Here is a 144,179-nt window from a genome sequence, read left to right as displayed (position 1 = left end):
TGGGTGAGCCTGCAGTGACCTCACAAGGGTAACAGGGCCACTGCCTAACCCACGGGTAAATACAGTAGACTCTCCATAGCTGACCACCTCCCTACATTGACCCTCTCCTTAAGTTGACCTAATTTTCATAGACTGTACATGCACCACATGTACACACCAGCATAAGTCAGTTCCTTGAGGGAGGTGGTCAACTTACAGAGGTTCTGCTGTATATCTCAGGCTGAGCCAGGAAATTGTGGCTTGTGTTAATCATACATTATATGCTAGAGACATACCATTTTTAGCTTCTTGTATTTTCTTGATTTAATCTTTACAACTCAAAGAAAATAGATTATTTTCTTTATTTTATAAGTGAGGAAACTGAAGCACAGAGAGGTTTATTACTTTATCCTATGATACACAGCAGAAAATGGTAGAAGTAAGTTTGAAACCCGAGCAATCTGAATCCAGAGACAAAACTTGCAGGAACTGTGCTATTCTGTTCTCTATGTGGCTGTGTCTATGACCTCTTCCTCTTTGATGGTTTTCAAGACAGCCCATAGGGCGCTGTCCCCTGAGAGTGTGTATTTCTACTTTTCATAGGAAACCGAACACCCTAACCCTAGTTTGGTGTACAAGTGTGCATGTCACAGCCAACTTCATAGTGACTGGCCTCTGTGAAACAAAGGACAGCTTGTGAATAGGATAGGCATCCCCTGCTCCATTTTCTTCATATTTCTAGCTCTCATTAGACATTTTCTACTTCAATTATGCTTTTCTAGGTAATTGAAAATACATTGTCCCAAATTTTCAAATACTAGAAAGACTTTAGATATAAATCCTTGCCAGTCATAATTTAGTCTGGGGTCCAGTAGTATCAGTGTCACTGGAGCTTGTTAGAAATGTTGAATTTCAGTCCCCGCCCCTCCTGCCCCACTGAATCAGAATCTGCATTTTAGCAGGATGACCAGGTAATTCCTGTCTCAAGTCTGAGCAGTATCAACATTGTAGAATGATTATCATTGACTCCCCCAAAGAGAACAATCTGGGTTCCTCTGGTTTGGCAGGAATGAGAGGAAGGCTGATAAAAGCTAATATGCTTGAGGCAAAGGCCTCAACAGAGTTGTGAAAAGAACTAGTTGGGTTACAGTTCTGACTGCATTTACAAAACCTAGGGCTCAGGCTGCTCACCACACCAACCAATTCAGAACCCGTGGGGGTGGGATGTAGGCATCAGGACTTCCTAGAGATCCTGGGGGTGATTCTAGTGTGCAGCAATGGTTCATCCCTTGGCTGTAAATGAGCTGTTCTTTGCATGGGAGAGAAGAGCAATGCTCTCTCAATATTTGCCTTGAGTCTTTCCCCTGAGATAGACCCTTTACCCAGATCCTCTTCACCAGGATAACTAATACTCACCTTTAATATCTCATCTTAAACCTTAAAGTTCTTTCCTCCAGGGAAGTCTACATTGGGTGCCCCTCCTACTACTCAACTCCTTCTGTCACAAACTTTCCCGTGTACTTTTCTCTGCATCCCCTTCGACTCAGTATTTCACGATGGCAACACTACATCCACCTTGATCAACATGAACAGTGGCAGGTGCAGTTAGCACTCTGCACACTGGCCACGTGTCAGTCCCCATGCATGTATTACCTCAGTTAAGACTCATCACAATCCTGTTATCCCCATTTTACAAGTGACAATCTGAGGTTTAAGAAAATTAATTAACTTGCCACAGGTCGCCCTGCTTGGAAGTCCTCAGCACTAGATCCAGTTCCTGGCACCTAGTAGGGTGTTCAGTAAAGATTTGTGGAGGCAAAGAATAGAGGCATGATCTACTCACCCCTGCTGTCTGCCCACACCTTCTCTGCAGGGATTAAAGCTACCCTGTGATTCCCTTACCACCCCCAATCCCAGTCTCACTGGAGCTGAGTTTTGACATATTCCCAGTTCTCTGCCACAAAACTTTAAAAGATGGGCTGATGGCTGGGCATGGTGGCTCATACCTGTAATCCTAGTACTCTGGGAGGTGGGTGGAATGCTTGAGCTCAGGAGTTTGAGACCAGCCTGAGCAAGAGTGAGACCCTGCAGCTACTCAAAATAGAAAAAAAAAAAAAAAAAACCTAGCTGGATATTGTGGCAGATGCCTATGGTCCCAGCTATTCAGGAGGCTGAGGCAGGAGGATTGCTTGCGTCCAGGAGTTTGAGGTTGCTGTGAGCTGCGACACCATGGCACTCAACCTAGGGTGAGAAAGTGAGACTCTGTCTCAAAAAAATAAAACAGAGGGACTTCATCCAGCAAACACAAGCAGTGTAACCTAGCTCATTGTACTGTCAATGATTCCCCAACAATAAACAAAGAACATTTAATCCATTAGAAATTAAAAAATAAATAAAATAAAATATGGGCTGAAAATCCAAGCTTGCAGGTGCCAGAATGGCAGCAACTTCTTATATTCTGGCTTTGACAGAATGTATTTAGAAAATGAGAGGGAAGCCTTCATCCTTGTAACATTTCCCAAAGCGTGCACTTTTAGCTTAGGGCCTCTGGCTCTGGGTTTCTGACCCTGAAGGTGGAGCATGTGGTGTGGGAGGAGTAGGGAATAGAATTGTGCAAAGAACCTTCCATCTTTAGCCATGTTGTACATATTCTGGAAATGAAAATAAGCTTTTCTCCACTCCTAGATGCAATGTGGGATTGTAATATGCTCATAGCAATAAAATGTGATCTCAATTACAATGATCAAGTCCATATTAGCCTTCCATCTTACTCAATACATTTTTGTGGGGTCCAGGGAGGATTTTGACAGTGATTACTAGTGCTAAGAACTCTGAATACGTACTGCCTGGGGAGTGTGCTGTAGATGCAGCTTATCTCATTTAATGGTCCATTAACCCTTTAAGGTAGACACTATTATTCCAGTTTTATATCTGGGTGTCATAAGATATTAAAAAACAGTGATAAAAATGTTTCATGCTTAATAGTGTAATGAAGGTAAGACTTGGGAGACTACATCAGACAAATGCCCGAGTGGCACCAAGAAAAAGGACCTGTGGCTTGAAGTAGAAGGTGGGGGATGGGAATAGCCATACCTAGATGTGAAGCAGGGGGTCTCATATAGACGGTCAGTGTCTAAAATTTAGGATTGGGTAGTAAATAATTCAAAAAGGACGCGGTACATGTCCAGAAGACTTAGCAGGGGCTAGAGTGGGTATCTCAGCAGATGGGATGAGAATGATATCTGTCTAAGCAAATAGATAATTGTTTTGGGTTGGATGATAACTTGTAAGGGACCTGAGATTTCCCATGCCTGGAAGACTGGTTTCCATTTACTCATCGAGTCTCCCCAGTGGCTGGGATATGGGCTCTGAGCAAAGAGATGTTTTTCTGTCTTAATTGGAATTGTTTAGAGAAATTCTCCAAACATTAACATAAGACATAATTTAAAACTGTGACAAGCCTGATGATGGCAAGGTGCTACAGAAGTCTATAACAGGGCAATCTGATTTTATATGGAGTGGGGGGGGAGGGGGTGGGGGGCAGGGCGGGGGCGGTCAGGAAAGGCTTTCTTGGAGAAGCACTTAGAGAGGAAAGAAGTTCTGGCAAAGGTAACAGCTTGTGCACAGGCCCTCAAGTAGAAGAAAGAAGATGTATTTGAGAAAAGAAAAGAAAGTTGATAAGTTTTGAGCCCAGTGTGTTGAGAAAAATATATCTTCTGAGAGGTGGGGCTCTGGGCCAGCTACATGGATAGGGGCTTCTACCTCCGAACGAGCCATTGAAACTTGAGTCCAAGCAAAGACCAGACAGACTGAAACCATTGAGCTGTGAGTCTGAACTTGTTCCATTTGCCTCACACGAAGGATGCAGGTGGGCCCAGTGCAGCCCTCGCTTCCATGTTTGACAAGTTTTTCAGGTGGCAAGTCTCCTAGCCAGGGCCAGGGAAGTTAGGTTTCCTCCCTAGCTGTGCCTACTTTTCAGTCAGGAAAGACTGGGATTCTGCTGCTCGGTGGGATCACCTAGAACTTTGCTGCTCAAACTGGGGCCCTAAACTGAGAGAGTCAGAATCTCTAGAGGTGGGGCCTGGGAGTTGTGGCCAGTGGTTTTTACACAGTCACCTTCTCAGCAGTGCTGGCTCAGTGAAGTACTGTTCTGCCTTCAGTCACCTGCAGAGATTTAAATCAGGGAGCCCAGCCCCACCCCCGCAGTCTCTGATCGTCTTCCTCAGATTGCTGGCTGGGCATTCAGAGGTTCATAAGCTCCTGGGGAGCAATCAGCCAAGTTTGAGAACCAATGAGGCTGGTTCCCAAATGCCAGGCCACAAATCAACTGTATCAGAAATGTCTGTGAGGTCTTACAAAGAAATCTCTAGTCCTGCCACCATCCCAAGGTGCCAGGATTTCTAAGACGAAAGCCCAGGAATATGTACTTGAAAAAAATTTTTCAAATACTAATTAAAAAAAAAACCACAAGACCATCATGTGATTTTTGAACCTATCCAAGTTTGGGGAGCCCCGATCTCAAACTTTAATCCAATTCAGTCCTGGGTGGGGTCTGAGATTTCTTTTTTTTTTTTTTTTTGTAGAGACAAGTTTCACTACCGCCCTCGGGTAGAGTGCCGTGGCGTCACATGGCTCACAGCAACCTCTAACTCTTGGGCTTACACGATTCTCTTGCCTCAGCCTCCCGAGCAGCTGGGACTACAGGTGCCCGCCACAACGCCCGGCTATTTTTTTTTGTTGTTGCAGTTTGGCCGGGGATGGGTTTGAACCCGCCACCCCCGGCATATGGGGCCGGCGCCCTACTCACTGAGCCACAGGCGCCGCTGGGTCTGAGATTTCTAATCAGCTCCAAGGTCCTGCTGCTGATCTAAGGACCACACTGACAGTAGCAAGGGTTCAGGGATCCCTCTAATCTAAAATCGGCCAACAGGCTGTACATGAACTCTATTAGCACACAGGGACCTTATTTACTCATCCCTCTCTCCTTGCGGGATCACTTTCTTTAGGGCCGGAACTGGGTCTTTGTCTAAATGTAGTGCTCAGCACATGTACGGAGCACAATTAATGGGTTTTGAATTGCCTAAATACCATGATGTCCTTAGGGCCTGAGCTGCGGAGCCAGCTGAAGGTGAGACATTGCTATAATGCCGGCCTTCTGCCACTTCCAGTCATAAATCCAATTGGATGGGGTCCAGCTTGAAGCTGTGTGTTACCAAAGCCTGCTCTGTAGGGGGTAGGGTCAAAGCAGGCCTCTGGAATATTAATAATTCTGAGCAGTGACCACAACTATGATATTTACAGATCCATGAAGTGCAGGAGACAGCCCGAGGCTGCTCGCTCAGCTATAGACTCCAAGGACTCACTCGGCTCCAAATGGAGCATGTATATTGCCCAGCCCTGCCAAAAGCCGTACGGTTCATTAGCTTTTACTATACAGAGAAATGCGCCAGGCCTGGTGCTAAAATGACATGATAAAGCATATTTGACAGCAATAGTCAGAGGAACGGGCACAGTGGGAACGGAAGAGCTCTGGGGGACGCTGCTCATGCCTTTGGAACAGAAGAAATATGCCTCTGCCTCTTGCTTTGGAGGCCCAGGCTGGTTGGAATCTGACAAGGACTTATTACTTTCGAAACTTTTTTCAGGGGTTTAGTTTCATCTCCTGGATTCACTTTGCATGGTGATGGATGTTTTTCTCCTGAGTATTTTTTGATACTGTGACTATTTGCAGGGTTTGTCAGTGAGAGATTGGGAGGAGGTTGAGAGAGAGGAGAGAGAAAGGGATTCAAGGAAACAGAACAAGACACAAGCTACAAAGAGACAGAGAAGGGGGAGGGGGAGAGGGAGGGGGAGGAAAAGAAACACACTTGTAACTAGGTGGCAAATAGCAGACAGAGAACAGTCTGGAACAAAGATGAGAGTCAGATGAGGCTGGAGGGAAGGAGGACCCAGGACAGGGCACCCCCTTCATTTTGGATGAAGGGTTTTTAGGCTCAAGGCAGGTTTCAGGGTCTTACAGGGGTCATTCAGGTGATGTTCCCCTCCCCCACTGAGAGGCACAGACCTCACATTTTGGTTTCACCCTCAGCCCTGATAGTTCCTTGCCTTTTCTTTCCATCAAATCTCACTCCCAATTTTTAAAAAAAATTAATTTAATTTATTATGCTGTCCTGGGTTGAGTGCCATGGTGTCACAGCTCACAGCAACCTCAAACTCTTGGGTTCAAATGATCCTCCTGCCTCAGCCTCCCAAGGCGCTGGGATGACAGAGGTCCTCCGCAATGCTCCGATAGGTTTTTTCTATTTTTAGGAGAGACAGGTCTTACTCTTGCTCAGGCTGGTCTCAAACTCCTGAGCTCAAGAAATCCACTTGCCTCAGCCTCCTAGGATGCTAGGATTATAGGCGTGAGCCACCATTCCTGGCTTCACTGCTAATTTTTTTCCTGCCACTATCACTCCTTTCCTTGCTATAAGAGGCCGGGTTATCTGGCTCAGATGTGTTTACATTTTATGGGTTAAAACTTTCTCAGGCTGTTATATCCCAACTTAATCTGGATCTCCACACCTACATCTCACTGCCACCTTCCACCCAGGCCTCAGCATCTTCTCTGCACACTGCACAGGGGAGGGTCTCATCCTCCGCCCTCCCCACATTCTGTCCGAGTATAGATCCCCCCTGGAAAATTTTTCAAAGAGCCCAACATTTCTAAAAGTGTGCTTCCCATGTCATTTGCTTCAGAATCATGGGAGTGGGGTTGAAGAGGAGAGGAAAAGAAGGGTTTTTCTTTTTCCATGTAGATTCCTGGGCCTGGTCCCCACATCCTAAATCAGACGGAGCATGAAAGAAGGTAGGGACAATTTGGGGGTGATGAATTTTTAATCCTTGGCGCAGACGATTGCGAAACACAGTCACATTTAAGAACCTCCTCAAGGCCAGCCTTCAGGCTTCCCAAATTCTTGCTCCTTGAGGACCTGACTTGGAAGAGAAGAGCAGAGACTCCCCTCCTGCAACACACAGATGATGTCGAGAGCCTGGGCTGCTCACCTTACAAAAGTCACTTAAACTCTGCAGCCCTGTGCCTTTACATCTGAAAGCAGCATGCAGCACTAACGTTGTATGTGGGAACAAGGACAGGACAGGCGACATACAGACAGGAGTGAAGCTGGCCTGATGGAAATTAGGATGGGGATTAGGGGAAGCTGGAAGCTACATGCTCTGATTAAGCAGGCAGCTGCTCCCCAGGTGCAGGCAGTTGTGACTGGGTGGGAGTGCCACCTGGAGGTGCCAAACCTTCTGAATTTTTAAGGGAAGCTAGATATCAGGATTTTGATGTGAAATTTCCTTATTTTTGGATTTCTGGTTAATTTCACTTTAACAGGCCAAACAAAATACATATGTGGGATACATTCAAGCTATTGAATCCACATTTGCAACCTTCAGATTAGAGTTCTCAGGGGTTGCTTTCTGCAGGAGGGTTCTGGCATATGATACCCCGAACCTCCCTGGTTAAGTAAGTGGTTCTGTTGCTGGTTGGGGCTTCTCAGCTGGTCCCTGTCTTCTCCAAGAAAACCCCACAGGTCCCCTGAACAGGGCCTGATTGCTGACAGGCCTTACCTAGATCAAGAGTTTTCAAACTTTAGTATGTACCCCATTTAAAAGCCAGACTGCTGGGCCCTTCCCTCAAAGTTTCTGGTTTACAAGGCCCTAGGCAGGGCCTGAGAATCTGTGCTACTTACAGACTCCCAGGTGATGGCTGATGCTGTGGGTCTCGCTTTGACACTTTGAGAACCACTGCTGTAGACTCGTTGCTTACTCCCTATACTGTTTCCTTTCTCCTTAGAACCGGCACTCTGTCCCAGCTTCTCTCTCATCCTGAGTCACTGCATTCAGCAGTCACTTTCTATCTTCCTGGGGTTGCTCACATAAGCAAGAGTCCATTTGAAAAATAACTGTGGCTTTTGAGTGTTACGGTGTGCTAACCATTCATCTAAGCACTTTACTGTGTTAATTCAAATCTTCATCATAACCCTTTCAGGAAGGTATTAATCTCAATCTCTGCATGAGAAAACAGAAGCCCAGAAAAGTCAAGTAACTTGCCCAAGGTCACACAGTTTAGTGTAAGGCAAAGTCAGGATCCAGGATCAAACCATCCGGCTCTAGACATTGGTTATCATATAATTTGTAGACCAAGTTGGGACACTTTTCAAGAGAATGACAGCAGCCACTGTTAATACTTATTCCAGGACAACAAAGGTAAAGCAGGACTAACCCAGGCAAACCAGGATACGATGTCACCTGACATAGCCTGTCTAGTTCAAATGGCTACAACTTTGTGAAAAGGCCACAGGCTTTGCAGCTTGTCAAATCCAGCTTAAATGAGTGAAGGCAAGGCAGGACCTAACACAGCGCCTGCTCCAGGAAGAATTCGACAATGATGTCTGTTCCCTTCAAACTTCTAAACCCCTGCTGGGGAATCTAGGCAAGTGTAATATACAACCCTTATTCTGGAAGCCCTCACAATAGAGTTGATAGAAAAAGGAACATAATGAAAACCTAAAGAGGTCATTCTAAGACCTTAATAATCCAGACCTGAGCGTAAGAGTTCAGACATGGTGACTCCCTTGGGTTTTTTTTTTTAAGGGGGTGGAGCTTGAGCTGAATCTTCAGTAGAACATAGGAAAGTTAGAACTGACGTCAGCTAAAGAAAGACTGAGTTACGCAGAGGCATCTCTGTGACCAAAAGTTTGTCAGATATTTCAACTCCATTCCAACCTCTGTAATATTCCAGAAGGAACAACACCGGGAAATATCTTTTTCTTTTTTTCAGTTTTGTACACTCACAAACCCCTAAAGACCCCAGAGGGGGACTTAATTCTCTCAGGCATAGGACAGATGTTGAAGTTTCTTAGGAGAACTAGCCTGTGTTTTAGAAGTTCTTCCAAATTTAGGGATTTTGCACAAAATCTTGCCCATCACAATAGTTTTTACAGTAAGAGCAACAGCTGCCTGGTGCTTCGTCCTGCCTGATTTATGTAAAAAGGAAGGGTAATTTCATCATACTTTTTGCTCAGTCTTAAATGCAGGAAATTCTAAACAGGCTCAACACTGCCCTCTAGTGTGAAAAATGGGCAGCCACGGGGATTGGAGAGCTTTGGTGACAAAGGCAGGTGGAGGACTGGAGAAGGGAAGGGAAGGCAATATTCTGTACCTGCATGAATTAATAAATGTCCAAGTGCTCTAAGAAAGAGAAAAGAATGTCTCTAACGGAAAGGCCTAAGGAGGTGCTTCCAATAGAATATAATGTTCTATAAAGCACCAGTCCCACTTGATACTCCATTCACACAGCTCCTCAAAGGGCCCTGGAGGACGCAAGTTAGGAACCCTCGGCATGCCATGACAGAGTCTTCTACAAGCCCCTGTTGCAGAGTGAGTGCTCAGTGAAGGCTCTGGAAAGTTTTGTAGCAATGATGAAAACTCCATTTCCCACACATACTTGCCCACTGAATTTTTTTTTTTTTTGCCCCCCTTAACCCTATATTATCCCTTGACACAAGTGCTCATGGAACAGTCTTTGGACAATGCAAGAGGGAAAAAAAGTGCAAATTAAGTTCCTACCTTAAGCTCCTCATATGATGAAAAGTGTCCTGTCTCATAGGCTGTGATGGCTCCATTTTGCTTTGGGGGATCAAACTCTATGTGCACCAGCACAGCTGGCCAAGCCACAAAAGGACACAAGAAAAGGGTAGTGGCATCTGGTCAGTAGTGCAAAGACTGGAAGATCTCACAAGAGATTGAGAGGTAATCAGCTTTCCTCCACCCCAACTCCATGCCAGTCTTCAGGCAGGATGGAGAGCCTTCTTACGGCTCTTCTATCATGTCATTGCCACTCCCCTGGCCCCATAGCTCTGTCCGTCAGAGTTCAGTTGCATCTGAGGCTTGTCCAAAAGTCCTCCTCTTCAAATTTTCTCACCACTTTAGGCCACATTGAGCATTTCCTTTCTGGACTTCAATGAGATTGCCCTTTCCTTCATTTGTTAAAAGCACATTCAACACTTAATCATACACACGACACAGTAGAAGGAATACAGATCTGGAAAGAACTAAGGTCTTACCCTTGAGGAGCTCACAGTTTCTACCATGAGAGGAGGATGTGAAGAAGGGATGACACATTCTCAGTTCTAAGGATAACTCAGCAGGTGAAGTGACAGTCATGCATACATTGTCTCATAGAATAGATCCAATGTCATTGTCACCGTGATTGCTTGAAGCTACTAGAACATAGTCTAGCTCATGGTGAGCACGCCATGGATGTTAGCTTTTAGTTTTACTGTCAATGCTATTATATATTAATTTATTTATATTACTTCGTCCTTATTTTGCTGTTACTGTACAAACAGAAGGGTAAGCTGTCACCTCCCCACAAGTGGTTTAGCTTGTGAAATTACTCTTCTGCTTAGTGATTGGTAAATGCCAATGTCAATGGCACTTTATTTCTCTGCCTATAAAGTGAGGCTACCAATAACGACCTTTTTAGAAGATTTCATTGGTTCATCATTTTCTCCCTTCATTCATTCAACTACGTATGGAGTTCCCATTATATGTCAAACTCTGGGCTAAGAAGGCAGAATATAGCAATTAACAAGACAGACAAGACAAACGTAGTTTGCTATGTTCCAGAATTTTGGAGATTTAAGTTAAGATTATGTCATGTGAATGTATTTTGTGACATGAGAGGCACAAAATGTAGATACATGTAGAATATTATTATAATTTAACAACCCACCGACAATACTGTAGTCAAGTCCAGGGCACAGTCTCAGGAGCTGAGAATATCATTGTGCTTACCTGGCTCTGCACCTGCTTTCATGGGCACTTTCCAAATGTCTGCTGAATGAATTAATGAGTAGAAGAATTCATTGGAAGCATTAATACTGAAATTCAATTTGCTGCATAGATAATGATCATGATGAAAAGGAGGTGGATGAGAACACCTATGGAATTAATAAGCTCCTATTACATGGTAATTATGATCCTGTGTAGTTTATGATCATTACCCTCCTACCAGCCATGGCATTTGGTATCAACATTCTCATTGTAGAGATGAGAAAAAATGAAGCTCAGAGATAATTATGTAACTTGCCCAGGGCTTCAAAATGGTGAGGAACTGGTGCCTGAGAACACACTCACATTTTCCTTCTCCTTTAAGGGTAGTTTTATCCCTTCCCTGTACCCCATTTTTATTAGTAAGGAACATGGTCTTCTTTCCCAGGCTAAACTAACTAGGGATGGATGAGGGGATGAGTTGTACCTAATGTGTCACAGCTGGAGAAGAGTATCATGGCTATTAGATGAAATTAATGCCTGAAGGCAATCATTACCAACCCCAGCCTAGGAGGAACCCAGGGCATCTCTGATAATGTGGTCTTGATTCCCTCCCAACATTTTCCAAATAAAGCGAAAATAAACAACAGATTTCCTTAATGCCAAACGACTGGGAGTTGCTGTGCTGAGAGAATCTTGATACAGAATTCAGCCACACAGTTACCAAAGAGAGTCTGGAATTCAGCTATTTCACCTGTTTACTTAATAATACATCTGCTCTTCTTCATCCCCATCAAGGGCCCCCTAGCCTGAGCTTTGATACCACCAAGGCTGGAGAACACCTTCATGCTTGAGGTAGCCCATTTTATCTTTGCAATGAATTCGGTGGAAAATCTCTGGTGTGTTGAGCTGAAACCTTCTTCAGATGGCTTCTTCTCCTTGGTTTTAATTTTCTCCCTTGGCTGTCACTCAGAACTCTGATCTGCTATCCACATGAGCAGGGTTTCCCTGCTACCTTTTTTTTTTTTTTTTGGTAGAGACAGAGTCTCACTTTACCGCCTTCAGTAGAGTGCCATGATGTCACAGGACTCACAGCAACCTCTAGCTCTTGGGCTTCCGCGATTCTCCTGCCTCAGCCTCCCGAGCAGCTGGGACTACAGGCACCCGCCACAACGCCCGGTTATTTTTTTTGGTTGCAGTTCATCCGGGGCTGGGTTTGAACCTGCCACCCTCGGTATATGGGGCCGGCGCCCTACTCACTGAGCCACAGGCGCCACCCTTTCCCTGCTACTCTTACGATGCTTATCATACCACACTCTTAGATACTCGATTTTATTCAACTCATTATCACTATACCTATGTTTATCTCCAACTAAGCAATTATGTCTGTATGGACTGATGTGCTAGTTTTGTTCTCCAAATAAATATTGATTGTATTATTATGAATGTACTACTAATCATATATTACTTATCCTTATATTTTATTGCTATTACCATATTATTAATTACATTATTATTAATGTACCAATGTGTCGATGGTAGTGTGGCTAGTAGCTGTGCCCCGTGGCCTTTAATTAGTTCCTGGACATTCATCCTTTTGGGAGAGAATCAAGAGAGCTGCTTTTCAATAGGTGCAGACTCTCTGCAGCCTTGGCCCTGTCTCCAGCTCTTACAGGGTGGGTAGCAAGCAAACTTTTCCAAAAGAAGGCTGTGTTTCCAGGTGCCAAAAATGCACTTGGCCATGGAGCTGTTGCAGAAGGCCCCAGGGGGAGCCTCTGTGTTTTTGCATGGTTGTGGGTTGCTAGGTCTGGGATAACCTGGGGCAGGCTGCATTGCTCACCAAATCCTTAAATGAAGTGCTTCGGAAAGGGAACATGGGGTAAGCTCGCCTGGCAAAGTCAACTACATAGCTGCCATGTCAAAGACCTCATTCAAGGTATGTTCAGCTGAAAGCATGGAACAACTTGGTCAGACCAGATGGCTGGACCACGCCGGAGGGAGCCAGTCATCTACCAAAGCTTGTTTAAGGTAATCTAAAACATTTTTTTAATAATAATTTCATTAAAATGTCTTTCCCACCTGCTTCTAAATAGCAGTGAGGCCAAATCCATGTAACTAGGGAGAATTTCATTACAGTGGAAACTGTCTTACATGCGTTGTTTTCTTCCGCAGTCCAGTAACGACGTTCCCAAGAGGGATCAGGCTGGGACTTCCCAGGATGTACGGCATCAATGATGTCAGTGCCACCCTGGGGCCCCAGAGAACCCGAAATCTGACTTGGTGGATAATATGATCTGCTGGATTGCTAGGCCAAGCAGCAGGCCCTCCCACGCCACGGGGAGAGAGAGGCTGAGTCAGCAGCCCTCTGGGTGAGGCCCCTCACCCAGTGACGCGAACCTCCCCGTTTTGGATGGAGGCCTCTGAAGCCACCAACATGCCTGATCCTTCTTGGGAACATCATTACAGCACTAGCTGGCACAGAGTACTTTATTGGGCTTATGGGGTCTGTCCTCTGGGGTTTCACATCCGGCCTCAACCAACAGCCAGAGAGTCTTTCTCCACAGTTGCCTAGTGTGGCCTGCAGCACATGGACGTGAGGGTCTATTTAGATGTCTACACAACGGAATGGGAGAAATTATGTTATTTTACAAAGTGACTGCTGTGATGCCTTTCCCCTCTTTATGGCCATAAAATTCTTTAAAGAGCAACTCAAATGCCTTTCAAAAAGAAAAAAAGAGCAATGTCTCTGCAACCCCCTCAAATGGAAACTCCCTTTTTCCATTTTCCCAGGTACCTCAAGATCTAAAGATGAAATAGGCATCCTCTGTGCTTGGAATTCTAATTCTAAACTACTTCTACTTTATCCTTTAAAAGCCCAGTTTCCTTGAGGCTCATGTGACCTTCCATGGCTCCATACCGCTGACGTTTGCTGACGTCCTGATGACCATCCCCATTCATTGAAGACTTCAGTACCTGACTATTTTCCTCTCCACTTCCTTTCTGTCACCGTTTTTGATAACCTCAACATCTACGAGGATGGCTCATTCAACTCTCAGTCTTCTCTGTTCTTTCAACTCTTTGTCACTGAGAGTCCTACTCTCACCCACCTCAGCCACTCACTCCTGATAGTTGCACCCCCTAGTAAAACCTCCACTCCCCCAGTCTGTCCCAAGAATTGTCCCCTCTAGTTCCTCCACTACAATCCCCTCTTATTCTTTCATTACTAGTACCTAGACCCTAACAATGTCTCAGTCTCATTGAGAATCCCCTCAATTCCCAATCCTTTCTCTCCCTCTCCTTCCCCCTAACTCTCTTTTCTTCCTTCTCTCCCCTCTGCCTCTCTTTCTTCCTCCCCCCTCCCTCTCTCTACCCTCTCTGCCCCCTTCTTCTCTTTCTTCCTTCCTCCATTCCTCCCTCGCTCTCCCCTCTCTCTCCTTCTCTCCCCCTTCCCCCTTTCTCTCTTCCTCTATCCTCCCTCTTTCTTACCCTCTCCCCTCCTTCCTCTCTCTCTCCCCCTTCCTCTCTCTCTGTCCCTGCTTCTCTCCCCCCCTCTCATTTCCCCCTCCCCTTTTCCTTCCATCATCTTACATGGAGAAACCACAACCCCATTTAAACCTAACTATGCATATTCTCTATGCCTGCCCCTGGGTAGCTTAGTGTTGCTGGAGAAAATCAAATGGCCGCTCTGATTGGCTTGATTGAATTCAAACTCCCAAATCTCAAATGCTAACCATTAACCTAACATACTCCCTAGGAAGTTCCATTCCCACCTCTATAACTGTCACTGTGTACCTTCTCTCATCTCCACATTCTCATGCCCTCCTTCTCTACCTTTCCCCAACTCTCAGCTGATGCTCCTACTTAAAAAAACAGAAGGAAGAAGCCAGAACCTGCTTGTCTACCCAACACAAACATCTACAAAGTCTGCCTCTCACCACACCCACATTCTCTCCCACCCCCCGTAAAATGGCAGCTGTGCTATGCTCCTGCCTCTGCCCTCTACTTGAGATCTGAATCCCATCCCTTCTCCATGTCGGGCACTTTACTAATGGCTCTCAATTTATTCTTCAGCCCAGATTTCTCCCTGAACTCCAGATTGTTTATCAAACTGCCTATTTGACATCATCTGCTTGGACATCTAATGGGCTTCTCAAGGTTTACCTGAGTGATAACAAACTCTTGATCCCCCTTCCACACACACACTCAAGACTGTTTCCTCCATCTCAGGGAATGCCAGCTCCATCTCTCTATTTGAGATCTCAAAACCTTGGCATCATTTATGACTCCTTCTCCTGCATCTACCCTTGTCTGCCATCAAATCTTGACAGTTTCATCTTCAAAGCACATCCACAATATCACGATTTATACCTCCCCAGTTACCGTTGTGATTCAGGCCACTGGCATCTGTGGCTGGGATGATTGCAATCTGGTCAGTTTGTTCCCAACATAGCAAAATCATGCTGTCTGAACCTAAGATCCTGTCACTGCTCTGCTCAGACCTCCCCTCAAAGTCCACTCCCTTCACTCAGAGTGAATGAAAAGCCAAAGTCTTCATGATACTCTACATGCCTTTCTGATTCTAGCTCCATCTGCTACTAATCTTTTCTTTGATCTACTCTGCTCAGCTTCCTTCCCTTCCTCAGGCATATTTCTGCCTCAGCACCCTCAAACTTGCCTTTTCTTTGCCCAATTACACAGCTTACTCCCTTATATTCTATAGCCTTGAGCATGTAACCTCCCCAGAAAGACCTTCTCTGACCTCTCCTAACCTGCCAGCACCCCCTCCTCCATGTCCTTGCTTAACTTTTCTTCCTAGAATTTGCCACTGTCTAACATACAGGTTATTATTTATTTCACTTACTATTTCTTCTAGGGAGAAGGTTATTATTTATTTCACTTACTGTTTCTTCTGGGAGCAAGGATTTTTGTCTTATTTATTCCCAATTAAAACCTCAGACCAGAAACCTTCTTCTGTGCTCTATCCATTTCACAGTAGAAAATCAGGCTTGAGACAGTTATGTAGCTTGCGCAAGGCCACACTGGTGATCACTGATGTTTCTTTGGCCTGACCCCCTTACTAGAGGACACCTTTACGTTGCTTCTCCTACTATAATACTGCACCTCCTGAAAGCAGTAGCTTTCAGATTCAGTCCTATATCTCTAAGCCCCAGTCCCTTCCACATTAACTCCTATAGCCTGAAGTTGTCAGCATTTCCAAATAAATTTCTATCAGCCCCTCCAAAGCAGAGAGCCACACTTCTCCATGTTCTAACTCATTCTCTGCCCAGAGTGGACCAATGAGATAAGGTCAGCCCTGTCACATACTGAAAAGGAATTCTACAGGTGATAACATTCTAAGTAGACTTTATATGGCATATTGGATTAGAAATATACTTTATAAAACATTCTTTTTGTGTATTCTTCCTGACCACTCCAGTCAGAACTTTGACCCTGGATTCAGAAAGTCCAAGTTCAAGTTTTGACTCCTTCATGTGCTGTGTGTCCTGTTTCATGTGTGACCTAGAGCAAGCTTTTTAATATCTCATTGACTCAATTTCTTAATCTACAAAATAGTTCCCACTGCAGCGGGTTATTGTAAGGTGTTAGTGATATTATGTTTATGAAACCTTGATCTCACATGCACACACAGAGTGAGACAGCACAGAACATTTAGGATAATAAGGATATACTAGCATGATGTCAAGGGGTATAAAGAGGCCCACTAGAGCTGAGTGACTTGTCAGCCTTCCATAGCCCCAAACTTCACTCTTGATTCCCAGAAAACCTATCTAATAAATGAATTCATTGTTGTCACATTGGCCCAAGTTAGAATGTGTGAATTATTCCATCACCTTGGCAAGAAACAGCTGGAAATCATCAAATCATCTGTCAATCAAAAGCCATTAGTTAACCACTTCCCTGTGCTCTTTTCTTTACCATGTCTGGAGGTTAAAAAAAGAAAAAGGAAAAAAAAAAAAAGATAGACCATACCTATATAGGAGTATATTGAGGAGTTAAACATTTATAGGGGAAAGAAAACTAAGAATGCTCTACAGGAAGTGGGCAGAGAAGAGATACCAATGGCCATCAACATCAGAGGGGCAGAGATCATTCCCAGAAAGGGTAGTCAGGGAGGGCTTCCAAAGGGAGGCAATACTTTGGGCTGGCTTTACATGTACATTGGATCCAAAAAGGAAGCAGCGCAGCAGAAGTGTCATTTGAAAGGTGAGGCTGGAAAAGAAAGATGGAACCAGGAGCTCAAAGACCTTGAATAACAGTTGAAGAACTTTGATCTTGATCTTATAAGAAATGGGGTGGAGGGTAGTAAGTCAACATTTAAGAACATAAGAATGATCTGAAGTTAAAAAAACTGGAACGTCATATCTTGAAAGTTCCTTTTTCAGTTCAGCCTCCACCTGTGACCAGGCAGAAAATCTGGGTCTAGGAGATGAAGACTTGTCAAGGAGACCAGTCAATCCACGACAAAGAGAAGACTTCAACTCTGGTCTCTGTCACCTTGTCTGTCCTCTCTCTGCCCTGTCATCTTCATTAAAGTATTTCCTATAAGGCAAGTCTAGTGTTGACAAATTCCTTGGTCTTTGTTTATCAGGGAAAGACTTTATTTCTCCTTTATTTATGAAACTTAGTTTGTCAGGCTATAAAATTCTTGGCTAGCAGTTACTCTGTTTAAGAAAATTAAAGATGGGACCCTGATCCCTTTTGGTTTGAAAGGTCTCTGCTATTAATCTCCTGGGTTTTTCTTTGTAAGTAACTTGTTGCTTTCATCTCACAGCTTGCAGGGTTTTCTCCTCCACTTAGACTTTGGTTAGGCTGTTGCCTATATGTCTTGGTGATGTCCTAAATGCTATGAATCTTCCAGGTGTTCCATCAATGACCATCTTGTATCTGGATAGCTAAACCTCTGACAATACCAGGGAAGTTTTCCTCTATTATTCTCTCAAATAGACTTCTCATATCTATTGGTTTTTCTTCTTTCCCCTCAGGGATACCTATAATTAGGTATCTTATATTAGTTTACTTTGCACAACTGTATATTTCTTTCAGTGATTGTTTATTCTTCTTTGTTCTTTTTTTCTACATTTTTTAACTGACTGAATTACTTTGAAATCCTTGTCTTTGAGCTCTGAAATTCTTTTCTCTGCTTGGTGCCATCTGTGGGTAAAGCTTTCTGATATATTTTGTAATTCCCTAAATGACTCTTCCATTACTTTGAGTTCTGTTATTTCTTTCTACAGGTTATTTATGTTATTAGTGAACTTTTTGTTGATGTCCTGAATTATTTTTTTGGTTTCTTTGTCATGTGTTTCTACCATCTCCTTGATTCTGTTCATTTTACTTGCTATCCACAATTTGAATTCTGTATCTGTCATTTTGATAATTTCCTTTTGGCTGGAGCTCATTACCAGAGAGTTATTGTGATACTTTGAGGGTGGAGAGACATCCTGTTCTTTTCATGTTGCTGAGGTTTTTACTTTCTTATCTAGGGTCATTTTTTCTCAGCTCAAAACAGCAGCTACAGTACCCTGATTGCCTCTACTGAGGCCTTTGTTGCTTGACAAAGATAGGGATGGGTCCCCTAGATGCTGTGTTTGGAACTCTGCTGAGACCTCTGTTGCTTGGTACAGATAGGCATAGGTACCTTAGATGCTGTGCTTGGAACCACTGCAGAAACTTGACCAGGCAAGAGAGGGGTGGATGCACCATGAATCTTTAATGTGCTACTCTGCTGCCTCTCCCCTGCCCCCCTGTGCTTGTCATCTGGCCAGTGTGGCATGGCCAGAGCCTTGTGCCAGTTGCACACGTGAAATGGAGCTGGCCAGCAGGCTAGTGTGGGGAGGTTGGTGGGGGAGATGGAGGAGAACCTCACATTCATGTGTGGTGTGGAGCGGGACCCCTGGACAGAGTGGACCTGTGAGGCAGGGCATCTACTTAGGATGAAGCACATCCACAGATTATGGTACTCATATGCGTGGGCCAGGGCAGCCAGGGGATGGAGGGCCTGTGTAGGGCAGGGCATGGTACCAGGGTGCCTGTGCAGGACAGTGAAGGTCGGAGTCATGCAGACCACCCAGATCTAAAGTCCATGGCTGCGCTGCACTGGCTTTTATCTCCCTTGGGGCTTTTTATCCAACAGTGCGGTGGCAGCCATTCAGCTTCTCCAGCAGTCCAGCTTCCCCAGCAGTGGGCCGTGGGGTGCCAAAGGAGATGAGTACATGCTCCACCTGGGGCCTGTGGGCAGTGCAGTCTAGTAGAAGGCCAGGCCACAGAAGTGGGTGCCACACACTTAGTCTCCTGCTCTGCCAGGACCCTCACGGTGGTGACAGCAAGGAGAGTGACATCACTTGCCTGTGGGGTACACACAGCACTGAGATTCCCTGTACCCCACCCACCTGGGCTGCTGTCACAGATCTGACTCCTGGACAAAAACAGCATTCTGAGGTTGGGATGTCATGAGGATGCCAGCAGCAGCACCCTGGAAAGCAGGCTAATGCAGCCGTACAGCCTCCAGTCCAGTCTCCATGTCAGTCTGGAGGGCCATCGCCATGGAAGGGCCCTCCCGCACCTGTGGGTGCAGTATCCGCAGGGGATCCGTGGAGCCTGGGGTTTTCTCCTCTTTCCTCTTCCCACACAGGGGCACCTTCTCTAATTTTCTCTGGTCCATCCACTTATATCTTCTTCACTTTACTTCTGCCTCCTCTCTGTGGATTCCAGTGCTCAGAGGATTGATCCAAAGGTTGGGATCTATCTGCCATTTTCAATCCTCTCCACATGAGCAGTGTTGTGCAGGCTGCTTCTAGTCAACCATCTTGCTATCTCCATTTCCTGGTTTCTGGGTGTCCTGATGTCCTCCGCAGGATGGCTCAGCACCTCCAAGTCTGTGTGGCAAGGGATGTGCCAGAGCTACCTAAGATCCTCAGGAGCAGGCAAGACACAGTCATGCTAGTGGCCAGATGAATGGCCGTCCCCAAGAAATTTCTAGCCTAGCTGTTTTAGACTTATCAGCAAGACAATCAATATGCATGAAAAACAAAAGAATAATTACCATTGGGAACTGGAGAAATTCCTTATTGGTAAGTAAACATGGGATTATGATCCAGTAATTCATGCCTGCAGTCTCTAGCGGAGAAAAACCAGAGATGATAAATGTACTTCATGGTCACATATGAAGGAGCATCTATGAAAAAAGCTAAACACAATGTATGGTTTGACATTCAGAGATTATTCCAGAGCAGCTTATCTGTTAGCTCATTAAAATAATGTTCACTCAGTACCATTATTCTAAAGATAAATTCCCACATAAAACAAATATCACCACATTTATACAAATAGTTTCTAATATCACAAAGGATTCATGGCAGAAGCACTAAAGCCACCATGCAAATTCCCTATAATTTCAACAATTGCATTTACATGATGATTGTGTCATCATTAAGTCCTTTCATAAACATGATAACATTTGAATTGCTCAACCATTTGGATGTTTATCTCCAGGTTATAGATAAGGAAATGAAAACTGAGAGAGGCTAAGTGTAGTGGGTGTTGTGGTATGCCACCCAGATTTCCTTAGGACCAAGCTTCCCCTTCCTCTAGACAAAATGGTAGGCTGCTGATGGATCACAGCTGACTCTCCAGGAATTGTCCCCTGCCAAAGGGAGTTGCCTTGCCCATGTTTAGGAGCCCTTGATTGGTAGCCCAGATCTACTGACTTGCTAGTTAAAGTGTATAAAACTTCATCCCTTTGCCTGGATCCAAGACATCTCTGAAGGGCCTTCTGCACATCGTAGTTGCTGGCGGGATCAGTGGAACCTTCTGTTGCAACCTCATCACGGTACACCATTTGCCTCTTCCTAGTTCTATGCCCTAACAAGTGTGGATCTCCAGGGTCCTCCCCCTTTCCATGTCCCACCCCCTAGTAAATATCCTGCATGCAAATCCAAACTAATGACTCTAAGTAACTTGAATAAAGTCATCCTACCAGCAAATAACAGAACCAAAACTTGAATGAAAATCTCACGTTCTCTTCAGAGAACACCAATCTTCCACCTGTCAAGCCGTCCTATTCTATGGTTCGAATATTGATGTTCCCTCCCTCAATTCATATGTTGAAGCCTAATGCCCAATGTTGTGATATTAGGAGGGGCCTTTGGGAGGTAGGTAGGTCATGAGGGTGCCAACCTCATGAATGCAACCAGTGCCCTTTTAAAAGAGGCCTGAAGGAGCTCTTTGTTTGCCTTTGCCACCATGTGAGGACACAGCTAGAAGGTGCCATCAGTGAAGCAGAGAGTGACCCCTCACCAGACACTGAATCAGCTAACACCTTGATCTTGAACTTCCCATCCTGAAGGACTGTGAAAAACAAATTCTGTTATTTAAAAACAACCCAGTCTAAGGTATCTTGTGATAGCAGCCTAAATGGGCTAAGACTGTCTACAAGTGGCTGTGGCTGCTGCACCGTATCTCCCTCCATCAGGCACCCCTCTGGCTAGCTTTAATTACTTTAGCTTTCCTTGCTTTCCATAAACATGCTGAGCACATTCTCATCACAGGGGTTTGCACTACTTCTTCCCTGTGTCTGAAATGACTTCCCCCATATAATCACATGTATGGCTTTTGCCATTCGGGGCTTAGCTCTGACGTCACCGCCTCAGAGATGCTTCTATGACCACCCAATATAAAGTAATCCCTTGGTTCTAGGCTTTCTTCTTTAGATATTCCTCTGCTGTATGTTCATCGCAGCACTTACTACTCCATGTTAGCTTGCTCATTTATTTGTGTATTTGTCAACTGTGTTCTCCCTGAGGGCTGAATCTCCAGGACAGTGTGATCCTCATGACAGGGACTTTGTGGATGTTCTCAGGGCCATGAATGAAAGTTCTTGAAGTGTAATCCATAGGTCTGGTCTAACTTTTTCTAAATATTAAAACATTAAACGCCTTTTTCACTGAATTATATTTCCAATGATTGGGTAAATGCAACAGTGAGCAAAACTGCTGGTTCCTTAGCACCAAACAACCACTGGCACCAAATTGCATTCTTTTTCATGCCATTGCAGAAAAAAAGTCAGCTTCACTAAAGAATGCCCTTCATGAAGCAGTATACCAGTATCCTCCGAGTGAGCAACGTATGAGGTTGCATGAGTCTGCATGGTTAAAGGATCTGTTATGAGTTCAAGATAGGCCATTGGATTTAATTTATTAATTTTTTTGAGGCAGAGTTTCACCCTGTCCCACTGGGCAGAGTGCCATGGTCATAGTTCACAGCAGCCTCAAACTCTTGGGCTTGAGCAATCCTCTAGCCTCAGCCTCCCAAGTAGCTGAGACTACTAGGCATGCACCACAATGCACAGTAGTTTTTCTATTTTTAGTAGAGACAGGGTCTTGCTTTTTATCGCTCTGGTCTTGGACACCTAAGCTCAAGCAGTCCACCCACCTTGGCCTCCCAGAGTGCTAGGATTACAGGTGTGAGCCACCACACCTGGCCAGACCAATGGATTTTAATGTCAGAGTATAAAAAGTTATTAATACTGTTTCGAATTCCTCATTGCAACTGACTTTGAAGAACTTACTGCCAATTGAATTTTATTTTAGCATCAAAGAAGATTATTCACAACTATCTGAAAATACTATTAAAATATTTTCTTATCTCCAACTACATAACTATGTGAGACCAGATTTTCCCTATATACTTCAAGAAAAACATATATCACAACAGAATGAAGGCAGAATTTGAGAATTCAGCTGCCAGATGAAGCCATATATTAAAGAAATCTGCAAAACAATGTTACTCTTCTCATTTATTTTTGTTTTAAAAAATCAAGCCATCTTATAAGTTTTATAAATGATATTAATATTAATATATAATAGAGTTACCATTATCTTAAAATAAATGAATATTTAAAATTTCTTAGTTTTAATTTCTAAGTTGGTAAACATTGGTTATTATAGCAATAAATAAAACACATTAACAAAGGCTTTTTGGCATCCTCAATAATTTTCAAGAATGTCACGAGATCCAGAGACCAAAATGTTTGAGATGCATTGGCCTAAATCAGTGCCAGCATAGAGGTGACATTCCAAAACTACTTATGGAATAATTTCAATATTTATAAAAAGGAATAGATAATAAAAATACATTCTGCATTGGATTACGCATCATATCTCTGCACATTACAAAAATATAATATTGTATTCACCTGAGCGAACAGGTGTACTTTCATGGTGGCTAAAAGTATAATAAAGACCTGTCATGAAAGAAAGTATCTATCTCAAGTTTGATTTGTTTTTTAAGTTTGATGTTCTTAAATGGAAACCTCCATTTCTTACAGACAGCCAAAATCTCACCTATTTTTAGAATGCAGGACGTCTGTGGGCTTAAAATTCATTTTCATGGACCTTGCTTTGCCCAGTACTGTTCTTTACCTGTAGCAAGGGACATTTACGAGAAGCAAGAATTCCAGCACAGTCTCAGACAGCTAATGGACTCATCTCTACACTCTATCAATCAGATTTCCCAAAGACATGGTGGAAGTGCCTCCAGGAAGTCTGCTTTGGAAGCCCAGACTCTTGAAGTCTCTATTTCATAGAGATGTATGAAACAAAATTCATAATAAGAAGCACCAAGTTGATCCTCTTCCTCAAGCTCCCAGGGGATGATAACCAGAGAAAAGCAGAAAAAACTAAAATTATCAACTCAATTGGGGAGACTTTGACCATGCCAGTGTTACAAAGGTTAACATTAAACAGAACTGAAGTGAACATTCTGAATATTGAGACTCAGAGACGATGATGGGGCTTTCTGCCTGACATTTTCTGGAGCTGTTCCTGAGATTTTCAACAGCTTTAAATCAGACTTACTCTATGGCTGACCAGATTTTGAATAATAGTCCCAACTGGCTTTTATAAGAAAAGTACAGGAGGTTTGCTTCAAATTTTATAACAAGAAGATTGTTTATAACTGAATTACAGCAACATCTTGATTAACTAGAACCAAAGTAACAAGAGCTACGTTTGAAATAATTGAAGTGAGAAGAAAATCAAGTGACTTAAATAATGCAGTAAATGGGAAACATGACATGCTGAGTATCCAGGGTCAAACATCCTTTCAGCTCAGTCTTCTGTACTTCCAATGTTCAGTTGCACTTGATACAGCAAATATGACTCAAGATAATGACTCAGAGGCATCAAAGATTGAGGCACTCACCAACTCCTCATGCATTTTAGAAAACAAATAGGCACAACTTATTTAAAAATTTGCATCATGTTGTAGGATAACTTGGAAGCCTATGAGGTTTTGCAAAGCTGGACCACAGACTATTATGTTATGTCCACCTTGTGTGACACAGTCACACTGATTTCAGCTAAAATTGAAGGTGGATACAAGATCATCTTTATTATGACAAAAGAGAGATCAGGCTTTTTAAAAATGTAATGTGCTTTACTTCACTCCCATTTCTTTCTACATACTTGACCTTTGCTCTACTTGGCCTGGTTGGTTATCCATTGCTGGGGGAGTAGAGATATTACAATAGAGTCCTCAGTTAAAGATGAGGCATGCTCATCTTTCAAAGCAATAAAGGAAGTGTGGAACTGGAGTTTTTGTTCAAAAGAAGGTTGGTTTTCTAATCCTTTTTATTTTCTTTTCACATTGGCCATTCCTGGAAGATCCACCTCTAAGATTTCTCTGGTAGTGTGGTGAGGATACCTCTTCTGTATGTGGCAGGAGCTGGTCAATTCAGGGCAGTAAAATATGGTGTAAAAAGGTGCAGAATAAAAGTCATGACCCTTTCTCCGTATATTCAGACATCAATCTGAGGAAAAGAAAAAGTAGAGATAGAAAACAAAGCACATAGATTGTGTGTGACATTCTTTTCTCTCATCTTTGAATTAGAGAAAAGAAGATATGTTAGCAAAGTAGAAATAATCCTGAAGGAATAAGAAGGTCTTCTGGGGAAATGCCAAGTCTCAGACTCCCCCATAGGCTTGACAGTGCAGTGTGGTTAGGCTGAAGTTGGCCTTAAGTTGAGATTTTCTGATGCTGCCTTCTGTTCCCGTGTAGCATAAAAGTGGAGTTGAGAGGCCATAGGCTTGTGGTAGGGTCTTCTCTATGGATGACGGGTATATGAGAGTTCTCCAGAAAAACAAAACCAAAAGGAAACATATATGAGAAAATTTATTTCAGAAATTGGCTCATGTGATTATGCAGGTTGAGAAATCCTAGAATCTGCTACTGGCAATCTGGAAAAAATAGGAAAGTTGTTGGTGTAACTCAGTGTAATTCAGTCTGAAGGCTTGAGAAATAGGCACTGATTCTTTAAGTCCTGGAGTTGAAGTTTCAAGAACCAGGAGCTCTGACACTGAAGGGTAGGAGAAGATGGATGTCCTAGCTCAAGAAAAGAGAATGCGTTCACCCTTCCTCCACCTTTCTGTTCTTGAGGCCTTCAACAGAATGATGTTCACCCACACCGAGGAGGGAGACCTTCTCTACTCTGTCCACCAACTGAAATGCCAGTCTCTTCCCTCTTCCAGAGAGACCCTCACAGACACACCCAGAAGTAATGTTTTAAACCAGCTCTCTGGGTATCTCTTAGCCAAGCTGACATAAAATAAACCATCACTGTGAGAAAAATGATCCTGTAACAGAAGCTGGTGGGGTTTTTAACCAGGAGAACAAGAGGAAACCAATGCACAAAAAAAGGGGAATAGATAATTATCCACAAGAATGCTATTCAGGTCAAAGAAAAATTAGTATTAAAAGCCAGCAATGAGCCCAGTTTCCAGGAAATGACAAGTGGCACCCTAGAGATATGGAATTCCCAAGAATGCCATTTCTCAAAGTCCCTGATTCTTCCCATTCTTCTTGGGGGGTCTCATGAGCTACCACTTCCCCTCTATATATCCAGGTGTCAACTTTGCAGAGGAATCACAGAGGTAATCAGAAAACTGAAAACTCAGAGACACTGAGCGCTAATTCTGAAGGGATTACTCAGTGATCAAATATGACTAAAGTTTTAATGTACATAGTTAGAACTGAAAGTTATCTTTCCCTTGCTATCAAGAGGCATATTAGAATTCATTATACATAGACTAAAGGAATTGCATTTTCTCTGTACATTCAAGTTGTTGGGTGAGAGAATTTGTCATGAGCTACATATGGGGGTCTCCCTTAGGATTGCCAGATCGGTGGGGAGCCTGTGTCTGCTTCGTGGGTCAACTAACCAATAGCTCGAACTAAACTCAGGAAGGCACACCATGCTAGGGTTAGAAACAGATGTAGAGTAATCAGCAGATGGAACGAACAAGGTAAGTTATCAAGGGGCTTTTTTTTTAAATTCTGAAAGTGTTAAAAGACTAATTGTTCTTTCAGAAAAGAAAGCCAAATTCTAGCTGGAACTCACACCATTAATTCTACTCTTTGGGGACTTCTGAGACACCTTGCAGAACAGGTGGGTCCATACCTAGGTCAGAAAGCCCTCGGAAAGCAATGCAAACCCAAGGCCATGTTTATGAAGTCCCTGGGAGGCAGGTGGCAGCCACTCTGATCCTGTAAGAGCTGGCCCAGCTAGTAGCATTGCCTCTCCCACACTAGGCAGGCAGGAGTTCGGATAATAATTCAAGGTGGTTTGGAAGGACACGCGATAGATAACTGGGTTGAATTATCAGCTGATACTTTTTGTCACAAACCAGATGCTCAATGCCAACTTTATAGGACCCATTTATGACTTAGTTCTGCACAGAGATACTCGCTGTCTGCTCTAGTGACTGAGCTTTTGGGTGGAGGGCATCACAGAGTCAAATGTTCAGCAAGAGTCACCCCTCGCTGAGGGTGAGGACTGAGTGACAATCCCTAGCTATCAGAGGAGAGATTTCATCAGTACCTAAGGTTACCAATAAAGCATTGCAGGGCTTGGAGGGTGGAGAGAAATAGAGATTTGAGGTTTGAGATAGAGACCTGAACTCAATCTGCTTGGATAGAATAGCCCTTAAATGTAAGTAAAAGTTATCTATAGATATGCAAACCTTACTAAGGAAAGAGTGAAATGGGGCTAATAATATGCTTTAATCTTTTGCTTTTCCCAGTAGTATGTACATGGCTCAGTATATCAATTGGCAGAGAGGAGAAATGAGGAATGCTGCAATTATAATGCAGGGACAAAAGAACATTAATAATTTTCGAAATTGATCTTTGTTCTAATAGCTTCCCCATCACTTATTTGCATAGCAATGCGCTTTCTAGAGTGCAGATAAGAGAGCATCTGAATTTCAGCTGTGAATTGTACACATTCACAATGGGTCTCATCCCACAGTGCTTTATATTAGCACTTTGTGGGCTTCTGTTAAGTACGTGACACCCACCATGTGTGCTTTGAGAGGAGAAAGATTGAGAACAACTGCTTATACCATGAACATATAGTTTGGGTAATATGCAGCTTTGGGGTGAGAGGGCGATGGGGCTGGGAACCTGAGCTGTGTGATCTTAGGCAAGTTGCTTCCCTTCTCTGAGCTAAAGTTCTCCTTTCCGTGGAGGGAGACAATTGAAGATGATTTCTACAAGAACTGCCAGAGAAAACAATGACAAATTCTTTCACGCCTCGGGACACAGCACTGAGTCCCCTGCCCAGTCTCTGAGTGTGCCAGCCTCGACACAGAAGTGTGCGCCATGGCTCTGGGCCTGCCGCAGGGACCTGAAAAGGGCTGCACTGGGGCGATTGTCAATCATTTTGGAGGAGAGTCACTTTGGTTACGTTGTCTCTGGCATCCCCTTTCTTCTCTAGTTCCTTCTTACCTTCCCCATCTCTCCACTAACACCACAAAATACTCAAGAGGCTCTCCATTATCAAAAATGCTTTCAGACAAGCCAATACCAACACTTTATTCCCTGCTGTGAATTTATGCCAAAAATCACTACCTTTAAGGCGTAACTGAGTCCCCTCCCACCACATGCATTGCCCCTTGTAACAATATGGTTTTAAGCTCTGTGCCAACTTAGATTCTGTCCCCTCTGTCCAATGCATACCTTCCTGATGCCCCTCACCAAGCCTCCAATATCATCTTTTAAGACACTTTAAATAGTTGCCACCTCTTCTGTACAGTTTTTGCAGCCCTGACCCCAAGCAGAGCTTTTTTGCTCCTCCCCTGGGCTCTGGCAGCATTTAGGGACATGACGCTTCCCCTCATGGCTCTCCTGACTACAGCCAGACCTTTACCTGGCTGACTTCTAAAGCCAGACTCCTTCCAAATGCCACCTCCTCAGAGAAGCCTTCTCTGAATGGCCTGAACTTCAAGTCCCCTCTCCCAGTTATTCACGACCCTGTTTTAATGTATTCACAGCACCCACAGCTCTCCTCAGTTATTACATTGACACATCTGTTTCTTGTTTATTGTCTGTCTCTCCCAAAGGAGTTCTTCTCCAAGGAAGTGTGTCTCATTCTCTGCAATTTCCTCGGCACCCAGAACAGAACCTGGCACTTTGTTAGGGCTGATAACTATTGTTGAGTGGATGACTCGTGGGTTCCTTGAGTGCTTGTCATGCTGTTCCATATGGGGTATGTTCACTTAGGTCTCTCTCTCCGCCTTGTATTTACATTCATTTGTGTTTTTACCACCAATTGGGTACTTGGTACCTATTTGGGGTGTATTGGGTATCTGATGATATAATAAATGAACAAATAGGACTGTTTTCTTCTTATATTAAGAAAATTTTTGTCTGATTTACAGTCTTCTAACATCCTTGCAAAAGTTAACCCGAAGAGTATCGTCTGCTCTTTCCATGATCAGTGCGGTTGGGTTATGATCAGGAGTGGTAGTATTGAACTTCTGTAAGTTAACCACTCAAGGGACTGTAATGAATTGGTCAACATACAGAGATGTTCATCATATGGAACTAGACCAACTGTACTGACACATACATGTGGTACATGTCTGGTCCATGAAAACTAGGTCAACTTCAGGAAATGGTCAATGTAGGTAGGTGGTCAACTAAGGAGGTTCTATTGTATACAAAAACTGCTGTGGTGGCATTCTGTGAGTTCTGATGCTGGCAGTAGACTGGAGCTGGTCTCTGCACTAGGCATCAGCCTTTCAGTGGCTGGATTCTAGGATGTTGTAGGGGTATTAGGAGAGAGGCTGGGGTTATCAGGGCTCATGCAGGAAGCTTAAAGTTTTTACCTAGATGTTTAAATACTTTCATGACCATACCATCTCTATCCTGCTTCCTGGGTGAATCTTAGCTCTGCCTGGTGCCCTTGCAAGGAAGAGCACCCTTCCAGGACAGACTTCACAGACTTGGGCCTGGGGCTCGACTGCAAGAGCAGTGCATTGGGCAAAGCAGGAAGCAGGCAAGGAAGGGATGACCTGCCTGGCACTTACGGTTCAGGGGAGTGCTTCAGAGGTGAGGGGTGTTGGGTGTACTGGGTGCTTTGGGAGACCTATAAACAGGCTGGCAAGGACACCCCATGCTGACTGAAAGCCTACTGCAGCTAGAAATCTCCTCCATCTGCACATAAAGCAGTGAATGAGCCAACCTCTGACACAGAATCCCAGGCCACCATCATACTCCCAGATGCATGAGGACAACCCTTTGCTTTAGGGGTGAGTTTTAAGACCCCTAAAACTGGAGGAGAAAGGTTACCGAAGTTTTGACTAGAATCCAATCTTCGGTATAGAGTTAAGAGCACAAGCTTTCAGTCGGGCAAATCTTGGACCACAATCTGGTGGTGCTTCATGGTGACTATGTGTCACTGAGAAATTCCTTTTATCTCAGTCTCAGTCACCTTGTCTGTAAAGTGAGAGCAGCCATATCTGCGATGTGTAATTCTAAGAAAGCCCTGAGAAGGATGACTGGCACTCCATAAAGACTCAGAGAGTGTTCATTATCACTATCATGGCTACTATTACTATCTCCCTTCTAACTTCAGAATATTGTGGTTTGCAATAATCCAAATTTAAATACTAAATGCTGAATTGATTCAGTGAGAGCTCAGACCCAAATCTTTGTCTCTCCATCTTCTGAACTTTGTTTCTACTCCAATCTAACACAGATTTGCCACCAGATTTCTGAAAAGATAGCTGACTTGACTAAGTGGCCTATGGCACAGTGCTTAGAAAAAGGAGGACCCCCACCTGGGCTGAGGGCTGACAAGGGAGACAGTGCTGAAGGAAGAAGGAGACTTCACACCAACTTAACACATAAAGTCTGGGAATCCTGGAGAGGTATACACAGTCTCACATGCCAAGTGGCAGCTTGAGGCATTGTAGCACCAGCTCTTCAGAAACCTTTAATTGATTGCTAAAACAAAGCATTTGTGAAAAAAATGCAAAGGTGTCAGAATTCAAAACAGGACAACAAAGAATCCCAAGACCTTTGGAAGGTTGGGTAGAACACTAACAGCTAGGTAATCAGGAACCTGGGGTAATCAATTGTCAACAATGGCCTAAGAATGCATTTAGAAAGGGACCTTGGAAAACAAATTTCATCTCTTTGGAGCAAATAACCCAGCTTCCCTAATCTAACTGCAGTTCAGGAGTCCAAAGGGCTCAGCCTGCTGATTCTCCATGCAGGGATGATCTTGATGACATCCTGTCTGGGCTGCCTCGGGGCTCCTTTCATCTTTGGTGGTCTTGATAAGAAGCCACAGGGATGGCCCTCCCTGTTCTTTACCCTGAATTGGAGGGCCTGCAGAGAGATCAGCCTCCCACAAAAGAGTTACTTCTTTTAGCAGTTCTCTGATGAAATAAAGGGTTTACCAGAGAAACCCTCTGTGGTTGGCCTTACTGACAATCCTGTTAGCAAACCTGAGGTTCCTTCCCTGCTTTGGTGAAGCACAAGCACAAGCTGGAGAATGCAGTTGAATTGTGGTGATTTTGAAGCTGCCTGGCAAAAGGATGGTTGATCTGAACCTAATTATTACCATTCCACCAAAATGTTGCTGAGGTTTAGCCTGTAGATGGGATCCCAGAAACAAGGACACTAGGAGCTTGACCTTTGACATCATTTATCAAAGCCTGACACCAGCTGGTCTCTTACCCACTTTTTATTTAGCCTGGAGGTGAATAAGAAAATAAAGAAGATGTCTACTTAACTAAGGGCTATTTATTGCTCCCTGGGTTTTAGTTAATGAAGAGCTTACTGTCGTTCTAACCAGCCAAACCACCCCTTTGCCTCCTCCGTCTAAATTAAACTAAAAGAAAGAAAGAGAATCAATTTTTTTTTCACTTGATTTTCAATATGTGTGTCAACCTGACTTTCAATGATCTGTGAACTATACCCTTGGTGTCTGTTCCCAAGGCTCTGGGGGTTAAATTCTAAAACCACCTAAAACGTTAGCATTAGGGGAGCCTAACTAATAGGAAGGTGAATTTCCTACTGCTCAGTTGTGCTATTTTCCATATTACCAATGAGGCCTGTCCCCCATCCACTTGCCAACGCGGGTCTATATGGACTGACATTTTATCAAAGACACTAGAAAAAGGAAGGCAGGGAAGAGGCAAGGTGGCAGGAGGGTGAGGAGGGTCCGATGCAAGAGGAGTGGCTGATGGCTCCCAGGCAGGGCTGGCAGAAGCTTGCTTGGTTGCAGAGAGCTTGCAGTGTGAGTGCAAGCTTTCACTCTTGGCCTAAGAAAACCTTTGCAGGGGCCTAAATACAACTTTTTAACTTAAAAAACTTGGGCAGTAATGAGTTCCAGCTGTGTGGCAGAGCAAATTCCTAATTCTGAATAGTTTCCCTAGAAAGAAGCAATCGTGTCTGTCCTTGCCTCCTTAACTCTTTCATCCCTGAGGAGGAGCCTGTTCTTTGGGCCCTGGGAGGTGGAACAGGTAGAGTGACCTTTGCAAGGTGGGCCTGGAGCAGGTCTCTGTGGCCTCCTTAGTCCCGATCAGATCCCTGAGATGGGCCATGGTTTTGCATCCTCTGCTGCTCCCTACCTTCTTCATTACAGTCATCATGTAAATGGGGGACTGGGAAACTGGAGACCAGTGGCCAACCCCTGCCTGTTGCTGTTTGCCTGTGTTTGTAAATAAAATGTGATTGGCACACTGTCATACCTATTCAATCATGTATTGTCTATGGCCGCTTCCGCGCTGCAGGACAGAGTTAAGTGGTTGTGACTGAGACAATATGGCCTGCAAAGTCTCAAATTCTAAGGACAGAGTCTTCCATAGCACAAATTTGTACAACCCCGACCTAAATAAAATTTAAGGTTGCTGGAGGCTTGCCTATCTCTATCAGTATCAAGGTTTGTTCTTTTTCACTGTAGAATTGGGCGAATAACAATCTCCTCAGAAATCACAGTCGAATCCATTTCAAACAAACGAACAAACAAACATCAAGGCCTACACAGTAAAGTGACTTGCCCAGAAGTAGTAAATGGTAGAGCCAAAGCTGGTATTGTGTACTCCTGGCTCCCAGGTGAGTGCTCTTTCCACCACACAAGCTACCTCTCAAACAAGGGAGCTAATCCCTACAGCAAGTGAACCAAAGTGACAGATCTTTGCTTTCCATGATCAATAGCAAAATACCCACATTCAACTGGTTTTCAAAAAGGACACTTTATTAAGAACTTTTTTCCATGTATTAAACAAAGATACTCTAGTATGGGATAAACATATTTTATAACTTCTATGTGTATAAAGATCTCATACTTTCATATTTAGATATTTGTATCTGATGATTATGTAATCATCAGAGTATTTAACCTAGAATAGAGGCAAAAAAAAAAAATACTTTCTGCTAAAACCTTATGAACAGTGGCAGGAATTTGCATAGTGATTTTAATGGCCTTTGCAATTATGCACAGAGTAAGTTATTTTTTCAACCAAATTTTAATTTAATTTTTCCAACAGTCTCCTAAGGATAAATTTTGCCTCTGACCAAATAGATCAAAAATTCCAAGAGGGCAAGTAAGAGATCTTTTGAAATGTGTGTATTCCTTCCAGCTTTTCTGGAACTTGAATAATATAATAACACAATAGAGTAAACTCACAATGAACTGGAATTGACCTAAACTGGAGCCCTCAAATAACTGAAATTCAGGTTTGGGCCACCCTTACCATCACTCAATATTTAGAGAATAGAGCCTCATAGCAACAAAACAAGTAGATGAAAATTTAGTTTAAAAATTGACAAAGCAAATTTTGGAACATGTCTCTGGAGTCGGTACAGACATGAGATGGGGAAGGTGAGTAATTTCCTGGGGTCCCCAAGGTTTGTTAGGCATATGCCCTTTGGGGGACTGGGCAGTGGATTCCAGGAAGCAGCCAGAGGGAAAGGTGGAGTCACCAGCTGGAGCTAGAGGAAAGGCAGGCTCCTGTTCCTCAAACCAGCTCTGAATCCAAGTAACCCAGGCCCTCAGTCTGGCTCGGCTCCCACTCGCCCACTTCTAGGCTCTTTGTCTTGTTGCCTGAAACCCCAATGCTGGGCATCTGTCAAACTGAACTGCTCAGGGTTCTCCCAAAGCACCCACACTCTCTCTTCAGAGGCAGAAGGGAATATGTGAACTCTGCTGCTGGATTCTCTGGGATCAAATGCTAGGTTTGTTCTTTTCTGGCTGTGTAACCGTAAGCAAGTTACTTCATCTCTCTGTGCCTCTGTTTACTCATCAATTAAATGCAAAAGATAACAGTGCCTCTCTCATAGGGTGGATATGAGGCCTAAGTAAGCAATTCCATGTCATGTGTTGAAGACACAGCTGCTACTCCAGGATTTTGAATGTGCTGCTCCTTCAGCCTGGAACACTCTCATGTCACCGCCTGGGAAAGAAAGGGACTTTCCCTGACTCTCTCGCTCTGTCCATCAGCTCCTGTACAAGGCTGGGTCATGCTCCCTGCCTTGGGTTCCCATGAAACCCTGTGCTACCAGAAGGCATTTTATCTTCTTGCCTGATTCCCATTAGACTGAACTCCCTGAGAGCAGGAATTTGGTCTAGTGCATCCAAGTGCCTAGCACAATGGTTAGCATGGACTATCACTCAAAGTCTACTTTTTAAATGAACACACAATGCATGAATGAATGAATTCATGGATAAATCAATGTATGAATGAATTAATATGTGAAAAACGAGAAAGCCAAAATTGCTCTTCCATATCTTCCATCTATCTGGACCCTGGATTGTGTCTATAACAAATACCCACCTATCCAGCTGTAAGTGAATTAGGAAAAAAGAACCCCCTTCCTCAAAACACTTCACTTCCATCTCTTAGAAAATGATTATAATACATTTATTTTGTTAGAAAAAGGCATTCATTTTACTGTCCTCCTCCTGAAAACTTTAATAATAAGTATATAAATCTGCAGTGTCTGTCTTGTGAATGGCAGTCCCAGGGGTTGTGCAGTGTGTACACACTGCAAGGATAGTGGCCCTGCCTGTGTGCCCCAAGGCAGGAAACCAGACTGATTCTTTAGAAACAAATGTTTATTTGTGAAACTCAGAAATCAGATCATTCTGTGAACCATTTGCTGTGAAGGACTGCAAGTCTAATGGCACATTGGGACGTAGCATGAAATCAGTCCTTTCTCTCGGTTCATCCATCCTCCTCTTCATTCCTACTCTGGAGCGCCTGTGGGCTTTTATTCCCAGCAGTGAGAAATGCAGAGAAAAGAGCATGGACTAGAAGCCAAGAGGCTTGACCTTTATTTCCATTAGATGGGTCATCCTAGGTAAATCTCTTAACTGATCTGAGACTTAGTTCCTTCTGCTGAAAATCAATCATAAAACAATTTGAAGAGCACACACTCTCTGCAAAAGTAAAGTGCTATCATCATCAATAATAATAATAATTATGAGGTCTGACAATTAAGTTTGCAAACTCATCCTAGAAAAATTGCTACATACCTTCTTGCTGAATATCACTATGGTCACCTTTGAAGTATTCCCCTTGGGAAGCTATGCACTGACACTATACCACCTCATCTACCCTTCAAAGCAATTTTGACACTCTTTTTCTAGAATAGTCATCATTGCTGTTGTCATATTACCCTTGATGTCCCAAATATCATCAAAATGTCTTCCTTTTATTATTTCCTTTATCTTCAGGTAAAGAAAAAAGTCATTTGTGGCCAGATCAGGTGAGTAGGGAGGGTGTGACAATACAATTATTTGTTTACTGGCTAAAACCTCCCTCACAGACAGTGTGAGCTCTTTGCTTTTGTTTACTGATGAGCTCTTTTGGGATCATTTTTGCACCTTTCTCATGCCAAGATTTTCAGTTAAGATTTTCCTGTTTCTCTATAAATGTTTACTTGATCTGCTATGCTTCTCACAGTCAGCTGACAATTTTGATGCACAATTCAATGAATTTTGCAACTTTTTTCATCAGTTCTGCTCATTACCATTCACCCTGATCTCTCTTCATCAGTGATGCTTTCTCTACCCTCAGAAAAACATTTAACCCATTTGTACACTGCCATTTTCTTCATGACATTGAAGTCACATACACTTGGACTCAAATTTTCCTCATTTAACTGCCACTCTTGCCAAGTTTAACAAGAAATGTAATGCTTGTTTGTTGCTCTAATTTAAGGTCCAACAGTCTCATGATGGCACACAATAATGAACACCACCCAACAAGACACTGCCATATGTTGACACGAACATGGCTGTGAGACACTGATTTACAAAGGTTGTAAAACCTTCCCAAGTTGTTTGTACAGTGCTGCCAACATAAAGGGCATGGCGGCAAATTCACAAACTTAATTGGCAGATCTCGTATTATTGCTTTAGTAATTACAGTGATAATACTTCTAGTCAACCCGCCACAAATGTCACATTTCAAATTGATTCAAATATTCTGTAGATGTGATACATTAGTTAACAGGGATTTGATTGTCTGACCAGTGCCACTGCCATCTCAGAAGAGAGAGAGCAAGATCTTAGGAAGGAGTGACACTTGGCAAGTTTTGATATAAATGAGAAAGAGGTTAGGAACATGAGATGTGTTCATGCCAGAAGAGTTTGAAGCAAGGGAAGGCGTTGATATCTGCAAGGAAGCCGAGGAATTGTCACCCCCAAAGTTTGGCATAAGGACTGTTTTGGACACAAGATTCAGGGCTCTGGAATGGCTTCTGAGGGATGATCACAAGTATGCTGTGCACTATAGTTTACATATTTGTTTGTGAACCAAACTCTGTAGTGACATTATAGACCTCAAAAGGTCAGTCCTAATTCTGGTTAAAGGAGAGAGGATTAGGAGGGAATTGTCAGAACATTTCCCCTTAGGATAGAAAGGCCCAGATTCTCCTGAAACCAAGCCATACTTTGCGGTTCAGGGCAATGTTGCAACCTTATAATGAAGATAAGATGTTTTGAGTCCAGATACTAGAATGTCAGAACTGAGAATGCAGATAATGTGCCTGATAACGTTGCTCGTAGAGATGAGGGAACTGAGATAACTTGCCCAAAGTCATGCATTAAGTGTGAGACCCATTACCCCAACCAAATTATTCTCTATGGAGATTAACGAGCAACATTACTCCAAATGAATGTACATCCATGAAGCACAGGCAGGAGATTCTGATGAACATCAGAAAGCTTCCCTAATGGGGTTTTCTAAATGTTCATATCTAGTTGCTCCACCTATAGCCACTACGTGTCCTGAGGAAACAGCCTGGGCTGAGTCTCTGGAACTGCCACCAAGGGTGGGGCCAGGTGCAGAATTCTGGCTGGCTCTGGTCTTCTTCCCTGCCTCCTCCCTGTATATTCTTTGAGTAATGCTTATGTCTGGATCACCAAGCAGAAGTGCCCTCTGTTATCCAGGTTTGCTCCTGTCCCTACAAATTGGGGCTCATCACAATGTTAGATATTGTTTTCTCTTTTCTAGGTCCACCTGCATTCATTTCTACCCATGGTGTGCACTTCCCTGAGTCTGTATGCCGGAGAAATATATTTCTCAGCCTATTTTGCTTCCAGCATTGTCTAAATGTGATTCAGCCTAAATATGATTTACCATTTGCCAGTGAGATGCTTTAGTATAAGATGTGGAAGGTGAAATAGAGACCAAGGCCATGATATCCTCTGGAAGGAGCAGCATAGGATTCCATGCAGATACGGGTTGTCATGGTCTCCTGAAATTTACCTGCCTTAGGCTATGGGAATAACAGGTTTCTGAGCTCTGGAGAGCTTCAAAAGTTTTACAGCTTTTGGAATCGCAGCTTAAAAGCTCATGGTAATTCTCCTCCCTTGCCCTTTTAGCCTTTTCAATAATGTGTAAGGACTTATTACTCAGTGCTAAATCCCTTTTTGCTTGACAACCCTAAAGTGATTATGTTTTTTGGCCCAACTGTCTGATAAAAGCAGCCACTAACCACTGTGTGATATTGGGGCAAATGACTTCTCTGTCGAATGACAGTTTGGCGGCAATGTTCTCTACGTTTCCTTCTAGTGTTAAGATTGGTGAGATTCCAGGCAACTCTAAGCTGCCTCTGATGGATTTGTGATGAATCAAGGGGTAGGGATGAGGGGCGATGTCTTCTAAGAGTCGCAGTGGGTTCTGAAGCTGAGGGATGTGGGCCTCTGAGCAGCCATGGAATCTCTCTGGCAGCTGAAAGGCATCCAGGTGCTGCTTACAGGTGAGAGTTTGATAGAGGCTACTCAGTTCCTGGTGGAAAGGATACTGGCTGCATTTTCACTTCATTTTGACAATGGACTTGCCCTCACCTCAGCAAGGAGATTTTCTTGAGATCCTCACATTGCCACATCAGAGTGCCCCAGTTAACTCCTAACCATAGGTATCTACATCGCTTCGACTTAAGTGCATCCTCCAAAGCTGAGAAAGGCCAGCCTGGCCATGTGCAAGGAAGCCTGGAAGAGCTAGAGAATTAACATCCTCAACCAATGCCAGAGAGGATGGTGTACAAACACCCCAGCTTTCTTGCCCCTGGCGGGGAGAACTCTGAGTAGGTGGTCTATTTTCCTTGCCGTCTTTCGGAGTTTTCATACGAGACTAAGGCCAGGTTGCCCACAGTGTTAACTAAGTAACTAGCTTAAGTTTCTGGCTCTTCATTAGCTGTCATTTCCCAGATTTTCTTCTGAAATAAACCACCTGCACTTGGATCTTTGCTCAGGGTCTGCTTCTGAGGAAACTCAAGCTAAGGCAGTGAGTTTACCAAATGCTCTTCCTCCCCTGACAGCCAGTTCCATTCAGGGGCTTGAGCTAGGAGAAGAGGGAAAGAGGAGTGAGAGTTAAGGAACAGCCTGTGTCAGAGTCTCCAGCAGGTCACAGGGAGGCCCTGGGAACTGAGGAAAAGCAGCAAGAGCAGGAAGCAGGGAGAAGAACGTGGACAAGGTTCAACATCATCCCACATCAAGCTCAAGAGCACAGAACCTGACGTGTAACTAGGGCTCAAAAGTATTTGAAGCTCTTATCAAGGGTGTTCATGTTCGTTAGCCCTACCCCTGGGGGTCAAATCATTCATTCATTCATTGGTTCAGTCACATATTCACTCACTCAATGACCAGAATCCTTTCTTAAATGTGTATGTTGTGCTGGTCACTGTGCTAGGTACAGGGGTGGAAGGATGAATAGGGCACAGCTCCTGCTTTAAGATCCTTCCAGTCCAAAGGTCCAGAGTGGACATTTCCACTAGCACCAAAGGTACCTCCCAAGTCAAGCTTACTTGCCTGGAGGCTTTGTGAAGAGGTCTTTGCTTGGCTCTGGAAGGGATCGGTTGCACACTGTATTTTGCTCATTCAAAGCAAACAAGTAATAATGGAATGGCAGGAAGCCTCATAAAATGGTTATTTCTATTCCCGGACTGCTCTGGGGTTCCATCTAATTTATAAACATTGTTTTATGAAAAATTGAGATCATTCTTGGAAGTGCCCAGAGAGAGTGACCTTTGCTTGTTTTGGTGCAGTGTTTGTGTGTGAGTGTGTACACGGCTATTGTTGCTAAGGAGGCGATGACCAACCGTGGGGAATGGCTGTCTTTCCATTCTGCACATTGCCTCAGTCAGGGTGGGTATAACTGACACCCCCTCCCACAGAAAGACAGAAATGGGGTCAGTAGCCCCACTGAGTGACCAGGAAATGCTTGCCTTACCCACAAAACAATGAGGACAAGTTCCACCAGTGTGTGTAGGTGCTTTCAGACCCAGAAATCTTTGGGTATCTGAGTCATGTGGTTTCTTAGAGTCTCCTCATTTAACTTTCTGTGGGAGTTAAGCATTAACACCAAGCTCTGTCTCTAGGGATTTGTATCAAATTCCAGAACTCAGAGCTGGTAGAGAAGCTTAGGATGGTGGGGCAGTGAGCTTTCCACTGAGGGAGTAGAGAATCAGAATCAAGTGAATCTTAGGGGTGCCTCCTCCTGGCACCAATTTGGCATAGAAAGAGAAGCACTGAGATAGACTCACTTTCCAAATCTGCCACTAAATTTGCTGTGTGGCCCTGGATACATCACTTAACCTCTCCATGTCCCAGTTTTCTCAAATATCAATAAAAACACCTGTATTATATTTTATGAACCAATTCAGCAAATACTTATATACTGTGTAAAATTCACAGAAGCCAGCCTCGGATACACATTCGGATAGCCTATTTCCTTTGTGTGGCATGTTCTTCCCTGAAACATCTGCCTCGCTCTCCCTGCGGCCCTCATTAAGTTTCCTCTCCAATGTCACCTCCATCAAGAAGTCTTCTGCCTGCCCCCTTCTTAAAGAGCAGAGCATTCTTATTTCTCGATCATCTTCTTTACTTTTTTCTATAGTCCTTTTCATTATCTGAAATTATGTCTTATAGATTATTTTATCGAATTCCTTTGTTTTTACGTTCTGTTCCCCCAACTGGGATGTATGTGCTATGAGGGCAAAGATGGTTTTGCTCATGGTCATTATGTACTTGGTCATGTACCTAATGTGCATGTACTTGGTCATTATGTACATGGTCACATGTTGATGCCAAGTACATAATGGGTGCTTGATAGATCTTAGTTAAATTGACAGTAATTATGCATATGCAGTCGCAAAAGTTGTACTCTGAACTAATTTAGTAATCAGGAAGCCCAAATTAAGCCTGAATTTTCATTAAAATGCCCCATAAGACTTCACCAGACTTGGTTAGGCTTATGATTGAAAGGATGTATATTTTCCATTAATAGCCATAGATACCCAGACCACACTTTTTTTCCCCCCTGTGGGTATCATTCTACCCACTGGTTCTATCTTCCTCCCACTGGTTCTCCACCCTGGAGCTATTTTAGAAGTGAATCTTTGAACTCTTGGAGTATTTTTTTTTTCTGTTTATGGACCTGACACACTGCAGGGGGGAATTAGGCTGCCACCCCTGCTTGGAAAGCCCTTAGAGGAGGCTACAGTGGGCTATGCAGCTCCCTGGGGGCATTGCTGGAGCCCTGACATCCATGAGGTAATGGATACCCTCTCACATAGCCAGAGTGCATGAGAGCTAATTGGGACAGTAAATTTCAAAAAGGTTGATGTAATTGGCCTCTAGGGCCCTTGGGTGGGGCCTTGAGGAGAAGAGGATATTTTCACTGGGCTGGCATGGCCTTGAGCTACGTAAACAAGAAGCAACTGGTAGAAGACAGAGGCAGAAGGGCTAATGAAATATCACGGTAGATGGTCACCCCACCAGCTCTCTAAGGCTATTGGTGTTCCTGTAGGTGCTGTGCTGAACAAGATGTTATAATAAGAACACAGAAATTCATAGAGCATTGGTTCTCAACCTTCCTAATGCCGCGGCCCTTTAATACAGTTCCTGTGGGAGCTGCTGCCATAGAGGCTAAGTGGTTTATGCAAGGGCACACATCTTGTGAGTGACAGAGCCAGGATTAAAGCCTAGTTTGCTGAGCTAGTCAGCAAATTTCAGACCAGGGCTGAGTCTAGCTTGCTCATCCTAGATTCCTCAGCACCTAGGACAGTGTCTGGCACTTCCCCGTTGGGAACATTCCATCCAGCCATACATTCACCATTTGAACTAACATACCAAGAAAAGAGAAGGGAAGGCAGTAGGGAGCACGAAGGTTTGAGTGTTTACACCGTCTCTGTCCTCAGTTCTCCCTCCATTGCCCTGTCTCCAGGGTTCTTCTTTGAAGAAAGCATTGATAAGTTTGATCCATTAGCATTATTGAGGAAACTCTAAGAATCAGTATTTTTCCATTTTAGGGCCATTTTTTTTTTAAAGGGGAACTACTTTTGGATTTACTGTATCCACGTTGTGCCGACAGGCCAACTGAACCCAATTTGGTAACTCACTAAAGACAAATTGGCTAGCTGAACTGATCAGAGCTCGATAGACAGCTAAATATGATACTGGAAAGAAGTGAAATGAAACACAGATTGCTGGGTTTGACACCCAGAGATTCTAATCCAGTAGGGCTGTGTTATGGCCTAGAAATCTGCATTTTAACAAGCATCCTGATGAATCAGATGCAGATGATACAAAGCCTTTGTACCACATTGGGGGCAAAAAGCCTTCATGAAAGAGTCAGGAGTTAAAAATAGTCTAGCCTAGGACATGCCTCTAGGAAACATGCCTCTAGGAACTATCCAGTTCAGTTGATCTCCTCGGATGTGACTTTCTTACCAATTGACACATCACTCAGTGCTTGCAAGCCGGCAGCTTGGAGACACCACATGGCTTCTAGAAAGGTTTGGTATTGCCATTTTGCTCGGTGCTCCAGGCGCTCTTTTTCTTGCAGATCCATCAAATCTATTGAGTTATGTTAATATCAACCATATCCTCCATGGCAAAATAAAATTGGCATTTGTTCTATCTATCTGGGATCCAGACTGAGAAAATAATGAAAACCTTCAAGGCTATCCAGGTAAAGTTTTGCTTACTCCATGATGATGTGGTTTTCTATCATTGCTCCCGCTACCGATTGGTTGATTTGCAAAAAACTCCCTCAAGACAGATGGCTCTGCTCTAGTTCGTACAATTAGCTTCTGGCTTAGTTCTGACTTCAAAAACTGCCATGCAACATTGGCTGATAATCTCTTACAATCAATAATGACATTTTTAAAAATTAAATCATAGCTGTGTACATTAATGCAATCATAGGGTACAATGTGCTGGTTTTATACACAATTTGAAAATTTTTCATCAAACTTAACATAGCCTTCATGACATTTTCTTAGTTATTGTGTTAAGACATTTATATTCTACACTTAGTAAATTTCACATGTACCCTTATAAGATGCACCGTAAGTGTGGTCCCACTGAGTACCCTCCCTCCACCCATCCTCCCCCCTGCACCAGTAACAGCATTTTTTGTTAGAGGATACAATTTTCTCATATTAGAAAATACTCTTTTCAAATAAAAGCATCTTAATTTTGTAAGTAAGTCCAGCTCCCTTAAACAGAAAATTTTCCAAAATATAACTTCTAAAATTTCTTAGGAAAAAAAGAACTCTCAGCATAAGAACTATATTTACATTAAATAAGAACATTTGCCTGTTTGTGTAAATCAATACGTTTACCTCTGATAGCACTGCATGCATAAACAAAGGTCATTTAATACCTATTTAGTTATTTTCTTTTTATTTTACCATATTGTAGTTGAGTAGTTTTATCATGACTAATTATGAGACTAATTATTAAATGGAATGTTCAGGTCATTTTATTAAAACGTGTGCATGAAAAATTATGACTACATCTGCAAAAGAGAAAGGGAATCAAATGTGAATGAAAGAGTTTTCTCCAAACTCTCTTTAGAAGACAGAATCCTGGCAGAATGTTTACTGTCCTGCACAGCTCTGCTTTCCACTGTGTAGGCCACTGGCCACCTATGGTCATTTAAATGTAAATTTAGTAATTAAAATTCAGTAAAATTAAAATTTAGTTCCTTGGGCACACTGGCCACATTTCAAGTGATCAGTAGCCACATGTAGCCAGAAGCTATTGCATCGAACAGAGCAGGTATGGAATATTTCCATCATTAGAAAAAAGTTCTAAGGATAGTATTACTATAAGGAATGTCTCTTCCTCTTAGAAAATAATCTGCTAATTCATATTTTGTTGAAAAACAGCTTTAATTATCTATGTTTTAATTTTGATCTCTATCAACATGGAAGCATGTTTGGTGCCATGGGTAATCAATGATTGATGAAAGTATATTAATATGTCTTTTACTTGCTAGAAGCAAAAGGTGAATTTTTTAAAATGTAAAATTTATTTGTAAAAAGTTACCTGAGCTAACATTCACTCAAAGCTATAACATAGTCAGAAATAAAATATTTCATGTAATAAGCATCCTTTTGGTTTGACATATCAAGTTTATTTGATATTTTTTTGCAGGTGTCAGAACTAAGAAAATGATAATATGTTTATGAAACTAATCATCTGTTCATTGTATTAAAACTGAAGCAAAGGAAGAATGGACATTTTTAGAAGCACCTATGAGAAGAATTTGAAATTATATCTCAAATTAGAAATAGCTATATTTCATGTTGCACTATTAGTCCTAGCCTTCAACTTCATTTTCATCATTAACTCAATCTCAATTTTTTTTCTTTTTTCCATAACATTGACAAGTTCTTGTCCTTTAGAAAATGATTTTCAGGCTCGGCGCCTGTGGCTCAAGTGGCTAAGGTGACAGCCACATACACCTGAGCTGGAGGGTTCGAATCCAGCCCGGGCCCGCCAGACAACAATGGCAGCTGCAATCAAAATATAGCCAGGCGTTGTGGCAGGCACCTGTGGTCCCAGCTACTTGGGAGGCTGAGGCAAGAGAATCGCTTGAGCCCAGGAATTGGAGGTTGCTGTAAGCTGTGATGCCACAGCACTCTACCCAGGGCGACAGCTTGAGGCTGTGTCTCAAAAAAAAGAAAAAAGGAAAAGAAAATGATTTTCATTAGGTGAGATCCCCCCAAATGTGCATAATGCAATGATATATTTCTACACTATTAAGAATGGAGTATGAATGTTTTTGCCGCAACAAATAAGTAAGCAAGGAGACGGTTATGTAATCAGTTAGATGTAAGCATTCCACACTGTATATCGAATCAGCACATTGTACCCCATAAATGCATTAATGTACACAGTTATGATTTAATAAAGAATCAAAAAAGAAAATGATTTTCAAAGAAAGGTACACATACTGCTATAGACAGAATATAGACAACTTTAAAATTTTTTTAAATTTATATTTTAAAAATATAATTATTCCTTCAAAACTATGAAGATATTAAGCCTTTTAAAAAAAATAAATTTAGGTAAAGATGTAAGACAATTTAAGGAAAATACTGGGTAAATAGTAATAATATCCCGATAGAAAAAAAAAAAAAAAACCAAAAAGTTAGTATGTAAAGTACTGAAATTCAGAAAATACTGCTTGAAGTAACCAGCAGTATTCCCTGGCATCAGCCTCCTGGCATATCATTGCTTAGCTGTTTCAACTTTATTGCCAAAAGGGCTTGTGTTGGTCCCAAGTATCATTCTCTTTTCAGCTCTAATACTCTAACATTATTTAGAATCTCAGTTTTATCTCTGAGCTTCCATGAAGAGGTGAACATTTCTTCCATTTCCACCCCCCGAGTCCACAATACATTTAGCTATGTTGTTGAGACCAGGGGGGTGTTACCCTTACCTCTCTACCATATACTATATACATTTCTTCTTACAGAGAACCCCCAGTCACTGACTGATATTTGACATACTCTAAACACACCAAATAATCTTGGTTCATTAGCACTTGCTTTGAGAACAGAGAATAGCCTGACAGGAAACTTCCCCCTGCATCAAAATTTGGTGGCTCCTGTGGCTCAGTGAGTAGGGCACTGAGGGTGGCAGGTTCGAACCCAGCCCCAGCCAAACTGCAACAACAACAACAAAAAAACAAAAATGATAAAAAAAAAATTCAACTACTAAATGCTCAATTATATAATAGGCCTGAGGACCTACACTGTCAGTTAAGTTTTAAAGATGAAGACGTAAGTCATCACTTTATGGAAGCATTCCTCAACATGCAATCCATTACACACTAGTCCTCTGTGTTGAGCAGAAGGACTAAAAGAGTTCCAAAGCCAAATCTTTTGAGAAATGCTACATGTTAAACACCGCCTCATGGAATGTCCCATTGAAAAGCATTACAGTGTAATGGTTTAACATGCAAGTTCTGTAACTATATGGTTTGAGTATGAAACTCATCCACCTCTTATAAGCCCTGTTCCTCTTTTTTCTCATGTGTAAAATGGGGAATAATATTAGTGCCTTGTAGGGTTATCGTGAAGAGTCAGTAGGTCAATGAAGGTCAAAAGCACTTAGCACAGTGCCAGCTATAGAATAAATATGTCGTGTTGATTTCGTACCGTTAAATGTTCTAAGAAGTCCTGCAGAATTAAACACCTGTGTAGCTTTGCGTAACCCAGAGTTTCCCTAACTTGGTTGACTTTGGAATCCTTTCCTCAATTATAATTCTTTAGACTGTTCATGGGTTGGGAAACAGTACTCTAAAGGCCTGTGTTTGAAAGCCAGGAACTCAGAAAACCAGTTGTTTGCGGCAAAGTGCTCTTCTATGTGTGAGTATGCTGCCCCCAGGTGGACAGAGGCCATTGGCCAGAAACCAAGAATCTACAAGCCAATCCCTCCCTCCACAGGTGTAGTTCAGGGGAAGTGGAACAAATAAATGGTTTTTCTGTTACGATGTGTTTTTAAGTAATTTGAACATGAGTTCTTTATTAAAATACTAAGCATAAAATAGGTATTACCAGGCAGTGGGAACATCAAGAGCTAAGGCTTTCAGTTACTCCCCATAAGAAAGACATTCTTTCTACTTTTGTGACCCCATTTTGGAGCACTATCCCGACAGGTACATAATAGGTGACCAACAAAGATTCAAAGAACAAGTGACTGGCTGATTCTCTACCAGCACGAGCAGAAAATCTGAGAGTGAATATTTTATTTTTGATTTGGCTCTTTGCAGATCTGAACAAAATTCCAGGTGACAGTGCTGGGAACCTTTTCTCTGGGCTGAGTTAGTACTCACCAAGGAAGAGAAGTAAGCTAGTAACATTTTAATGGAGGTGTCAGCTAGAATCAAAACTCAAAGGTACTGAAAATCAACCAGAAAATTCAGCTAACCAGGGCAGCCAACTCCATAAAAATTTCAACCCTATAATTAAGTTTTTCCTTCAAAGTACAATGTGAGAAAGTGGAAAGTGGGACCAGTCAGTGGTTCTCACAGGACCACGTCAAGAAGTTCTACTTTCCAAGTTTCAAAAATCATTTTTACTTCTTGTTCCTGTGCTCCTTCTCCTTGTCCTCCCCCTTCTTTTTATTACTTCTATTAAATATGAGCCCTTTTGCTGACTTACAGTTGGGGATATAGATATAAAAGCAGTGATCCAATCTGAGGGAAGACTCGAGTGGCTGAGAGAAAGCCTGGGGGTGTTCAGTTAGGGAAGCTGGTTAGGAGAAGCAGGAAGTCCCTGTGGTCAGGTGAAGCAGGGTTAGGGACTCATCAGAAAGGTCCTGGAAGCTCAGCTCTCCAAGTGTAGAAAGAACATAAGCAGAAAAGCTCAGGCTTCCTCAGCAGTGGAAATTCATGGAATTTCTATCACAAATCATTTATGATATCCATTTCTATCAACAGTTTCTGTGTCCTCTGTTTTCAGTCTCAACTTCTAGAGAGAGGGAGGCTGACGGGCCGAGCTCAGCTTACATGTGTGCTGAATATTTTCTGTTTGCTCCTTCAGATCCATTCTTTTCCCTTTACGACTCTTTTCCACTGTGCTTTGTGTCCCAGGGAGGTCATCCTGTATAGATTGAGTCATGGGCCCTCGACCCTCTAACTTCCAGTCAAGTTCACCCTATGTGAAGCATTGAAAGAGATCAAAGGGGAAGAGGGGAGTGATTGGAGGTATTTATCCCCCAGCTTCCTCCCTGCTGGGCCAGGTAGCCTGGCTACCTCCCTCTACTCAAGGTCATAGCTCCTTGTCAAAGGCTTTCTTTCTTTCTTTTTAATTTGTTTGCAGTTTTTGGCCAGGGCCGGGTTTGAACCCACCTCTAGTATATGGGGCTGGCGCCCTACTCCTTGAGCCACATGCACCACCCTGTCAAAGGCCTTTCTTTCCTTTTAATCCTAGGTAGGGCCAGGGCATGGTCTACCCTTCTTCAATTCCCTTATACCTTGCCCACCACTTGTTTCTGGTCCCAATGTTAACCTCTTCCCAATTTATCCAATCTGAATATCACTCCTATTTCCTCATGGGCCCTGATAGGTACCAGAGATTTATCACAGAAGGGCTACAGTTAGTTACCTTAGCTGAAATACAAGGTCAATGTCTCATAGAGTTAGGCTCAGGCTGAAGTGGGTTAATATATGTAAAGCCTGGCACATTAAGAAACTCTCAATAAATCTAGGCTATTAACCATCCTTTTGTCTTTGCAATGAGGGTATTAAATATATGTATACGGATAAATGTGATTTAAATGGTGCATGTCTAAGAGTTTTCACAGATTCACTTTTCAAACTCAGGGAAGATTTATCTGTGATTAAGTATTGCCATTTGGACCAGAGGAAAGTGGGGTCAGAATGGTTCTGGTAGGTAGCAGGTCATCAGTGGTCACAGGTGGACTCAAGTTAACATCCTAGAGATGGACCATGAGTAGATTTTCCATGCTCTGATCCAGTACCACCGCTGAACATGATGAGAACCAGTCCTCAGAGAAGCACCAAAGCAAACACTGCCCTTCCCCATGAAATACTACCTGCTGGCCCATCCCACATAATTAAAAACATTCCCATGGAGAAAATAATTCTCCTTCTAGGGGGCGCTCCTGACCTAAGAACACTACAAGAGGGGTTTACTTATTCTCTGTAGTGCAAAGCCAGCCCGTGATGTCTGCTTTTAACTTCCTGTCTTCTCAGTACCTAAGAAAGAGACTTTCTGAGAAGACTCCATCCTTGGATCATGGCCCCATTTATTCAGCCAAAGAGATTTGTGTTTCTGTTTTCTTTCCCCAAGAGAAGTTGCTACAGTCCTAAAGCTGAGGAGTATCATTAAAGGTGGGCAACATAGCCTGGTTGACAAAGCATAAGCTATAAAGCCAAAGACAACACATTTGAACCTTACTTTGGTCAGTTATTAGCTGTCACCTCAGGGGAGTTGCTCTCCCTCTCTGGGCCAAAGGATCAACAGCAAAATGAGGAAAACATCCTATTTCTGGAGGATGCTTATGAGAATTGAGAGAAGATGGAAAGTGCCTAGCATGATGCCTGGCACACTCATTAAATAGTACTGGCAGAAATCATAATAGTTTTCATTGTTAATGTTCTTGCCCATCATACAGAGATGCTACAAAGCATCTCACAGACCCAGAGATTCTGAGTTGGAATACAGACCTCTTCAACATCTTCCCCTCTGCACCCCATGCCAGACAGGACTCTGCAATGCCAGTTGGGCAGAATGTAGGGATCCTTTCAGGACTTTCAATTGGCTCAAATCTAGACACATAATAATAGTGAGGGTTCCCTCTGTGGATGGCACTGTACTAAGACCTTCATAACCATGGCACAGTACTAAGACCTTTATAACCATTCTCCAAAACCATCTATGTTGTAATTCCTATCATAGCTCCCATTTTACAGATGATGAAACCAAGCCTCACAAGTCACATAGCCCATGAGTGGACAATGAATTTGACCCAGATGGCCTGATCTCAGAGCCCTCCATTGTACTGACTCCACATCTGCCTAAAAGACAGCAGAAAGAATCATGATCTTCCCATGCCAGGATAGCTGTGGGATTGGAATGATCACTCAGCCCAGCAGCTGACCTGATTGATTTGGGCATCCTCCATCTATGGGAAATGCAGGTTATTTCCAGGGCTCCTCAACTCTGGAAGCATATCAGGATTACTGAGGAGCTTTCCAAAAGTACCAATGTCTGGACTTCACTAGATGATATTCTTCATTAATTGCCCTGGGGGCGGAGTCTGGGCATAGAGAAAATTTTAAAGCTCCCCAAGCAGTTCTATAATGTGAACCATGTTGAGAACCACTGGTGCAGACTCTTCTCATCCTCATGGTGCCACTTAGAGAGATTCTTGGAGTTCTTTAGGGGCTTCATTTGTTTATCTTGACATTTAGTTCAAAACTAATTAGCTGATCCTCGTACACCAGGCAGTAATATATTGTGTAAATTCTGACCTGGGACATCGCTTTGCGTAGAAATATGAGACTTTCCAAGGAGAACATTTTTCTCGATTACTAAATGTAGTCAAGTTTCCTTTGGAAAATGGCAACATCCAAATCTCTTTTTCCTACTAATCACATCTTGCAAAAGAATAAAAGTCGTCTTAAAACATTGTGAGGCGGCCAACCCCATTCAGTAAATGACACCATGTAACTGGCAAGCCCTCATTAGGCTTGCCCTCTCTGGCCTTATCAAGGGAACAGCCATTTCCCTTAGCAATTCCTTCTGGGAATGGATTTCTTCACTTTTCCCTGAAAGGTCAGGACCTCCCCCTTTCCCTGAATCCCTCATCCAGTAGTGACAGTTTAGCCTTTTGTTATCTTCTTGAGCTTCTCCCTTGAGCATGAATTTGACTTACAAGTTAAGGAAGCTTGCAATTGTAGACAATTTGTATTTGAAAAAGAAAGAAAATTTACATTTTGTTTTGAATGAGGATACTCAGGGCGAATCTTATTAGACATCTATCCAGCAGCCTCTTTCTTCTTTCCCACCAGCATGATTTTGTTTGGGTGGCTCTCACCTCCTCTGTAAAGTTCATGTGTGTGCAACATCTCATTGGCTCCTCCAAATGCACCTCTGTCCTTCTCCACTCTAGCCTCGCATCTGGGGACCTGATCTGGTGATGGACCTGTGTTGATGGCATTATTGACTCCCTTGTACCGGGGCTTTCAGAGTGTGGTTGGGCCATTGGGCATGTGTTGTATAGTCTTCCTCCTTGGCTAGTTAGTTGCAAGCTGAAAGCATCCATCTATGATTGCACAAAGATCCTCTTGTGTACCCCTCTCTTCCCAACTCTCTACATGTGTGTTCTAATAGCAGCTCCCTCCACTTCAGGCTGAGGGCAGTCTTGGCTTCCTGTTATTGCCATCCCCTGGGTAGTACACAAGCTCTTGCTGAGTTCTCTAAACTTTGCCCACAACTTCATACATAATTAATCACTTTATTAAATTCTCTTCATTTAAACTAGCTTTAATATGCCATTGACCTCCTGCTGAGAAACTGACTGAGATATTGTGTGACTCACATCTCCAGTTTCCGGAGCTGGATCCTGACTGGTCTAACCTGTCACAGTGTCCCATTTACCAGTGATCGGTTCAGATACCAGGCTAAGGCGATCAGTACATGGCACTTCTTTAAGAAATATTTTTGAGGGCAGCGCCTGTGGCTCAGTGAGCAGGGTGCCGGCCCCATATACCGAGGGTGGCGGGTTCAAACCCAGCCCCGGCCAAACTGCAACAAAAAAATAGCCAGGCGTTGTGGTGGGCGCCTGTAGTCCCAGCTACTCGGAGGCTGAGGCAGGAGAATTGCCTAGGCCCAGGAGTTGGAGGTTGCTGTGAGCTGTGTGACGCCACGGCACTCTACCGAGGGCAATAAAGTGAAACTCTGTCTCTACAAAAAAAAGAAATATTTTTGATGTGGAAGTGGACACCTGATTTACACTGGCCAATCAGATAAAAGTGAAGAGGAAAGCACCTGGTCTCAGTTTCTTCCAGGAGCCATCTGAGTGAGAGGGAAGGCAGTGTGAGGACAAAGATGACGCCTCGCAGGGCAGAGCCCAGAACATCACCATTGCAGCCCTGTTGTTACACCTGTGAGCTTACTATTCTGGGAAATAATAATTCCCTTCATAGAGTAAGCCTGTTTTAGCTTTTTGTTTGCTTCTTTTGGCTTGTTTTTTATAATTTGCTGCTGAAAACCCCACTAGCTACTATCATTTTATTAGCGTTTCTTTTAGCTGTATAGCAGCCATAGGGTTTAAAGCATTTCCCATGCATCACGCCATTTGATTTTCTTAATAGCCAAGTTAATGATGATCGTAACAGTAATACCTGAGGTAATTAATAATAATAATAGCTATGTGGTGGCACTATTCAAAATACATTATCCATACATGTTAATTTTGTTAATTGTCACAACTCCATTCAACAGGCACTGCTATTATTCCTATTGTGGTTATCAGGTGACAGAGAGAAGGCACCGAGGTACCAAAAACATACATCAGGTCGCCCAGCTGGTTGGTGACAAAGCTGGAATTTGAACCCAGAAGTGCAATCCCAGGGTCCGTGCTCTTTATCATCACTATGTTCTACCACCCATGTTTCCAGTGGGGAGACTGAGGCTCAGAGGGAATCAGAACTTACATTACATCTGGTGCTATTTCCACTGTGTCATAATTTCTCTCTCAGTTGGGATTCCCGTCAGGGCCTTTCTAAAAATCTGTGGAGCACAGTAACGCTACTAAGAGCTCTCTGCCCCTCCAAGCTGTTTTTGCAATGAAACTGGGGCAACAGCATAAGGAGAGACTCCCTCTACAGGCCAATAAATATAGTGCAGTCTGCAGTTAATGTGGTATTCCGACCTTCCCTCACACACTCCTGAAAGAATATTGCCAATCTCTATACCCCTCACATATACTCAAGTTACTATCTAAAATATTTTATTATTCATTGCAAATAATGTATTGCATGAGATAAAGGGTGTCCATAAAGTTCTTGTGCAATTTAAATCGTTGATTATTTTATGGACATACTCTATTAAACTATTGACTTTGAAAATAAAATCGTCAGGTCATTCTTCTCTTGGTAGTTACTGAAATCTGAATTCCATTGCAACTTATTATTCACAGTAATCTAGTCAGAAATGATGAACAGCATTTTTCTGATAGTTGGAAATTTTACACCCTTTCTTTTTTTCTTGCAATCCTATTTCCATTTCATATTGCACACAGAACTACATCCCAGTATTGTATGTTTTATTCCTAAAAGCATTTTATTGATATTTGCAAAACAAATATGAATGTAAATTAAGAGGAATTCTATTTCTGTTCTGGGGCCGTAAGATCCTAAGGGTTAAAACACTTCTTGTTTGTTGAGTAATATTTACAAATATTAGTAGTATACAATTCGTAAACACCTGTAATTGTCAATGATTAATGTGTACTTTAATTGGAAATGCATGTATCATTTCGACAGATGGGGGTCATTTACCCATATTGGTTCATATTAAATTTCCTTACTGCTAGAAAAAAATAGGACTATGTATTGATTCCACTTGTTTGTGTGTTTTTTTTCTGTAGTTGTAGGTGCTGAAAAGCTATATTTAGATAAGTAGGCAAATGAAAATGTAAGGCTTATTATACTAATTCCATCTTCAAACACTTTAGATTATTTGCAAAAATAATATTGTGTTATATCATTAAAAATTATTTTAGTGAATAAGCAGGTGTTTATTTTCTTCACAGTTCTTATCACACAAAAGAATTATTTTATTTATGTACTTGTTTGTTTAATGCCTCCCGGCCTCCCTACCCCTGTGTGAGATCCAGACTCTACGAAAGCAGGAATCTTGGCTGTCTGGCATATAAGAGGTGCTTAGTGAATATTTAGAAAGCAGAGGGGGAAAAAGAGAAGAGAAATGTGTGGAGTATCAGACCATTTTACTATATGTCAAGAAATGGAATTTTTCTTAGATGCCTATTCCAAAGGTTCTAGTAAAGAATTAAATTGTTTGACAATGCTTTGTTTGCTATGATGATGTTTCTTTAGGAAGCAATACTATTTTTAAGAGAGGCCACAAGGTAGCTCAGCTTTATTTGGGTTAAAAACCTCTGAAGAAATCCCAGAAATTCCTAGAGCAAATGCCACTGTGTGTTTCTTCAGGAGGGATATGACTCACACACCATTGATACACACTCTATCCTAGGAGCTGACCAACTGGTTGATCAAGATATCAGCCCACTAAGAGTGTCCCAGCAGAAGCCTGGCTCCCCCATCTCTGTTTCTATCTACTTCTGTCTCAGTGTGAATGCTAGTTAAAGCTCTTTTTCTCTGGGGCAATTGCATCCAGGAAGCCTCACCTCTCCTTTCAAGGTAGGTAGATTCCTGGAAATATTCTTGGCCTGAAGAAGAGAAATGATCTCTTATTTCAGGTGGTGTTAGGAGTCACCTATGGTCACCTGCTTGATGGCCATAAACAGGTTCTGCACTGATCTGTAGCCTTTGTTCTTCCAACAACCAGCTCTTCCTTCAGCCTATAATACTTCAGTAACCATCTTGATGCCAACAATCACAATAGATAAGCAGTAAGCAATCACTACCTTTGCTTGCTGAAGCCAATTCTGTGTCTTCTAGCATGTCACCATACTTGACTTCATCTAGGGAGTTGCTGTGCTACAGAATGTGTATGGTCTTTTATCAGCTTCTCAATTTATAGATTTAGTGTGGTCCCTTATGGTTCCTCAATAAGATATTATTGGTCTTATTATTATCAATAGGAATAATGTGAGCTAACATTTCTTGGATACTTAATATATCCCATGGTGTTAATTACTTAATATGCATTAACACACTTGATCCCTATGAAAAATCCTGTGAGGGAGGTATATATGTATGTATGTATGTATGTATTATTATTATTATTATTATTCACAATTTTCAAATAAAGAAACCAAGGTTTAGGGAGATTAAAGAAATTTCCCAAGATTATACAGCAAGTAGTGAAGGAGCCAGTTTGCAAGCCCAGTCTCTCTGACTGGAGACTGTTCACTCTGCTCTGTGGAAGCACTCTCTCCAAGGTACGCATGAACAGCAGAGTTCAATTGAACTTTGTTTGTATATTTGGGGTGAGAGTGTTTGCAGTACAACATGTATGTTGGCCTAAATTTCCAGCCATGTTCTTAAGAAAAATTGGCGTCTATCACATTGCCAAATGATGTTGACAACAACGGTATTTACTTTCAGTGAGGGTTAAAAGCCTGCTTTGAATCTTATCTTAGAAGATTGAAGAGGATAAATAATAAATTGCAAAATGGAATTAAGATGAGCAAGTGGGCTTCACATACAGGGTTGTAGTGGTCTGAGTTGAGTTCATCCTTGGTTACAGGTGATGATAATTGTCAAGATCTTGTATTTTCCTTGGAAACCAGGCAACTGTAAGAAAGAGAAATGAAAATATCTGAGTTAAGAGAGAGAAAAGAAACATTAAAATTAATTATTTCATAGTATAAGAACTTATAGGTGGGATTCTTGGAAAGGGAACAATGCAGAAGCTTGACAGCAACACATGCTATCATCATCATCAGCGGCAGCAGCATCTTTGTCATCATCATCATCATTAGTGTCATCATCACCATCATCATCATCAGCATCAGCATCATCATCATTGTTCGTGTCATCGCCACCATCAGCAGCATCATCATCAGTGTCATCATCATCATCATTAGTGTCATCATCACCATCAGCATCATCATCAGCGTCATCATCATCATATTAGTGTCATCATCACCATCATCAGCAGCATCGTCATCATCATCATTTGTGTCATCATCACCATCATCATCATCAGCATCAGCATCATCATCATTGTTCATGTCATCGCCACCATCAGCAGCATCATCATCAGTGTCATCATCATCATCATTAGTGTCATCATCACCATCATCATCATCAGCATCGTCATCATCATCATCATTTGTGTCATCGCCATCATCATCAGCATCATCATCAGCGTCATCATCATCATATTAGTGTCATCATCACCATCATCAGCAGCATTGTCATCATCATCATTTGTGTCATCATCACCATCATCATCAGCGTCATCACCACCATCAGCAGTAGCAGCAGCGTCATCACCACCATCATTACCTTCATCATCTCCTTTGTCTTAGTTTGAGTTCTCCCAGAAGCAAACCCTGAGAAAAGAATTCTATGCAAACAGTTTAGTTGGAAATTGAAGACAGGAAAACTTGGAAAGGGAGTTAGGGAAAGAAAGGCAATAATTAAATGGAGTGTTATCACGCCGTTATTATTAGCAACTGAGCCAAATGCCACTGATGAAAATCTGAGAGCCAGAGGGGGATAAACCTCTACCAGTTCTTATCAGTCATTGGTAGAGTTGTTGGAAGGGGAATGATTTATCCCTAGGGTTTGGGGTTTACCATAAGGGCAGGAAAAAGGCCTTAGAACATGAAAATTCCTCTGAAGAGAAATTCAGAAGCTGGCATTGGCAGTCAGTTATCCTCACTGAAGAGGAAAGAGCAAAGGGTGGGGTCACTAGTGGCATGTCAAGTTAGTCTAGTTGCAGAGGGCAGAGGCAAGTGGTCGCTAATGCTTACTGAATGTTTAGAATTTATTTAATTATCACATCCACCCTATAAAGTGTGTACTATTGTTGGCATTTGTAGCTAATAAGAAGTACAGAGAATATAACTGCTCAAGTGGAAAAAGCTGGAAAGTGGTCAGCTCAGGAGTTGAATCCAGGGGTTCCAACTCTTCAACTCATCATGTTATTCCATCTAACTATGCAGACTGTAGCTTCAGACCACTTAATCTAGTAACTTCAGATCCATTCCTCTTGTTCATACTGAATAATTTGTTATCTAGAAAAGGGTCTGATTTGCTTCTGGCAGTTTTCCACTCCCCTTGATTTGCATTTTTCCAGGCAAGATTAGTGATAAGAACAATTGATGCTTAGCATACTTCTAGATTCTTTTCAGGTTTGTCTCACTTAATACCCTCATCAAAGCTGTGAGGTAGGTACTGTTATAGGCCTACCTTAGTGATGAAGAAACCCAAGCACAAGGTGATAAATAACTTGCTTATTTATGTTCATAAATATATTCAGAGGATGGGAAAAACCATGGTTCAGTCTGGCTTCAACTCTCTTGCTTAATCACTATGTTCTACTATCTCTGTAGTTATAAATGTTTGAAAGAACAACGTTTTGAGTAGACTATAACACTTGGCAATTTAAGAAACTTCTTTTAAAGTAGAATAGGTCTGTAAGAATAGCCAATTCAGGGAAATGACAGAACTTTATCCTCAGCTTTGATTCAAAAGTCTGAATAGGAAAATATAGTACTATGTATGTGTTTCTTTTAGGTGAACATGCACATCTCTGAACTCTTGTTTTAAGGCATCAATAAACAGGTTGACACTAGTCTTGGAAATGCCATATTTCATGTAAATTTTCAGCTGGGTCAAAGTACCCTTAGTCTTGGAAGCAGGTCTAGATTCTAGATGGTAGACCCTTGCATCAAAGGACTGAAAAGAAGAGGTAGATCAGCAATTGATATCTTTGTGTAATTGTTTATTTCTGATTGTAATAGTATTTTTATTACATAAAATACTGAAATAAAGAAAATAAAACAACAATGGGAAAGCAAGTCCATATTACATTTATTCACATAATTTTCCTTATCTTTAAAATAGTATGTAGGATGAAAAAGACAGCAGTCTTCCACCCCTATGCCAACTCCAGGGGTAACCACTTTCAACATGCCTGCTTACTGATCTGTTTTTTCCTCTGTGATTATACAAATGTACGTGTGTGCCATGATACATATACACCATTGATAGTTTTTTTTTAAAACAAAATGAAAATGTAATCATGCTTTGTCTTCACTTAAAATACTTTTTAGACCCCCATAAGTCAGTATTCGTGAATTTACTTCAAATTTATTTTCTTCACAATATTTATTATATAGGTTATAATTTATATGATCAATCTTTTACTGATAGATATTTGGCTTATTTCAAAGTATTTGCTAAAACAAAATTGCTACAAAGATAACATTGGGTGTCTTTTTCACACCCCTTAATTGGTGTCATTTCAGAGCAAGTAGTACTTGCCTGAAGGTATCAGAGGGGGTGGGATTTTTCCCCCTTGAACTAAGTAGGTAAAGCCTAACTGAGTATTTAGTTTTCAGATTCTCAGGCTCCCTTCCACAGAGATTTCTTGCTTCGGATTCCAGTTTAGGTGCCCACAACAAACAGCATTGATTAAATTCTAAACCCTTAAAGACATGTCTACATTCTCATTCTCATGCCCACCCAAGAAGAAAGCTTAGTCGACATCTTTCTGCCTCCTTCCATCCTTTCCCTTCCCTCTACCTAGGTCCAGCTTCCTCTCTGATCATTGTCTTCAAGATCAGCCCTGAGTCCTTTTGGGGTTCACAGAGACCAAAGAAATAGAAGCCATTGTTTAGATGAATTGAAATATGCCTCCCGGGACTTCCCTACCTACCCCCCACCCAATACACAAAGGTCCAACTCCTTGAATAATGTCTGTCTTGTGCAAAATTTCTTTACTCTTGGAAGAACAGAAAGACTTTGTCTCTTTGAGGTCAGACCCTACACATAGAATGGAAGCCAGCAGAAAAGGCTGACCTGAAGCAGAAAGATCTCACACTCCCTCCCTACCTTCCAACAGAAGGGGAGAAACCTTAGACCCCAACCACAGAGGAGGTCCTCAATATCTGACCTCCCTCTCAGCTCTCTGTGCAGGACCTGAAGATTGGCAGGATTGGAAAGAGGAGATGTGGGGAGTATGGAGACCTCTCAGTGGTTGGCGAAATGGAATGCAGAGTAGAAAGATGGGAGAGAGAATTCCTTCCACATCTAGCCAACCTCTCCCGACAAAGAACCGGATTAGAAAGGGCAGGAAGATAGCATGGGGAGAAGAAGGCAGAGGGGACTGCGCTTACTGTGATGGGAAATCTCAGCTCCACTGTACAGCAAGGCCCTGAGGCTTCTCTCTTAACTTTCCCTCTTTGGAAGTGAATACCTTTCCCAAGGGAAGCAGTACCTGGATGGCCTGGGCTACGTTCAAAGCCAGCCTCCACTCTGTCATTGCCTCTTCCCTGTTGTCATCACCTTAGGCACTGCCTCCCCAGCAGGGAAGCTGAGCTCCCTGAGAGCTGCAGACCTCTGTCTTCACCGGGGCGTCCCTTTCTCTTCTCTGGGGCTTTGACTCCTGAGGAGCCTCGCTCAAAGCCAGGACTCCAGCAGCCTGGAAGACACCAGGGAGTTGAGGTGCTCAGAGCAAGAGAAGTCAGATCCAAGAGGCAGCCATACTCGTGATACCCCTGGTACCAGGGCCACGGGTCAGGAGCTGTCCGTGGTTCTCTGGCCGTCGCTGTCGCCGTCGCGTAGGTGTTTAAGGTGGGGCAACCTTCCTACCCTGTGCTAAAAGACTGGGAGGAGTCCATGGCCTCAGAGCCACAAGTAGTTTTTAAGTAGCCCACGCACAGGCCAGATCTGAGAGCCGCATTTCTGTGCCCTCTGCAGTGCAGGTCATCCATGGGGTGAATCTGAAAGTTTCTTTTCATGTTTCCCCTAGCTGCCATCTCTCTTTGAGGACTTAGAAAACTTGGGCTATTTTGATGCCTCCCACTCTGCAGTATTTATTCCCATCTTCCACCTCCCTTGTCTGTCCCACCATAGGATCTAGGCATAAAAGGGAAAGGTGAGGGCTTGGTGGTCAAGTGTTCATTTCCAGCTTTGCTCCTGATCCCCAAGCAGCCAGGCTGGCCCTGGTAATTCCAGGGTGGATTGGAGTTGAGACTGATTGAAAACTCACCACCCAGTACTGTTATGTCAAAAGGATGTAATTTTTGGTTCTTCAAACACAAACCGCTTTTTGGAACCCTGAGGTTTGAATCTCTGAAAATGGAGCGTGCACTTGTGGTTTGGTTTGAACTGATCCTGAGCCAGGATGAAGCTCAGAAGGAGCCTCCTGGGGAGGGAAGAGAAAAGGAGGTGGAGAAGTTGGGTGGGACGTAGGTGGAAACACAAACCTCTACCTGCTCTGCTTTACTGGTGGGGCCACAGAGGCTCCAGGACAATGCCCTCACAGTAATCATTCTATTTTATTTTATTTTTAAAAAGAGAATAAGGCAGATTTTATTTAAGAGGCACCATCACCATAAGTATAAGGACCATTACAATGGGGTCTTGCAGTCAGGGAGAGAAGTTAGACTCAACTTCAACTCTAACAAGGACAAGTAGGGGGTTATACCTAAGGAGTAGAGGGTGTAGGGTGGTGTCAGGAGATTGAAAATTATTGAAAGGAAATGTCAAATATAGGGGATTTCTAACTAAACTGGCTTAATGGGATTATTGCTGAAGGCAGGTCAGGGTGACAAAAGATGGAGGGTGTCTGATATCAAAGGTGAGGAGATTTCACTGATCTAATCCCACATGATTCTTGTTCAAACTGCATTCAAGAAGGACTGAGAGGGGAGCCTAAGATTAGGCCTAGTCAGATAGGACTCAGGAGCCTAAGGTTCTATTTATTTTTATTTTTTTATTTCAAATTAATATGAGGGAACAAATTTTTAGGTGATATTTTTCTCAGTTCCAAGGTAAAGTTCAAGTTGTAGGAGAGCCCCTTACCCGGGGGGGCATGTTGAATACCCATGCATTGTGCAGATTAGGTGAGATCCCACTAACCGCCCTCCCTCCTCCTGCCAGTCACCATCCCCTCTTCCCTTCCCCCTCCTTCCTCACCCCTCCCCTTGCTAGACTTTATTTGTGTTTTATCATTCTTATGAGTGTGTGTCAGAACACGCCACTATTTCCCTGCACACCACTGTTTTCCAGCAGTAATCATTTTAATCCAGCTGTTCCAACCCTGAGTACAAAGGAAACACTCAAATAAATACTTGTGAAATTAAGCCCCCAAAATGCAATGGGTTGTGTTCTTAAATATTGCATATTAATGGTTTATCTCTCTCCTCACCCTGGTCAAGCTGTATACCTGATGGCAGATTTGGGCAACTTATTCTGCAGTCTTTCATTGAACAATGATGAAGCAATATTCCTGGAGGATCTGGGTACTTTCTTATCACATCCTCATGTTTGAAGGACTGATTTATCCTACCATAGCTCTATTCCATGTCTAAATTGGCTTCCAGGGGCAGCAGTTTGAGCAAAGTGCTCACGGAGGGGAGGAGCGGGGGGGATGGTTTGGCCCCAGTGCCAGAGACTTTTATTTTTAAAATTGTTCTCCATTTCTTGCTCCTGGAAACACAAAAAGCCTCCCAGCTCTCACTCTCCAAGGTGGCCATAAAGCTGAGCAGCAGATTAGAGCCCTGTTTTCCCGTGTCAGTTCCTTAGTAAAGCATCCTTGTCTGAAGAAGGACCTGTTTTTAAATCAATTTTGTTCATAGTAAGCATTTCATAAAACCTGTCCAACAGTATATCCCAGCTGAAAGACGTGTTTTAGCAGTAGAGTGAAGGCTGAACTTTTGGAGGTTATGACTGACAATTGTGCTGGTAATGCTATAACTCCAGGAGATGGAAAATGCAAAATGGGAGGTGAATGACAGAAATGAGGGTGAAAGAGTAAAGTCTATCATTTTTAGCTTCAAGTGGGAAATTTTTATTTCAAACTGTACAGTTGCCTTTTCCAAGATATAGCCTTAGCTTTAAGTTGATGCGAATTTTATTATTTTATTACTCATACCACACACGGGGAGTGTGTGTGTGTGTTGTGTATATAGTGTAGAAAGTTTAACTTCTGCTTTAGTCAAAACTCCTTCCTCAAATGGAAACTTCTTCACAATTTTCTGTTCTCTTCTTAGAAAGAGTGGTCAATTGTGATCACGTTGCTGGACCGAGATGGCCTGAGTTATAATAAACAATTTTTATGGGAGCCCATTGTGCTTTGTATCAGAATAATAAATATTTAACAGTATTAAGGGCTATTGGAAGAGATATTTGATCTTTGTAACTCAGTCTTATGAGGTAGGTGTTTGTAGAAAAGGATAGGAACCAGCTAACATTTTACAGATGAAAAAATTAGAAGTCAGGGATATTATGAGTTGGTCCAACTAGTTCGCCTTGAGGAAAAACTGGCATTTGAATAGGAATAAGCAGAGCAGTCTACGGAAAGATGCTACATCTTCCAGTCTCAAATAGTAACACGTATGAGTGGATGCTAGAAAGAAAATGGCACCTGGTTATTTGACTGTAAAAGACATCAAACATCGTCTTCAAAGGGATGAATGTTGTACGTTTCCATCTGTCTTTCCTTTGTTCAGCCAAAACTCATTCAAAGTCTTCTGTGAGCAAGAAAATTACCATAGTCTTGTTTCCTAGTCTCTGTACTCACTGATTCTCTCTCCTTCTGAAGCTTGCCCCATAAATGATAGACCTTCAAGCTCACTCTTCCCTGAACTTAACACCCACTCCAGGCATGGACGCTGTCCTCGGTGCTGAGAGTCTCCACTCTGGAAGGCACAAGTAGCCTGCTTCTCTCTCCCTTCATTCAGCCTGAGGTGCCTTGTTTTACGAGGCACTTCACAGTTATGAAATCTCTACTAAGTAATTCCAGGACATTAACAGTCTTGTTTTTCACAGAAGTGTGTGTGTGTGCAGAGAGCATTCTGCCATCTTAGCTTTCCCAAGGACATTCTGGGAATGAAAAGTTTCCATACCCCCAAATTTTATTTATTTTCTTAGGCCAAGAAAATGGAGCTCATCTAGCTTCACAGATCCAGGAAGGGTCAGCAGGAGGTGTGTGTGGCCCTATAGGAGCGGGGAAGACTTTCTAGGCCAGCAGTGATCTTTTTCCAACAGCTGTTCCAGATGAATTCTGTGCTTTCTGGTGATGTTGATGGCTAAAGGCTTCATAGGAACAACTTTAAAATGTGGTCTTTAACAATATACAGCAGGGTGGGAGCTCAGTGAATGAACCAGCCACTCTGGCCTTTCCTGAAGTCCTCAACTGGGCCCTATCTTGTGGCCTCTGAGAGGTCAAAGGAATGTAGGAGGATAGTAATAAAATGAGTGACTTCTTAGAGAAACCCAAGGGCCACATTTGTGCATAGAGAGACAAGAGGGAGAAACCCAGACACCAGGGAAGGTGCTTTCCTAATTCTTCCTCAGACTTCTCACAAGAAAGGAGGAGTCCCCTCATCTCTGTGACACCACTCACTCATAGTGACATTTGCAAGGTGTTTGCAGGAAAGGATAGCAACCAGCTAACATTTCTCTGAGAATACTTAGGAAGAGAGACCTTAGAAAAGACTCGAGTTTATTTCTCCTTTAACAGATATCCCTTAACTTATGTCTACTTCTAGGAGACAATAGGCATCCAAAATATATACCAATTTTAAAAACCTCAAAGAAAGATATTGATCCACTTATTCTCTCTGGACATCATGAACCTCCTAAGAATGATCTACGAAAAAATAAGAACTGAAGTTCAAGTTTGACTGTCATTCATTTTTTATCCATTTACGGAAACTAAAAAAAAAATCAGTAATTTTTCTTTCCTTGGAAACTTAAGAAGTCTGGCTCTCATAAAGTCACATCTTTTCAAAACATCTTTAATGGGCAAATAAAAATTGTATATATTTAAGGTGTACCATGTGGGGTTCTGATTTTTGTATGCGTCATGAAATGATTAAATCAAGCTAATTAACATAGACATCACCTCACATATTTTCTTTTTTGTGATGAGATCATTACAATCTACTTTTTTCTTTTGGCACTTTTAAAGATTCAAGCAGTTTTCCCCATCCTCGAGCTCCCCATCATTCCATGCTCTCCTTCTATGAATTTGGTTGTTTTAGATTCCACATGTAAGTGAGAACATGCAACATTTATCTTTCTGTGCCTGGCTTATTTCACTTAGCATTATGCCCCCCAAGTCCATCCATGCAGTCACAAATGACAGGATTTCCTTCTTTGTACAGACTGAATGGTATGCCTACAGCACTTAGGTTGATTCCATTATGTTGGCTATTGTGAATAATGCTCAAATGAACATGGGAGTGAAGAAATTTCTTGGATATGCTGATTTCACTCTTTTTTTGGATATATAGCCAGAAATGGAATTGCTATATCACATGGCAGTTCTATTTTTAATTATCTTATGAAATTCCATGGTATTTTCCATGACAGCTGTACTAATTTACATTCCCACCAACATTTGGTTCCACATCATTGTCAATTCTTATCTTTTATCTTTTTGATAGGATCCACTCTAACAGGTATAAGGTGATATCCCTTTATGTCTTAAGATTATCAGCTAATGTATTTCTAAGGCAAAGAGAGGAACATTTCATGCTAAGAAATATTTGCAACTGTAAAATTTGGTATGTAATAATGTTTTCTTCTAACACAAAATTTTCACTTTGTAGTGGATTTTCTTTTTTAAAATGTTATATTCACTTTTTTATTCAATGAATATTTACTGTGTATCTACCAACTAGGTCTTTAGTCAACATCTGATGCATCATGATTGTATCCAAAATGTCTCCTAAAACAGACTTGACAATTAATTGGAAAGTTCCATTACCTTATCAGCATTATTTGTGATTACAAAGAAAAAAAATACAGAAATGTTTTTATATAACATTATAGAAAATGTTTGTGACTATTTTAATAGGCTCGTTCATTAAAGGTAATCTTCATGGGCACAATAATAAAGTAGTAGTCATAGTTAACTCAAATAAAAAATGAACTTTGTAGGCCAAGATTTATATTAAACCAAATAATTCAATTCTAATAACAGTCTTTTGTTTTACATTGATCCATATGTACTCTTTCATGAGTTTTCTATGACAAATAACAAAAATACATATGAATCTTGGATGAAACATGTCTCAATTTTAATCAATCTCAGGAAATGTGACAGATTATTGATTTAACTCAATTGAGAGTATTGAATTATCTTTTTTAAATCAAAGATGACCCCAAAAGATCTACCATTATGCTTTTGGGTATATATTAATATGCTGTCATTTCAGATTAAATTATTAATAATTTTAAGATTATTATCTTCTTCCAAAAAGATTTAAGGCTATTATTTCAAATTAATGTTTGCTAATCGGACTTTTTCTGATGAAAGAAGTGGTTGGATCCCCATCAAGTTCTATCCATAGTTTCACTTTATTTTCTGGAGAGCATTGCAAAGGATTCCAACTTCACCTATAAAGAAAAAAAATGCCCAAATAAGATACTCAACTAAAGAACAAGCACCCTTCAGGTGTCCACAGTATATAAAGCTCTAGGAGATCAGTAGGCTGCATGGATAAACTGTGCCATAACCTTCAAGGAGCTTACAACTTAAGTTACAAAGATAAGTTTGGGGCAGTTATGGTTTATGTATTTAGGGAGTAGTAGAGCTACTGATGTAATTAGCTTCCTCTTTCCATAGGCTATTTCCCAGGGAAGGACTTAACAGGTTTCTCCCCAGGCAATCACTTGGGGAGCTACTCTGTTTCTCTTCAACATCTATCTAACAGATGCTTCAGGGAACTGAGTAATTGAACCTAAAAGTATGGTTCATACAAATCTCTGGTGTCAGAATCATGTAGGGTCTACAAATACCCAAGATGTAGACATGAATTTGGTAAATTTAGCTGGGGGGCTATGACTTAGCACCATTGATTTTTTAGCAATCTTTCCTGATGCACGCTAAAGTTTGAGAATGCATGCTTTAGGCAGATGATCCAGCCCACGTGGCTAGGATAAAGGTGTAATGTAGCTACTTCCATTTAGGCCATGTTCTCACATGTCAAGGGGCCACGGGGGCATAGACTATTCATAAAGGTGGAAAGGGCCTTGGAAATGCACAAGTCTCACTCTCTCCTGTATCCTGAGGAGGCCACAGTGTAGAGAGGCAGTGAGGTCTTACATAAGGTCACATGGCTCTGAAGACCCTTTGCTTCCTAAATTTATTTATTATAAACTTGTTCTCTGGCTTTAAAAAACTCCTATCATAACCTATAGAGTTATTCTTGCCTTTCCAGGAACAGTGAGAAAGAGAAAAAAAGAAACAGCTATGGCCTAACCCTCCGTCTTACATCCTAACTGCTGAAGAACTTGGATGGCGTCTTTAGTGAACAAATCTACTCCAGCTGAGTGTGTAAGATAGAATCTCTCAGGATGAGAGATTGGACATTTTCAAAATGTCTGTTCACAGATGGCCACATCTAATGAGGAATGACCATAATGGTCAGAGTTAGAAGTGGACCCAGGGGTATTAGAGTTTGCCTAGCTTTTTGGCCTTCATTGGCATTGCATGAGTCATGGACACCCCACTTGGCCTAGAGTTTCTCCCTTCAGGCTCCCCTCTTTGGAAGTTTTACTCATTCTTTGAACCGCTCTTGAGGGCCTAATGTAATTTTTAGAAATAGGACTATGTACTAGGGATTTGACAGTAAAATTGACTAGTCCTTTGTTCAGGTCTAGTTGGTGACACAGACAAGCAAACAATACAATAAGTTCTCTGAGAGAGGGACCTGTAGAAATGCAAAGACACAGGAAGGACATCCAAACCTGGTCTTCCTACAAGAAGAGATACCTAATTAAGAGTTAAAGGAGGGGAGTTGGGTGTCTCTAAATGGGAGTGGGAAGGGGAGAATTTTAAGCATAAAGAACTGCATGGGCACAGGTTGGGAGCCAGGAGGGAGCGTGGGAACTAAAAGTCAATCAACATTGTTGGAAGAGAGTATGAAAGGCTAGAGAGAGAATCAAGGGATGAGCAAGGTAACCCTGTGGTTTAAAAACAACTGTTATAGTAGCCTTATCAAGGAAGGGTGGAAGGCCAATCGATGAGCCACTGGCTGGTTTATAAAGTAGATGGAACCAGGCAGACTGATACCAACTAGTATTCAGAAGCAAAGAAGTAAAAGGAACATGGCTGCGGGAGGAGCCAGGTGTGGAAATTTGTATGTGGGTAAGGGCAGAGGTGGAATCGTGGAATGTCAAAGGGGAGAGGACACTCAGACAGTTCTGGCATTTTTGCCAAGTTCCTCACCCTCAACGCTTTCATGGAAATGCATTTCTCCTTAATGCAATCTTTAGTACACTTCTTATCGTGCCTCTATTACTAAGCACGAAAGTAGACTCACAGGGAGTAAATTACTTACTGTCGATGGAGTCGGCCAAAATCTTAAGCTGCTGAATATTGTCCAAGACCTCAATCCTTTGGGTGTATGGGTCATAACGAACTGAGAAGGGCCGAGGGATGGTGGCAGCAAAGTTCCTAAAACCAAAACCATAGGCTTGGGTGATGGACACCATTTGCAGAAAAGTAATTTCAAGAGATTTCTCAGCAGCATTTCACTGTGCCGTGGGTAGCGCAGACACCTCACTAGAACAAGGGCTTCAGAAGCCAGGCTGAGAAAGGCCTTTCAGAAGGCCTTTGTGTGTCTGTGTGTACATACAAACACATATATGCACATATTTATTTAGTCATTTCGTTCCAAAAAGACCTAGTTAGCTTACAATAAAAGCACAGTAGATCATAAAGCTGTAAGCTCGTATCATTAGATAAAATCAAGAGTAAAATCTAGCCAAACAACGCTATAGAAAAAAAATCTCTGAATGCTTGACAAGTAATTCAAAGGGGGAAATAGAGTTCTCAAGAGTTGAAGAAAGCACTATATTGATGATGGGATTTAATGTGGATTGTACACCTTCTATATACCAAGAACTATGTTAAGTTCTAACTTCTCTATACACTTAACAGATATCATTCCTAAGTTAGCCTTCACAAAAGCCTTAGCAGGTAGGTCCTATTACTATCCCCATTTTACAGATGAGGAAACTGAGGCTGGGGAAGGCTATGTGACGACCGAGGCCACACGGCCAGGAAACTGCAAAGCCGGGACGAGACACAGGCAGTGACTCTAGCTTGCACCCTTTGCTCTCCTGCCCTCCCAGTGAGTTACTCCCAGATCTGGAAGGACTCTGCCATGAGGGCTTCTGTGAGGGACAGTCAATTTAACTGACAGGATGCTCCCAAGTCACCACGGATGCGATTTCTAAGTTGGCCCCTGGTGAAAGCAGAAGTTGCCACTGTGCTGAAAAGACCACAGTAAGGGAAAGAGTAGGGCCCTCCAAATCTGGCAAGTGTGGTCCCCAAGTTCTGGCATCAGGCTGCCTGGGCGGAAATTCTGCCTCTGCCTACTGCATCTCTGTAGCCATGAGGAAGGGGCCTCACTTCACAGCACCCCTGTTTCCTTGTTCTTTGGTAGAATTGGGGTGGCAGCAACACTTATGTCAGAGGGCTGTAGTGAGCACTGTTAGAATGTGGAGTGAGTGTTCTATATTAGTTATTATCTTTCATGAAGAACCAATGGCCAAGTGCATCTCTCACCTCCTCTTCCTCAGCCCAGCGGATCCACATCTAGAACTTTGTTTGCCCCACACCTCTTCCTCTTCTTTCTATAAAGCACTGGCCTCACTGGCTGTGGGTGATCTGCCTCTACCCCGTAGACTTGTCTGTCAGGCAGTCAGTCCCAGGGATAGCACCCAAGCCCAGCCAATCAAACCTCTGCCTAGAACTTGAATCTGGAAACAATGGTCAGAGTTGGTTTCCCTTGGCTGGGCACTTCCAGGGAATCCCCAGGGTGGCCCAGGTCCCCTCTTGAACCTTTGTCTGAACCTGGATGTTCAGCATTCTTTCACCCCATGAATGAATCTCAGCAGAATGGAGCTTCGGTTGTCTCCCCTGGGGCCTGGCAAAGCAGATGGCCTATGTCCTGCTGGTCAGGGACTAATCACTTGCTGGTTAAAGAGCTGCCTCTGGAAGGGCCTATGCAAATGTGACCTCAGTATGACCAGTGCTCATGAGCACTGGTGCTAAGCACCACCACCTGCTCTGAGCCCTGGGCCTGTCATTCACCAGCTGCAAGACATGGGGTGAGTTACTCATCCCTGCTGTTCTTCTGCACCCTCACCTGCAAACTTTGAAGTCTTGTGCGAAGATTAAATTAATTAATACATGAAAAGCACTTAGAACAGTGTGTGGCACGTAACAGGTACTGGGCTCACACTATCCATTACTGTTGTTATTAATCACACAGGAGACAATGCACCAATCCTTAAATTCCATCGCCCTCAAGAGGTCCCAAGAACAGTGGAGCCATTGGAGACCGGAGGGAGGTGAGGCTCCCAGTGTAGGGGGGAGGTTTAGGCAAGAACTAGGAAAGCACTTGAGAGCTCTGGTGAGAGGGGGAGAAAGGAAATCACTTCAGTCCAAACCAAGTAGACTTGGGAGCCAGCACTGTGCCTTTATTACTTAAGCCCAGTGCACAGACAGCTGACCTACCCAGCTTCACAGACTGCCACAGGATGGTATGTCCTGTGGCTACCATTCATCACTGCTAAGATGTATATTTTTTGAGTAGTTGGTAGACCCTCTGCCTGGCCTGTCTCCTGCTTGGGTGAGAGTCTGGGTGAAGAGCTGAGGACAGGGGTATCCGCTCAGAGGGCCGAGCACTTAGAGTCCCAGAACCTTCCATCAGCCTCTTGCTTAACTGCCTCTGAGACTGATGCCCACCGATTATCTTTTGAGGGCTCAATCTGCTGCAGGCACAATTGCAGGGGTGGGAAAACAGCAGGAAACATAAAGAACACAAAGTCCTACCCTCATGGAACTTAAATTCTATAATATATTAGATGGTAGCAAGTACTAAGGAGAAAAATAAATCCCAGAAGCACTGGTGGCAGAGATCTGTAGTGATTTTAAATCAATTGTTTAGAGAAAGACCCACGAGATTAAATTTGGGTGAAGCTATATACAGAAGAGGTAAGGGAGCACGGTATGTAGGTGTCTGGGAGAATAAAGTGAAGAAGTGTCATCCCAGCTTAGAAGACATCTCTGATTTGCTGCGGTGAACATTAGTGGCTATTCTGTGCCCAGGAGGGTTCAGTGACTAGACTTGGTGGTTATATTGAATAGGGACCAGGAGGTAGGGTTTGTCTCCAGGGGTCAGCACGTCCAGCCTCCCAGCAGATAGTGGAAAGTGGAGGGTGGAGAAAGTGAGAGGTTCTGTCTGCCATGCAAAGTTGCTGTGGGCCTTGGCATCCACTATTCTGGCTGCCCACCCACAGATGAGTGGCACCAGCCTGAGTCGGGAGGCCCACGGGGCTAATGGCTCACCTTGGTCACCAGCTTACCTCACTTTCTCCTTGGCATCACTGAAACTCTCAGCCACATAGTACAGGGGCTGGAACTCCGTGACACTGTAATTTTGGATGGCGGTCTTCTCCAGCTCCAGGGGCAGAAGCTTTGGCTCATCTGATAAGCAGTACTGCAGGCCCCAGGTGAAAAGTTTTCATGGTTAAGCCAGGATCAGTGGCCCCTGCTACATCCCACAGGTCACTGATGCACCTTCTCTCATCTCACGTTCATTCCTTCAACACCCAGCCCAAATGCAGCCAGAATTATTTTGCAGATAATAGATCCCACCCTTCTCAGCTCATCTAAAATCTCCAGCCAAGAGTGTAATTCGTTCTGACCTCTTTTGAGGAAGGTAGATCCATAAACAGCATGGGAGCCAAGCACATTTTTGACTCCATACAAGGCCCTCCTGCCCAGGCACCTACGTGCTTATAGTTAAATTTCTATCAGGAACACCCACAGCTGTGACTTGGCTGCTGAGCTATCAGTTGCTGGAGAATGAGCCCCTAGGTTGTCAAAAGAACAGTAATGGTCTCCTGGACCCACTATTTTCAAATCTGTTCTTGACTCCAGGGTCATACCTGTAATTCACCAAAGGACGACAGGAGCCCAGCACCATATGCCTTTATGGAGTCTCCTTCTTTGCAGAGCCCAAACTCCACAGTAAACCAGTAGATCTGGAATGAAAAGTTAAGCTGAGTGCACACCTGTGTGGCTAATTTTATGTGTCAACTCGACTGGATAAGGAATACCTAGATAGCTGGTTAAGCATTATTCCTGGATGTGTCTATAGATTATTTTGAGACAAGATTGGCTTGTGAGTTGGTGAAATGAGTGGGAAGGTTCTGCCCTTAGTGTGGGCGGGCACTTTCCAGTTGGCTGGGGCCCTGGGTGGAACAAAAAGACAAAGGAGAGCCAAATTCTCTTTCTCTCTCTCTCTCTGTCTCTCTCTCTTAGAGCTAGGACACCCTTCTTCTCCTGCCCTTGGACATCAAAACTCCAGGATCTCTGGCCTTTGGACTCCAGGATTTGAACTAGGCTCCCTTTACCCCTGGGTTCTCAGGCCTTTGGCCTTCCCAAGAGTTATACACTTGGCTTCCCTGGTTCCAGGGCTTTCAGACTTTTACTGAGCCATGCCCCTGACTTTCTGGTTCTCTCTCTCTGTCTCTCGGTATCTATCTATCTATCCATCCATCCATCTATCTGATACTTATCTCTCTCTATATATATATGTGTGTGTGTGTGTGTGTATACTTTAGAGCCCTGTCTCTCTCTCTCTCCATATATATATACAGAACCCATTCCCACTTTACCTTGTGTCTCAGAAAGGAAAGACCCTAATGTAAGCTTTGGCTCTATGAAGAGATGGGAATATGCCCTCTCCAAGGCTGTGAATCCACACTCTGTGCTTCATATACACACTCTGTGCCCAAGGGCTTTTAAGGGCTGTTATTTACAGCCCTTTAGTGTTTTCAAGATACTCTGTTTAAAATTTGTCTAAACATCTATATCCCACTGATTTCAAAATCTAGCCATTTAAGGAGAAATCAAAATTGTGAAGTTTCACTTGTGCAAATGAAACCCAACACATTCTGATTTTTTTTCTCCAAATGACCTGGCTTCCAGGGGAAGAGAAAAGCCTCAAAGACCCAAGGGCCACAGCCTGCAGCACCCCCACCATCCACCCAGAGAGAGAAGGTACTTACTGTGGCGAGTTTCTCGATGTACTCATCAGGTGCGCCCAGAGAGGCAAGGCCGATTTCCTGTAATCAGGGGGAAACAGTTATTGGCACAGCTGAGACTGCCCATCTTCAAGCTTCACCCTCAGTACCAACCTGGTAGTTGACCATGGGGAGGTGATGGTAGCTAGATGCCTTCAGAAGGGCCCAGAAAGACCCTGAATGTTCTGCCAGTGGCCACACATTATAGAACCACAGATTTCTAGGGCAGAGTAAACCTTTCACCAGAACTTGGTTCTTAGTGTTCATTCTACAAAGGAGGAAACTGAGGCACAGAGAAGGGAGGTGACGTGCTCATGGTCATACAATTAGTGTCTAATGATTTATCTCTTGACTGCAGCTCAGTGATTATTCTCCCAGAGTACCAGAGGAACATTCCTAGAGTCCTGGATAAGTCTCAATCACATGCCCTAAACACACCACAGAGGACTGTGGATAGGTGATTGACACCTGTCAGGCATGTGCATAGCTGGGGAGTCTGATGTGTCATGGGTCACTTCCCATGGGAGCCCCAATTGCAGAATTCTTCTAGGAGTCTTTTGGTCTCTATACAGCATTTTCTCCTGCCTGGTGTGTGTGTGTCTTCCCTCATTCATTTAAGGAACATTTATTGAATACCTTCTATATGCTGAGTAGTGAACAAAATCGATGAAAATACTTGATCTTGTGGTTTTTAGTAGAGACAGAAAAATAATGCACTTACAGGTATGTTAGAAGGAGACATGTTCTTCAGAAGGAAGAAACAAAAGGAGAAAGGAACAAGTCAGATTGGAAGCTCCAGGGGATGTAGGGGAGGCTGTGGTTTTCAATAGGGTTTCAGTGTAAACATCACTAAGGAGGTGGTATTTGAGCAAAGACTTGATAGAAGTGGGGTTGTTGGTTCAGTTGACAGCTGAGGGAAGCATGTTGAAGGCCAAGCATACAGCCAGTGCAAAGGCTCCCCAAGGAAGGAAAATGATGGTTGGTTCAAGGAAGAGGGAGGGACCAGTGTGGCTGGAAGGCTGGAACAGAGTTAGCAGGAATATGGGGGAGTGGCAGGTGATCTCAAAGAGGGATCTGGAGCCAGATCATGTAGAACAATTGTAGTAGACATTTTAGAGCTTGGGTTTTTCCTTCAGTGAACCAGGGAAATGTAGCAGGGCTATGAGCAGACGGGTGGTCACGATCTGACTCATGTTATCAAAGACTCCTTCTGCCTGGTGTGTGAGAAGAGACTGTAGGGTGGAGGATGGAGCAGGACACTGGTAGACTTTAAGGCTTCAGGAGAGAGGCAGGATGCCAGAGAGGAGGCTACACACTCATCAGGAGGAGAAACAGTAAGAGCTGAGACCAGGCTGGTAGCAGTAAACTCAATTGAAATGGTCAGATTCCACCACTTATTTAGAAGGTAGGACACACAGTCTTGCTTTTAGATCAAGAAGGAATATTCTCAGGGACTTTCTAAATGACTCTCTGTCTTAGGACTGTCCCAATCAAAGTTGGGACCAGGTGGTGATGATTTTCCCAATAGCTCCTGTCTTTTGACACTGTTCACTCCTCTGTGAGGTTCCCTCAAATAAAGATGGTTTACAGAAAATTACCACTTACCCTCTGATTGTGCAGAATAGCTGTGGCAATAAAACATTCCTATTCTCCAAGGAAAAATCTGACTGTTTTGTGGTCATAGTAATAATTCCTTTTAAAAAATATTCCCATGGCATCAATGGCATCTTGGTAGCAGTAACCACACTTCGGAATGTCAGTGGTCACACTTCCAGTTAAAGTAAAAGCTAATCCTTAAACACTCCCACTTCTAAAAGTCCAACAATATTTGAACCCTATAGTTCCCCAAATCTCATATAAAAGTAACAGTTCTCTTCATTTAAACAGGCCACATCTTCCAGGACAATTCTCCCTTCCTTTGCAAGCAATGGATTCAGCTTTTTGCTTGTTTCCAATATTAAGTGGAAGCCTCATTGTTCAACATGGAAATATTGATATTTCTTCCAGCTGGGGGAAAATGTTTGTAAAATTCATGTACAATCACATTGCTCTGAGATTTATACTTGGCCCAGCCTTTGCTCATGGGTCATTCCTCTTGATCCTGGATTCTTTCTTGTAAAGAAGAGGACTAGCAAGCAGGGCTTTTGACCCACATCTGTGGAAACTGAGGCACAGAGTGGCTGGGATTAAGCCCTGGGACACACAGATGGTAGGGCTGGGGCCTATGGGTGCATCAGAGCCAACATGTAACCCTCCCACGAACCCAACCCACCATGGCTCCAGGCTACTTTCAGTGCCTGGCGCTAGTAGAATTCTCTCAGTCATCCAAACACATGATTTGGGCCTGTTCACTACTGTGAAAGATGAGCCAGAGTCTAGGCTGCTGATTTAATGTTGGTGATGAGACAGTTGGCTGAAGTTTTATTTTGGAGACAGAGTGTTGCTCTGTTGCCCTGGGTAGAGTGCATAGCTCACTGCAACCTTCAACTCCTGAGCTCAAGAGATCCTCCTGCCTCAGTCTCCTGTGTAGCTGTGGCTACAGGTTCCCACCATAATGGGCAGCCAATTTTTCTAATTTTAGTAGAGATGGGGTCTCACTCTTGCTCAGGCTGGTCTCAAACTCCTGAGCTCAAGCAATCCTCCTGCTCTGGCCTCCTAAAGTGCTAGAATTACAGGCATGAGCCACCAAGCTTGGCTCCTCAATTTTTTTTTTTAATCAATCATACATTAGGCTATTGTCATTGGACTTTTGGTGAATATCATCTTCTTTAATTCACATATACATATATATGTATATATAGACATCATAAATGACATAAATTTATCATCTTTAATTCATATATATGTATATATATAGGCATCATAAATGACTGAAAAGGTAGAAAGTTGCAACAGCTTTTAAAAGGTTGAGGGGAAAGCAGTGAGAGAAGTTCTGCAGGGAAATCAGAGAGATTTTCATGGATGAAAGGCTCTTAAACTACATCTGATAGGACAAGTGAGATTAGCAAGTTCATCAACACACATAAGAGTCAGAGGAGGATCAATTCACCAAGCCCATGCTGTCAGTCTCTGGGATGGGTATTTAGCTTCACAGAACAACACACCCATCAGAGGTGGAGTCTGTTTCTGCTGTTTCTGTTCTTGCAGAGGGGCAGGGTCCCTCCATGGGCTCAACTCATTTGAGCAATCCAGGTCCCAGCCTGCTAACTCAAAAGCTAAAGAGATCCATTCCTTATTACCTGGGAAAACTGGGCAAAGCTGCGATCCGAAAACAAGGGTACGTGTCCCAACAGTTCATGGCAGATGTCACTGAAAGATGGAAAGCACAGAGGGAAGAGGATTAAGCTAAGCCAGATTCAGTCTTTTTACACGAGGAATGGGCAGGAAGAAAGGAGGTGACTCGTGGACTTAGGACCTCACTCCTGGGATGAAGTGATCCGCAGAGCTTGGGTGGGATTAGACATGGTATAAGAGAAAAGGACAAAGGGAAAAGAAAATAAAGGACAGGGCACCTCAGCCAGGGGTCTTAGGAATATGCCCAGTGGGGTGTGGGGCAGGAGAGCTAATATTCTCATGAACGTCCTCCCATACCCCTCAGTGAGCTCTGGGTCTCAGACACTTTTTCATCCTGAGTCTTCTCCTTGGTAACAACTTCCCTGGGTAGGTACAATCTGCTCAGTTATTCCCATTAGGAACTAAAATAACAGGCTGCTCTTCTCTAATCTGAAAGGGGGTAGCAGTTAGGGAAGCAAAGCTGCATTTATTCATCCTTTTAGAGGCCACATCCGTTTGGAACAGGTCTTTTCTGATTTGTAGTAATGAACTTAGCAGGTAAGGAAAAATAATTTGGGGGTGTTGTACTGATTTTTTTGTTTGTTTGTTTAAACTGTGTAAGTTTTATCTGACTAAGGACATGGCTAAGCACCAAAGTAAGAAGCATAGTGAGTGGCCATTCTCTACCTCAATCTAGGTGAGAAAAGATTAGAGTCATCTAAATGTGTATTTAGGAGGTGTTGAGAGAGTTTGGCTATCACTTGTTCCAGTGGCCATTTGTAATTTCATAGCTCTGCCTTCGGAACTTGAGTGGCTCCTCTTATTTCCACTGCCAGGGGAGTTCTGAATCCTTGGATCACAGGGTGCCTGAATTGCCAATCAGTCTCGTCTCTTTGGCCAGATCAAATATTCAGAGTAGATGATAATCTTTCTGCCTCCGAATGATCCGGGCCACCAGTCGTGTGGACTGGCCAGCAATGAAGCCAAACCTCCTTCCTAGGGCAGGAAGAAATGGCACTCGCTGCACCTACCACTAACTGGTAGCTAGAGGACAGCACTCACGGTTCAGGCGTGTACATGGGCTTGGATCCATGTCTGATATACTGTGTGCAGTGGAAGACTCGGAAGGCCAGGCCACCCAAGAAATCCCGAGAGGACAGCAGGCCAGCCACGGGTCGCAGGCGGAAACCAGTGCAAGCTGGGAAACACAAAAAGAAAAAAGAAAGAAACTCAAAGCCCATCCCAGCACAATAGACCTTCAGGCCAGGAAGTGGTCCGCCCAACTCCTCAGAAATATGCCCACTAGGCTTGACTTCAAATCTCTGATCCCTTGCTTTCTAGCTGTGTGATTTAGACCAAGTAAATTAACATTTCTGAGCCTCAGTTTATCTGTAGATTGTGGATAGACACTTCTTAGGGATATTTCAATAACCCAAAGAGCTAATAACTGTAAAGTACTTAGTACAGAACTTAGCGCATTAGAAACATCCAGTAAATTTAGCTTTCAGTACCATTTGTTAGGGTGGAACATTTATTACGTACTTCTCTTGTTTCCAGAGTAGGGAGGGATTTTTCACTACATTTCCTAGAAGGGAAGAGAATGAAAGGAACACTTCCTGTTTCTTACTGCACCTCACACAGACCACCCCATGAAGAACAATGACTTGCATGGCTGGACCATTTGGGAAGAGGAAATGAATATTCTCTATTTAACCCTTTCTCTTTTTCTCTTTCTCTCTTGATTGCCCACAGAGGGGCACATTCTGGTCTGCTCTTGGCCATAAAGTTGACCATGCTCTATGAATGGGCAGGTAAGTTTACCTGTTCAAGAGACAAACATTAGGACGTCCATTTGGCTGTGTATCTATATCATATTATCTACACAAGGTTTTTATTTTTTTTTGGCTGATGTTTTGATCACCATCTTTCTGATTCCTATAGCTGTCTCTGAATTTTTTCCAAATGTGGAAGGAGAAGAATAATGACAGGGAAAATAATAACAATAGTTAACACTATATATGTACATATATGTTATAACACTAAATATACATATATATTTATTTATTTTAACTTAATATGAGAGTGCAAATTTTCAGGTTCCATTGTTCTCATTTCTAAGGCAAAGTTCAAGTTGTACTTGAGCCCTTCACGGAGGGGCACACTCTCATATGGTGTACAGTAGGTGAGATCCCGCCAATGGCCCTCCTTCCTCTCTCCAGTCTCCCTCCTCCTCCTCCCCCTCTTCCTCGTCTTCCCTCCCCCTCACTAAACTGTATTTGTGTTTTGTCCTCGTCCCTGTGGTTGTTCACACTATATATTACCAACCATGTCAGACACTATTCTACACACTTTCTATATACTACCAATCCTCACAATAACCCTATGAGGGAAACATTCTTATTGTGCCCACTTTACAGATGGGGAAGCTCTGGTCCAAGATCCCAATCACAAGCAGCCTGAATTTAGAGTCTGTTCTCCTAATTACTATCATACAACTTTCCAACTTGTAGTATTATGATTTTTTTTCTCATTATTGGCCAATGCAATATGGGTAATTAGCTTGAAGATTGTCTTTAGGACCCGTTGGGTCTTCACTCATGTTCTGAGTCCCCAAACTGAAGCTCACTCTGCTTGAATTCTCACACCTCTCTTCATCTGAGGAGTAAAGACTCTCTAAATGACAGAGATCCAAAGATCATCTAGCCCACCCCCAACATAACCCGATGTAACTCAGCGATCACCTCCCTCCCTACTGTGCATTTTCCCTGGCTAACTGCCCCAGAGCTATCTACCCTCTGTATAGCTCTGATGCACAGAAAATTCTTTATTTCTATAACCTGTGGTCTATCTTCCTACTTTTTCTCATTCTATCTGGTACCTGGTAGGTGTTCAATATAGTCAGTTGATGGTTTTGTTTTGGCTGAATCAGCACCCTGAATTAACCCTCCCCTAGAAGTGCTGTGCAGAGGCTCCCCACCCAGACAGCGCAGGGACCTCCTGAGCTACTCAGATTCCAATTCAGCCCCAATTCACAGATCTCTACTGTACATGCAGCACCGTGCTGGGTGCTTTCCTACACAAATCTCATTTCATTCCCACAGTTTCCCTGTGACAAAAGCTGGAGTTGACATTCTCCATTGGACAGGTGGCAAAACTGAAGCAAGTTCATCTAGCTAGAGAGGGTCAAAGACAGAGTTCACAGTAGAAGCACAGACGCAGAGCTGGGGGCTCTTGGTACTGCCCCCACAGACAGCATATTTCTTAGACATACACACTCAGCGGTCAACTCATAACACTCTCCCCGTGGGAGCTGGGGGAGAAACCTGAGTGGGCACCCGGGCTTGAAGTGTGAAAGAAAATACTTCCAGACTTTATGTATCCACACAAGTCCACACCTGATGCCTCTGCTTGGATGAAAGTAAGTTAAGGGCAGAAGTGAGAGGGAAGGCACAGCACAGTGAAATCCAGTTCTTTGGGGGGAGAATCACCCTGCACAGGTCCCACAAGCATTCACGCCCATACTTACCTCCGTGGACCTCTGTGTTCACTTTGCCCCCTTCTCCTCTGCCCTTTCCCTCCCCCACTTCCTGCTGGGCCTTTGGCCCTGAAGACTTACTCTGCAGGAACTGGGAGACGTCTTCCAGCTGGGGAATGTTGTCTTCATGAAAGCCGCAGTACTTTTCCAGAAGTGGGAAAATGTGATTGTGCTCATAGCAAGCGTGGGTTTTATACAAGGACTTCAGGGTCCTGAACACCGTACCCCATGTTTTCTTTTCCTCCTCTGTGTATTCCACCCGAGGGATGGGCTGCCCACTGGAAAACAAGCGCAAAATACATGTCTCCAGCAAGGCAGGGGCAGAGCAGAGGATGCAGGTAAGGTTAGCAGGTGGAATGCAAGCCCTGTGGATTTCACAAGTTATTGACAGAGGACAATTTCACTTTTTGACAGAGAAAACATTGTTTTGGCAAGAGTGATTTGGTTAAGCAATGACAACGAGTTTCGCAACTGTATCGAGGATTTGCTTTTACTTTGGGAAATCCCTTGGCTTTTCTGTTAACTCTCCAATTGTTTACCTAGGGTGGAAATTCATTTACCTTCAGGGGCCAGGCAAGTGACATAAAGGTGCAAAGTTGCCGGAATGAAGCAGTGAGAGTGGGGGCTGAGACAACTGAAGAATGCATTCTCTTTCTAAACAAAAGCATCTAAGTTCAATGAAGGCAACATAGTGTTTTATATTATTTCAACTAAAGCAATTATACCTGTGGGCTAAACCGGATTTAATATGTGGGCCAGGAGTTTGAGACCCTGTTGTTGAATGGGCATGCACTTATTGGATTTAATATTTCTGCTCTGGGGATGTTATAAATGATTTACAGACATGTTAAGATTCCACAAGGTATACATATATTAAAATGTTATGTTGTATACCAAAAATACATACAAATGTTATATATCAATTAAAAAGTAAATACATTCTGGGCAGCGCCTCTGGCTCAGTGAGTAGGGCACCAGCCCTATATACTGGAGGTGGTGGGTTCAAACCCGGCCCTGGCCAAAAACTGAAAAAAATAGTAAATACATTCTAGCTCATAGGTAATAAATATCGAAACATCGAAACAAGGGGGACAAAAAGATAAATACATGCCAAAGTATGTGAGATTATGATACCTTATCCTTTACCTACATGAGCTAACTTACTCTGAGCTTACGGCATACCTGTGGGGGCGGATGTTAGGGACTGTTTGTTTCTGCATGTCCCCGACCACACACCCCCACTGATATGCAATTGTTAATTAAAGTACATATACCACACTCTACCTCATAGAGCCTGACTCTTTTGCAGAAGAAAAGGCCCAGGTGCTTGGAGTCTAATAAGTTTGCCAGGTGAGTAGAAGCTAACTACAGTTTAAGAGCCATTAGCTTGGCAAGTACTTTCGTAAACCACCTAAGAACAAGCTGTGTTCTGAACAGCAAAAACAAATGAAAATCAAATAAAGCCTGACTTCAAAGGCTAGGGACTCTGCCCTGGGCTGCAGGCCTGTTTCCCTCACAGGGGACACAGAGTCTGGGACACAGTGAGACTGTTTACCTCGGAATTACAGATCATCATCGGGCTCCCAACTAGGTCTCTCCTGCCCTTTCAGAGTTGCAGGCCGTCCAAGGACACCCAAGCAAAGTCTTTGTTATTTTTGAAATCAAGGTGTCAGGGATCAGGGGGAAAAGACAGGTTTTTCCTTAAGAACTAAAAGCAGGGCAGGGTTAGAGGGGCTTGTGGTCACCAGACGGGATGCTAGTGAGAAAAATATATCAAGGAAGTCCTTGCCTAAGAATGCAGAAGTATTTCAAGGATGAGCACCAGTAGAGGAGAAGCACAGAGAGAGATTGCTCAGGGTCTGGCCCTGCCATTCACTAGCTGTGTGATCTCAGGCAATTTAGTAAACCTCTCTGAGCCTCACTCTGTGCAATCGTCATGGGAGTTAATAATGAGTAACTGTTGGTAGGGTGTAGCTACAATTAAGGGAAGTACTATGTATAAAGCACCTAACGTGGGCACTAATAAATAATAATCACTGGATAATTGATCATTATCTTTATTACTTAATTCTCACATGAAAGAAAAATGCATCTACCTTTTCTGAAGAAAATTTCAAGAGATGGTAATATCATGGACACCAAGTCTCTCTGGTTGACATTTGGGACCCAACATCTGTTCCCTATTCTTCCAGGAAAGCACCTTTCTCCTCTCTCGGTCTGTGAAGTTCAGGTGAGAAGAAATCCCACCCCTCCCCTTCAGAGTGGGCAGGTGACAGGCCAGGTCAACTGGAAAATCTCTTCCCATGGCCACAGTGACTGCCTGAGAGATGGGCCCGTGACCTAACTGGAGCCAGGGAGACTCAATGACAGAACTTTGGTTACCTTTCTTAGAGAGAGTCAGAGCCTCTAACTGAGTTGAGGTGTCATCCTAAGGTGCTGGGGTCCATCTCCAAGAGAGATGAGGCCAATGCTTGAGAGCGAGGCCAGTGCTGAGGACACGAGAGCCAGAGAGGGGGAGAGAAGGAGACCCTGACCCCAGAGGTGCCTGAGCCTAAACCAGCCCCTTACACTCTTCACTTACAGGAGCCCGTGAAGTTCCCTGTTTTGTTTGAGTTGACTGTAGCTGAAAGATACAAACTCCTGTGATCCATTTCATCTATTCTTTGATAAAACTTAAAAGCCTCACCCCCACCCCAGTGATACAATCAAAACCTGCTATAGCTGCCTTCTAGATGGTTCCAGACACAATTTCTGGCTCCACTTTAAATCTTCACTCTCATATAGTCTCTTGTATTCATTCATTCATTCAACAAATACTGACAGAGCACTCACTATGCTCAAGATAGTGGTGAATAAAACAGTCAAAATTCCTGCCCACATGGAGCTGACATTTCTAATGGGGGCGGGGGGCACAGAAAGCTGCCATGATTCTGTTAGATAGTAGTATGTGCCATGGAGAAAAAATGTGGGGGGAACAGATATAGGATTAAAGTAAACTGTGTATAATTTTACACAGGGGGTGGGAGGGCCTAGCTGAGAAGATGTCAGCTGAATAAGAGACCCAAGGCCTGAGGCCTCACTGCTTTACTCTGGAGTCACTTTTTCCTCCTGGACATACCTGTTTGAGGTTTTGACTCTGCTTTCCTGCAGTTTGTCTGGTCAGCACCCATCTCTGAAATATGGGGCAGTGACAGCCCTGTGCCCCCTGTGCAGCTCATCCTGATCTAGATATGTCAGTGCCCAAAGGCCCCTGCTTTCCTGGGAAAAGTCAGGAGAGTCTGCCTTTCATTCATTCATTCCAACTCTATAGCCTTTTAGCTGAGTGAGGCCTTGGGCAAGTTTTAAAAAGCAAAATCACCAATAGAACCCCCCCAAATGTGAACACACGACACTACATAAGCTGCAGAAAGGATAAAAGTTCATAGTCTGAGAGCGGAACCAGGAAGGCAGAGTGTTGCCCTGTTCGACCTCAGCTGGAGACAGGCACCACAGTAGAATCAAATGCATTTCCCCTCCACTCTGCACGAGTCGGGGAATGATGGTGAAAGTGTGTGGTGAGTATTGACTTTGGGGTCACAAATAAGTTTAGGCAAGTAGGCAAATTCACAAACAAGCTCAGCTCTTAACTAGCCATGCGACCTGGGGCACATCATTTAACCATCTGCGATTCATTTATAAAAGGTGGGAAATTGCCTAGATCTTTAACAATTTTCCTGAAAGCCCAGCCACCTATGGATCGTTTTCATAACCCACTTAACCGATGACTATCCAGGGTTGTAAGGTATTCCATCAATTCCACTCTTCACTAGGTTTATGGTACAGTTATGATTTAATAAAAGTCAAAAAAAAAAAAAAAGAGTGTAAGGAGGATCATTTCTACCCTTGAATAAGTGAGTGAATACACCTCCCAAGCACGACCTTGATTGTATGGAGTACAGTCTACAGACTCAGAGTCCCCCAACACTCCATATGACGTTGGCAAGTTACTTAACCTTTCTAAGCTTTAGTTTTCCCTTTGAAAAATGAGATATTATCAAAGCTAAACAAAATAATACGTGTGAAGCATTTAGCAATGCCCCCGTGCACACGTAAGGAGATAATAAATACAATCTGTTGTTGACTACTGAAGAAAAGACTCTTTCCTGTACCTTAGTTGATGGTCCATCTGACCATGCTGGGTCAAAAGGTGGGGAGCAGGGTCCCAATCTTCAGTGATCCCTGCTTGGCCCGCACAAAGGCTCAGATGGGCCTAGATCTATCCAAGGGCAGCACAGTTCTGGATCCTTCCAAAACCAGGAGTCATTCAGACAAAAAAACTTTTCTCCATTTCTGCGAAGGTCTTCATGTTGAAGGTAACTTTGTATTCAGTACCCAAAGGCCCATCATCTCTGTTTCCCTAAGATGCTATCAAAGCTGTGAAAGAACTGTTCTGGACAACTTGTAAGTTTCTTTCTGTGTATGTCCTTCTTATTTGGTGCTGTCCCCAAAACACTACGTTTCCCATGGTAGCATTTCTATAGTTCTCAAGTACTCAAAATAGTAAAACCATTCTCTTTCCAAACAACATATTTAATATTTGCATTCTCTTTTGGCTAAAATAGGGTAAGGGAGGAGCACAGAATTCCAGACAGAACAAAACAAACCCATCCTAAAATTGCCCTGCCCAGCTGGGCGAGACCAGCTAAAAGTAGAACATGGAAGCCTGGCTGTCCTGAAATCTCACACAATTCATTATTTCAGCGGAGTAGCCAGCTCCTTCCTGAATGTAAATGATTCTCCTTTTTCCTTCTTTCCTGTTTAATGTGGAGAATACCAGAGGCTGTTTTACTCAGGACTGAGGCCTTTTATAATTACTTCAGACACCACTGCATAATTAGACAACAAAGTTTGGGGGAGAGAGAGGATCCCAGCACAGTGGGTAATTTTGTTTTGTCTAACAGCAATTTTTTTTTTTTTTTGAGACAGTCTCACTTAGTCACCTTTGGTAGAATGCCATGGCATCAGAGCTCATAGCAACCTCAAACTCTTGGACTCAAGTGATTCTCTTGCCTCAGCCTCCCAAGTAGCTGGGACTACAGGCACCCACCACAACACCTGGCTATTTTTAGAGACAAGGTATCACTCTGGCTCAGGCTGGTCTTGAACCTGTGAGCTCAGGCAATCCACCCGTGTTGGCCTCCCAAGTGTTAGGATTGTAAGTGTGAGCCAACTGCACTCAGCCTAAGGGCAATTTTTATTTTTTTTTTAGCTTTAAAAAATTTTTTTATTGTTGGGGATTCTAACAGCAATTTTTAAAAAATACATGTTATCAAAGGGAGGGTACACACACACACACACACACACACACACACACACACACGCACACACGCGCGCGCGCACACACAGATAAGGCAGGACTCTCCATGTTGGTTCGTTCCAACCTTGACTGGTTGTAGCCCCGGGAGAGCAAGCCAGGAGCGTGTTGTCCTGTTCTCCCCAGCACCCCTGCAGACTTACTGGCGGTAGCTGTAGGCGATGTCAGCGAACTGTTTCCGTCTTGCTCGGTACACAGGATCTTTAAAACCCTAGAAGAAAAGAGACACCTGATCAAGACTTTGAGGGAAAGGCACCTTTATGAATACCTTGAATGGGAACTCTCAAGTTCATGTCTCTCTCCTCAGTGCAGGAGATGATGCATGTCCCATGTCATGAACTGAGTGACACCTTTGATTCAGCGTGAGCCCCCTGCCGTGGGCTTCCAATGTGCAAAGGATGCACAGACATGCCCTGGTCATAAAGAAATTCCATCTACAGCACACTTGACTTACAAACTTGCTAAATTGGGCAAAGTTAGTAGGATGCCTATCTAATGATGAAGATATGCCACACCCATTTAATTCCTGATCAATGGCAAGTGTCTAGCACTGCCTAGTAACGTTTGGCAGACAGGCACATGCTTACTGCTATTGCAATTTTTAAAATTACCATTTGTTGAGTGCCTCCTATGTGCCAATCTAAATGTACCAAAACTTTAATTTATAACTCTCATAATAAACTTGTAAGGTAGATCAGAATGATCAGTCCCTCCTTTCTAGAATAAACAGTGAGTCAGAGAAGAGCCATCGGAGTGAAGATGAAGCCAGGGCTCGGATCACCCAGTTCCTTGCTCTTTGGACCACATGTTGGTAATTGTCAACATTTACAGCTCAGCCGGGGTTTGGCTAACGGAGAAATCTGCCTTGGGACCTAAAAAGGATGATAATGGTTCTCCTCTAATCTGACCTGCAGGCAGCCTTGCCCCAGGCATCTGTAAGCAGCACATTTCCAGGTGAAAAGAGGCCAAGGGTGTCCTCCAGTGTTTGGGATGGGAGTGGGGGCACATTCCTGATTCAGAAGTGGTCCCACTGTGCCAGTTACCACTCAGTCTGCAACTTCTTGGCTCTACCACCCCTCCAAACCAAGCAGTGAATGAATCCAAAATAAAGGCTTAATCAAAGAGCGTCTTCCCCCTGGTGACTAGCTGTTTCACAGGGCCCTTGTGCATCTGAAATGAAGCAACTACAAGAAAGAGCTTTTAAGCGTTGTGTAAAACCTTACAAGGGTGGTACATTCAGAAAGATGAATGCAACTGGGTAGGTTTCTAGAGTCTGGGGACCCTTTACACCAGGGCATCTCCCAGCCAGAGGTGTGCTGGTAAATGTTTAACAATTGGCTTTGTAAAAAACATTCTAAAATCCCTGATTCATTTGCTGATTTCCACAATGTAAATATTTCCATCAAGACCAATTTCAAACTACCAGTGTAATGTTGCTAAGTGGGGAGTTGGGAAGAGAGGGGCACAGAGGGCTCTTCCTCTAGCATACCACTGGAGTGCTGCGTGTGACAGTGGGGTGGGATTAGGGTGTGCCTGCAACGGAAAAGCAAGGCAGAGCATAACAAGGTAGTTTGCCCAATATTATCCAGCTATTTGGTGAGAGGGCAGAAATTAGAGCCATTGACTTTCAATCTTCACGTTCACAGCACAGGGTGTACTTCCTTCATACCACATTTCACAGTCTACAGCTATGTACGAATTTGTGCACGACTGATAAAATCTGTCTCCCCTATCTGATCATATGTCCCACAAAGGCAGGTATTTCATGTTTATCTGTTTGCCAATGTCTCTCATTGTGACTAACACATTATTTTCTATCTAGAAAGCATTCTATAAATATTGCTTGAGAGAATAAATTAATAAAAGCATGAAAAAAATATAAAAGAGCATCTTCCAAAAAAGTTGATTGCAATATGCATTTTCATAGGAAAAGAGACCTGGGTTATCACTTTGTCCCCTCCAGGCTTTTCCCAGGAAACTGTGCCAGTTGCTACTTGGCCTACAACTGCTCAGCTCTGCAGCGCCCCACGCCCAACCCAAGGAGTGAATGAATCCAAAACAAAGGCTTATATCATGGAATTCAGTATTTAAAGGACTCTCATTTAAAAGGGAAAAATATTCTCTGATTTTTAGAGACCGCTTTTTTGTTTTGTTTGCTTAGTTGGGTTTTCAGTTTGGGGGGTTTAATCAAGGCCTACCAGTTTGTGCAAAGGCACAAAGGTTAGGGTATGGAGTGTGATTTCATCTGAGAATCTCTAGCATATCGAGGGAAGGAAGTAAGTTTTTAATTTGTTTCCTAGAATATATTTTGAAAACTAGAAAAATCCAAATGCTTCGCCCTGGAAAAGTAAATGATTACACATTTTTTTTTTATTCCAAAGCTAAACCCTAGATAAACTGAATGATTGTTTAGAAAAGATTCCATGGCATGACTATGACCAAGTAAATACTGTGTTGTTTTCCCTAAAGCGCAGAATCGTTTTGAGTCATTAATTACAGATAAGAAAGCTTAGGAATCTGAGATCTTTTTTTTGTGTGTGTGTGTGTGTGTTGCATTTTGGCCGGGGCTGGGTTTGAACCCGCCACTCTCAGCACATGGGGCTGGCGCCCCACTCACTGAGCCACAGGCGCCACCCGGAATCTGAGATCTTAAACCTACCTCTGGGCCTCAGTTTTACTGAGTTGACTCGGGATGATGTGGTGAGAAAACTGGGCACTGTGATCTGGTTTCCAAGCAGCACTCATGCATCCTTTTAGGAAACTGCTGAACTAAATAAAGAATACTTACCTGTCCACATCTCCATACTTAGGATTTAAAATAAAAACTTAATATGGGTCAATCATTAAGGCTTGATTTTTCCAGTCATTCTCACCTGTCAGTAGTGGACAGCTTTCTCCAGTACCTACGTATACAGTGTGGACTCTCGAATCTGTAAGGCACTTTGGAGAATATCGAGTCTATATTTTGATCTAGAAATGAGGAAGTGAAGCCCACAGGGCTATTTGTCCAGAGCCACCTTGTCCATTCAGAGTGTACCGTCCTACCCAGGCTGGCAAGGTGAGATTTGAGGATTGAAGCAGGAAACCAGGGAGATGAAGGAATTCCTTTACTCAGCAGATTTCTACTTCATCAAGCTGCCTCCAGGAATGGGATGTCCACGACCATTTCTCACCCCTATTTGGCTTTATTGTTTAACTTTACTGTGCCTTGTCTAGGTGACTTGAAATGTTTTCTGCTTGTGAAAATAAAAGCTTCATATAAAATTGTACATTCAGTAGGCATCAGCTATGTCAGAGGAATATATAAACATATAGGTGGAATGAGTGAAGACATGCACGCAGGTGAAACAGACGCTACCTCTAGGAAGTGCAGAAAATGGGTAACTGTTTTATCCCCGTATACTGTTTATGCTTTTGAAATTTTCTACCATGGACATGAGTTTCTTTCATATTTAGCAGGAAAACAACATAATATTAAAAATCCATCTCAGGTTTAAAAGATGTTAATCACAGTAGTTAGGGCGCCAGCCATAGACACCAAGGGTGGCGGGTTCAAACCTGGCCCCAGCCTGCTAAAACAACAATGACAACTATAACCAAAAATAGCCGGGCGCTGTGGCAGGTGCCTGTAGTCCCAGCTACTTGGGAGGTTGAGGCAAGAGAATCGCTTAAGCCTAAGAGTTGGAGGTTGCTATGAGCTGTGAAGCCACAGCACTTTACTGAGGGCGACATAGTGAGACCCTGTCTCAAAAAAAAAAAAAAAAAGCCATCTCCAATCATTTTGAGGAAGCAACAGAAGAATGAATGCATTGAGACACACCATACACAAACACCATATACAGGTTCAGGTTCAGATTTTCCATCCAGAAGGTTTCTAACCATGGTACTTTCCAGCCCTAAGCTTCTAATAAGTTCATTATCAGCCCACACTGGATCCCTTCCAACCAGATTACAGGGAATTTTTTTTTCTTCTGTCGTTACTAGTGGTCAGAGAGATCTGTGGCCTCCAGGTCCAGCCTCTTGGGGATTTGGCCTTGCATGCCTTGGGCTGCCAGAAGACCACAGGTCCTCTGTGGTCACCCAGGTGGAGCACATTCTGAATTAAGCTACACTTGGTGATGACTGATCACCCTGTCTCAATGTAGACTAATAGCAGCAATTTTGGTAGCACTGCATGTAATTTATTTATAATCACCCTGTCTCAATTAAACTAATAGCAGCAATTTTCGTGGCCCTGCATGTAACCAAGTATATTTTGACAGGAGAATATATTGTTGGTGAAGGAGTGGTCTGGGGAGGAGGAGAGAGGAGAAGAGGTTGCACTGGCCTCTTTATAAGTCTTTAAACGTTACTTGGGTATATTGTAGAAGGGGATTTGAGGGGGGAGGATAAATATAGTCACTGTGTAACAACATTTCCACAGACAAAAGACACATATAAAACAGTGGTCCCAGAAGATTACAATACCACATTTGTCTGTACCTTTTCTTTGTTTAGATACAAAAGCACCATTATATCTGCTACATTAGTACCGGACTGTTTACACTGGTAGCCTGGGAGCAATAGGCTGCACCATGCAGCCTGGGTGTGGAGTAGGTTTCCGTAAGCACACTCTGTGGTGTACACACCATGGTGAAATCACCTAATGATACATCTCTCCCCATCATTAAACAGTACATGACTGCATGTGGACAGGTTCTAGACTGAGGTATTTATTTCATCATTTCTTATTTATTTTACCTTTTTTTTTTTTCTTTGCTATCCTGTTTAGCTAAGGATAAACTTCAGAAATGCCACCTTTATGCTAAGGGGAAGAACAAGGTTTTTCAAATCAGACATGCTGGGCTGGGGTATTAAGTCATTCAGTGGCTGGGAGCACAGCCTGGGTTGGTCCGTTTACCTCTCAGAGCCTCAGGGTCCTCCTCTAAGACAGTTAATCACACCGGCTTCACGGCGTCTTGTGGATTAAATGAGGTGATGTAGTCGGGCATCGAGTGAAATTCTGGGCACACAGCAGGCACTCAGAGAAGGACACATTTGTGCAGAATACTAGGAAATCCACACGCGGAGAAGTCCGGCTCAGAACATAAAAAAGATACAGTCTGGGATGGGTCATTCGTCTGAATCCCTTACTCTTGGGCTTTTGAAACATCTGTGGAATTCTTACTTTACCATGTAGATTTCATCCAGGCCAATAACAAGAGGATTCTTGCAATCTATAACGTCTGGTGCCGAATGGGGGAAGGATGGTACACAGGAGACGAGAGGTTCAAACTGATTATTATTAAGCATCTGCCATTGCCATGCTATAGACACCCGGGGAGCACTAACTACGCCCCCTCCCCTTGCTCATCCTGCAGTTGGCCAAGAAGCCTGTTTTGGAAGGATTTGGGCACCTGATTGCCCAAGCCAGCAAGCCTGGGAGTCATTGATTTACTTCTCCCCTCCTTTCCTCCTTCACATCCTGTTATCAATTTCTGCCTGTTCTACCTCCAAACATCACGATCCATCTGTCCAGCTTCACTCTCACTGCCTCGCCTCCATTCAGACCACCATGACTTCTTGCCTGAACTCTGAGTGCCCTCTCATCCCTCCACTTCAGCTCAAGTTGATTTAGAAAAGGCAAATCTGATGAGGTCACCACCTCCTCAACAGCTTTCAGTGGCTTCTCCTTCCCTTTAGACTGAAGTTCAGGACCCTTACCACAGTCCACAAGGCTTTACTGACCAGCCCTGGCTCCATGTCCCAGCCTCTGCTGGGTTGCTCCCGCCCTCACACCGTGCTCCACCTTGCACTGGCCTCTTTGACGTCTTTAAACATGCCGCGCTCCTTCCCACGGCAAGGACTCCACATGTGCTCCTCCTGTGATTGGGAGCCTCTTCCCCTCTCTTGCAGACCAACAATTTACTATCCATTCTTTCCATCTTTGTTTAAACTGTACTTTTAGAGAACTTCCTGGATTTTCCCAAAGTTTCCTGGTCCCTCAACAACACGCCCCCTCGGCGATCTATGTGTTTCTCCCTTTAGTCAACTGATCATGATTAAACTTAGAAACCTGCTTGTCTTACTTGTCCCTGGATTTTCAGTGCATAGCACACTCAGTGTACCCCTGAGTGGGAGCTGTTAAGAAAAGTTATGCAAAATCTAGAAACAAAGGCAAGAAAAATTACTGTGTGCCTTTTCGGTATCATCTTAGATTATTGACTAAGAGCTCCCTGTATGCTTGGGGACATATGCTAACCATTTATTAAGGCCCCATCGTTTCAAAGATTAATAAGTTGCAAAATATTTATCTTATGAACCAATAACAAATGATTTCTGTCTACTAGAAATGATAACTCACAATCACGGCTTTATTGCTTTATGAGACAGCAATCATTTGGGCATCCATCTTTGTGATTTTATACCAACATTACATTTTCCAATGCCCATATATATTTTTGCCTCTTGTATCTTTGTTTGCACAATCTTTGTTATTTTGCTGGCTCCCTTATTAAGGAATCAGATGGACCTTTGAAAGGTGTTTACTCTACACTTGTAGAGCAGTTACTGTTTTTCTCTTTTTGCAAATTATGCTTTGATAAAGCAACTTAGAGTACAACCAGTCTTTGATGCCTTTACTGGCTGATTGATCCTCAGAATAAACTGACAGAGTCCTCATGCACAGAAGGTCAGGTGGGCAAAAGGATGAAGAAAATGGAAAAGTACTGAAAAAGATAGCTCTGTTCTTGAAACATTTTCTAAAAAGGGGGAAACTCAATGCCCACACCTTGAAAGATTAAGACTCAGTTTGAACTGTCATATATGTGTACCAGGGAGTACTATTCAGCCATAGAAAATATGGAGACTTTACATCTTTTGTGTTTACCTGGATGGAGCTGAAACATATTCTTCTTAGTAAAATATCATAAGATTGGGAAAAAAAGTATCCAGTGTACTCAATACTAATGTGAAACCAAAGTATAAATGACTACACACCCACACAAAAGAAGAACACAAGTATAGTCTAGCCAATGGGAGGGGAATGGGGGAGGAAGAGGGAAAATATGGAGAGTGATTGGTGGGATCTCACCTAATGTGCACAATGTGAGGGTATTCAGCACACGAAGGTGAAGGGCTCAACTACAACTTGAACTTTACCTTAGAAATGGAAACAAGGTAAAAAAATTAAAAATAAATGAAAACAAGGTAAAAAAAATTAAAAAGAAATGAAAACAAGGTAACCTAAACATTTGTACCCTAATATCAATCTGAAATTTTAAGAAAAGTCTCAACTGGAGAGACTCCAGTCTAGAAGCAGAAATATACACAGAAGGGCAGTTGTGTTGGCTGAAATTTTCTCCCCAAAAAAGCCCTCTCTTGTATAGATCTTCAGCCTAGACTCAAGGTGCCAAGCAAACCAGGAATAGGGAGCTCTGAGCTTAGCACAAGCTGTGTGCAGAAACTGTTGGTGCTCCCAATATCTGTCCTCCTTCCTTTTCTCGGAGGACAATGCTAAACTACTTTCCCCTTCTACTTTGCAGTAAATGGTGGCCATGTGACTGAGCCCTTCTTAGTGGAATTTGTTGTCTCTAGACATGGCCAGGTAAAGCCTCCCAATAGCAATTTTCATTCTTTCCTATCCTGTTCAGTGACAGGATGGAAAGGGCCCCAAAGAGTTGGAGAAGGGCCCACTCATTACTGAAAGGAGCCTTGACCTCTGAAAGACCACATGGGGCAGTTTCCCCACTGGCCCACGCTGGAAGTAAACTTTTATTGGGTGAGGCCATGGAGATCTGGGGGTTGCTTGACAAGCAGCCTACCCTGGTTGTGGGAAGTTTTAACTCAGACTTCTTTAGTCAAGAAGTTCCCCCAACCATCCAGTCTACAGTGACCACAGAACTGAGGTTTGCTCTCAGGGAAAGAACCAGTGGGATCATGGGGAAAAGCATCTCAGGCAGAGGGAACAACATGGATTGGATTCTGCCTGCCAAGTTTATAGTTGCTTAGCCCAGTTCTCTCTGGCATGGCTTTGAGAAGAATCAACACCCCTTCTCCCTCCACCACAATAGGCTCCTGGACGGCAGGGATTGTATCTTATTTTTCATGACAACCCCTTTCCTGTACGTGCCTGAAACATGGCTCATGTACTCATAGGGCCACACTGCCTTGCCTAAAATTTCTCATCTGAAGATGGCACAAGCCACCCTCACAGGTTCCCTCACAGGGACATTTCAATTAAAGAATGCATGCCAAGTATTCATCACAGAGCCTGGCACGCAGACCATATTCCAGAAGTATAAGCTGTGAATTTCGTTAGCATAACTGTTTGTGGAAGGAAGAATGAAAAAGGGAAGGTGGGTAGGACAGAGAATGGCAACGGGGGGGGGGGGTTCAGATGCACAGAGGGGCGTCCAGCTCTCCCATTGCATTTTCTCACTGAGCTAAAGCAGAAAGTCAGATGCTCTTTACCCACTATTTTGGGAACAAATCTTCCTTTACCTCATTTTTCAAAGTAGCTGTTTAGGAGGCCCTGATGTGACATATTGGGTCAAGCATCAGTGCATACAGCCAAGGGCAGGGGTCAGGGGAAGAAGAGCGCATGCTGACTGCAAGGGGACACAGGGAACACAGGGTCCTTTCGAGAGGAACACCCTCCCCCGACTCCTCGGGCTGGTATCTGTTTGCCGCTCACACACCGAGGCCAGGCATGGAGGGCCGGGGCTGTGGGGAAGCACCCTGGAGGGTTTGCTGTGTCCTTGGCCCACGTCCCTGGGATCTGATGAAAAACCAAAGGAACAGCGAGACCCTAGCGCCTTCTTTTCAGGGGACTGTGTACCTGATAAGTTGTATTTTTATGATAAAATTCATGACATTGCAAGGCCATGGAGCCAAAGATGTGGGTTAGGCTTGTAAAGTGCAACGAGTTCCAGAGAGTTTTAAGGCCAGTCCCATCTGCCTGGGAGGGGACACGAGGAGAAAGGGAGAGAAATGGGAAACATCTGTCTCTTTGAACTGGCTTCTACCACTGCCCCAAATTAGCAAGGAGTGAGGCCAAAAGGAGAAATCTGGGGTGAGGGCTGGGAGACTGGGGTTTAGTAAGAGTAGAGAACGCCCTGATGGGCCGACCCCCTGGACTGGTCCGAGGCAAACAGGTAGCTTCTCTGAGAAATAAGATCTTTGTAGATGCTTTGCTAACAGGGCCCACAGCTCAGTGGCCCCAGGGACAGACCCATCAAAGGCACACGCAGAGCCTTTCTGTGCCTGGAGTGGCCTTTGCCACCACGGGCTCCATGGAGCTGGCTGCAACATACCCTGGAAGATGAGGCGGGGCATCAAGTCCTCCAATTTCACCTTGGTTTGGGGGAAGAGACAGGATTTAAGTAATATATATTAAAGCCTTAATTACAATTTGTAGCCTTAGTTTAAAGATGATTTAGTTTCATTTCGTGACTAATATTCAAGGAAGCCTTCAGAAGCTCACAGGAAGATGTAAAAGTGTTTGGTGCAGGGTCATTCTGGTAGGGAAAGACTGGAAACTTCCTACATCCTTGCTGTGAAGGCTGGTTAGCAAGTTATGGCACACATTTAAAAGATATATATTAATAGATAGTTAGACACACACATATGGAGGGGCGCAGGGAGAAGCACACCCAGATGTTAATACTGATTATATAAGGACAGTGTAATCATAGGTAATATTTTTTCTGTTTTCAAGTCTAGGGAACAGAGGAACTCCACCTTCATTTCTGTTTATATATATATATATATATATATATATATATACTTTCTCATTATTAACAAAAGTACAATAGTATAGACAGAAAAATAGAAAGAATAGAAATTCCGGTTGCTCTTCATTTTCTTCTGCTTTTCTGTATTTTCAGGTCCAGTATAAAGCGTTTTACTCTTTGAACTAGAACAAGCTCCCAGTGTCCATGTTTCAGGAGGCTAGCCTGCCCCTGACACAGAGCTCTCTGCCTTGGCAAAAGGGCCGGCACCTCTGTCCCTGGCTGGGCCTCTGTCCTCGGGCACTGTGAGCACACGGGACCAGAGCTTAGCCGGGACCTTAGAACAGTCATTCACCCTCACGGGGCCTCTCCACTCAGTCTCTAAAAGGAAACATCTGCTCTGCTTCTTGAACAGCACCTTCGTGAAGAGCACTTGTCAACTATAGAGACCCATCCAAGCTTCACGAACCTCTGTGATGGACACAGTTCCAAGCCACTTAAGATGAAGGAGTCATTTTCCCAGCACAGGGTCAAGGGCAGGCCCATGGAGGCTGTCAGAACTGGGCTGCCATCCATGAGGACCCTCTGCCCCAGAGAACAAGGAATGATAAGATCCCCCACCCTGGCCCTCTACTCAAAAATCATTAGGACACAAGACCCCATTCCTGATCTTCTTCCTGGTATTTTGGACCTTTTAAAACTTGTCCCCAGCCACTGCTCAGCTGCATTGTTCATCCTCACGCCCAACACACCAACCAGCCATTCCCCAAACATCCCGATACTTTCAGGACTCCCAGTCCTCTCAGCCTTTCCTTGTTGGGCCAGCAGCTTCTACTCAGTTTTTGAGATCCAGTCCCAATGTTGCCATTCCTCACCCCCCTTGCAGCTGGCAGAGGGTTAGCACAAGTCACTTTTTCCTGAGCACTTAATTTAATCCTCCACAGATGTACAAAGGCAGAAACAGAGGTGATTTACATCTGTGTGTGCGTCTGTGTATATATACATAGAGTATCTAGAGACATTTCTGGACAGCAATTATTATTTGCTCCAACAATAATGACCATGGTATGATTCTGACAATAATGTCATGGGAATCTTCACTTCTGCACCCCTGGCAGTAGTAGGAACTCAATAATGTTTGTTGAAAAAGGAACCACAATTCTCCAAGTGGAGGATGGGGGAGGAGGGGAAGAGAGGAGAGGACAGGAAGGGAGGGGAGGAACTGGAAGAATCTTGTCCTGTGGGCTATGAACTCACTGGGTGATCTGCATCCAGTTCCGCACCATAGCTGAGAATCTGATTGGCAAATCTGTCCAGCTCCTGAATGGTTTTTGGGAACCAGGGCACTGCAACACAGAAAAGGCAGAGTCTTGAGTTAGCCCAGCAGGACGTGGTCCAAGGCCTTCCTGAGATAGAAGCATAGGATCAACCCAAATTGGTCAAGTCAATTGTCACAGCCTATAGCATTCCAGATAAGCCCAAATTACTATGATTTAAAAATTAAATTCTTTTTCTCCTTAGATACTAACTTTAAAACACATTCCCGCCTTGGTGTGTGTCACACTTTATAGGGGCAAGACATGATTGCAAGAGGGACTTTGCCTAACAATTGCAATCAAGGTAACCTGGCTTATCGTACCCTCAATGAATCCCCAACAATAAAAAAAAAAAACACATTCCCACACATGTCTATTTCCTGAAGATTTTCTTTCTTTCTTTTTTTTTTTTTAGAGACAGTTTTATTTTGTTGCGCTCGGTAGAGTGCCATGGCATCACAGCTCACAGCAACCTCCAGCTCTTGGGCTTAGGCGATTTTCTTGCCTCAGCCTCCCAAGTAGCTGGGACTCAGGCACCCACAACGCCCGGCTATTTTTTGTTATAATTTGGCTGGGGCTGGGTTTGAACCTGCCACCCTCGGTTTATGGGGCGGGTGCCCTACTCACTGAGCCATTTTCCCCTTCCCACCCATCATAGTAGCTGTCTTTGATGGTTTCCATTAGCAGAAAAATATTACATACAGGTCCAACATAAGAATCAGATAAAACCAGAGATGTTCTACTGTAAACAAGACTGAGTTCATAAGGCCCTCATCTTTCCACTGTGTGTCTCCCACCCAGAGACCGCAGGCACCCTGGCAAAATCTTTTGATCCCAAAGCCAGTTATAGAGGGACTATGGGAGCCCAGTGAATGGACTCAGGAAGTTTGGCAATCACATTTGCCTCTCAGTTCTATAGAACTCGTATACTTGCTGTTGAAGCACCATAGTGGGGCAGGACCTGGGACCTGGGCTGTGTGGTGTACAATGCCTGGGTCCTGACGAGAGAGCGAGCCCAGGGTAGCACCAGATCCCTGTAGCTTACAGGAGAAAAAGACACCCTGGAGGTGGAATTATCCCAGGAATGGACAGAGACTAGGAAATTTGGGACTGTAAATGCCATGAGGGCAGAAACCACGAGCACTTTGTAGTTCTAGGAACATACAGGAGAGGAAGGAAGACAGGGAGGGAGGAAAAGAGGGAACTACCTCCTTCTGGTTATGTGAACACGTAGCACTAACAGTGACCACCAGCCACAGTGTGTCTGCTCTGCTCTGTTTCTCAGTGTGTCCAACAGAAGGAAGGTCTTGGAACCCTTACTGTACAGATGGGAAATTGAGGCTCTGAAATCCTAATCACTGGGTTAGGATCACAGCAGGAGTGAGAAAGTGGGAGATGCAGAAAGAACGGAGAGGGCCGCAGTCATGTGGCAGGGACCTGGAAGTGAGCTTCCCTGGAATGAGGCTGGGGGTGGGGTGGTGTCCTGGACCTGAGCCACCTTCAGGCCTCCTTAGAATCCAGGCCCCGCCTGTCTGTTCCCTTCTTTGTGCCTCAGTCTTTCCTCTGTAAAATGGGAATAATGCCAACGCCAAGAGCAAGAATGACACGCGAGTGTTTAAGTCTCACGATATGCCAGGACCTGTGGTTGACATTTTGCAGGGAGTGGCTCCCTTAATCCGAGGACTGCTGTGAGCACTAAATGAGGACTTAGGAAGAGGGCTCGGCTCGGCTCCGCTCAGCTCAGCGCCGGACACCTAAAACCCGGCTTTTCTGCTCTGCTCCAGGGTTTATTCTGATGCTGAGCCGCTCAGGTAGGGCAGGAAGGAGCATGCGTGCCATCTAGTGGCCAATGTGGGGAAGTGAACTAAACAGCAGCCTTAGGACTGGAAGCCCCTGTTTTCCACCCAAACGAGAAGCACTTATCCCAGGGGTGTCCCTAACAGTCAACTTAAAGCCTTGTTTCCATAGACCAGAGGGGCTTAAATTCTCTACTGCCCATATTAATAACAAAAACTAACACCACATGCTGTTTGAAATCTTTCTCTACGAGATGGATACTTGGTCGCCCCGTATTCCACATGGGGAAACTGAGGTGCAGAGAAGTTATGCAGCAAACCCCAATACACACGTTGCTAGTAAACAGTGGAGTCAGGATTCAAAGTCAGGTCTAGGTGACGCCATGGTCTCTGATCTTGACCACTAATTCATTCTGTGACTTCTGGAAAGGTACAGAGCATGCCAGTGAGGATGGGGGCTTTCTCAAGAATATGCCAAGTCCCTACAGCCCAGTGCACACCCCAGATGGCTTCTCTAGGGACAGAAGCAGACACTACAGTTGTCATTCCCACCAATCCCTCCATGGCACTGGCTTTGTGTCAGACACCTCCCTGAACACTTTACATACTCCCCCTCCTTCAATCCTCACAACAGCCCCCTGAACTGTTTTTTTTTTTTTAAATGTGTACATTAATGCAATCATGGGGCACCATACACTGGCTTTATAGACAATTTGACATATTTTCATCACACTGGTTAACATAGCCTTCCTGGCATTTTCTTAGTTATTGTGTTAAGACATTTATATTCTACATTTACTAAGTTTCACATGTACCTTTATAAGATGCACCATAGGTGTGGTCCCACCAATTACCCTCCTTCCACCCATCCTCCTCTCTCCCCTCCCTCCTTCTCCCTTTTCCCCATATTCTTAGGTTATAATTGGGTTATAGCTTTCATATGAAAGCTATAAATTAGTTTCATAGTAGGGCTGAGTACATTGGATACTTTTTCTTCCATTCTTGAGATACTTTGCTAAGAAGAATATGTTCCAGCTCCATCCATGTAAACATGAAAGAGGTAAAGTCTCCATCTTTCTTTAAGGCTGCATAATATTCCATGGTGTACATATACCATAACTTATTAATCCATTCGTGGGTCGATGGGCACTTGGGCTTCTTCCATGACTTAGCAATTATGAATTGGGCTGCAGTAAACATTCTGGTACAAATATCTTCATTATAATGTGATTTTTGGTCTTCTGGCTATATACCTAGTAGAGGAATTGTAGGATCGAATGGCAGGTCTATTTTTAGATCTCTAAGTGTTCTCCAAACATCTTTCCAAAAGGAACGTATTAATTTGCATTCCCACCAGCAGTGTAGAAGTGTTCCCTTTTCTCCACATCCACGCCAACATCTCTGGTCTTGGGATTTTGTGATATAGGCTAGTCTCATTGGAGTTAGATGATATCTCAAAGTAGTTTTGATTTGCATTTCTCTGATGATTAAAATGATGAGCATTTTTTCATATGTCTGTAGGCCGTGAGCCTGTCTTCTTCAGAAAAGTTTCTCTTCAGGTCCCTTGCCCAGCCTGTGATGAGATCACTTGTTCTTTTCTTGCTAATACATTTTAGTTCTCTGTGGATTCTGGTTATTAAACCTTTGTTGGAGACATAACCTGCGAATATCTTCTCCCATTCTGAGGGCTGTCTGCTTGTTTTACTTACTGTGTTCTTGGCTGTGCAGAAGCTTTTTAGTTTGATCAGGTACCAGTAGTGTATTTTTGATGTTGCTTCAATTGCCCGGGGGATCCTCCTCATAAAATATTTGCCCAGGCCGATTTCTTCAAGAGTTTTCCCTGCACTTTGTTCTAGTATTTTTATAGTTTCATGTCTTAAGTTTAAATCTTTAATCCAGTGAGAGTCTATCTTAGTTAATGGTGAAAGGTGTGGGTCCAGTTTCAGTCTTCTACAGGTCTCCAGCCCTGAACTGCAATCATCCCTGTTTTAAGATGAGGACACTGACAGACCTCCTCGGTTCTGACTGCTGAGACTTTGGAGCTCCGGATGACTTGGCACAGTGCTCACTCACCTGGCATAGAACTTGGCTTTCCACTTTGTACCTAAAACCCCGCCCCCCAACAAACTTTCCTTTCACTTTGAGTCCATTATTTGCTTTGTACAATAAACCTCTACTTCCCCCCCCCCACAAACTTTCCTTTCACTTTGAGTCCATTATTTGCTTTGCACGATAAACCTCTACTTTCAGTACCAGAAATGAGGGTTGTTTCCCACCCAGGTTTAGAAAAGCCTGGGAAGGAACTCTCCAACTGTAGTCAGCCAGGGCTCAGGCCCTCCCACAAAGCTTTTCCTTTTTCTCCAGAATTTTGCTACCCCATGGCTTCAATGATTGTCACCTGCCTGAACAAGGGGCCAGTCCCTCCCCTCTGTGCTCAGGACCATGGATAACCCCATTCCCTCTCCTCAAAGTGTCTCTTCTCCGTTCAATCACCATCTCCCCTTTGCCTTGGAATCATCCATAATTACGGCAGTTACAGCGGCCCCAGAATCAAGGCAAGCCAGTCCTTTCTTGCTATACCCCCTTCCTACTTTGGAGACCCCTAGAGTCACCAAGAGAGAGTCCACAATTATGTACTGAGCACCTGTTGTCTACCAGGCCCTGGACATTGAGGGGGGCATACGAGAGAGTCTCAGTCCCTCTGGTGCCTGTGGTGCTTCTATTCTAGTGGGGAAGACATAAAATAAGCAATGAATACATTTAAATATGAAACAAGGCCAGGAAGTTTACACAGAAAAAAGCAGGGTAAGGAGGGATGGTGGAGGGTGGTGCCTGTGGCTCCGCCCATATACCGGAGGTGGTGGGTTCAAACCCGGCCCCAGCCAAAAACTGCAAAAAAAAAAAAAGAGAGAGAGAGGGATAGTGGAGAGGATGCTTCCTCTTAAAATTTATTTTTGAGGATTTTTTTGAATTTTATGGGGGCATAATTGACAAATAAATATTATACATATTCTAGACACACAATGTGATTATTTGATAAATGTATATATTGTGAAATAATTACCACGATCATGCCAATGAACACATCCATGACGTCATATAATTACCATTTGTCATGTGTGTGGAGGGAGGATGAGGGCACTTACGATTGCTCAGCAAATGTCAGCTACACAATAAAATATTAACTATAGTCACCATGCTGCAGATCAGATTCCCGGAGGTTATTCATCACATAATTAAAACTTTGCATCCTGTGCCCAGCATTTCCCCATTTCTTCATCCCCTGCCACTGGCAGCCACCATTCTAGGCTTTGCTTCTATGAATTGGATTTTGTTTGATTCCTTACATAAGGTCAGTTCATACAGTATTTGTCTTTCTGTGTCTAGTTGGCTTATTTCTCTTTGCATAATGCCCTCAAAGTTCACCCATGTTGTAGCAAATGACAGGATTTCCTTCTTTTATGGCTAAATAATATTCGTCTATCTGTGTGTGTGTGTACCACATTTTCTTTATTGGTTCATCTGCTGGTTGACACTTTGGTTGTTTTCATACCTTGGCTACTGTGAATAATGGTGCACTAAACATAGGAGTGCAGAAGACTCTTTAAAATACTGACTTTATGTCCTTTGGACACAGGCCCAGATGTGGAACTGCTAGACTAGAGTAGTTCTATTTTCAAGTTTGTGAGGAACATCCACGCTATTTTTCCTAATGGCCACATCAAGTTACACTCCCACCACAAGTGTATATAGGTTCCCTTTTCTCTACTCTTCTGTCTTTTTGCTGTCAGTCAAGAGCTGCTCTCTTCTGTGACATTCTATGCCTCCAGTCCCAGGGTGAAGATCCTGGTGATCTGACTGCCTTGCCATAGCTCCGTGAGGTGTGGGGGTCTGGGATAGTGAGCGTCTGTCCCCAGTCCAGAGCTGGCTTCCTGTTTGCCCCAGGGAAGGTCAGTCTAGTAATGAGCTGAGACAACAGAGCTGGACAGCCTGGTCTTGAATCCTGCCCTCACTCTCCGTGGGACACAGGCAACATTATTAAACCTCTTTGTGCTTCAGTCTTCCTCTCTGTGAAATGGTGACTATAAAATGCCACTTTATAAGAACAACATGAGGTTAAATGACTTAATATGTGTCGTTTGCAGAGAACAGTGCTGGCACATAGCAAGTACTGTTATTGTTCAGGTGTAAGCCACAGGATATACAATATGCACACATTTGTGTATCTATATATAATTAGTATATATATATATATATATATACATATATATATATAGTGTGTGTGTGTATATAAATATTTTTTTCACTCTGCCCTAAGCTCACTGTAGCACAAAGGACAGAGTAGAAAGTTTTTCAGCAAGATTAGAAAGCCTACCCCTTATTTTGTTGTGTAACCAGGCATGTATTTTATTTCTCAGAGCCTTAGCTTCATCATCTACAAAACAGATTAAACTGATATTTCCATATTATCGGGTGAATTAAATGCTATAGTGCATGAGACACATCTTGGCAGAGTGACTGGCCCTTTGTAAGTGCTTCGTCAGTGTTAAACATCAGGACGATGAAGATTCTAATGACGGTGATAAAGAGGATGATAATAAAGGAGGAGGGAAGAACAGAGATGGAGGCCGCAGCGGTCTGTCTTTCCAGCTTTAATAGTAACAAGCTTTTGGTCTTGGGCCTCAGTTTCCTCTCTGCCACATATGGGTGTGGGATCTGTCTGTTGCCACAGCCCTTTTCAGGGTTCATAATCCAAAGACCTGTGAAATCCCAGATGGGCTGAGGCTGGGCCAGGGGACTCATGGAAAGACAGTTCTGTTTCAATCAATGTGTCAACCTCGTTTTTTTTACCCACAAGTTCAGTCTCCACATTTGTTCAGCTCCTGGTCTATGACCTCCTTTCCTTTTCTCCTTTCTACCAGAATTAGGAAGCCAGCCTACCCCACCTCAGGTTGCCGGCTGCCCATTGCCTGATCCAACACCAGAGGGCAGCAGACCCAGTGTTTTTCTGGCTCTGAGTGAGGTTCCCCACCCCCCAAAGGAAAAAATCACTAATTGGGCCACATGGTTTAGTTCAGTCCTCTTGGGGAACTAAAACCCCTCAAATCAAAGAACTTGAGGAAGTTGCAGACTCAAAAGATTCAAGTCTTGATGAAGGGGAGACCATGCCAAAGCAGCCTACCATGCCCCAGACCTTGGAGCTCAGGACCTCGTCACAGGGCCTGTAGGGTGCTCATCTGAGTGCAGGGGCCTCTGAGAGCTCTGGGGATTTGTTATCACCCAGAAAAGGCTTGCAGCACAGCTAGGCCTGGGAAGTGGCAGAGCTGGGGAGACTCTGGAAGCTACATTGTAACTTTGGGACTTTGTTCTTGTTATTTAACCTTTTTGTTCCCCAGTTTCCTATCTTCAAAGTAGCTATAATGATAGTACCTCCTGCAGAGGGTTGGTTTGAGGACTAAAATGAACCGATGCGTGAAGAGTGTGCTTCCAACAGTGTCTGGTACGTGGCAGGTGCTTTGTAAGTCATTAACCATTGTTACCATCAGAGAAGGCCGAGTGGCAGAGGGTGAGAGGACCACTCATGTCCTCCAGGCAGCCGCCCGGCCCCTCCTCCCCAGACCTCTCTTGAGGTTAAGGCCTTGGGCATAGCCTGTGTGCCATGCGGGAAGGAAGGAGGACCCAGGGCAGGCCTAACAGTTAAGAGAAGGAGTCCACTGGCCGTCAGGTAGGAGAGCAGGGACAAGCTTGAGGAACCGAGACCCAGGACAGGAACTTTCTGGGGTTTGGGGAGGAGGGATGAAGTTACACTGTGGCTCACAGCATCCTCTGGCCAGTCCTGGCTGTGCAGCCTTGTGACACAAACAGTGTGAGGACACCAGGAGCAAAAGGCAGGGAGGCCATAGAGGATCCTCAGCTAAACTCAGAACTCAGTCTCCAGCCTTGACATGAATGCGGACACTATACGCGGGTTATTACAAAAGTTTTGAGATCTAAAACATTCGAGAAGCATAAAATCCTCTCAGATGGAAACAAATGAAGCCCTCCAGCGACACCCATAAGCCAAGAAAGTGGAAACTTCTGCGGGTGAATCAGAAAGGACGCTGTTGACTGAGTTTCTTGGAAATGAAATAATGGACCATAACAGTCAGTCTCAAAACTTTCATAGTGACCCACATAGCCTGTGAAAAGGCTCTGAGTTCAAGTTTCATCTCACCTACCCAAAAACTATGAGAGTCTGAGCCGACTGTTTGGTTCCTGAGTCTCCAGCTTTGCAGCTATGAAGTGGATGAGGTCCTGCCCTGACTGTTCATGTGGGGTGAGAAGCAACTGGCCCATGGCAGGTCCATCTGTGACATCAGTCATTTGCACGTGCACCCCAGAGAAAGCCAGAGATGCTTGTCTAGCTACCAAAATGTAGTCCCAGAGGGCCCTAGAGGCAGAGCCACAGTTCACCCTCACTTCTTCCAACTTTTCCCAGCTATAATACGAAAGTATTATAGCTACTTTCGTCCTCTGAAGTTGCTGAGATATGTTTTTGAGAGCTTGCTAGGTACCAGTTACCGTGCTAAGTGCGTTACTTGTGTTGTCTTTTCCTTTTTTAAATTCTCAGCGCAATCCTAGGAGGCAGATGGTGTCACTTCAAGTCACTGAGGAACAAACTGAGATTCCCAGAGATAAAGTGGCTGAGCTGAAATTAGCAATTGTGGCCTGTGGATGGCTCTGAGATGCTATGCTGGCTTGGAATAAATGGAGGGTATGGGCTCCTTTACCCTAGATTCCTAGTCTCCCACCTTGAGTGGGAAAGGAGGCGGCAAACAAAGTAAGACTTAAAAGCTGCTTGGGAGACGGTGCCTTGGACAGCCCTGGGTCATCCCCACCTTTCCATCCCAAGCTTCCCTGGATTTGGGGGTAGAAACTTTTGAACCCGAACTCTCCTTTCTACATCCTAACCCTTCTCCAGTGAAGGTTGCAGGTCCCTCCCCCCCACTTGGGTCTCTCTCACAACACTGGGAATAGAGACTGACCCCAGTGACCCAGGCCTCCATTTTAAAAAGTAAAATCAGATTAGCTCATTAATGACCTTACCAAATACCTCGGCTGGTGGGCTGGCCTCTGTGAGCCCCTCCATGGCCTCCCGGGCTGCTGGCCTTGGTGGTTAATGAATGACATGGGCGGGCTGGTGCAACAGAGGCCCTCTGTGGAGCTGAGGCACCCCAGGGGGTCAGATCATTAATAAATATTGATTTGGCTCCAAAGAACGCAGCCCACTGAAGAGCTGGCCCTGGACACCCACGTCGTGGTCCCATTAAGTCGGGGTCAACTGCTCAGCCAGGACTGCCAGGGGCAGCTGGTTCAGGAAGGCTACTAAGCAAAAGACCCCCACGAGCCTGGCTGGAGCCTGCTTCCTGGCCAGTGGTTCAGAGCAGGCACATTAAATTTACAGCAGTTCAAGGTGCAGGCTGAGTCCAACCTCACCCCCTCCCTCCACCAGACGTTCATCAGCCCCAGGGTTTAGTCAACAAGCCTGTTTCAGGGACAGCAATAAATCCTCATTTCTTAGGTCCAAAATAGAAGGGTATTTCATCCCAACCTCCCAGGCTCCCAGATGTCTCCTGAAAGGCAATCGCCACTGGCCCCACAGAGCAGCAGTCCCTGTGCTGATCCCAACAGCTCCTGCAAAGGGAGATGAGATGGCTTGCCCAAATCCCACAGCATGAAGACTTGAGGACCGTATTTTTCTTTTAAGGAGGGTCTACATTCTTTCTGGAGCAGGTTTGCCTTCAGGAAGGTCTTAGAAGAATGGTTGAGCCACAGGCTGGGTGAGGGTGCCAAGCTATTACCCTCTGCCTCTTAGAGCAGTGATCAGAGGGGTCAGGCCTATTGTACCAGGACAAAGAATCTGTTCTTCCTAGTCACATGCTAAAATGAGAATCCTGGAACCAGGTAAATAAAAGGGACCTCATGTATAAAGGGTGAAGATGTGTTAAATAAATAGAGCAGGTGAATGGATATAAGTGAAATTGTGAATAAGTACAATAGTGACCTGCAGGGCTATTTATTCCATCCACCCACCCAAACCGGAACTACCCTCGCATTATCTTTGTTAAGAAGTCACATATCTTATAAATAGTCTATTGGCAGGTTGCCCACCATATTCCTGAATATTCAGTGCTGTCTTCCCAGAGCTCATGTGGCGCTGAAATCTGGTTTCTTGCCACTTACAACTGGAGGAAGGGTCAACATATATTGGGCCCAACAGAATACATCTAAAGCCTCCTTCATATATTGTGCATCTCACTGGCTCCTTTTCCCCTCATCATCCTAACCTATGACTGGCCTAGGTGCCCCTCCTAAGTCACACCTCCTTCCCTGTCACTGCTGTGGATCATGCCACACGGTCATGGATTGTAGGACGAGTGAGCTCAGGTACCACGCCTGCCCTTCTCACTGCTGCATCCTCTCAGTAGCTGACACTGAGTGGGTGCTCAGTCAATAGTGGTGGCATGAATAGATGATCAACTGAATTAGGAGATGAATGGGAATGAAAGAGAAAAGGTGGCAAGGCTGACCCTGTGGTGTTTGAGAAGTAGTAAGAGAAGAAGAAAATAAATCCTGAGAGTCAAGATTTTAAAAGCCACACAATTTATAAAAGGCAAAGCATAGAGAGAGTTCCTGGGGGAAAGGGTGCCACGTGCTACAAAAATGTCAGAAAGGGTGAAATAAAACAGGGGCTATTGGTTTGGGGAATAGGTGTTGTCAGAAGTACAGGAAAGAAAGGGAGAAGAAAGAGAAGAGAAAAAGTAAGGAAGTGAGAAGGGAGGGAGGAAGGAAAGAAGGAGGAAACAGGGAAGAAAGGACGAGAGAGAGAAAGAACTCCTGCATACACAGCCAGCCTGCTGTCACCTGGGCCCGTGCTGTGTCCAATATAGCTCACAGGCAGATAAAGTTAAGCACGGGAAGTAGCAGGGTGTTTGGAAATGAGAGACCGTCCACAGGACCCCTCACATAATCCCACACACGAAGTTGTCTCTTTGGCAGCTAGTGAGGGCTGGCCCAGTGAGGTAAGGGCTGCCACTAACTCCTTATTTATTAGCCATGGAGCTGGTGGTGACAAATGGCCTGATGTTGGCTAAGGTTATAGAACATGGAGATCTCTCCCTACTGAGGCTGAAGGATACTTAAGATCCAAAACCTATTCAACTCAAGTTCCATGTGATCCTTCAAACTCCCTAACACATAAAGGATCCTGCATAATTCCCTCCATGAATCACAGGAAGTGGCTACATCTCAGCTCCATTTCACAGATGAAAAAGAGCCTAATGAGGTCACCCAGCTGGTAGGGGTTTGGATGGAATTCAAATTCAACTGCGGGAGCCCAAAATGGGGATCCAAACCCAGGCTCTTGACTCTACCGTCATTGCTCTTTCTGAGCCACTAGGATGCTCCCTCAATCCGGTATGAATGACACTTTGAAAAGTAGTCAGTCATTGAATGTCCTTTTACTACCTCCTTCAATCAAGGGAACATGCGTGTCACACAGCGAAAAAGTATTTCAGCCTAATTCCTTCTAACTTTCACCACCTTTTGAATTGACTCAAATATCACTTTATGGTGGTCTTTCTTACCAAAGATCAGGAATTTTGGGATTCTGGACTTGCTCAACCATAAAATTTATGGTATATCCTTACAAAAGATGCCAGAGTAAGGCTACTGTCAACATTTTGCATGGATCCTACACTTTATGCAAATTATATCATATAATCCACACAACCACTTGGGTATTCAGATATCTTCACTTGACAAATGGCAAAAATGAGGCTCAAAGAAGGCAGGCAACTTGGCCAAACAGCTACAGCTCAGGGATTAAATTGGAACAATGAAGACTATACAATCCACCAATCCACACTGCCTTTCAACTTGACCTCTCTGTCTTGTTTCTTAATATTGAAAACAAGAATACTGTTATCTCTGCCCTCTAGCAATCTGACTTGTCTGTTGCAAAGATCAAATGAGATGATCTAATGAGAAAGAATTTTTGGAAACACTGGATTTGGCATGCTAATGAGGAGTCTTTCATAGAATGAGGGTCTGCTTATAATTCTATGATCTTTCTGAATCTGAAGCCCTGTGACCTGGCAAACTGGTTGGGCTATAGAAATAGCATTGCTCAGGATTTTTGTGCCAAGGAACAGAGTTGCCCCTAGTATACTATACACACTAAGAGGTCCTGCTTCAGCTCCTAGCTGGGTGTCACTTCCCCATCAATGGGCTTATCCTCTCAGCTGGGGTCTGCTTGTGTTGGTGCAGCCATCTGTGGAAGCAATAGTCAATTCTCCAGCTGCCAGGACTTAGGGCTATCTCAAGGCACTGAGCAAGCATCTGGGTAAAGATTGGAAAAGGCAGTCAAGTTTGTGTGTTTTCTTAAATGGGCAGATACTTGGCCTCCTGCAGACCCAGGGCCACGGCATGTATAGCTATGAAAGATACACATGGGGCCAAGTGAAATGCCCAGGAGAAGGTTTAGAGCTGAGGAAAGAGCAATGGTAGGTGGAGACTAAACAGCTGAGCAGAGGCAGGAAGAGAGGAAAGAAAGGTACAAGGGGTGGAAATGGGGGAAAAATTCCAACCATCTGGCATCCCCCCAGGCCTATGCAGCTTCCTCCTAAAGATTCGTAAGTCTTTTGGAACCTTGGCCCCTCTGAAAATCCTTCTCTCCTAAAAACTATGCATTCACTGACATGTGCACCATTTTGCCCACAATCCCGGAGGCTTCCCAGGGTCCTCTAAGGAATCCTGTCCTTCTCCCCAGCACCCATTGATCTGAATTGTCAGCCTTACTCAGCACTGCTCTTCAGGGGGGCAACATGGAAGTAGAAAAGCGACACTCACAAAGTGGGTGGGGACTCTAAGAGGGAAGGAATAAGTATAATGATGTTGCTGTTAATCGTAAGTGCCCAGGGACTAGCTAGATGGCTAGGTCACCCTTCTGCTTTCCACAGAGAATAGTCTTGCCCTGGCAGCCTGCACCCCCTCTGCTTCCCTATCACAACCCTTATAATTACTGCAACTTAAACAAAATTCAGCCAATGTCCATTTGCTCTTAGAAAATAACACCAAACAGATAGATTTTGGAAAAGGTGATGCTCCCGGGCCTCTGCCTACCCCGATACATTTTGTCTGCTTCTTCCAGCTGCATTCTGTCTCCACGTAGGAATTTTCTATACCCCACTAGATGTAATGTTATGCAGAAGACTCAAAGGGAAAGGTAAAAGGATTAGTAGATTGATCGATGGAAGATATTAATGCTCTTTCATGTTGGGTTGAAGAAGGATTTGAGGTCATCAGGAGAGAGGGGAGCAGGAGAATAGACTCAAGTATTCAAAAGACTCTGTGGATTAAAATCCTATTAAATTCACATCAGCTTCTCCAGGAGGCATTTGAGAAGGTTGGGGTTTCTTTAACATGTCACCGTAATTAACCTTCCCTTAAGCTGTTTTGGGTGGGGAACTTTAGCAATTAAGGAAGTGAAAAACTTTCATTTTCTATCATCCACATGGCTTTCTGAATGGATGAAAAACTAGAGTGGAAAGTGGTTTAGCTTAATTGATTTGAGGGGTTCAGATCTCCCACTTGAACCTGCTGTCAGACTCACCCCTGAGATCTGAGACCTTCAATACAAAGGGTATTTTGTCTAGAGAAAGAATCAAAGGTTCACATCTACTATGATGCTTTTCTTCCTCTGATCATTCTCCCACTGAGACCTACAGAAAGAGCAACTTTGCAAAAAGCTGGTTGTTTTTCCTAAAAAGATCTGTTTCTGGTCCCAGACTCCATTTCACAAAAACCACCAAAGAAAGGCAAAAGGCTGTCTCTTTCAGCAGGTACGCAGCGGTGCCCTTTCAGCATCAGCTGTTGTGGCACAGGTAAGTTAAGGTCAGGTGGGGGCAGGCACTATGGAATGGGGAGACCAACTAGCCAAAGAGACAAGGGTCATGAAAACGTATGTTGTTTTAAAGGGTTAGTCTTAGCCATTGTTTCTTCACTAGGCAAAATATCATGCCAACTTCAAATACCAACACCCTGCCATTTTGAGCAACAGGGTGAGAACCCTGCCAGGGAGTTGAATCTGGTTTATGATCGGCTTCTGATAACCCTGGCAGTGATTAACTACACTGATACCTCTGGGTACAAACATCAGCTTTTGTATTTTCACACTTCCTGGGACCTCAGAGTTAAACACAAGCAGAGAAGAGGCTGAATTCCATCAGCCCCACCTCCAGCGCAGCACTGGTCCTTCCTCTGTGTTTACCCATTGTCATGCACCCCCCTGGCAGACTGTGAGCTCCTCAGAACAGGCAGGGTGACCCTTTCTCTCCAGCTGCTAGCACAGTGGCCAGCACAGCGGCATGCAACATGCCCATGCCCCTGACCGCACAGAATCCACTCTGTGCCTCAGGCAAGTCAAGGCCTCTGTCTTTACAATGAAAAATTAGGGGGTCTGTAGGGCTCCATGACTCTGCGGTCATTTCTCAGATCTCAGAATCTCTGAAAAAGTAGTGTGCACAGGCTGGCTTTCGATGGCTCCTGTGCTTATGCTGGTGTCTATAATGATGATGGAATGATGACAGTGGTACGAACAGGGAAGACCTATTAAACCTTCAGACGTGCTCTGTTCCATCCTCGGTGTGATTTCATCAGTCCTTAAGGCAGAGGCTCTTATACTCCCATTCGATACAGTGGGAGACTTCAAGGGACAGTCATTTGCTTCAGGTCACACCCGTGGTATGCCCTGATTCTGGGATCTGAGCTCTAACTCTCCTGTTATATCCCTGCTAGGACCCCCTTCCTGCACCTTCTGATCAGGCTGCCAGCCCTCCAGCTGGTCGCCTCCATTTCCCTGGCTGCCCCAGGGGCTGCCTGCCTGCCTGCCTGTCAATTGCTTTGACTTCCTCCCCCAGGGCTCCAGCTGGCCCAACTTCCACCTGCTCCAACCAGGGGCAGAGTTGCCCCAGGACCAGACAGCCCCTTTGTCCGGAGGGCCTGCAGCTCCTGTTGGGAGCAGGTGGCCGGAAAAGCAGGACAGGGGAGTCATCAGTGAAGCAGCTTGGGAGGTTAAGGGGAAAAAAATGCAGATAGGGCTGATCTAGGAAGGAATTACAAGTTCCTCCCTGACCTGAGCCCATCTGCCTGGTGTCTTCTGTCCTCAAAGGCAGGGCCTTGGGGTGAGCTTCCTTGCACCAGTTTACAGGAGGACAAAGGCAGAAAAGAAGAGATTTTCTAGGAAGACCTTGCAGCTACCTTTTAGAAAATGTTTACCTGTCCTGTTTTATGAGGTGGCTATTGTTTCATTTTAAAGCATTTCTGCCCATTAAAATACTATTTAAGATACAATACTTGAAATCTTCTGGACCTAAAGTCTTCAGTATTTTGCAAAGAAACTTGATTTTACAGTAGAAAAATAACTGAATATTAAAAAAAAAGTCATCACAGTGATCACACACTTAGGGACCCAAATGAGAGAAACATTATGTACACACAAAACCCTGCACATGAATGTTTATAGCAGCTTTGTTCAGGATCACAAAAATTGGAAACAACCAAGATGTCCTTCAATAAATGAATGAATAAGAAAAACCTGTGGTATATCCCTACAATGGAACACTATTCAGCACAAAAGGACGTGGAGGAACTTGACATGTGCATCAAAAAGTGAAGGGAGCCACTCTGAAAAGGCTGCTGCAGGAGCCCACCTAGATGACCTTCTGAAAAACAAACAAACAAACAACAACAACAACAAACAAAACCCCAGAGACAGCTTTTACTAAAGCTGAGTGGTTGCTGGAGGGAGGGTATAAAGGAGGAGGAATGAATGGCTGGAGCACAGGGCATTTTTAGGGCAGTGAACCTACTCTGCATGGCATTGTAAGGTGGATATATGACCTTACGCATTTGTCAAAACCAGGAGAACTGTGAACACAAAGAGTGATCCCAGATGTGAGCTATGGACTTTAGTTAACAACAATATGTCAACATTTGCTCATCAATTATAAAAATGCACCCACATTAATGCAAAAGGTTAACAGGGGAAACTAGAGTGGGGGCAGAGTGGGAGAGAAAGAAGGCATATAGAAACTCTATACGCTGGGCAAATTTTCTGTAAACCTAGTAGTGCTCTAAAAATGTCTATAAAAAAAGGTCCATCTGAATATGCTTTGACCCCTAAAAAGGGGATCACCTTGCTCCTCCGTATTCTTTAGAAGCTAATTATAATCATAACAATAACCACGTACCATCATTTATCCAGGCCTGCTCTGTTCCAGGCACTGTTCTAAGCACTGTGTGTGTTTCATTAGCAAAGGCTCCAAAAAAATTAAGGTCAGAGCAGTTAAAGGGACTCGTCAGGTGTCTCAAAGCAGCAAGTGAAAGAAGCAGCACTCGGAACTGAAGTCGATTCACTCCCCAGCCCATATTTATCATTCCTACACTCGATTGCTCCCCTCCCCCCAGAGGACAGTGGGCAGCATTTCAGTAAGCAGATAATGGAACTGAGCAAGTCATAACAATTCCTGTGTTCGGCCATTCATTCACAAATAGTCATTGAGCATTTGCATACCAAGATTTGTGCTAAACTCTGAGGATATATATATATGACAAGAGAGTCTCCCTGCCCACAGGAGCTCCTAATTTAGTAGAAGAGACAGATAAAGAGATGGGAAATAAATGACAATGAAAACTCCAGGGACAAGGAGCCTTGCAGTCCCAGCTTCAGGAATGGCACATCAGGAGAAGGACTCAGGGAGAATCTTATTGGTAGAACAGAGGTACCTAGACATCTTGTTTTGAATTTGCATTTATTCACATAGAGAAAGTATCCCAGACACTCTAACCATCTCACCTCTGGAAATAGATGATCAAGTTCAGGCTAATCCAGAAATGAAAAGGATATACATAAATGGCAGAAACAGAAAGAAAGCTACTAATATAAGAAATAACTGTGAGTATCTAGAGGAAAGGAAAAAAGAACTAACATTCATTATATGTCTACAGTATGCTAAGCACTTGCTGAGGTCCCCAACCTGCAATCACTGCTTCACCCCACCCCCCCCCTTCAGAGTAGGTTTTACTTTTGCTGTTACTTTATAAAGACAGGGTACAGTCACTTAGGTCACAAAATTCCTCTAATTCTTACCTGTGTCTTTCTTCTTATCTCGGGAAAGCTCATGGACAGTGGCGCCAATGTCATGTCTCAAGATCTTGATGATGTTTTCCAGGGCAGGCGCGCTGCGTTTATCCATGTAGGTGAAAAACTCATACTCGTCTTTCTTTAAACGAGAAGGTCTAGACTCAATGTGGGTCAGATTTATATCATTCACCTGGAAGACAGAATGGTGCGTGTGAGGGGAAAATTCTTGGGGCTAATGTAAACCAAAGAAGCGGAACCAGAACAAAAAACCCACCACAACAAAATTCAGAGTTGAGGAATATATTTTTTTAAAAAAAATAAGAGTAGAAGAAAACCCTTAAGTTTGCAGAACTTGTTTACTTTTTCTTCCTTAACACCAAGAATCCAATGGCAAGGCGGGGCGGGGTGGGGGGATAAATTTCAAATGTCACAAGATTTAGTTGCATGGATATCTGCTAAAGGCCTGCAATGGCCACCATGTGATTTTGGTTTGGTTCAAATATTTAGGACAGTGGTTGTCGAAAATATTTACATAGTAAAACTCCCTTTCCCAAATGACATTCTGTAGAATCTTAATAAACAAACAATACAGAGGTAACATTGTTGTGCTTGAATGGGGGCCACAGAGGTCAGGCCTATTGAGTTTATATCTACGTTTTAATTTATACCTGCTATGAGTCCTTAGACATATAATTTCATGTTCTTCATCCTCAGTTTCCCCATCTGTAATTTGCTGGTCATAATGGTACTTGCTTCATAAATTCATAGGGGGCATTTGGATATGATATGTACACACCTCCTGGGACATGGCAGGTGTTCAGTAAAAGTTATTTATTAATTATCACTCATACATTTATATAATTACTTTCTATCCCTTCTAGGTGCTTGGGACCCATCAATGAACAAAACAACAACACTTTCCTTTATAAAGCTTACATTCAAGTAGAGGAGTTACAAACAACAAACACAAGAGATAATTGTTTTATAATGATAAGGGCAAAGGATGAAACACAAGGCACAGCAGGGTGAAAAGGATGGTCAGTCCTGAGGAGGGGGTCGGGGGAGCTCAGACTGCAGTATTAAATATGGTGGTCACATAGGGCCTCATTGAGACGATAAGGTTTATGGACAGTCCTATAGGAGTTGAGAGAGGTAAGGGCCCTAAGTTGGCAGCATGCCTGGCCTGTCAAAGGTATAGCCACAAGGCCAGGATGACCAGAGCAGAGGAAGTAAAGGGAGAAATAATATGAGACGGTGTCAGAATAACAGGGGTGGTGACCGTTCATGGAGATCATTGCAGGCCATTTCAAGGAGTATGGTTTTGATTTTGAAAGAAATAAGGATCTTTACAAGGTTTCAAACAGAAGAAAAATATGAACCCACAGGCTGAAAATAATCAGTCTGACTTCTATGTTGAGAATGAACTTTGGGGAATAAGAACATTGAGAGGCCATTTCTGAAATCCAGGTGAGATGGGATTGGTGGTGGTTGTGGCCATGGGTATACAGGTAGGGGGAGTGGGGAGAGGTTACATTCTGCACAACCTGTGTAATTTTCTCAAAAGGATCAAAATTATCCAGGGACAAGAGAAGAGCCTGTGGGTAAGAAAATAGGAAAAAAAGTCTATGATATTCCCAAGTATCACTCTTAGATTTGACTATGACTTTGATTTACAATGTGGCTGGATGAAGACTATCTCAGAAATCCAAGGGGAAGAAGAAGGGATCTCCCATCTCCCTGAAGAGACTCTTCTTTAAAATCAAATTTTGTGGGCCAAGCTAGGTATTAAGGCAATGCAATAGAATAAGATATTTCTATTTAGACCTTGGCCACCCTGCCTCCATCAGACCATTTTTAATGGTTGTCTGATAGTCTGTTTTAAGGACATGGTCATGAAATCTTTAACCAATACTCTAGCGATGGGCATGCAAGTTGCCTTTTATTTTTTCCCACTAGAAATAATGGACAGCATTATAATTACATTTTTGCCTACTTGCCTAACTGATTTCTTAGCGTAAATGCCTAGTTGAACCAAAAAGTATTTAAAAGAGCTTTTACATACTTTCCATTTCCCTACAGAAAGCCCGCACTCATCTATTCCGCCTTTCCCCAAGAGGACCCATACGTCCCACCTATTCCAACATTTAAGATTTTCAGTATTCTCGACCTGATAGCTCATAGCTCATTGCTTAATTTTTTTTAAATAATTGCTAATGAGACTAAATATTTTTCCTAGGTTTGGTGGCTATTTTTATTTCTTCTTTTATGAACTATAAATTTATGCCATATTTCTGCTATACAGCATGTGTAATGATGAGTAATCATTGTTTATATATTGATGTTCATGCTGTTACATATAATTTTTTCAAATGACCATTTATCCTTGACCTATTCTTAAATACCTCTATGTAAAAACAATTTTTTTTTGAGACAGAGTCTCACTATGTCGCCCTCAGTACAGTGCCGTGGCGTCACAGCTCACAGCAACTTCAAACTCTTGGGCTCAAGCGATTCTCTTGCCTCAGCCTTCCAAGTAGCTGGGTCTACAGGCACTCACCATGACAACACCAGGCTATCTTTTGTTGCAGTTGCCATTGTTGTTTAGCTGGCCTGGGCTGGGTTTGAACCCGCTACCCTTAGTGTATGTGACTGGTGCCGTAACCACTGTGCTATAGGCGCCGAGCCTGTAGAAACAATTTTTAAAACACACCTAAAAACTGATGGAAAATAACAAATGTAAATAGTCTTAGAGTTTTTTAAGGCGGGTAGCTTCAGTGTGTTCTCAGGAAAAAACAATAACATTTTCCTCATCCCTGCCTGAGAATCAAGGTTTCCCTTCTATATCTCAAGTGCTGCCTAATTTTAGAATCAAGTTCCCAGGAATTTTCTGATTTATTGCGACATCTGCCCGAGTGTGCTAGTTGCAAAATAACCAGGCAGGAAGAGGAAGCACAGGTAGGTTGCGTAAGACGTCCAAATACATCCTCTGTTAAAAAAAGAGAGAGAGAGAGAGAGAGGGAGAAAGTCTGGAGGACTGCAAAATCTTATTCACAACTGGATTATCCCTTTCTATGAAAGGGGAGGGGTGCAGAGGACGGGGACACGTGTCTCATTATGAGACACCAGTGTGTTCTTGCAAAACCTGGACTCTTTAAACTGGTTCAGATGCAGAAATGGAGCAAAAAATAAATGTTGGTCAACAGCAGAACTTGGCAGAGTCTAGCAAAGTTCCCCGAAGCCCCAACCTAAACAAGTCAACCTACAGTCATCAGTTGATGTCTCCCAGTGGGACGTGTGCACTGCATGTCAAAACACCCCACTAGCAAGTTCACGCAAAGAGCTGGAAGCTGCTTTGATTAAGTAGCATCATTTGCAAAAATGCTGATTATTTACACCAGCTACTGAACCTCCACGTCTTCACATGGTGATGTTTTAGCTCTTACAGCTTTTATCACACACAAAAATATTATTTACTTAAGTTGGTTCCCAAATGTAAATGCTTGACAAACCATCTGCTACTTATTCAAAGAGTGTGTGATTTCACTGGTAGGGCTGATCACCACACAGAAAGCAAGGAGTGTTATCTGCCCTTCATTAAAACACACAGTAGGGGTCACCTCAATATTCAACTGGACAAGTACCCTGAAAATAGAACTTGAACAACTCTAAAATTTCAAAGATACTGAAATTCACCAACCTTCTAGTGGAAGACGTACATCTTTTGCTTTGATTGTTAACGCTGTAAGGTTGAAAAGAACATGCGTGGTTATAGTAATGATTCCTTTTTGCATGGAAATAGCACTTTATAGCACAGATTTTTTTTTTTTTTCTTTTGTAAACAATGCTTTGAGGACGTTCGGGAAGATGTGAAAAAAATAAAACAAAGATGAAGGCACTTTTCTGTAGGTAGCCAGACAGGGAGATATGTTTTTTCTATTCTCAGAGTCAATGAATGGTTTCCCCGCCTTATCCAGACAAGGACAGATAAGTGAACATTCCACAAATGTCAGTTTATTATTATTATTATTATTATTATTACTATTAAGTCAAACACACAAAAATTAAAACCACCGGGTACAGTAAATACAGTAAGTGACCTCAAACATATGTTCTTCCAGAAGGCACAGGATGAAGTCATTATTCATGGCCTCTGACAGCTGTGGCCAGGTAAAGCAACAGGAGGCCCCGGCTGGGGAGAGAGAGAATGGGGAGGTGGGAAGGCCAGGGAGATAGCAGCAGCTCTCAGGCTTCCTCTGGCAAACAGAGGTTATTTCCTAAACAAAGCAAAGAGCAATGTCATCCTTCTTGGCTCAGGAAGAAAGAAAATGGGAAGATTTCAGCTGCTGTTTACCTAAGTTGAATTTCAAAAGAGATAGCCAATCCCTGAGTTGTGTAGAGCAGAGAACACCTCAGAGGCTGAGCGAGAATGAACACACACCTCTGGCATGCTTATTTGGGGAAGAGTTTCGGAAAGGGGGGAAGGAGAGGGAGGGGCTGTGTCCTGGGGGGGAGGGAAGAAGGATGGGAAGACGGACCAGGCATGAGCAGTGCTCTCCTCCCCCACCTCCCGCCCCTTGAAGCAGCCACAGAGAAGATTCTCCTAACTAACCATAAAACAATTTATGCCCCAGGACTCAGTTTTAGTAATACTGGCGATCTAACTTGTAGGAAAAAAGATCACAAAGCTTTTCGCCAAAATTTCTAAGCTATAGCTCAGCACCCATAGCTCAGTGAGTAGGGTGCCAGCCACATACACTGAAGGTGGTGGGTTCCAGCCCGGCCTGGGCCTACTAAACAACAATGACAACTGCCATTGTTGTCATGATAGCTGGGTGCTATAGCGGGCACCTGTAGTCCCAGCTACTTGGGAAGCTGAGGCAAGAGACTTGCTTAAGCCCAAGAGTTGGAGGTTGCTGTGAGCTGTGACACCACAGCACTCTACAAAGGGCAACATAGTGAGACTCTGTCTCAAAAAAACAGAAAACAAAACAAACCCCCCCAAATTTTTAAGCTAATAAATCCCCCACCATGAGGGGATAATTAAGTGGACTGTAGCATAATCACTCAGTAAAATGTTATGCAATTATTAAAAAGCAAGTGAGCACAAGGACCTGCATAAAACACAGCATCAGCAATTCCTTCAGGGGACGGCCACAGTGGTGGTCTGTAGGTGCTGAGCTTAGGGGTGATTTTGCTTCTTTGTTTCTTTCTATTTTTATCTTTTTCATTATTCAACTTTTCTTAAAACAACATATAGTACTTTTAGAACGAAAACTGAACTTTATATATTAAATGGGTATAATGATAACCACTTGGGAAAACAGTTAGAATAGGTCTAGGTATGTAATCATTAAAAGATGTTTAAATAAACTATGGCCAGACTAAAAAAGTACAAGACTATAGCAAGAATCATCAAAGGGGGTCATAATATATAATCTTAGAACAAGATTATATGTAACTTCTACTCATTTGCCCTAAGTCTCAGATGAGGGAAATTTCTGGTTAATTATATACTGAACATCCAGCTGAATTGTTTAAATCATTTCTTTCCCATTTGAACCAATCTGTTAATAATTAACCATGTAGTTTGTTATGCTATTTCCTTGTTGGGTTTTTTTTTTTTTCAGCTTATCAGTGTGGATCCTTAGAAACCAATAATTTTGGTTACTAAGAAAGGATTTAGAAATTAATCTCCAAGCCTGGGTAGGATGGATTATAGATGTAGTAAATAAATTTTCATTTTTCAACAAGAGGACTATGCAGGTTTGTAAATTGACCGATAGCCACTCACCACATCTTTGGTGAGGGATAAAGAAAGAACTCCTGTTAACAACACCCAGGCAATACCTAGGGAAAGACAAAAAAGGTTTAGAGTTAAATTTTTCAAAAATAATTTCAAGATTTGTCCAATAATTTATGCATGAAAGACAGCAGCATAAAATGTTGGTTAATCAGGACTCTGGAGCAGAACGTATGGGCGTGGCGAAATCAATCATCAAATGGAACTGAAACCACTTTCCAATCCCATTCTTAAGGTAACTTTTTCTAAAGGGGGATTAATGCCAGTGAATAAAGCTACAAAAACACAGAATTCATCATGATGAAAAGTCAACTAGTCTTTCTGGATCTTTTCTGGACCTGAAGCTTAGGACCTCATCTCTTCTCCTTCCTTTCAATCCTTGAACAAAGGATAATAGTCTAAAACTAATCTGAGTTCAAATTCTGATTCTGCTTGGGCTTCTTCCATGACTTGGCTATTACGAATTGAGCTGCAATGAATCACCTGGTGCAAATATTTTTTTGCAAAGTGATTTTTGGTTGAAGCCCAAGTGCCCATCGATCCACGAATGGATTAATAAATTGTGGTATATGTACACCCTGGAATACTATGCAGCTTTAAAAAAGGATGGAGACTTTACCTTTTTTATGTTTACATGGAAGGACCTGGAACATATTCTCCTGAATAAAGTATCTCAAGAATGGAGGAAAAAGTATCCAATGTACTCAGTACTTCTATGAAACCAACTTATGTTTACTCACACTTTCTTATGAAAGATAGAACACAACTATAGCCCAGGACGAAGGAGAGAAATGGAGTGGGAAGGGAGGGGAGGGGAGAAGTTTGATAGAGGAAGGGTAAAGGGCAGGACCACAGCTATGGAGCATATGAGAGGGGTACAAGTCAAATCTGTCAAGTGTAGAATATAAATGTCTTAACACAATAATCAAGTAAATGAGGCGAAAGCTATGTTGATTGGTTTGATGTAAGCACGTCAGATTGTATAAAAAAATCAACATTGTACCCCACATACGCATAAATGTAATCATGATCTATGTGTATAGGACTTAATAAAAATAATAAAGCATTGATTGGAAAAAGAAAAAAGCAAAACAAAAAACAAATTCTGCTTTTGCCACTCTCTATCTTTACACTAAATGGCCAAACTGAATTTTTGTGTATTTGTGTTTAAAGTAAGAATAGTATTATTGCCTGGCAGCTCAAAGAGACGTAAAAAGGGAGGAAGCCCAGAACACAATTTGGGGTTTGTGAACAGACACGTGCTGGGTATTCACTGTACCCTGCCTTCTCAGCTCGGTACCAGTACACACTTCCCCGGGAGACACAGCACATTACATTTTATCAGTCATGTTATCCTTTAGTATTTGTTTTACCCCAAATTTTTCTCAGGTCTTTCCCTGAGAGCATGCTTCAAAAGGAGAAGGAAAAACTGAGTGTATTTTGAGATGAGATTAGACTGGCAAGGGAGAACTTTCTGGACCACTAAATGCTATCGGTTTGGAGTATGTAAATGAAGTTATGTCCTGGCCTATTTCAGAGGCTTTTGAGGACTATATCAAAGACATTTACAAAAAATGTCTCAAATCACTGGTCTCAAGTAAACAGACAGCAGCTTCCAATAGTTCATTTAATTAAGCACCTTCCACATGCCAACCTCTCTCTTCAAGGTGCTGGGATCCGACAGTGGACAGAGCAGAACAAAACCCCATCCCCTGTGCAGCTTGTGTTCTCAAAGGACAAGACAATGGTAACAAGGCAAATAAGTAACACGGATAGTCTTTAAGTGGCATTCAGCACCGCAGAGGAAATAAAGCAGAAAAGATGCTCTGGGTCTGCACCTGTGGTGAGGTGGAGGTGTCATTTCCAACAGTGCGGTCAAAAAATCCTCAAAAAAAATTGGGTGACATTTAAGCATAAATCTGAAGTCAGAAAGGACGAAAGCAAGTGCAAGGGCAGTGGCTAGAACAGTGCATGACGCGACTGCAGACTATCAAGGAGGCCAGGGTCACGGACGGAGTGAGCGGGAGGAAGGGCGCGAGACGCCAGGCAGAGAGGGGGCCCAGAGGACACAATGGCACCACGTTGGCCATTTCCTGAGTTTTGGTTTTTAACAAATATTTTACCTAAAATAAGAAGCAACAGGAGGTAATTAGGCAGGAAGGAGATGTCATTTGACCCCTGTCTCAGGAGGAGCCCTCTGGCAGCCATTTTCAGCACAGATCAGAGTGGGATAGGATAGGCGCATTCTGGAGGCCACCACAATATTTGGGGCGAGAAATTATAGTTGCAAAGATTAGTGAGTAGGTCTCACGGGAGGGCAGGCACGATTTCCTACATCTTTCAATGATTGCTGAGAGGCCCAGCAATAGCCCTGGCTGACCAAGTCAGAGGAGGCCCCTTCCTGCAGAGACCTGGGCTAGCAGCCTCATCAGACTCTGTTCCAGGCTGTAGGGAAGTTAACTTTATTTTCCTTGTGTTCCTTTTTCTATAACACCAGAGTGATGAGATATTGAGGACCAAAAGGGCCTGGTGGAAGGTTTCAGTGCAGACTACTGATGAGCAGGCCTAACTCAAATGCCATCCATGGGCCATGGGATGCTGTCTGAGCAGGGACAGTTTGAGGTCTAACTCCATAATGAAAATACACAGAAAGCAAGCTCTGTGCTGCCATTCCTCAAATATGTCTGCCTATGAACTCTTTGGCAGCTAAAAACAACGCTGGTTTTCCATCTAAGATTCTGCTACTCCATTGAGTTATCGGATCTGTACAAAATGTTCAGTGCAAATTGTTTGTACAAACAATGGAAACAAGCCAAACGTCCATCAACAGAAAATGGATAAAGTATAACACACAGTGGAATAGAGAGAGGGGAAAAATGGATAAGCAAGAAATATATGTGTGTGTGTGTGTGTCAGTATGAACAAATCTCACAAACAATGTTCACCACCTTCTTCCCAGAACGGAAAACCACAGAAGCACAATTGCAACGTGATTTTAATAGTATGAAGATTAAAAGCTTACAAAACTATGCTATATACTTCACAGAACTACTGGATATCTGTATATAATTAAAGATGCATGGGAATAACATATATCGAATTTAGATTAGTAACCACTTCTGAGAAGAGAAGTATAAGGGGGGAGGAAACTTTAGTGATTGCTGCAATGTTTTATCTCTTAAGGAAGGAGTGAGTGACACGGGTGTTTTTTATATGATTATCTATATTTTGGGTTCTGAATAAAATAAAAATGTCAGCCAGGTTGCAAGAACATTTTTTTTTTCTCCAGTGGTTCTCCAACCTCTTATTCTGACTGAAGGAGAAATGTTCCTGCGAAACATTTGACTCCTCTTGGCTTCGTGAACCCAAGGCCAGACGGAACAGCAGTCCTAGTCATTCATCCTTGATCCAGTCCTTCCTGCCAGGCCCCGGGATCAAACATAGCTCTTTAAAGTTCAGACCTCAGGGTCATAAATGTCATATAGTTGCCTGCACATCCTCTCTGCCCCCAGGAATGCTGAGGTCGTCAGATGGTAAAGAGTTTGAGGATTCTGTGATCTGAACGCTTGTATGCTCTCTCTCACCTTAAGCCAGTTGTTCTTCAATTTAAAATTTACTTCTCCCTTCCTTGGGTTTCTCCTTGGCAAACCCTTCAGGTTTCAGCTTAAGCATTCTGTCTCCAAGAAACCTCCCCTTCCCCATGGGTTAGGACGTTCGTGAAACCTTGAGCTACTCAAAGAGCTCACTGCATTCTTCATCGCCATCGCCTCTTTGTGTAGAGACTGTTAGCTTCCTAGGGAGAGAAGATGGCTGTTTGGTTCACTCCAGTATTTCATATCTATATAGAGTCTGACAACTATAGGAAAATAGGAATGAAATGCATAAATGAGAAAGTGTGAATATCCAATTATCCTCTTGGCAGGAGTAGGACACAAGAAGTGGATATGACTAATATGACTGTGCCTTTTCCCTTTGTTTCCAAAATATCTGCCTACTGTGAAGACAGAAGGTGAACTTTGGAGCAATTTGTTGCTCTAAGTGTGTAGCCTCAGGAAACTTGCATAGTCTGAGACTCTGTGTCTTTATCAATTCATGGATGCTAAGCAAATATAGCCAAGTACCTCGGAGATGGCCTTGGAACTCAGGGCTCTGTGTATCTGCGTGTTTGTTGGTTGCACAGTAAGGTGAATAATGGAGAGTTGGTGGAGGACATTTCTTCTTTGCAGCATCCCAGGAGCCTACTTCTTCTTCAGTGGCCCATTACTAAGATAAAGCTCGTAGTAAACACTCGCAGGAGACTATTTTCCTAAGGCAAGGGACTTGTGCTAGTAGAGGCGGCAGAAAATGTCTAAATCAATGGATAAAGAACTGAGAGTTGGAGGAATCTACTGAAGGCAGTGGGATATTTACAGGTTGGTCACCAGGGGTTTTGCTATTTTCTCAATTATTTATTTGGCTCCAAATTCACTAAAACCTCTACTTCATACCCCCAACCAACTCACCCAATGCATATAAAACACAGTACCTCTGTATTGCTTTTATAAACAACCCTATTTTCTTGCATTCTGCTGTAGTTACCAGCTGAGGTCACGAGGCCATAAGCCCATCATTGACAGGCAACATGGTCCCTTGATGGGGCAGTCTCGCTGGAGCTAATCATCTATGCAGGAGAGGAACTTTCAGGCAGTGCATCCAACCTGATCAAGCTGGATGAAGTCTGCCCCCCACACCATCGATCTCACTTTTTCTTTGAGGAGTTTTGTATGTACTACGGGAAGTGAGGGGCCAAGAAAGCCTCCAGCACATGGAATCAGGTTGCAGGGGGAGAGGGAGATAGTCTAGGTTCACATTACTGCTAGTCTTTCATTTATTATTCTGAGCATTTAGCAATATTGGGTTCAAATGCCCTGGTTGCATGGGGGGATTTTCCTGTTCATTAAGCACAGAGTTACTGGAGCAGAACTTAGCCAGGAATTCACAGGGCATGGGTGATTCTCCCTTACCAAGTGTCCTCCCACTCCCATTGCCAATCTCTGGGTGGATTTTTTCTTCTTTATCAAGGAAAGATAAGCTTATGTATACCATATGTTTTGCTTTGATTTTGACCTGTCTTTTGCTGTCAGTAGTAATGGTTGAAATCAACACCTCCAGTCCTACAGTTAAGATATTGCCTGTAAGTGACTTGAAATACGGTCCCTGAACCTTCTGATTCTCATCCTTTTGGCTCCGAAGTTTTATGAGTAGAAAATAAGCAGAATTCCTCTTCCGTGGGTTTCTTTCAGATATTTAAATAAAATTATCATGTCCCCCACCCTCCAGCATCTTCCTTCTTCAAGCCAAATACGCCTAGTTCTTTAACTATTTTTCATATGGCCAACCCAGGATCCTCTATGAATATGGTTCATGATGATAGCAAACACGTACTGAGTTCTTATTCTGTGCCAGACACTGTTCTAAGTACTTTGCATGTACTAATTCATTTAATTTTCTCTGAAGCCCTACAATATAGGCTTATTATTACCTTAATTTAAAAAATGAGGAAACCAAGGTACTAAGAGGTGAAATAACTTTTCCGAGACCATCCAGCTCGTAGATGGTGCAACTGGGTTCTGAGTCCAGTTTGCCTCCAGAAAAGATACTCCTGACCCCAGTGCCGCTCTAACCCTCGATGCTCCAGACCTAGTTTCCACTGATAGTTCAGCTCACAACTCTGTAGCAGTTTAAGTTTAGTGCCTGGAAGATATCTTAGGTCTTCCCTAAAGAAGGTCCCATGATCAAATACATGTGAGAAATTTTGAGATCACCTTATGTTTTTTAATTATTCTTTCAGGTTCCGTTGAGGGTATAAAGAACTCGTTTAAAATGTTTGCATTTATTTTTGAAAATCTTGGGAGTAGTAAGCAGTACTGTCAGGCATTTTGTATAATGTCCTTTGCTTAAGACTTGCCTGATTTTTTTTCTACTTGTTGGACTGGGGTTATGAATTCTGGGGGGATGAAGACCATGGAGGCAAAATGTCGCTTCCTTGATCTTGTCAAGGGTACACACCATCATTATGACTTATTACTGACGGCCTTGATTTTCCTTTCTTTACTATTAAGAAAAGTTTGTTTTAATATTTGGCTCCTTTTGTAAGGATGCGTGTCTTGGTCACCTGGCTGGGGTGTGTTTGTCATATTTCTCCAGTGTAAAGTTACTCTTCCCCACTTCCGCTTTCGCACCATGCTCTTTGTAAAAGAGTTGGAGTTATGTTCTTCCTCTCTGAGGATGGAGAATCTACTTAAATTGCTTGGAATTCTTTGACATGAGAGATCAGTCTTTTCTTCATTTATTTATGGGTTCGATCACTAGATTTAATTATATTAAAAAACATAGGTTAAAAATGAATGAATTAAAGGGTGGCACCTGTGGCTCAAAGGAGTAGGGCGCAGGCCCCATATGCTGGAGGTGGCGGGTTCAAACCCAGCCTTGGCCAAAAACTGCCAAAAAAAGAAGAGTGGATTCAAAAATATTTCTTCTTAAAACCCAGGGCAGAAGAGTAAAAAGATTCTAATCTCCTTTGCTCCTATTTAACATCAATTTCATTCTTATTTGAATACCTAATATGTAAAATTCTGGGTCCATTGGGGAGTATAAAGATGGCTGGGACAAGGTGCCCTTCCTGCAGAAACCATCCATACGACCAGACGGAAATGCACACATTGAACAAGGCAAATGTGAGCTCAAAAGTAAAAAGATTTTTAAGAACACTGAGAAGACAGTGATTCATTCAAGGAAGGCCAGTGCCATTCCACAAGGATCACACGTGGGGTCAAAACTCTTTGTAGCCCTCTTGAAATTCTTAATAATGTATTTTTTAATTTGTGTTTGGTAAGCAAAGTCCAATGGGACAATGAACTTGGAGCCTCAGCTCACATGCAATCCCACCTTCTGTCCCCTGCTCTTTAGCAGGGATATTAGAGAGCTTTTTCCCAGCTTCCTGTACTCTGGGCCCATCCAGCCTCCCTCCCTCTGCCTCCTCTCACTACAGTTGATGCCCTTTGGCCAGAATCATGACCAAGTGACAGGAGTTTGTAGGGGGGGCCTGTACTCTGCTGCCACTCTCCCCCACTGGGGACTTGGCAGGTGATTTGGTGGGTGACTTGGCCCTGGGAGAGCCTCTCTCCCCACCTCCATCCAGAAGTTGTAATCTCCAGGAGGAGGGGGATTACTTGTCACTGTGGGTGGGTACAGCAGGTCCATGGAAATGTGAGATAGATTTCCCCAACCTTTGATGCAGCATGGCTGTCAGTCCCCTATTGGCTGAAGGGCCAACCCAGCAACTAGATAGTCACAGTCCCCATGGAGGGGGAAACAAAAATAGCGAACCAAAAACACCATGACAAGACCAGAGAGAGATAAAAGAAAAGACAAAGTTGTGTATTTTAGTTAGTACTTTTAGAAGTGCTTGTTTCCTGTTATTTGAAGAAGAGACCCCGCGTTTTCATTTTGCTTTGGTCCCTGAAACTAGGAAGCCAAACAACAGTTAAGAAGAGTAGGTTCTGAGTGCAGGAGGCCTGAGTCCAAATAATATCCCCAGTGAATGCTTTGTGCCCTAGGGCAGGCTTATTTAACTTCTCTAAGCCTCAATTTCTTGCTCTTAACAATAGGAATAGAAATAGTCCCTCCCTCATGCTATTTTCATAAGATTTAGTGAGATTGTGCCCCTAAAGTTGTGGTCACTGAGAGACCGTCTCAAATCCTTCCCAACCTCCACCCCTGCTCTCCAACTACTGGTAATATTTGCTTCCCTTGTTAGATCCTCATGGAGGCAGTTTTCTTCCTTGCAACCCTTTGTGGTCCCCATCTTTGGGTCCCTCCCATAGCCCTGAGAACATCTAGGTTTTCACAAGATGTCTCATTATATCCAGCCATATCCAAAAAGAGTTTGTTGCATTAGTGACCAAACATATTGAATGCTAACTATGTACACAGCCCTGAACACTGGGATACCCCTGGCTCCCAATCAGCTAGAGAAGTCACAGATATTTGCGTATAAAGCATCCTCAGGTAGGAAAAATCCCAGCTAAAACACGAGAAAAGAACTTAGGAGGAATCTGGATGCCAAAACCTATGTGGAGTTATGTGACGTTTGTATGCCTACCTAAAGCCAAAATCAGCATTTCCTAAACTCTGTTTAAAGTCGTTAATAGGCTCAGTGCCTGTAGCTCAAGAGGCTAAGGCATCAGCCACATACACCAGAGCTGGCAGGTTCGAATCCAGCCCAGGCCCACCAAACAACAATGACAACTATAATCAAAAATAGCCAGGCGTGTGGCAGGCACCTGTGGTCCCAGCTACTTGGGAGGCTGAGGCAAGAGGATCGCTTAAGCCCAAGAGTTTGAGGTTGCTGTGAGCTGTGACACCACGGCACTCTTACCCAGGGCAACAGCTTGAGACTCTGTCTCTAAATAAATAAATAAATGAAGTTGTTAATAAATATTCTTAAAATTAAAAGGGTCTACAGTCAAGTAAGCTTGGAAAATGGTACATACATCCTTCTGGAATGACCTAGTGTACATCAGAGTTTTAAAGACTCTAAAACTCCTACAACAAAGAAATCCGATAAAATAATATGATCCCAAGTTCCCTAAATGTATTTACCATGGAACCCCTTTAATCATGAGACATGTTACCAATGTCTTGAAGAACATTAGCTATTTTCTAGGACAGAGTTTGGGGTTAAGCTGCTTGAAGAAAGGAGTGGTGTCTTCTTTCTTATCTGATGCCTAGACATAGAAGACAATCAGCACTGGTTTAGAGGATAAAAGAATGAATGGTTCTTTCATTTTCTTTTTGTTTAATCTTTATGATGACATGCCACGTGTGTCTAGCCATTTCACAAACAACATGATTTCATCACAAAATCCCTGTTGAAACTGATACAGCTTCATAACCAGCACCATATTACAAATGAAGAAACTGAAGCTCAGAGATGGAACAACTTCACCCAGGTCCCATAGTTGGTGAATGTAAGAGCCTGAACTGAAAATCAAGTCTTCCAGCTTCAGCTCCTATGCTCTTTTCAAGGTGTATAACTAGAAAATAACATGGCCGTTTGATATGCCATCATCAAAGACAAACATGAATGAAGCACTTGCCTCAAATAAGCGCAAGACTTTAGCCAGTGCACCAACTTCTTCTTTGAGTGAGAAGATCAGTGATATGGCACCATTTTGATTGGAGTTTTCCTCAATATAGCTTGTTTCCTATAGGATAAGATGCATTTGGTTAAAACCTTTTCTGCATTAAATCTCCAAAGATGAGGCAAGCATGAACTCTTTTTTTCTAGTTAAGCCTTGGAATACAATGAACCACATATATTCTGTACAGAATTGTATAATGTGAGGGAAAATAAGTGAGCCATGATGCTACTGGGTCAATAGCATGACATGGTACTTAAAAGGTCCCAGGAAAGCCCTGAGGAATACAGTGTGTAAAGTATTGCAGATAGAACGTGTTCATTTTGAGCCCAAAGAACTGTTTGTTCTCTCTTTTATTTTTCTGCTAAGCCATTTTGGGCAGATCGTTTACCCTTCTTAATTTCCTCGTCTGTAAAATCATTATAATAATACACCTTGTCAAAACAGTATTTCATTCAGGTGATGAAATAAAGAAAAAGATAAGTTTAAATAGAATATTTAGTAGATTGTTAAGAGAAGTATATAAAAATGATGGAGATAGTGTAAGTAAGCAAGAATGACCTCTGGGCCTTTGGCAAAGAGGTCAGGAAGGACTAACTTACTCCCATATGTCAGAACCTGTGATATCTAATTGCTGAAAAATAATCACAAAACAATAAACACACACATATTTCAGAAGATGGGTGTCTTAAGTTAAATAGAAAAGAATACTCACTACTTCACGTGACAGCAAACTAAGGTAGGATTAGGGTTGACCTTCCAGAGTTTGCCAAAATATTTACCTAAGGTTTAAAATAATATATAAAATCCTATGTGTATTCAACAACAGTATCATGTACCTAAAACTGGGAAACCATCCCAGATGATTCTTAATCACCCCAAATTTTGAAGCCCTGATAAATATACAGCCATTTTTTAAAATGATTTTTTCCAAATGTATCTGCAAATTCATATTTACTATGTGATAAGGGACTGTTCTTTGTCATTAATAGTATAAACACTAGGGTCTTCCACTGACTTCAGGAGCCATAGCTGGTACTTTTCTCAGTTAATTTAATATTATCATTGGCAGCAACCAGCACTATTTTAAGGGTTTACCTGCAACCCATTTAGTTTTCACACAAGGTAGATGCTGATAGTTTGCAAATGAAGAGGTAGACTGAGCCAAATTAAGTGGCTTGTCTTAGAGCACCTAGCTAATTAGTGGTGGAGTCTGGACTTGAACAGACCCAACAACTCCACAGTCAGTCTACTCTATCCCCCAGGGACACTCAACCAGGACAATAACTTTCAATGAAAGAAATACCATGGAAGTTTGTGAAATGGTGTGTTTGTATAAATTTAGATTCCAGATTCCCACATTGTTGTGTTAATCCAGCTGATCATGGGCTCTTGAGAAAATCTCTTCCAGAATACATTTTTATTGGTTTTCGACAGACATGTGAGTTGACTTACAAACACATGAAAACCCAGAAGGTTTTACCTCTAAAGATGAACTCTTTTTTTCTAGTTAAGCCTTGGAATACAATGAACTCTTGAATTGAGAAAAGTAGCTCAGAAACTATTTGGCAGAAATGGGGCAGGAAGAAATATCTTCTCTAGGAAAAAAGAAGGAAAGAATTCTGATCATTGAGCAATACATTAAACAATAGAAATATAGGGTCTTTGGGTGTGGATGGTACATGTATCTTGTTGTCTTTGAAAAAGAGCAGTATTCAAATATACAGGCAATATACTTAGGCCAAGATATTCTGGGGGTACCATCTTTCAATCTTAGTGCTTTTGGGGGGTTATGGTGGGAGGTGTGTATTGACATGTGTGAGTATACACACATGTGCACACACACACCTGCAGTGTGAGACTGCTCGAAACAAGAGGCAGACCTCCTGTCACGGGCACAGTGTATGTCTATATCCAGCATTTATCCACAAGAGGAAGTGTGGAGCACAAGAGCACAGAGAAGTGGAAATTGGCGGTTCATTTTGCTAATTGTTTACTGTCTGTCTCCTGCACTAGACAATGTGTTTCAACAGAACAGAAACTCTGCTGTGCTTGGCACACAAGAGGTGCTCAGTAAGTCTTTGTTGGAATGAATGTGACGAACCCCTCTTCTAGGACAGGGATGGGACCTTTAGGAAGGCATAAACTTTGTCTCTTTTGCAGACTTTCAGAGATGTAAGAATTCAAATTAGTCTTAAAAACCAATCTAGTCCAACATCCTCCACCCCAATTTTACAACACGAAACTCAGCCTCCTCCCCTCAATTAAGTGACTTCCTATAAATCCCAGGCAAGAACCCAGGATTCCTGACTTCACATGGAGCAGACTTTCCATGAACAGGCTCTACCATCCTCAGTGCCTGACGTGCTGATCACCCTTCCTTCCCGTGTTCAAGATGCAGTTTTTAAAGCAAACAAATCAGTTCTGGCCAGACCAACACACCTGCACGTTCCTGTCCTCCAGGACTGTGCTAGGAGCATTCCAGTGCTTGTTCGCTTATTTGCTTGTTCGCCCAGGACATGAGTATCTTTATTCCCATTTTCCAATTGAGTAAACCTGAAGCTCTGCAGAGTTAAATGCCCTGCTTCTGGTGCAGTGATGGTGCCAGAGCATGCCCAAGACCCTCCTCCTACTAGTTATTGGTAGTGACAGTTTGAGTGTTCTTAGCCTTCTCACCCAAGCACCACACAGCATTTCCACAGGAAGTCTCTGTCTCAGGATCCAAAGAAAGGAGGCAAAGGTCAGCAGTCTGTCTAGTTATATCAACTTCGACGTCCACTTTCCTGTTCTCTCCAACATCGCACTCTGTGTAGACGATTGTTCTCCCTAATCCTGCAGATGACCAGGGACTTTGGTCTCAATTTCCCTCCCATGTCTGGGCTTTCTGTCTGAATCTTGAATCCAGGAATGTGATTTCTTGTGAATATGTAAATCAAACTAAAAATGGATTCTGCATTTTACTCACTTTCAGAGAATGCCAGCAGATCCCAGGGAATGGCACACAGCCTGGGCATTGTCCCCAGGTCACATCTGTGATGCCTTCACATCCCACACCCAGGCCGCCGACTCCTGTTCATTTTCCTCTCTGCTTGGTTTCTCGCTCCTCAGGTCTGAGTGAGTCTCTGTCTGACTCTTCTTCCCAGAGCGAAAGGAGGATCCAGTTCTCACCATATCACCTTTACAATCCCTGGCCCAGAGACCTTTGTAAACATCACGGGAGAGATCTAGAATGACCTCCATTCCCCACCCTAGAGCATTAAGGAGCAGCTCCTTCAGTGTGTAGACGAGAAAGCAGGCAACAGAGATGGATAGGGACTTGCCCAGAGACACACAGCTGGTTGGTGGCCCTCTGGAGGCCAGACACCCAGTCCCTAAAAAGCTGCTCTTTCTTCTGAAAGCCACACAGGACTGATGTTCTCCCACTTGGAAATAACTGTTGCAGTCAGGTCTGACTTTCTAGACATCCTCATCCTCTTCAAATGAATTCAGACGCCTTGGTGAGCTTAGGAAACTGAGCAACACCAGCCTTGCTCAGACCTCTTTCCCCACGGAGAGCCCAACTCCCCTCCCTGATCCACTGAGGCCGGCCCTGGCTCACCTGTCCGCTGTCAGAGAGCTTCCTGCCCACCAGTCTGTTCTCCAAGACCACAGCTGTCATGCTGGCTCAGCGGGAGGGAGGTCTCTAGCGCTAGACTGAGGTCTCTAGCTCTAGGGCGTCAGCTGCTGTTAGGTTTGCAAACAGCGCGCGGGGGTGAGGGTTTTAACCTGGCGGTAGGGCGGAGAGGAAAGACTCCAAGGGGTGTCTCCTGCCCCGCGTGTGCCCCGCCCCGCAGGAACGCCCCGGTGGTGGGCGTCGTCCGGACGCCCTCGGGCGCGCAGCCCTCCTCCCGCTCGGAGTCACCTGCTGGACCGCCGGCCCGGAGGGGAGGGGTCGAGAGAGGGAGTGGCGGCTGTGGGAGGCCTGACTTGGCTGCTGGCCCTGGAGGACCTCAGGACGCTGAGGGCCATGAGACAAGTTTGACACTTGTGGATTCTCAAAGCCTAGGAAGCGGGTTCCCTGAAATTGGAGTAAACTTGGTAACAATGATAAAAATAATCCGTGCCCGGCCAGCCCTCCCGCCCGTTGAAACAGTCAGGATCCTAATTCAAAAAGAATGTTTTGTTGTTGTTGGTGGTGGTGGTGGGTTTTTTTTTTTTTTTGGTTTCTTCTATTAACCACTGAGCAAACTGCCTTGATGTGTCCTGGCTTTAGAAGACTCCAGGTAAATGACGCTGTGAACCCAGCGCACAGTAGCTGGAGAGCAAAGATAAGGGTAACCTGGGCTTAAATCCAGTCTCTGTTCTCCAGCTGTTTACGTCACTCCTGGGAGTTCAGAAAAGAGGATTGGGGGGCCGCCCTGTCGGAATGTTTTATGACAGCAGTAGGAGTGTACGTGAAGAAGTGCACTAAAATTTAGGACGGTTCTAGCCACAGAGTTAAACACTCAGCAAGGGGGAGATACTGTTTTAAAGCATGTCCACATAAATTTGACTGTAAATCATGGTGGAGATCCCGTACTGCCGGCCAGGCGGTGTTCCAGTCATTGGAGAAACAGCAGTGAATAAAATTCAGGGCTCTGCTCCCCTGACCTATCTTCCCAGAGAGGTCAGTGGGCTGTGAGAAAACAGGCCAATAATAGAGGTTTCTAGAAATCCACCCCCTTTCCTCCCCATATTCTTTGATCAAATGACCAAGTATCTGCCAAAAAAGAAAAAAAAAACGTCAGGTTTTTGATCCTAAACAAGTGGATGAACTCTGTTTCTGCCTGCGATTAGCATCTGTAGCTTTGGTCAAGCTCATGTCTCAGTTTATTTGTCTTTAAACTGGGGGTTTTAAAGGCTGTTGTTGAGAATTCCTTAAGCCTCTGTAATGTACTAGGCTTTCTTCTATCTGCTGAGAATACAGACATAATAAGTATAATGCCATTCTATTATAGAATAGAGGTCTTGGATTCCTGATTAGTATTTCCTGTGGTAAGGTGGAAGCTCAAGGTTACTGAACACTGATGACCAAGACCTTGACTTCCATTCTCAGGAGGAATCCTTTCTCTGACTCCAGGGTTTTTCTAGTATAGAAGGTATAAAATGCAGTGTTTTCCTCAGCCCTAGGATTGCCTGACCAACATCATCTCATCCCCGGATGCTGCTGGTGTATTACAGAGAGCAACAGCTATGACAGTACCTGAAATATTACAGGCGTGTAATAAATAAAAGCAAATGGTAAATAAAATGAATGAAAACTGCTCATTTGCAAGCACACAGCACATTAGTCACTGTGCCAAGCTCTTCAGATGCATGGTTTCATCTCTTCCTCTCCACAATCCTATGCCCCACACATCTCCTCTTAATGGATAAACTGAAGCCCCAAAAGTTTAAGTAAATAGCCCAAATTCAAACTGTGTTTCACTTCCCACCAAGGCCCTGGCTCTCATGTGCTTTTTCTTTCCTGTTTGAAATGAAGACAACATGGTTCTGGGGAGCAGCAAAATGATAGCTCTTCTCTTTTCATCCCATGCCATCTAAAAATGCACTTTTTAATCCTCTCTCAACATAAAAATGCCCCAGGGCACCTGGGCTGGGAGGTGAACACATTTATTTGTGCGCTACCTCAGAGAGAAACAAAAAGCTAACACCTTCTTTAAAAAAATTATTCTGGCAAATATGGAAAGTTTTTATGCATAAGGTAAAACTCATTTAATATGAGATTGCCGGTGCCATGAATTTTGAAGATGATTTTTAAGCCATCTTCTTATTCAGTGTGGATGGAATACAATGTGTTGCTGAAACACGGGATGGTTCTGGGTGCTAAGGAAATTGAGGGGAAAGTGCAAGTCTAGAAGACACCCCCCCAAAGTCAGTCTGTGTATCACTGAGGCATTGCTTACCGCCATACAGAGGTGGCACCATGTCACAAGATGAGCAATTGTGTACTTGGCAAACTTAGAGCTGACCTTCACTGATTTGAAAGTTGAAGATTTCCCAACTGTTGGAGGTTTACTGATCCCCTTTTGTTGAACCTCATGTGTTGAGTTAATCATAACCCATGAGTTCATGGCACAGATTAAGATCTACATGACCTTGCTCTTATTCTATTTATTTATTCTCCTATTTCTAAATTTGCCACTCCTGATGCCTTTCCCCAGAGGAAAGTTATCAAATATGTTTGATATTTTAGCCTTGAACTTGTAAAACATGTAAAATTGTCTGTGCACTCTAGAGTTACCACCATATGTAGATGTACTAGAGTTTGCATACTTTCTAACGTTTTTCTTTCAGCTATGTTCTTAGGACCTAGCCATGCTGCTGAACGTACAGCTAATTCTTTGCTCCTCTGAATGATGCACAGTGTCCCAGGATGCATCCACCTCATTCAACTTCTCTATTCCCCCATCATGACACTTAGGTTGCCTCTAACTTGCTCTCACTTCAAACAATGCTATGATAAACATCCTCATCCTTGTCCCCTTACAGACCGGGGGGAGAATTTTTCTGGGATAAAAGAGTGGGGTTCTGAGTCCTATGGAACCTTTGTTCTTAATTTCATGAAGTACTTCCAGATTGCCTATTAGAGTGGCTCAAACCAGCTCACATGCCCACCAGCAGGCAAAAGTGTTCCTATTGTCTGAGTATGCCTAATACTTGGCACTCTCCAAAACTCAGGTTTATTTTGAATTTTTTTGCCAATCAATCAGCATGAACCAGTATCTTGCTGCTGTTCTTAATTTGAATTTCTCTTTGAACTAATGAGTTTGAACATCTCTTTATATAATTACCCATCTCTTACCTGTCTTTCCCGTGCTGTGACTAGTTCGTCATCACATCCTTTGCCCAGTTTTCTACTAGGATGCTTGTCTTGTTGATTTTCAGCAATAATCTGTATGGTCTATTATAGGCAAAAAACTAATAATATGGAGTAGCACTGTGCCTTTCTCACTCCCTGAAGATAACATCTCCCAATATATCACTATCAATGAACTACCAAGTGATGCCCTTCCTTGAGCAAACAAGAAAAACAAATAATTCTGATATAACAAAAGTCCATCTATTAAAAACATTTCTGTGGTTTTGCTGTTGGAAAATTGTTTAGAAGTCATTCTTATCCCTAACTTACAAAGAGATTCTCCTCTTCTCTCTTCTGTCATTATTATAATTTTATTAACATCTTTCCAAACTAGATCTTTAATCTCTCTGCATCTCTTCTCTATGCAGACCATGTAAAGACCCCACATTTTTTCCCCCTCCACATGTGATCAACACCATGGACAGACTTTTCCTTATTGACATTGTTAATGTCAGAGTTTTCTGAGATAAGACGAAGGAACTCTTCTTGGACATGCATAGCAAGAGTTGTCTCTGTGACTTTTGGTACCACATGTACGGTTTCTCAAGCTCCCATCTGTGCCTGTGTCTGTTCCTGAGGTTTAGTTTTATTCCATCAGTTTCTCCAGAGTCTCTTCTTGTGTTGGAATCAACCTGCATGTATCACTAAAGAATGGCTTGGTAGTATGTTTTAATATCTGGTTAGCAAGTCCTCCTTTTCTCCCCTCGAAGTTTGCTCACCTAATTAATACACATTTATCCTTCCATATTTTAGTTGCAATTTTGATTGGGTTAGCTTTGAATGTATTGATCAAAATGAGGGCATTTTATAAACAGTAGCAGTAATAGCATGCATACATACTGGGTCCCAATCTTATTATGAATGCATCCCAAATGTCTCCCTTACTGTTATGTTTGATTTAGGTTTTTGATGTTGTAATAAGTGCCTTTTCTACACTTACTGAGAAAATTATCTAATAGATTCCTTTTAGTCTATTCCATGCAGGGAATTCCACTGATTCATTTTTTTCAGATGTTAAGTAAACTATTCTTGTATTCTAAGGTAAACTTCGCTTGTGCATGGTATGTTCATTTTTAGTACACTGTTACATGTGGTTAGCTCATATTTTGGATAGGATTTTCTCATGTATGTTTGTTAATGAAAATGGAAGGGCAATTTCATTCCTTGTACTATCATTATCTCATTTTGAAGTCAAGATTACAGTAGACTTATACAAGAAATTGTACAGCTTTCTCTGCTTTTATAATTTCTGTCATACCTTACGAAGACAGATTGTTTCTTAAGGATTTGGTAAGCATGCTTGTAGGCACACTGGGCCTGAAATTTGGGGCTGGAGAAGGAAAAAGTAGTAGATTATATTTCAAGTGTATATAACTATTTTTGGCCTATTCATGTTTTCTGTTTCTTCTTATTTTCTATTTCTCTATTTTTTTAATCTGTCAAGGTTTCAATGAAATGAACATATTACATGTTCATAACATTCTTTTCTTATTTTTAAAAGTTCTATTGTGCCTGTATTTGTTTTTCTCTTTCGTTCTGTCATTTATTTTTCCTTCTCTCATCTTTCCAAATGTTTTTCCCTTAAGAATCAGCATTTATAAAACTTATCTTCTCTAAAGTTTTTTTGTTTTCTATTTCATTGACTTCTTCCCACTTTCTTCAATATTTTTTTGTCTGGTTATTTTTGTTTTTGTTTGTTTGTTTGTATACAGCTAGTTGCCAATTTTCTTCCCTTCCTCTCATGGAAATAGAAACTTGGAATGATGGCTATCAAGACTTCCTAGAGCAAAAACTACCTTTCCAAGCCTCTCTTGCCATTGAAGGTAGTCACATATCTATTATTTGACCAAAGAAATACAAGGAGAAGACATCTGCACAACCCCTAAGAAGTAACCTTAAAGGAGGCACGCACTTCTCCTTCCCTTTTCTCCTTGTTACAGATGGAATGCAGAAACACAGGCTGGAGTAGGAGCATCCCTATTGGATTATGAGGTAAATTTAGGAGTGGGAGCCTTGCTTTTCAGAACAAAAAGAGAGAAGGGGGTCAAGATAGAAAAGCTTGCTTCTTAACACCATGAGCATCACTTTAGCAGCCTTGGATTTCTGAATTAGACTTCATTGTAGGAGCAAAAGTAACTTCTATTTTGTTTTAACTTATTATTTTAAAATTTGTCTCACTCACAGCTATATCTGAGCCTAACAATGTAAGAGACATGCAAATAATATTTAATATGGTTTTACTTGTCCTGGAACTATACTTTCCTCACCAGAATTTAGAGAACAATGCATTGTGTCATTGCAAAAACTATGGGACGTCCCACCCTGCAAAGTTAACCTGATTCATGAGCCTCTTCAGAAATTCATTTCCATGAGATCCTTATTTTTAGTCTAATTTTTCTCACACAGACAACTCAGAAATCTGAAGATTACTATCAGCCCATGCACACACAAAATGTAATTAAGGTATGAAGTCTTGATTTTAATCAAAACAAGATTTCAGACAGGCTATTCCAGGAATTCCTAGCAGAACTTAGACATTATGTTAGGCTGTAATGAAATCAGTAAATCAAGTGCATTTAATCTGAAGTCTATTCAATATGTGTGTGTGTGTATGTGTGTGTGCGCGCACACGAGCGTATCTGTATGGTCTCAGCATTCTGGAGCTATTGCATTAGCATCCCTTCTGGGCAGCTTCAGAATGAGATCACTGAATGATGTAATTCTTGTGCTCATTCATTCAGTAAATAATTGTTGAAGATATACTATGTGGCAGGCACTCTCATACTCACAATGACCAGGACAGACAAGCTTACTACTTACTGTGACTTCATGTTCTGTTATGGGACACAAATATTAAACAAGTAGACAAAAAATGGCAAGATTGACTTAATATTTATAATGACCAAGATGACATAAAGTTTTAAAGAGAAGTAAGAGATGGACAGTCTCAGGGAGGGTGGTTTAAGTGAGGTACAGAGGGAAGGTCTACTTAATAAGGTGATGTTTGATCTGTGAACCAAATTATGGGAAGCTGCCAAATGCAAAGATCTAGGGGAGGAGGGTTTCTGGTAGAGGAAACACCTTCACAAAATCTTTAAAATATCATGTCAGATCTATTAGTATAGGATATAAATGTATTAACACAATAATTAAGTAAACGAGATGAGGTATATATTAACCAGAGTGATGGGACATTCCTCATTCTATATGAAATCAGCACATTGTACCCCATAAATGCGTTAATGTTTACATGATCCATGTGTTTATGATTTAATAAAAAAAATATGAGCAAGTGCAACATACATAGCTTGATTGTAGTTGAAGTAGTGAAATTGGAGAGCTCTGAACTCAGTTTGGAGACGTAAACAGGAGACCAATCCTCATAACCGGTGGTTGGCTAAAGGCAGCTCCTACAGTCTCTCTGGTAACTTTCTGAGTATATTGCTGAACACAACCACAATTAAAAACTAAATTATGTAAATAGCAATTACATGAGTTACATTAAAAATGAAAGTAATAAATACTGCAAGCCCAACTCTTCCAATTATTTCACAGTACCTCATTACTTTTACAGTCAAGGTTAAAGTTATTTTGTGTCCATTGTATTGGTGGTAGAAATATGACATCATAACATGGCGATTGCACATCTTTTCCGATTCGGCGTTACATCATCACAGTGTGACTATTTACACCATAGAAATCAGCAAACACAGTTTGTTTGTCTTAGTCAGGCGGGGTAGGTGGACTGCTAAACATTTACCACTACCACACTGATTATAACCACAGCAGCAAAGTCACAAGCAGGACTGGGTTGAAGCCAGATGCCTCAGAGGTCAGGGCAACAATGTCAGTAGGAGTTAAAGATACTTAGGAGTACAGCAGGTTGGGTCCTGGTTAACCAAGGAGGAAACAACAAATCTATGCAGAGCAGGGTGAAGGTTGGTCACAAGAAAAATGTAAGCTCAAAGCTAGCAGAGGCTGCCACAATCAAAAAGCTTAGGAGTAAGGGTTGGTACTCAATAGGTCTACTCAAGTATCACCTTTTCCAAAAAGCTTTCTTGCTGCTCCTAATCAGTGGCCACACTTCTTTGACTCAGAGAGTGCATTGAAATTTCCGCTATAAACTCACAAACTCCCTTGTCGACTTATTTTCTCTGTTCTGTCTTCTCTCATGGACCAGAGACCAAGTCTTAATATTTCTAAACCTCCAGGACTAAGCATACTGGCTGATTCATATTAAACATTCGATTCTTAGTAGCATAGTTGGAAATATAGAAAATACACGCTCAAAAGAATTTGGGGAAAGATTATGCTATAAGTGTGTGGAGAAACAAAATCTTCCACAGTATATAACTAAATTAATTATGGTTCAGTCACACAATAGATACAGCCACAAAAATTAAAAATCTCCAAAAGTATGATGCCTTAAAATTTGCACAATTAAGGTAGTTAGTGATAAAAGTAAGATATAAAACCTTGTATTCCCCAGTATATAAATGCATCAAGAATCACACACACACAAAAAAAAAAAAAAGAAAGAAAGAAAAGAAAAACAAAGAAAGAAACCAACCTAGGAAGAAGCATTTTGTCTAGATTGTGGGATTAAAAGTGTTATTGTGTTTGTCATATTTATTTACATGTATATACAGATGGAAAGTTGCAAAGAAAAAGTAGTTTGCCTAGAGAAGTTGTCCAAAGCTATGATAAGCTTCTATATTACAGTTAGATGTAAATGAAATATCCTTCAACTTTATTTCATCTCTCTAAGGAGAGATAGAAATGCAAATTAATTCAGCACTTAAATACATATTCAGGACCAGGCACCTTACAGAGGTTGTCTTCCTTAATGCTTCCTACAGTCAATTGAGATTTGTTTCTAGTATTTCCATCGTGTGGATGAGGTGTCTGAGATGTTGTGATCTTGTGGAATAAGAAGCAAAAGATCTGGGATGATGTGAGTGCTGGGGAAAGTCCCAATTATTCTTTCTTTGTCTCTCAAGAAATCAGAGTGCTTAATGGAAGGTGAGGGTGGTGGTTTAATCAACACACTGTCCACTCAGAAGCCTTGGTCCCTGCAAGGGACTTGGTAGGCTGGAGATTTTGGAGGCCTAAGTCCCTGTGGCTCTAGTCACTCCTCATCCGGTAAAGACTCTGGGAGGCACGTGTGTTCAGCTCGCAGCCCACCAGACCATGGGGCGCTCGATATCCCTGATCTTGGGTATGGATTCTTTGATTCCTCTGTGTCTGTCTCACTTGGGGGAAAACTGGTTGAACTTTAAGGTTAAAGAGATGCTTGGGGAACCAGAAGTGAGATTCATCCATATAATCAAAACATTTTTATTCATCTCTCACTATAAGACATCCACTGTTTTAGGTTCTAAGGATACAACTGCCTCCCTGAGTTTTTATTTCTTTTAGGAAATTAACATTAATCAAGTCACAAGAATAAATTCAAATTTATCATCATAACAAGTACCATAAAGGAGATGTATGTACATGATGCTCCAAGAACTTTTCTCCGGGAGTTTTCTTAATCTAAGGATACGAAGTAGAAAGTATCTAGATGGAAGGGGAAGGGAAGAACCTAGTACCTCCTGGAGCCTTACAGGGGGGTGGAGCAGCTCGAGCAGAGTTCACGTGGTAGAAACTCATGGGCAAAGTGGTTGAAGATGGAGCTGGGTGCTGGGAGAGACAGACCACACAGGGCAGACATGTAAGCCATGGCTTCAACCCGAAAGAGTTTGAAGCCGCTAACATACATGGCCAGAGGGTGGCTCTTTGAGACGTGTGTTTTTATGAGATTATTGGCTGTGGTGTGGAGAGTGCCGTCCAAGGGAACAAGAACAGTTAGGAGGCAACTGCGTTGTTCAGGTGAAAATGGCCGTGGCACCTGGGACTAAAGAGGTACCTAAGGGTGGAGATGAAGAAAATGGAGATGAAGAAAATTTAGAAAGTAGAAAAAAGGAGTCAGGCTAAATATGCTAGGCCAGCATGTGAAACAGGCCCAAGATGGCTCCCAAGCAGATGGAGACAGTGCCACCCTCAGAGATGGCTCTGTCCCTGCTCTGGAAGGGCCAAAGAGATCCCTTTATTTGTTCTAATCACCGAGAAGATTCCTATGGAACTGGGACTTGTTGAGATATTAGGTTAGGGGAGGTGAACTAGGCCTTCCTTTATGTGTTGTATTTCTAAAACCAATTTTTCTATTTTGTAGATTACTTTTTGATTTACAGAATATTTCCATTATCTCTAAAGCATAGATTGTTATTCCCATTTTTAAAATGAGGAAACAAACTCTGAGTAGTTAAGTGAGTTGTTTAAAGTCATACAGCCATCTGAGTCCAAATGCTATGCTCTTTTTACTTTATTTCAGCCATTCATTCATTCATTCATTCAGTGTGTTCACCATCTACTCACAGGCCCCACAGGCAGACTCACTGTGGAGCTAATGAAGCTTAAACTTTATAGTCCTGTGTCTCCTGAGGCTGTAAGCCTCCTGGCTGGCCCCTTGAAATGGGTTAGCTGGTTGTATATGGTAATCTAGTTTTGTAAAATTTGTCAAAGTATGACCGTTTAACCCTTATCAGGTGAGACTGTCATCCCTTCCACTCTGGCGTCCTCTTCATCACACTTCTTATATCCAGTGGCCACAGACATGTTCAAGATCCAGATCAGGAGAAGCTAAAATGGAGATATATTTAGTAAGCGTGTATATTGACATCTTTTCCAGCCACCTCCAGGGAGGATTGTTTTCCTGGTGGTCAAGAGGTAAGACGAGGGTCCAGGAACACTCCCACTGTCTATCCACTGTGTTGAGTCACTGGGTCTTAAGGACTTAAGTAGATGTTTTACAGGCATATTCCATGATAGTTCTCCCAAATCCCTGGTCAAAACACAATTTCTTTCCTTGTCTGGAATATACTTGATAATCAAATACACACTTTTTTCTTTTCTTTGATGAGAATTATGTGGGATCAATTTATCAGAACTCCTGGGTTTGTATAGCACAAATCTATAGCAGTTCTACAACTACTAGTTCAAGTATTTGTCTGCCTTAGATAGTAGTAGTAGCATCCCTACTATCAGTAATGAGAAACGAATCTCAATGTTACAGAAAAAAATGAATTATCTTTAAATTCTCTCTAGAGAGTAAAAATTACCAGACAACTGAAGAGTGCACACCAAAAATTCTAGAAAATTTACTGCAGAAGTTTATTAGGTAGTTAGTTAATTTACCTGGAATTTGTGGCATTGTGCCAGCTTTTAATAATGTATAATTTCCTGGGATTTCTGTTCTAAAGACATTTTTTACCTATCTAATTTTACATTTAAAATTTTGTATTCCTTTCCTTAAATGGGGAGCCAAAGTTTTGTAAGCCTTGGGTTCCCAAAATTTTAATTTAAAATTTTGTATTGCTTTCCTTAAACAGGGGAGCCTACGTTTTGTAAGCCTTGGGTTCCCAAAACGACTTCCCTCATAGTTCCCATGTACCCCCACATGGGAACTATGTGAACCATGCCAGGAGATGTCCTGCTCACACCTGGCTTAAAGCTTCTGAGGAATGGCAGCAGCTGGGGAAAGCATGAGGGTGGGAAGAGGCCAAGTGTTGTGGGAAGCAAGGCAGGTGCCCCGGCTGGCTCCGGGGTTGGTGTGATAGTGAGTTGAGGAAGACAAAACCCAAACAGAAAAGGGAGGTGAGGTTTCTTAGGTAAAAAGACTAGTCTGAGCCTCGCAGAGACGTAACACACTCTTCACGAATTGATCGAAGTTTCCTGATTTATCTCGAATGCAAAGCTCTGATGACTTCAGTGTGGGAGCCCGTCTTCCATTGTTGCTCCCCGGAGTTTCCTTGCCGGGAGTCCCCCCCGGGAATCAGCTGCTCCTCCTGGTGGTCTATCTCACTACACAGTTGATAGTTTTGCATGAGAATTGCCCTCTTGCTTGCTCTCTGGCACACAAAGGAATAGTACATAAACTCCCTAAAAACAAGGACTATGTCTTTTCTCAATGTTTGTATCCTGAAACCTACTGCATGCTTTGTATACAGTAGGTAGCCAATAAATATTTACGCAGTAATGTTTATTGTCTACCATGTGGGCAAGCCCTGTGTGGAAACTGAAAACCACTGGTAAATGAAACAGACACAAGCCCTGCCCTCCCGGGGCTTACAGTTCTAGGATCTGTGGACAGAATTAATGGCACGATGCAGAATCATCTCAGAAAAAGGGATTTTAGGGAAGGCGTTTGAGGTAGGCAGAGGCTGTCTCCTCCAGTCCCTTTTTCACAGTCCCAGACTCATCTTCCATGGAAATGATGGTGTCACCTGTTTAAAAGTCTCTCAGGCCATCATGACTGAACCATTTTTGTGTCATGTAAGGTTCCCACAGTCCAGCCCTCCCTGTCCAACCAACCTAATCCCTTAGCACTCACCAATACACCGCCCCTGCTTCCCTCACTGTGCCCCTCCTCACCTGTTTGTGGAAATACAACTCTGATTGTGTGACACCATCAGTAGCAGCCACATTCACCACTTAACTTCATCAGCTACACACCAGGCTCCCAGTACTCCTTGGAGAGAAGACCAATATTTACAGCCTAGGATGATATTCACATAAAGAGATCACTGTTGATCCCAGAAAGCCCGCGCCAAGTGGCAACAGAGGCCTTGGAAATGCCAGGATGTAGAGGATTGTTTTTCTGAGTCCATCAGATTAAAAGTGTTTTGCAAATCCCTTTATAACTCTGGACATAGGGCTCCATTTGTACAAATACTTATGGAGGAATCCCAAGACAAGTTTTAAAGTAATTATCAATCAAGTTGAAAATAACTTGGCCCTTGGTTGTTGTTTGGAGTGGTCAATAAAATAAAAAGTGTTCTATGATTTCTTTTTTATAGACAAATCTACCAGATGCTAAAAGTTGGGGACTATCAATGTTATCAGTAGATTCATCCAATGGTATTGCAAATATGTTTACTTCTTTGAGGTGAGATAATACTTGAAATTCTATATTTTCAGATAAATCCTTAACACCCTAAGAAATTGTTTTATCTGAAAGAGGAATTTAAAAATTCCTTTCCTTCTCCAAACATTGTATTTTTAATTGCACAGCAGGCTGGTAAAATAACGGTTTCTGCAATTGTATAAGATTTCATTTTCCCAGCTATGATTTCTATGTAACTCTCTTCCTGAGCTTTATCTGCTATCACTGCATATTTGGTCCATATTTTTGCTTGTTTAATGTTACTGAACACAAGTCATTTGAAATATTCCACTGGCTTTTTGGACAAGTGGGAATGTCTGGATTGTAAATGTCTCTTTAATTTGCTAGGAACCATCGCTTCATTTCTTATGTTTCACCACAAATCATGCATGTGGAACATGGTGGATTTCCTTACTATATATGAAACTAAATGATAAATAATCATCATGTTGATGACTAATTGTTTTTATTTAAAAAAATTTTTTTTGAGACAGAGTCACACTATGTTGCCGTGGGTAGAGTGCCGTGGCCTCATAGCTCACAGCAACCTCAAACTCTTGGGCTCAAACAATTCTTCTCCCTCAGCCTCCCAAGTAGCTGGGACTACAGGCACCCACCACAATGCCTGGCTATTTTTTGTTGCAGCTGTCATTTTAATTTTATTTTCATTTAGTTGCCGAGGTACTGGATGAAGCAGTATTTGATGCACTAGAGTCATCTTCTAACTTTTGTTTCTTTACTAAGAACTTGTCCATTTTAATTGAATGCTATATAGCAAAGATAAAAAAATGCCAAATCAAAAATAATAAAAATAAGTAAATAACTCATACTTTTAAAAAAACATATTAAACACATTTGGAAATTTTTTTTAAAGTGTTTTGCATGCTACTCTTTGTATCACAGATATATACACCTTACACTCTCTAACCAACTTGGGCCCCACCAAGTCCATGCATTCATTTAAGTTTCTACTGAGCACCTGTCATGGTCCAGACACCATGCTGAGGGCTGGGCCTGCCAAAGGAGGCAAAGCAGAATCCCTATTCTCTGCTGCAGCTTTAAGGGCAGTGGGATTTCATCCTAGGAACAATGGGAAGCTATTAAACGATTTTGAGAAGAGCAGTGGGGTATGTTATACCTGGAGAAGAACATTTTGGCTGGGATGTGGTATAAGGTACTATTACTTCGCACTTTTGATGAATTTTACATGTGAGACTATGTCATTTAGTTAGATCATTCTGATGCAGTGAGGAAAAGATATTTGAGAAAAATGAAATTGGACCCAGGATGGCCATCTGGGAGAATATTGAAATAAGGCAATGATGTTAGTGATCGAGAGGAGGGAAATGATTTTAATATGTACATATTATGCATTATATGTGTATATCTTGTTTACATCTCACACACACACTGAATCTATCTGTCTATGTATGTTGTTATGAGTTGGTGATTGTGGAGTGGGCGTGAGAATGAGGTGAGAATGTAGGATAACCCCCAGGATTTGGGGTTGAATGCTAAGCTCTACACTACAGAACCCCAAAGCAGGGAAAGATCTGAAAGAGTGAGCATGATGAGCCCATTTGCAAATACGCTGCACTTGACAACTTCCAGGAAACATTCCAGTAGTTCTGTTGATCACGCAAGTTTCAGATCCTACAGAGAGGTCCAGGCTAGAAAGAAAAATTGGAGAGGCATTAGCAAGAGGTGGAAGCTAAAATCTAAGGGCAGCATCTGTCACAAGGAAACTACACTGTGGGGGGGGTGGGGGTGGGGGGGTAACTAAAATCTAAGTATTGAGAAAAAATATTTACCAGAGGGATAAGCACCATGGCAGCCAAAGGAAGAGGGAACAGCAAGAGGAGAACAATGGTCAGCCATGCCAAGTGCACTGAGGCAATCCAATGATGTAGGGTCTCAAGTGTCCATTACATCTTAAAAAAAAATGCAGTCAGGGATGAATGTATTAGTTTCGGTTCTCCAGAAACTAATACAGAACCAATAGGAGATTAGATAGAGATGTACGCGAAGACCTGGCTCATCCGGTCATGGAGGATGAGAAGCCCAGCATCTGCAGTTGCAGTGAGGTCTGTGGCAGGAAAAGGCTGATTGCTCCAGCTCCCAGACGGCGCAGAGGGCAAGCTCTCCTTCACTCAGCCTTTTTGCTTCTATTCATTCCTTCAACAGACTGGGGGAGGCACCCCACATCCACCTCAGGAAGGGTGGATGCTTTACTGCATTCTACCAATTCAAATGTTACTCTCACCCAGAAACACGCTATGAGAAACACTCAGAATGTTTGAACCAATATCTGGGCACTCCAGAGGGACCAGTGGAAAATAAATGAAACTGGCAGGCTACTGTTTTAAGAAATTTTGGCTGTGGCTGACAATGCTCACAAGGTCAAGGAATGGATTGCTTTTTTTATTTTTTCTTTTTAGGATGTAAAGGTAAGCCATTTTATAAGTTATAGGTTTATGGGCTAATCAGTGAAACTTTACTGAGTCCTAGAGAGACCAGATCAGGAAGAAACAGAGCTCAGAAGGTCAGAGACAGGATCAGAGGTTGAAGCTGCAGAGTGGGGATGGAAAGTTAGGTGTCCAGGGCGGAGCTGGAAAAGACAAAGCCCAAGATAGAGCCTCCAGAAAGTCATAGAAGAGCTGGGCAGGCCGTTCCCAAGGCCTTTTCTTCCCTTGACCGTTGGTCAGGGGCGTCTCTGCAGTAACTTGTTCAGCTTCTCCTCCTCTAAGTTACTAAGATGCCCCATTACCCAGCGGAA

General features: G+C 42.9%; 1 protein-coding gene across 1 annotated transcript; it reads right to left on the bottom strand.

The window, feature by feature from the left end:
- Nucleotides 1–63,029: 63,029 nt before the first annotated feature.
- Nucleotides 63,030–129,306, bottom strand: PAH (phenylalanine hydroxylase). Its single transcript, XM_053586694.1, has 13 exons — nucleotides 129,139–129,306; nucleotides 125,499–125,606; nucleotides 110,565–110,748; nucleotides 93,520–93,608; nucleotides 82,696–82,763; nucleotides 77,281–77,477; nucleotides 74,727–74,862; nucleotides 73,631–73,700; nucleotides 70,377–70,433; nucleotides 69,252–69,347; nucleotides 68,667–68,800; nucleotides 65,630–65,745; nucleotides 63,030–63,683 (listed from the first exon to the last, which is right to left on the bottom strand). Exons 1-13 carry the CDS (start codon nucleotides 129,196–129,198, stop codon nucleotides 63,640–63,642), a joined length of 1,359 nt encoding a protein of 452 aa, XP_053442669.1. The 5' UTR covers nucleotides 129,199–129,306; the 3' UTR covers nucleotides 63,030–63,639.
- Nucleotides 129,307–144,179: the final 14,873 nt, after the last annotated feature.

Source organism: Nycticebus coucang, chromosome 3 (assembly GCF_027406575.1).
Source record: "Nycticebus coucang isolate mNycCou1 chromosome 3, mNycCou1.pri, whole genome shotgun sequence".
In the NCBI taxonomy this organism is placed as follows: domain Eukaryota; kingdom Metazoa; phylum Chordata; class Mammalia; order Primates; family Lorisidae; genus Nycticebus; species Nycticebus coucang.
The sequence above is the reverse complement of the archived record's forward strand: the minus strand, read 5'-3'. Positions and strand labels throughout refer to the sequence as shown.

Coding starts and splice junctions, on each gene's coding strand:
- PAH (XM_053586694.1), bottom strand. CDS start 129,198: ATGACAGCTGTGGTCTTGGAGAACAGACTGGTGGGCAGGAAGCTCTCT. Junction 74,863..77,280: donor CGTCTCCCAGTTCCTGCAGA/GTAAGTCTTCAG, acceptor TGTGTTTCCCAG/CTTGCACTGGTTTCCGCCTG. Junction 69,348..70,376: donor ACATCGAGAAACTCGCCACA/GTAAGTACCTTC, acceptor TTTTCATTCCAG/ATCTACTGGTTTACTGTGGA.